This window comes from Cynocephalus volans, chromosome 13, assembly GCF_027409185.1.
Source record: "Cynocephalus volans isolate mCynVol1 chromosome 13, mCynVol1.pri, whole genome shotgun sequence".
Taxonomy (NCBI): Eukaryota; Metazoa; Chordata; class Mammalia; order Dermoptera; family Cynocephalidae; genus Cynocephalus; species Cynocephalus volans.
Window position 1 is genome coordinate 89,293,541 of NC_084472.1, and position 144,179 is coordinate 89,437,719.

General features: G+C 41.9%; 1 protein-coding gene across 6 annotated transcripts; it reads right to left on the bottom strand.

Annotated features, from left to right (window-relative positions):
* Window positions 1-39,394: 39,394 nt before the first annotated feature.
* On the bottom strand, window positions 39,395-118,957 carry IRF2 (interferon regulatory factor 2). 6 transcript variants are annotated; one of them, XM_063077076.1, is made up of 9 exons: window positions 118,107-118,269; window positions 77,802-77,894; window positions 69,337-69,436; window positions 68,421-68,597; window positions 68,055-68,101; window positions 59,360-59,477; window positions 49,059-49,223; window positions 41,846-41,892; window positions 39,395-40,599 (listed from the first exon to the last, which is right to left on the bottom strand). In XM_063077076.1, exons 2-9 carry the CDS (start codon window positions 77,886-77,888, stop codon window positions 40,291-40,293), a joined length of 1,050 nt encoding a protein of 349 aa, XP_062933146.1. In that variant the 5' UTR covers window positions 77,889-77,894; window positions 118,107-118,269; the 3' UTR covers window positions 39,395-40,290. The 6 variants fall into 6 exon arrangements, with proteins under 6 accessions (XP_062933146.1, XP_062933145.1, XP_062933144.1 ...); XM_063077075.1 differs by lacking the exon at window positions 118,107-118,269 and adding an exon at window positions 116,785-116,872 and having other exon boundaries at window positions 49,059-49,217; XM_063077074.1 differs by lacking the exon at window positions 118,107-118,269 and adding an exon at window positions 116,785-116,871.
* Between the last annotated feature and the right edge of the window lie 25,222 nt (window positions 118,958-144,179).

The window sequence follows — 144,179 nt, forward strand, 5'->3', positions numbered from 1 at the left end:
GATGGGAGGAGTAGTATACACACCAAAAAGAGAAGAGTATGTAGCCAATGTTAAATAAAATGTTGTGGAAGCCACTGTTTGGACTGGGCACAAGGCCCCAACAGACCAAACAAAATCAAAGTAGAGTCACTCATACTAAGTGCCACATAATTAAACTGAAATTTTAAAAAACAGGAAAATTTCCAAACAGGCCAGTTTCCAAAAAAGACAACGGATTCACAGAAATCAAACAAAAGGGGCCCAGTCCACCTGAGCCAGCGTAATAAAGTTCCCTCTGCTTTATACAAGGAAAATAACCTAATGTAACCTGATGTTAACCAATCTGCTTTTTGAATTATGCTGTTTCCTTGTTCCTGCTCAAACTACCTTACAGAATCCCACTGTTCTGCCATCCCCAGCAGAGTTCCTATCTATTGTGTAGACTGGATGTTGCCCAGTTCATGAATCACTAATAAAAGCCAATTAGATCTTTAAAACTCAATAATTTGAAATCATGTTCTTTGACACCACTAAACAATGTACCAGTGCCATTAAAAATATTTTGTTTTCCTTATATATAAAATGGGAATCATAATACCTAACTTATAGGTTTATTATGATAATTAAATAAAATAACATATTTGAAACATCTACCATATAAAAGACACTTGGTGAAAAGCTGCCTATTGTTAATGTCATTATGGAAGAAGTTTATACATAAGGATCTCTCTAAGGAAAGTCTCTTGTTCTAGAATACTTGTGTGTTGACCTTTTTTCCTTGGTGGAGGCTGCAAGGTATATGACAAGGAACTGTGTTTTGTAGTCATACTCTTGGGGTAAAGATTTCCTTGTCCCCTCCTTTCTGTAAGCCCCAAATGCAAATGGGATAAGGGATTGATACATTGAAATTTTAATTTGATTTGCCTTCAATTTTTGTATTGAGTTGATACGTGTGTGCATTGGTCAGCAACCACTCAGCAAAACAGAAACTACTCTAGGAATTTCGAGGAGAGGGAAGTTGATATAGGAAACTGGCTACAAATGTGTTGAAGGGCTGGTGGAGAAAAACGGAGAAGGCTGAGATCACTTAAAGATTGGTAACTGTGGGAAGCTACTACCATCCTAATGCTGCCAAGAGAAAAAACGATGTTATCTAGAATCCGTGATTGCTCTGTTACTGTGGCTTCAGGGATACCCACTGCCTCACTGCTGTTGTTGGAAATCTTTTAGGCAGCCAGAAAGCTGAGCTCCCACCAACGCTTTCCTGTCCCTGATGCTGATGCTGCCAGATCGAGAGCCCAGGAAAGCTGTGCTGCAGAGACTGCAGGAGCACTCCTGCCTCCCCTGCTATTGAAAGTCTGTTACCTGGATGGAAACTCACCTTCACCCACCCCCACGGCTACTGCTGTTGGTGCTGTTGCTGCTTCTGCTGCCATTGCCAAAGACTTCAACAGAAGTAGAAATAAACTGGGCTTGTCCCTTCCACCTTCCTTCCAGGCTCCCACCACTGTCTCCCACTGGTAGAGCCTAATTGGAAACCAGCAAGCTGGGGAGGCTGGGGAATGTAGTTTTCAGGCTTCCAGCCCCCTACAAAGAAGGGCAGGGTGAATAGGAATGCAGATGAAAGACAACGGACAGACAGCCAGCACAGATGTTTCCCACAGCACTGCTGTGTGTGTGTATCTCCAGATGTTTTCCATTTGGGTCTGTTTGAAGCAAAGTGAACATGTGTTGAAGGTTTCAAAACTTCTAATAGAACACTATCACAGCACATGTAACCATCTGACGGTCAAACCCCTCTTCCTTCTGGCCATTTACTCCTTTCCTCCTTGCCTTTGGCATGGGATATGTAAATTCTGGCAAAAATGTGCATTTCACACTCTGCTTTGTGAAGTACCAGTGGAATCTTTCTAGTCTCCTGCTTCTCATCCACTTGAAAGTGCTTCATTAAATACCTGATGTCTCATATAGATTGCATGGGGCATCTTATGCAAAAGGATACATAGATTTCTTGTTTTCCCTTAAATGATCTCAAAAGATGCTCCTGGTTTTCTCTTCAAAGTTGTCCATAATTCATTGTCAATGATTATACATAAAGTCTTCTATATCCATGATAATGCGAATGTTTATTCTACTGAACTAGCAATGACTGTCCCTTATGAAACAAGGTCACTTCCTCTTAAGATCCGAGCATTGAGATCATTAGATTATTCTTCAATTTTTCTCTTAGGCTTACTAAGCCTGACTTTTTCTTTCATGGACACAAATTCATCCTGTCATCTGCAAGGCAAGCCTGGGGTGGGGGGGAGTGGGAGGGTGTGACAGCTCAGAGCCACTCTAACAAATGAGGCACGGTCAGAGCTCAGGGAAAATCTACCCCATCCCAGAATTGGTTGCACAGGTAAAATCAGATTATACTGAACAGCAAGGATGGTAGCAATGATAGAAGGTGAAGGGAGGCTTGTTTTGGAAGTGACAGTCCCACAAACTTGCTGCCATGGAGCCTCAAGTCTGCCTCCACACCTGGCCGAGTCACACACAGGGGACCCTGCTAAGGCAATGACAGATGCACAAAGTGCAGGCAGGGGTGCCAGATGGTCCAGGAGAGGGTTCTGCCATATGTGGAAATATCACAGGGTATGGGGGATGACATATTTCAAGAAGTCTAAAGATGGAAAACGACATTCATTGAGCTTCTACTATGTGACAGGCACGCTTTATCACTTTCTCATGTTAATCCTGACAACAATCTTATGACATTATCTCCTTTTCAGAAACAGGAAAACAGGGGGTCTCACATCTGGTGAGCAACCTGGCCGGGATTCAACGCCCTCTCTACTACACCACATGCAATAGGGGTGAATCCCTGTGCCTCGCCCCTCAAGCAAGAAATAGAGACAGTGATCACCTGTCGTGTGCCAGCCATTGTGTTGTGTTTGACACAATGTATCTACTTTAGTTTCCCTAAGCACCCTGAATAGTAGGTCCTGATGTTCCCATTTTACAGAGTAGGAACATAAAGTACAATGTTACAAACAGAATTTGAACCCAGATCCAAAGCCATATCCTTCCCATGGCACCAGCAGCCCCTGGTCTATTCTACTTCAGGAGTTAAAATGGAAGCATCTGAAGATCAGACACAAGAGCCGACGATGGGTTTAGGCCCTGCATGCAGACACAGAGAGGGCGCCCCGGGCGCTGGGGTGACCGTCCTCTCCCTGCAGTTGTCTTCCTCTTTCTGCCTCTTCCCTGCCAGTGTCTCTTAGAGGCTGAGAGAGGCTTGAGCCACTTCCCCTTTTTTTTGTTCCAGAGCCCAGAGTAAGTTTGAATGTGGGGTCCCAGCCCAAAGTTCCTGCCGATACCTACAGCAGGCCCTCCTGCTGCCACGCCCCCGCTCGCACCCCAATCTCCATGAGCCAGCTCCTTTCACCAAATGCAAGGCCTCCCTTTTTACGAGGTTGTAAACGCAGCTGAGCAAAGCCAAGGCCTGCTCTTTAATTGGTATCCCTAAAGACCCATTACATCACTGTGCACCCAGGAGACAGTCTGTAAATATCTACTGACCAACTGTAAAAACACACCCACTTTTTTTTTTTTTAAATCCCCAAGGTTTTAGGAAAAGTGTGACCACTGAAGTCAATTTCATGGGCTCATGTTGGGATTTGCGAGCAACAATTTTGGTCACCTACAAAGCATTAATAAGTCAGTGGCACCAAACAAAATAAAAGTAGACTGTAAATAGTTACCGTTTTCTAAAATCTCTTCCTTTAAAAATCTGGTCTCATGAAACAGTGCTTATTTCATGCCTATGGCTTGTACGCATGTCTTCACCCCCAACACCCTGTTTTCAGGAGTGGGGGGAGGAGGGGAAGGGGAGATAGGAGAGGAAGGGAAAAGACAAAAACGGAAATCCTGTACTAATGGGAAATCGCTGGCTAAAAATTCCTTCTGTCTCAACAGTGTGTCTTCCTAACCTAGATCTGTGAAAGAAGTTGCTGATCAAAGCATTACGTATTTAAGCCACACAGAACTCAGAAATGGGGGGGGGGATAGAATGAGAGAAAGAGAGAGAGAGAGAAAGAAAAGGGAAAAGTCATGATCTAGAGTCAATAAAATAAGCCGTGTTAGCCACATTTTCTATTCTAGGTGAATATCACCAAGAGAAAAATGTTTTTAGGCACCATTTTATTAAAAAAAAAAAAAAAAAATTACTGGGAAGCAGTTAACACCATGGGATTTCCTCTTGGTGGGGAATGCAGTGCTCTTTCTGGGTATTTCACGTCCACTACCCTTTCAGCTGGTGATCAGAAAAATAGTAATGGTGCAACTCCTTCGTCTTAAGAGTGCATACAAGTACATCGAACAAAAGTTTGAAAAAACATATTCTCGGTGGTGATTTCTCAGGAGATTTGAAGAACACATTGCTTTGTAACTTTCAGTGAACTCCATAGGCATTTGCAAAATGTCACTTTCCTGTCTTCAATTTTAGATCCTCTTTCAGCTGTGGAACAGCAAACACCACTGCTGTTCCACAGTGATCTTCTCCCACAGTTCTGGAGTCTTCAGCTCCAAATGGAGTTGGATGTGTGGAAAGTTCATGAAACTCTGTTTCTGGGCCCAAGAACTGGTGTGACTTCTCAGTGGTGTCAGATTTCTATTAACTCAAGAATCCGCCCAGAAACCTGGGGAAACATCTTGTACAAAGTGATACCAACGCTCCCTCCCCCAGCTAGTGCATTGGCCACAATATACAGGAAGGAAGGAAGTCACAACTCAAGAAGAAAACATTTAAATCATAATAATCTGAAGTCTCACAGCATCGATATTCAGACACCTCGGACCATATCCTCTGACCATAACCTCTTGCAGGGGTGATACCCTCTGCCCATGGCTGGGTTGGAGGCCCACACCCACATTCCTAGGCTGTGTCCATCTGCCTGATGATAAATTCCCCAGGCTTTGTAGAAGTGTCCTTAGATCTCTTCAAGTCCCACTTAAGGAAGACTTTGGAACTTGCCTTCTGGACACTAATGATAGATGAAAGAGCTTGTCTGAGTTAGAGAATTTTTCATGGTCTCTGTTCTTCCTCAAAATTAACCAAACAGAGGCTTCCTCCTCTGGAGCCTGCCCCACCTGACAGAGTTGCCAGGGCATGGTTTGCTACACTCAGAACCCAGAGCAACCAGGAGGAAATTTCAGTGTCCCTTCACAGAGAGAAAGTGCATTTTAACACCTTGAAAGTAATGAACTTCTCCAGACTGCCCTTCAGTGAAAGATCTGTTCCAACTTCTGATATGCATATTTATTTTTATTTTTTAGATCATTTCTGGTAATAGCCAGGACTCGTACTGATGACTGACTCCTATTATAATTCTCCACCTGGCCTCAGTACCTCCCAGCCTATTCCCTGATGAAACGCCCTGTGACCCAGAGGTCAATGTGAAGCCGATGGCAGAGGCTTCTGACACCCAGGACATGATAAGTCTCCATTTTAATCCAGATCATCTGGGTCTATTAGGAGACTTCTATTTGTAGTCCTGTGCTTCATTAGATAAACTGTTTTTCTAAATGTAGACTGCAAATAACCACTGCATACAAGTAAAATGAAATTAGACACCTAGCTCTAGATAAGTAATGCTTTCAAATTTATTAATCCAGGTTTATTCATAGATTCAATCCCTTCCCTACACATCTCCTCACCCCACCCACCCCCGTAGCTAAAACAAATTGTGCATTTATTTGCTGGTTGCACATGGTCCGCCTTCATGTGTTAGAATTTGCAGTCACGTGGACAACATTATCTTTTGGCAGCAATCTTTTAAAAACATGTAAGTGCTTTTCTTTTCTCTCCACTGCCCTCCCCTATACTGCACTGTATTGTGTCAACTTCCCAAGCTGTTCTCTAGAACTGCACCGTCCTTGAAGTCATGGTACATGGAAAAATACCACCTGACAGGGCTGCTAATGCAGTGGGATGATCGGAGTTCAGTGGATTATGGAGATTGTGATGTTAATCGAAGGTCAAGGTCCACTGTACTTGACGCCACTCCTTTAGAACACAAAAGCCAGTACCATTCTTGCCACACCAGCGTAAAATCTGATACCCGGGAAGCAGGCTGGGTGTGGCAGCCCAGTGAATCACTGACCCAACTGCAAGCAAATGTTTACACCTGCCAGGGCAGCTTCACGGAGCAGGGGCCGAGGGCAGTGCACAGAGAAGTTACCTCCACAGGTCTTCGCTCCTCTTGCCTTTAACAAGTCCCCATTTAAACCAACTTTAATCGCTCCTCTTTTTAAAGCTTCCCAAAGGACTCATAATTGCCCTTGATAGAGCTCCTTAATGGGTAATTTAAATCCAATTCACTTAAGTATTCAATCTGATCAGCATTTACTAATCCATCGCATGTAACTCGTTTTTCATTTCTTGAATGAGTGGAAAAATTGCATATGCATATCTCATTCCCAAATCTCTGTCTGAGTCTTTTTGTGATGGTGTTGGGGTAAGTTCCAGCTTGTAGTTCCCTCACAGTCCCCCTTCCTGCAGCTCGGCCCTCTTAGGGAAACTTCATGAACACTGGCCGTACCCTTCTTGCTGTGGTGAAATGAAGGGGCTTCCCGTCCTCTGTGGAAGAACCACATTTACAAGTCCCCCAGCACCCCACCTTCTCTTTCCGGGCTATGTGGCCTCAGTTTCTCTGATCATCTTTGTGGCTCTCCCTGAACCCTCTTAAGGATTTGTTTCTCCACCAGTGCGGCATGCTCTGTCGGGTCTAGGCTCGGACCCCAAGCAACTGAGTTGACTTCTGAGTGCAGAGCTGGAGGCAGGATAGTCTGAGAACGCTGTTGGTGAATGTGCAGCCTTTTTGTAACAAGGGCCCAAAGCCAACCGTGAGTCCTGGAGGAAGCGTGTAAACAGGTCGGGGCAGCAAGTGGGGAGGACAGAAGCACAGCGCAGAGCCTCGCCCAGGGTGCACAGGCAGGAGAAGAGGCTTCGCAGCTTTGCAGCTGCAGCTCAAACACACGTGAGCTCCTTCCCACGGGAGGGTTGTCCTCAGATAGAGAGGGCGAATCTGAAGGGGGAAGGAGAGAAAGGGACTCAGACAGAAATGGGGGTGGACGTGGGGGGAGAAGGAGAAGGGAGACAAAATAATGAACTGCACAGGGTGACCACTTGGATATGGAGGATGGGGATCAGAGACGGTTTAAGGGTGGCTCCGAGGTTGGGAAATGGGTATAAATGTATTGCCCTCATCAACATATAGGAGGCCCCAATATCTGTGGGGTGGGAGAATGCCTTTGAAGACCCACCTATCCTGTGGTTGCTATGTTGGTCAGGCCTCTTCCCTCTTAATGTCCCGTAATTGGCAGAGGCATTAAAGTCATTTGAAGGATGCTGGAAAGAAACATTGGGAAAGTATGCATTTCTAGAACCTGCTCTTCTATATTTCGATTTCCTCCAAGAGTGCCAGTCCCGCAAAAGCACAGGAGGCTGCTTTGAAGGGGACATCTGAGGGCGAGGTGGCTGGAAGGCTAAGGAAGGAAGCTGCAGTAGATAGAGGTGTGAGCCTAGGGCAGATGCCCACAGTCAAGACCCTGAGAACAGCGGTCATGTGTGTGTGAGGACTGTACCTCAGGCCATCACGACTGCACCAGCCGGTGGTGCCTGGGCCAAGCACAGCCTGCCCGGGGACCCCTGTGTTTCATGGTGCTCCCATATTGTCTTCCCTCCCTCACACCTCCACAGTCTGACTCATTCTCAAGGCTCAGCTCAAGACCACCTCCAGCAGGAGGCCTCCCCCACCCACTCCCACCCTTGCTCAAACTCACCCCTCATTGCTTCTACCAGTTACAGTCTACTCTTCCTCAATTTTCCCCCAGCTTAATGTTTTAAAGCAGTGAGCAGCTAGGGTTTTCAGAGTTAAATAGAAAGTTTTAGCACTGTGTAAAAACTTTAAGAAAAAAATTTGAATATCTGCATATCCTGCAGTAGTGCAAGGAGGAGCTAGTTTCAAAACTTCAAGGAGGTGGGCTTCCCACTATGTCTGGGGAAGCTGGAAGTAAAGATAAATAACCTGCAAAGACATTTTCCCCAGTGTTAAAAAAAAGAAAAAAGAAAAACTGACCAAGCAGGCTACCTCAGAATTGTATTTTTAATTTTAATGAAGCAGGTCACTATCAGAAACAAATGCCCTTAAGAACATTCCATTCTCAAGGAGAAAGCATGAGCCCAGGGTATAAAGCTGCAGAGGATGGACTGACTGACGTAAACGCAATGCCAGTAGAGATTTAACTGGAGTAATATTTTTATTAGCATTGTTATTGTTTTTGTTAGTGCTCTGATTATAACTTCCATAAATTTTGAATCGTCTGCTCTAACCCTACTTCCCCATAAGCCCAATTATTTTTCATACCTGATTTTGCAGAAGTGGGATTTGTTTGGGGGGGATGGGGTGAAACTCCAGTATTTGGCAATTTCTCACTTATTGAACTATGACACTTTTTTTTCTGAATTCTTGCCTCAGTTACCTTTGCTGTTCGTATTAGTTTCCTAATGGTGCTGTAATAAATTACCACAAGTTTAGTAACTTAAAACAGCACAAATTTGTTAACTTACAGTCGAAGGTCAGAAGTCCAAAACAGGTCTTACTGGACTAAAATCAAGGTGTCGGCAGGGCTGTGTTCCTTCCTGCCTTTTCCGCCTTCTAGAGTCACTTTCATTTCTTGGCTCAAGACCTGCTTTCATCTTCCAAAGACAACAATGGCCAGTCGTATCTTTTTCACGTGACATCACTCTGACTCTCTTGCCTACCATTTTCAGTTATAGGAATCGTCATGATTACATTGGGGCCACCTGGATAATCTAGGCCCATCTCCCCATTTCAGACCTCTAACTTAATCACATCTACAAAATCCCTTTTGTTACGTAAGGTAACATCTTCACAGGGATTAGGATTGGATGTTTTAAGGATGCCATTACTCTGCCTACCACCCTGTTATTTACCTTTCCACGTGTTCATGCTTTGGCACTTCCGGTAGATTGGAAGCTCATTTGGGGTAGGGGTAGGGGGGCTTCTTTGTCTTTCTGTTCTGAACAGCAATTGCCCAATTCAGATACCAATTCAGAAGGTATTTTTCAATTGACTTTCCTTTCTGACTCTTGACTTGAATAATGGAGAGAGGTGTATTTCCAAGTATGGATTGTGTTGAGCCAACCATGGTATCTTAGCTTCTTGCTAGTCATCGGGATACAAAGATGATTCATTATTGCCCCAATTTTCAATGAATTTGCCTTATAAAATGTTCACAATGACCGGTTGTTATCCAGGGTGTAAGCTCTTTGACACATGAATAACACACACAACTAAAGGTAAAAATAATGTGATGCTCCTGATTTCAGCATCGTATAATACACACAGGTATCAGTATGCGGTACCCTTCGGATACATACAATTATGTTTCACTAAAAACAATGAAAGAAAAAAATGATGTCATACTGCATCAAATACAGTTTTATGGAGCAAGGAGAGAGTCAGAATGAATGGAGAAAACAACCAGGGAGAAAAGGTCAAAGCGGGATCATTCTCTCCAAATTTTGAAAACGATCACAAAAAAATCAAAGTGGTAGTAAGAGGTAAAAACAAAGTATATAAAACTGCAATAGTATGATGATGAGAACCCAAAGGTAGCAAAGTATGTTTATGCCTAAATATATACAAAGAGCAAAGGAATGCTTACCTTATTTAAAGTGACACAAATAAAATGGAAAAATGTAGGAATACTCCCTGGAACTGGGTGGTGGGAGGGGGCACTGAAATAAGCAGGCTTCCTGTTCCTTTGTTTTGTCATGCAAATGCTCAAACAAATTCTGGCTCCATCTGCACTTCATGCTGATCTCTCTCTACTCAATGCTATAGGTACAATGATGTGGTCACATCTCCCCATACGTCCTTACCTCCTTGTATCTAAAGGTGCAGATGCCTCTGCCTAGTGTTCCCTTTTGTCTGCCTCACCCTTCTAGGGTTAGCTAAATGCAACCAGATTTACACCAATAAGAAAAGATTATTTTCCTCTGGACCCCTAGAGCCCTTTGTTTACAAAGTGCAGAGCACCCACCATGTGGCTTCAAAGTCTGCGACAGAAATTCCCTTCCAACCGCCGAAAGCAGACTCAGGTGTGGCGGATTGTACTTTCCAAAGATGAAAAGATCACAGCAATATCTCCCACCCACACTTCTAGAAGTTTGCCACTACCCTGTCAAGACATAGAGTCTAATTCCCTTCCCCTCGTATCAGTGCAGGTATGTGGCTCACTTACAAGGGATAGAATGCAATAGAAATGATAGTGCCTAACTTCTAGGTCACAAAAGAGCATTGAGCTTCCGTCTTGCTTGCTTGTCAGCGGAGCCCTGAGCTTCTGTGGCAGGAGTCCACCACACCGTGAGGAAGCCATACCAGATGGAGAGACCCTGGACAGGTGCTCCACTCAGCAGTCCTCACCTCCCAGTGCTCCAGCCAGGCAGCAGGCATGTGAGTGAAGGAGTCTTTAGAGGATAACATACCCCACCTGCTGTGTCACCTCCCAGCCACCGAGGACCGAGATATCATGGACTGGAGACCAGCCATTTCAGCTGCCTACATTCCAAATCCACAGACTCCACAAGCATAAATAAGATGGCTGTTTTAAGCTACTAAGTTTTGGCATAACTTCTTCTGCAGCAATTGTAGGTGGGGCATCAGGTATGAGCAGTATATTTGCATTAAATTTATTGTTGAGAAGTTTTCCTGAATCAGGGCTATGATGATAGCCACTGTGTTAACAGATAAACTAACACTTAGGACAATGAGAGGAAAATCAGCGTCTTCTCCAGAGTCTCAGATATAGTGATTGATGAAAGGGACACATGGCAAGGATAAATTCTAAGAGTGCTATTTTACTTCAAGCAAGAAAAAATACTTTCTGGGAGGAAATCCCAGACTTTCTGGGAGCAGACACTGAGTTCCCAGAGACCACTGAGAATAGGCGCCTCCCGCACCCCACGCCATGTCCCCAGGGTGAAGGGCCCCAGGGTGTATGGCCCCTGGGTGAAGGCAGACCACCCCCCAGCTTAGGCGGGAGTGGCTCCCACAGGAGGAAAGCAATGAAGGAAGCTTATCAGGCAGGGTAGGGATTGCCAGGCAGTCCTGCAAAAAAGCTTTCTGTTGCTTCAGACATATGTTTTTTTTTATGTCACATGCAGGTGAAACACACACACACACATGCACACACACACACATGCACACACACACGCGCGCGCGCACACACACACACACACACACACACACACACACACTGTACAGCTGACAGTGGACAGAACGTCCTCGTGACTGGGCAAAGCAATTGTTGCTGTGACGAGAAGGGAAGTACGCGCTTCCGGTGAGTTTTGCCTTATGTGGCTAAAATGTGAGGCACTTGGCAGACTTCCCAGTCCAACAAGTCTGTGGGACAGATTGATAAAGGAAAAGAGAATAATCTCCACCAAAGTTACTGAAGTGAAAGTGAGCTCTCCTTATCTGGGGACCCTTCCTTACAAGGGGAAGGGCTGAAGTGAAAAACAAAACAGTCAATTCTGTATTATTATCCAGCCAATTAAGTAGTCTATAGATATTGTTTAAGACATTTAGAAATCCAAGTGACTATTGTTCGGACTATTTTTTTTTTTCTTTGCTCAAGATGTTTAAACAATTTTGCACAAACTAGGATGGGAACCTGAGAGTACTTCAAAAAGTTCATGAAAAAATAGAATTAAAAGATAATCAGATCTTTCCATGAACTTTTTGAAATACTTTAGTATAAAGTCCTTGGCATTTCTTACCCAATTAAGTTAATTCATCAATATGTAATTACTGAGAAGTTAACTCGAAAGATATTCATTTGGATTAGGAAATTGCAAGAAAGAACCTTTAAAAATCTGTAGAAATGGAAGTTTTCTTCTGTATTGGCTGCAGTTTATTCTTCATTAAATTCCACTCAACATTCAAGGCTCCAGACTTAAATTTTAAACATCAGGTTTCCTTCTCTTATCCTGAATTGTGTAAACATACACTAAATGTAGGTTTAAGGAACCTCGGTCTTACTTAGGATAGACACCTACCAGACACCTCAATTATCTGGTCTCTATATAGCCAAATCGCCAGTAAACCTGAGATGACATTCTGGGAAAAGTCAATGACAAATCATCTTGTATTAAGGTAATGTTAGCAGCTATCACACATAAACCCCCAAACCTCTGTGGCAAAACATTATTGAAATTTATTTCCCCCTCATGTAGTGCCTGATTGACACAAGACAAGGAGAAAGGAACTTCCACCCCACACATCCTATGGAGACTCCAGCTGAGAGAGGCTATCCCATCCCAAAGGCATGGCTCCCAGTGCTGCCCGAGGCATTGACATCCAGCCAAAAGACAGGATAAAGAGAGCAAAGGATCGAGCAGGAGGTTTTCCCAGGCCAGGCCTGGAAGTGCCATACATCACTTCTGCCCATCTTCTGGTAGCCAAAATTAAGTTGCATGGCCCAAATTAGATGCAAGTGCTTCTGGAAAACATCATCTCTGGCTGAGCAGCCACTTCCCAGAAATACAGAAAGGGAGCAGAATTCTTTGGTGAACAACCAAGCCTTTGGGCACACATGTCATTTACACTGTAGATTCTACGCATCCCCAAGCCTGGGGATAGTGCTTCAGATTATCAAATCAGACCCAGTCCCACCAGATCCACAAGACCGTGCTTTGCTGTCTTGGTCTGTTTTACATTTAGTTTGGCGCAGTACCAAGGAGCTGGGAGATGGTCCCTCCTGTGGGAATGTGGCAAAGACAGATGAGGCCATGTGGCCCAGCTCACACTCATAGCACAGCAGTGATATGAGCCTTCCTGTTTCCTGTTCTCAGTCACCCATGGAGGTCTACCAAATGTGGGAGGACCCCATGAAAGAGAAGTGTGTTCCTCTGGTTTTCAATGATAGAAGGACACATTAGCCTGTGCAGTGTCCCCAGGGCAACATTGGAAAGGCAGCACCAGGCATCAAGATTTGTTATGGGACTAGGCCCCAGCCAGGATTTCACTTAGTAATAAATTCTAGCTGTTCTTTCTCTTCTGTGAGTAGCTACTAATGTTATGACAGCTGCATTCAGTCAATGGGTAAGCAGGCCTGTTTAGAGACCTGTTCATTTACATAATGATAGGCCTTCTCTGTGGCCCCATCACCCTCCTTCTACGTAAATCTAGATTGTTTTTAAGTAACGTCACCAAAAACCACCATTTGTTGCTATCCCATTACAGGAGGCACATAATAAAGTACAGTACAATTTTTTACCTGTAATAGTTACAACAGCTCTGCAAGATAGACATTACTGTTTTCATTTTTAAATGAGGTACCTCGGCAAGGTTACATAGCTCATTTAAGGTAAATGATGAGAGGCTGAGCTAAGACTCAGGTCCAGGCCTATGAAACTCTAAAATCTGTTCTCCCTCCTCCATACCACATGAGGAGCACCACCAGCTCCTGACCACCATGCCATGGAGCACTTACCACCAGCCTCCTAGAGTAAAAGCTAAGCACACACAAGGCAAACACCAATGCACGGACTCATCCGTCCCTGGTAAGACTCACCGAAGTAAGTCCTCAGAATGCTCAGGGCCAGCCCGGCACATTCCCCTCAATATGGTAAACCCCATGTGCAGGAAGTTTGAAGAAAACATATTCACTGAAAAGTAGTGTCCATGTAATCTGCAGCCCCCACCTTTCTTCAGCTATGCAAAGGTAAGCTGCAGAGACACAACAGGTGTTTGGATTCTTGTTAGTGTTTGTGTCATCATCAGTCCAACACCACTTCCCTTCACCTCACATGTCTGCCTCTTCACAGTCAACATACCAGTGAGGTATCCTGCCTCTTTCTTGTTATAAAAGCAGCATTGATTCAGGAAATAACCACTGGTCACTAAGACAGCCCTTTTGCCAAGCCACAGAACATTTTAAAAGGTAGTTATTACAGCCAAGAATCAATTTCATTTAGCAGCACCTTCTCCAGTGTAACATTTTTGTGTCTTTGAAGATTTTAAGCAAAGGCAGAACATTTTGGTGTTGGAGATCCCAACAAAGAAAAGCACATTGTACATTCCCTCACCAGCATTATTAAAGCAATGACTTCATTTATTGGAGTATTTAATATTGCCAGGCACTATGTGGATGCTTTACACACATTGTCTTCTTATTCGGTCTTCCCAATGATCCCACAAAGACTATAATATTATTATTTCCAATTTATAGAATAAAACAGAAACAAAGAATCAGATTAAGCAATCACATAGCATATGACAGAAGAACTTGAGCCCAGGTTTGTCTGACCACCTCTAAAGCCCATTCTCTTTTCTCTTTTCCAGCCCATCAAGAGATCCCAGAGCTCTGAAAAGTATGTCAGCCCGAAGAAAACACGGGCATGGAGAGGAAAGCCTGTCTGGCATTACATGGCAGTATTGCTGTTGTGCAGTTACAAGAACGGGAACACGGTGTTCTGAAATTGCACAAGGACTGTAAACAAGACAAATGAAATCTCCTGGAATTGGTACTAATCCCTTGTTGGAGGTTGATTTCAGAAAAAGCCTTTTGTGTAGCATTTGACTAGGTAGCTTGGCGCCCAAAATACCAAAAGAAAGTGGCGAGAGCAATGTCTGTTTTGTGAGTGTGTGTGCACTTAAGGTAGCTTATCTCTTCCTCAGCAAATGGTTTCCTCGCTTATGTCAGATCTGAAATGCTTGCTGAGCTATTTCAGAATTCCAGGAAGCCTGGAATGAGCTTTTATAAGGAAAATCCCAAAGCTGGCATTTGTTGATAAAAGTAATTTCACAACGTTCGTTAAAATGGTCTTGGTCCTTCATAGTGGACTTGATACCATCCATTTAAGATTTGCAACCACTTATGGGGGCAGCATTGAAATGGAATTATATGAAAAAAGACCTCTGCCAGCATGTCCTCTCATACACAATAAACAAGTCAAAGTCATGAGCTTCCTACAAGTGTTTCAATTACTTCAAATAAAAATGCTCACATGTAAAAACACACATATGTTTTATAATACTTTATCTGTAACCAAGGTTTTAGGAACTTGCAGGTACAAAGAGTTCGTAAGATGTGCTGTCTACCGAGTGTTCACAATTTGTCAGGGTCTACACATACTATCTTACTTAATCCTGACAAAACCTTGTAAGTTTGTGGAAAAGGGGATTCTCATATCCATGCTGCAGAGGAAGAAATTGAAATTCAGAGAGGTTAAGTCCACAGAGGTAGTAAGTGGCTGAGCTCACATTCAAACTCAGGTCTCTGCTTCCAAAGATAGGCTCTTTATCTCTTCTTTGAATAACAGAATTGACCTTTTCTAGCACAGCTGTACAACTGCCCACCTGAGAAACTGCAGGACTTCACCATCACTTTGAAGTTCCTATTCCTTTGAGGCAGCTGAGGAATCCTTGGGAGTAAGAAAAAAAAAGTTTTTTTATATGTACATAGAGGTTATTTATACACAGAGCCCTTTCTTATCCTACAGTGTGCACATTCCAAAATACCCCAAATCTACCAGCCACCATATGAAGGACTGCATAATTTCATTGATCCTAAAGCCACCTCTTTTGAGCTTCAAGAATTTGCCTATGATTTCCCATATATGGTAGAATTCTTAGCTTTTATTATCGAGCCCCTTCACACTCTTTGTGATTTGGAAGGTTTCAGCTTTCCAGACTTCAAGATACTACTGTGAAAAAGTAAAAATATAAGAACACCCGCCCTCAATGTGAAGACGCTCAGTCAGTAATTTTTTTCTCTGCTTCTCTAACTTCACTGGGGCAATCTGGCAGCATTTCAGGAGCAGACTCATTGATTTTATGTGGGACCATGCTATTCTTTTTCTGTTTTCTTTGCTCTTTCCAGTGATACCCATAGGCCTCGGTTCTTTCCAGCACATGTCATGAGGGTGTAACAAGAATCAAAGAAAAAATTATGTTAGATGCAGGGTCTGAGCTCCTTGGCCTCTATTCCTCATTCACCTGACCTCATACTGGCTGGTGCTAAGGTCATCCAGCATCATTTTGCCCATTCTGGGGATCTTGAAAGGTTTTCTTTTTTTTTTCTTTTTTTTCTTTTTGTCGTTTTTTTTTTCGTGACCGGCACTCAGCCAGTGAGTGCACCGGTCAGTCCTATATAGGATCCGAACCCGCGGCGGGAGCGTAGCTGCGCTGCCAGCGCAGCACTCTACCAAGTGCGCCACGGGCTCGGCCCGATCTTGAAAGGTTTTCTACAATTTAACATCATCCTTCAATTCCTGAGAGATTTTGATGACACCAGACACTGGCAAATTCACTGGACAATCCTGTTCCCTGGTTATTTCTGAAAATGTTAAATAAAACAACTTTTGATGTTTCCAGTTCTCAAGGCACCACATTGTTAGTATTTCTTTGCCATGTATGCACGGGGTGTTTTAAAGTCAGGAAGGAAATATTGATCTCCCTTGTTCCAAAAACCCAGGATAACTGTTGTTTTAACAGAGTTCTTCAAAGTCTGAGATCTCAGCCGTTGTCTCTCCCTTTATCTCCACACCTTTCCCCACTAAAGAATGAACAAAGCGTGACTGACTCCCTCTCTGAGTAGCATGGCCTCTCTTCACATTAAAACTCATTAAAGTTTAGAGCCTCAAAAGACCAAACACAAAGGAAGCACGGAATAAGCTTTCTGCCCTTGTCAACTGCTTGAAAAGAGAAGAGATAAGGAACAAGGCTACTCCCTTCCCAGGACAGGTTTTCAGTATGGGAAATTAGAGAAGGAACGAATCGAAATTCCAGTTAGGTTTGGGTAGATTAAAGAAGAGAAAGACAAGAGTGAATTCAGGTTTCGTGGGACCCCAAAGTTTATACCATTTGCGGTGCTCTCTTTAAGGAAACAAATTGTCAGCTTATATATATGTATCTAGGTATAATGTTAATATTTAGAATAAGAAAAGAACGCAAGACAATATATAATTTCTTTTAATCTGGCAAATAACGCAAACATGAAATTCACAAAATTAAGATTTTTCATTAATTGTTTAAAAGACCTCTATCATACTTTTTCCATACATTTATTAACTACCTAGTTTATAATATTATTTTAATAGAGAATAGGAATATAGTACAGACTTTTCTCTAGTATATTTGATCAAAATCTGCTTTTTATTACTGAGAAGTTTGGAAAAGTTATTTTCAGGTTCACAAGTTGTTGCTGATAATGTCCTATAAATATTTAGGATTGTTTTCAAGTTTGGGGAAACCTCTATGGTATTTCTTTCATGCAGGAGTTGTTACAGAGCTATTCTCTACTTGTAGTACTATGGCAGGTTGTGCTCAATAAATACAGAAAGCCTGACAGATTCTATTTCATGCGAATCCTATCAAAAATGAAAAACTAAATATGGTGAACTTATAATTGTATGCTCTCCAAGGTTATTCTTAACTGTGGAGAACTACACTTTTGAATAGGCATCATGAAGAACCAAATCTTCTACTTACAGTTTTGTACTGTGATGACTGAAAGAATTTTCCAGACTAGCTTCTGGCTCCATTCATTTCAAGCAGTTTTTCCTCCACCGCCCATGTGCTTCCGGGGCTGGTGCAAATTGCCATGTGTTCTCTGACTCTGCACATTGATATCTTGACCCCTGGATAATCAGCCCAGGGGCTCAGGGAGTCATTCCTCATCAGGATGGCTACTCATAACTCAACTTTATGTGAAACTGTCTGAAAAATCACATAATTGTATCCCATTTATCCTAAACTAAATTTACCTTCAACCCAAACTCCATTAGAGCACATGCAAAACACACTCAGGGCCACTCCCAACACCAATGCAAAGAAAATAGAAACAGAGAGGAAGTCACAGTGGAAAGAACCAGCAGTCTAACTTGTCTAAGCGTGTTTTGTAACTTTTATAAACATATGACCAATTAAACACATTCGAAGTCCCCTCCCAGGGCCTTAGAAGAGGCCCAAGCAAGTCAGGGACCCTGTAGCTTATGTGTTGATAGCTTCATGGTAAATGCCGTAGGCAAAGTCACACTTCAAGGAATTCCAGCAGAAGACAGAGAACGGCTGTAGGTAACATGCCCCTCCTCATCACTGCAAGGCACTGAATAAGTCCCCTCCCCAGAACTCCAGGACTTACATCTCTCCTGAGGAATGAGGGAGACAGAGGAAAAACCCTAAAATTCAGTTTGTCCAAAAGAGGCTGAGTTTAAACCTGAATTCTGTCATCAGGTGGATGAAGGGCTTGACATAAGGATCAAATTCAGTTGCTGAAAAAGAAAGCTACTCTTTGCCCTAACATTTATAACCTGTGATAGTGGGTTGAAAATGTCCCCCCAAAATTCATGTCTACTAAGAATCTCAGAATGTGACCTTATTTGGAAATAGAATTTTTGCACATGTAATTAGTTAAGTATCTTGAAATAGAATCATGCTGGATTTGGGGTGGGCTCTCAATCCAATCACAGGGCTGTTTCACCAAAATCTCTGTTAAGTCTTCGTCACAAGTCCATGGGTGAACCTGCATCCCTAGACATTTTGAAACCAAACTTTGGAAAATACATTGATATCACTTTTTTGTGTGATTGTCTTGTAACTCGACCACCCCCTTGTAGGTGAGGGTGCAGTTCTCCTGAAGGTTGTAGCATTTCAACGGTCAATCATCCTGGAAGGAGATCGTTTCTGGGACAGGATATAAGGACACAGGGTGGCTGGCCCTGGATTGAGATGAAGGAGTATGACTTCCTTCCTTCTCTGAAGCCATGGCTCAGTTTGGTGCTGAGTATGAGGCTGGAAGTGCCCAGAGTGTTTCTGGCACTGGAGATGAGCTGCCCCTGGTTACATGCAAGTAGGCCATGAAGACAGCAGACAGTGGAGTAGGGGTCTGGTAAGAATCCCTAGGGCAGATCTTAGTCTGTGCAATATTTGTAAATTATTTCCTGGGATATCTATACCTCTATCTATACCTATATCTGTATCTATATATCTCCTGAGAGGGGGAAACATATATAAATTTTATTATACATACTACATGTGCATGTATGTGTTTTATGTTCCTTCCTTTATCCTTGAATCTCCAGTAAAATCTTGTTAAAGGTTACAGTATGGTCTCAGCCCTGCTTGAGGAATTAGAGAAAAGCCAGGCACATGTGGATGTGGTGAGTGGGCAAAGAGTACACAAGAGTGGTGTCCTCTTGCTCCCAGTGGTCTCTGGAGGAGGCCAGGCGTGCCCAGTGGATATGTGATCCTTGGGAGGGTCAATCATAGTGTGATCAGAAGGTCAGGATGGGAGGCCCTGAGAAACCTTCCTTTGAGCTCAAGTCAGAAGAAACCTTGGGCAGCCAATGCCTCACAGTAATTCAGCGAGGTGCCATGCCATCAGGCATATCACTTGGCTAGGTTTTGCCCTGATGAGGACAACCAGCCAAGGGGGTGAGACTAAGCCGCAACCCAGCCAGACCTCCACTGACCAAGCCATGCACTTGCATGGGGCTGCGTCCACCTGGTGGAACGGGGTGCTTGTTTCCAGTTCTCATAGAGGTGCACTCTGAACACCGCTGTGGTCTGTTATATGTTAAAAAGTACAACTCTGAAGCATAGGTAACAAAATGGAGTACAAGTCATGGTGAAGAGGACTCAGGCCTACTTGAGGTTACTGTTGGAGTAAATTTGAGTGGAGGACAATCACAGAGGCTTGGGTAGTGGGCCAGACTAGGTGACCTGTGTCCTGTCACAGAAGTGGGAGGGGATAGTGCCGGTATCAGCAGTTCAGGGTGCCTTGGGTGAGCATTCATACCTGCATGCCACAGGGTCCCAGAGAGTTGATCACGTGATCATGGGCAGACACACTTGGAAGATCTGTGCTGCCTGTGGCAGACAAGAGAATCAGAGAGCCTCGTATACTTATAAAAGACCCTAGAAACTCCTCGATTCCTATGGATGAGAGCCAGAGCAGTGCAAATATAGGACGTACTAGCAGGCTCTTTTTGTTCAAACCAGCTCCACCACCACCAATGGCATAACCCAGGAAACATGGTTTATGTCTAGAGGTCTGCTGGAAGTTTTTATTTACATATCTGTCTCCCAGCAGAACTATGTGTTCCTTGGGTCAGGATCATGTTACACTCATATGTGTATCCCCCAGGAACTGCTATAGTCCATAGTATATAATAGATGCTCAATCTACATTTGTTGAAAGAACAAAGGACAGGAAGCTTCAGGACATGGTCACTGTAAAACTGCGTGGATCATTTTCCCACTGACTGATTTCTGGCTACACACTAGTTTGTGCCACCCGGGCTGAGGCTGCTGGAGGGCTGACGTGCTCCAAAGAGGCTGAGACATAGGAAAGCAGCTGCCACCAACCTTGACAGTCACCTGGAACACCTGGGCACTCTTGACTCAACATCTGCCTGACACAGCCAGTCCCGTTGGCTAAAGAGCTGAGCATGAAAAGTTGGCTGAAGCAGGTGAGAAAACCAATAGGAGGAGTGAGGGGCACGGAAATCTGGATGTCTTGGGCTCTGTTAGTTTCCTCTAGTCCTGGGTGCAATCCAACTTAGACACAAGGGTGGACTGGATGATCTCCTCTCTAATTCTCTGATTTCGTGAACAAAGTATCAAAGGAGAAGAAACAACTGGGGGGGTTGCTGGTAGGCTTGACCACAAACTCTTAGTTTTATCTACAAGTTCCAGGAGACCCAGCTGTGAGTTCCATATTTTCAATAAAAAGTCTTCTCCCCAGTTAGCCAGGAATCATGAACAAAGTTTTCTTTTTGACATTTGGTGCCTGGCAAAATGGAGACCTAACATTTAAGTGAACTGACATAAATGCCTATTGATTTACTTTATATAAATGCAACAAGTTTTTATAGCAATAACTATGCACACAGCGCAATGCATCAAGGGACTTTTTAAAAGGTCTGGGATAGCAGGGCCTTCCACTAACTGCTTAGTTAGAAGAATAGAGCAGAGCCATTTTGGACGAATACAGAAAAAAGCTAGACAGGATCTGATCATGAATCCCCCTGAGTGGCTTAGTCACTGGTGATGAAATAGAAAGGAGATCACTATGGGCCACTAGAGGCATGAGCCAGACTAGAAAATCTGGGTAAGTTAAGGGAGAAGAAGGAAAACAGAAGGCATTACAAGCAGGTAGGATGCGCAAATACTTGCAGTAGCATGGGTGATACTCCCAAAATGTTTCTGTTATGAATAGAAACCTAAAGGAAGTAATATTGAAGGAGTTGGTTGGAAACAGATTAATGCTCTCCAGAAGGGTGTGTACTTGATCATGTCAGGGGGGAAATACTTTTTCTCCACCCCATATGTTCAGTAACTGGGGACCCATGGATTTAACTGACACAAGACAGACTAACAGAAAAAAAGAACTACAGATTTTATTTATGTTTTTCTGTGCACGGGGGATCACAGAAAAGAAGTGAAACTCAAATAAGCAGTTAGATCCTGGGGCTTATATGCCATTTTAACAAAGGAAAGATGTTATGACTTCATATGATTTATATGACAATAAATCATGGGAAAATGACTAGGAAATACATGGGGGTGACTAATGGAAAATAAAGTTTAGTTTAGTTAAGCTTGTTAAGCAGACTCATCTCAGTGCCACCTCCTCATCTCTGCTGATCTCTTCCTGGCATAGGAATGGAGAGTGTTGTGGATTGAACATCCCCCCAAACTCATTGAAACTTAATCCCCTCCGTGACTATGTTATAGGGTCGGAAATCCCATTATGGTTATCAAAAGGTGGGCGTCTTAAAGAGCTGATTAGATTGTGAGGACCATGTCCCATTGATGGATTAATCCATCAATGGGTGGTCATGGACATGGTTATGATGGCTTTAAAAGGCGAGTGAATGAGGAGTTAGCTCTCTTGCTCAGCGATTTCACCATGTGACATTGTGTGTCACTACAGTGCCACCAACAATAAGCCCCTCACCAGAAGTGTTCCCTGGACTTTGGACTTCCCAGCCTCTGAAACTGTAAGATATAAATTCTGTTTCTTTATAACTTACCCAGTTTCAGGTATTCTGTTATAAGCAATGGAGACAGACTAATACAGGGGGACACCTTCACAAAGGGAATTTTATGTCCTGCTTTTAGGAAGAAAAAGAGAGAACAGGGAATTCTTCCTGCATCGGCTGATTTCTAATTGCTTTCAGCATGAAATAATCCTTATGCCAATGTGGCATATTTTGGAGTGGCATATTCTGGACCTCTTCAATCATGTAGGCCAGTATTTGCCAAAATGTCCTCACTACAATTCTAGCTGTGTAGTTTTTTCTTGACTGTGGGAAAAGAGTTCCCAGCTATCTGCCCATCAGTGGATTTACATTGTGCATTAATATAGTAAAGACCCTGAGTAGTTCTGTAGTAAAGAAATATTGGCTTAAAGCTCTATTGAACATGAAAAGATCGACGTCATTTGTAATTAGGAAAGTGCAAATTAAAAACATAACACACCTATTAGAAGGGCTAACATTCAAAAGAAAAAAGAAAAAAAGACTGGCAATACCAAGTATTAATGAGGATACCAAGCAATTGGGGCTCGCTACATTGCTGGTTGGAGTGCTATGGGGAGGTCACCAGGAAAATTATGGTAAACAAGCGTCAAGGATTGTTCTGCCAATTTAAGTCAGTGCCTTCTCCTTTGATGAGTCTCTGGTGAATTACAGTCATTCTTCTTGTCCTGGTACTGAGAGGGAGACACCCCTGTAAGTGGAAAATTTTTTTAGAGATGTGAATTTCCCCTACAAAAGGGTAACTACTAATCTGTTTTCAGAGCGTCTCCTGTGTCTGCAGTTTCTCAAATAATCCTTATGACAAAGTGGCGTATTTTGGGGTGTCATATTCTGGTTTCCTTCACTGGTCAGAGAAGTCCTCATTGAGAAATTATAATGTAAGCAAACACTTGAAGGAGATGAAGAAGAAAGCCATGTAGCTATCTAGGGAACGGATGGTCTGAGCAAAAGGAACAGCAGGTGCAAAGGCCCTGAGGCAGGTACATGTCTGACTTCATCAAATGAAAATTCCTGGAACAGGGGGTTGGAAACCTGGGATCTAATCCTATCTCTGCAGATTATTTCTGCCATGTGAACCCATTTTCCTTATCTGTTAAATGAAGGCATTCAGCAAGATTTCTTTCAGCTCAAACTGAATTCTAAATGTTCAAACTTCACTGCCTCCTCTTCTTGAGACTGACACTCACTTTTCTGCCCATATGACCCACTTGTCATGCTCACAAACCCAAGACTCACCTTTTTTCATCTACTCCAAATAGGTTGGAGGAACCTGGCCTTTGCTGATGTTTTTATCTGCCCTTGACTCTGCCATGCTGATTCCATCTTACCAGCATCTTCTCTGAAGAGATTCAGTAATCTCCCTTACTTGAAATCATCCCTATTCCTTCATTTCTCAATGGCTAACTCAAGCAGCCTGACACTTTATTTCCCCAATTCTAAGATGCCATCAATCGTAAGATGCTCTGTCAATTGAATAGTAGCCTTTCGGTGGAAGAAAGAAAGGAATGAGGGAAGGAATAGAGATTAGAAAGAAAGGAGAGAGAGAGAGGAAGAAGAGAGGGAAGGACAGATAGAGAGAGGGAGTGTGTGGAGAGAGAGAGAGACTAAACTTCCTGTGCATATTCTTAAATGACTTTAGTATTTATTTATCCATGTAATTACATGCTGCTTTCTTTACCAAAGTTTAATTCTAGCCTATTTCATAATCAGAGACTAAATATTCTTCCAAATCATTCTGGACACCCACAATTATTCACAGCCTTCTGGAGATGTGCCACTTTTCAGCCATGCTTATGAGCTTGTCCTCTTTAGCACACTTACGATTGACAACGTAATTTGAGGGCATCGTGGAGAATCCTATTGGTTTCTTGGCATTTCCTCTTTGGTTAAATTTATAATTTTGTTTTTCCTTTTTTAAAGATAAATATTAAACAGATTCTTTTGAAAATTACTAGAAGCTTTTGATAGATTTTGGAGCCCAAATAACAGTTGTTTTTGATGCATGAAGTAGTCACACCAATTTCCCCTAGCTTTGAAAATTGTATAATTTACTCTGTGCAGTGGGGCAATGCGTAATGCCTGGCATGTGTCAGACAATCTTGTGCACACAGGGTTGGTTTTGTTTCAGTACAGTAAAGCAGTGTAATCTTTGTGAATTTTCAGAAACAATTGAAAACAGGAATCTAAGTTAATAGTATGTGGTGCCACCAATACAAATAACTAAACAAAAGCGGCAATATGGATGAGCAGATACTTCTACAAAGCTGGCTGAGACTGTGCGGCCACAGGCAATGCCAACCATATTAGCATTTCACTCCTCTGCCCAGCAGCTGGCAAAATTTTTTGACAGAGTGTTACCATTACACATCCCAATTTCCTGAATGTTAACATGTGAAAAAATAAAATAAGTCTTAAACTAGAGGAAATATGGCAGTTTTCAAAAATTACAAGGCCTCGAGAATTCCATTTAGCCTGCAAAGCTGGAGCTATGTTCATCAGCTAAAAAGTTGTGTCTATCTCTTTTCCCTTTCTGTCATCACAACTCCCCCTCCTGCTCCAACCCTGGAGATAAGAGAGCTCAGATCACAGCTTGGAGAGAAAACCAATCTAGAAAGGAAGAAAATAGTTAAGCTTATTTTAACCTTCCTGCCTGAACTGCCATTAGGCTAATTTCTCCTAGATCAGACTTCATTTCCTGAAGGCTCATAGACAAATACGTATTTTCATGGCTATGCTTAGTTAGAGATGATGGCTTTCTTTTCTAGGGCCTTGAACCTCATTTGAATTAGTAATGATATATGGCTATTGTGAAATACCAACTTGAATCTAATAAGGAATTAAGAATTAATCGTATTAAAGTCTTTTGCAGTTTTGTGTCCTCATGTGTGTGGTTATTTTTGCTTTTGGTGGGTGTTTCCCCTTTCTTTTTAATAAAGTTATAAAGCAAACAACCTTTTCATCATGGCTAAAAAGCCCTCACACAAAAGCCCCTCCCTTCCTGTTTTACCAGTAAGAGCTTTGTCTTGTTGCCTCTGAACAATTACCAGCTAGTCCTTTAAAAGAAAGAGTAAGTCCTTCCGTCTGGAAATATGGGACAAGAACCTACACAGGAGGGCAAAACCAAACCGGGCCAAGATGCAGATGTCTCTGGAAGGATTACACAAACCTTTGGAAGAAAGAGTCACCTTGTGGGGGCTGTGTGTGTCTCCTGCAGCCGGATGCCCCTGTTGGTGCATGCAGCCCTGCAAATGCACTGGGACCATAACACAAAGCAAATGGGATCTCAGGCTTCTGCTCCTCAAACCTCAGCCCTCCTGCCTTAGCCATACTTGATTGCTGGGCCGTAAAGAGCAACATCTCTGCTGGGCCAGTGAGAGCCCTTTCCTCTCGTTTCTGGCTGTGGAATCCTCCACATGTATCCTCCTCATTCATCACAGGCTTTCAGATAAACCTGACTTACGCAGGTTGATTTCTTTTAGGAAAAAAAGCTTCATTTCAACATGGCCAGAGATCTCTGTGTCGCACACTGTGAGGACTTGGACTTTTCTATCCACTGTCAGACCTGTCAGCACCAGCAGCTGGGAGCCACTAAGGAAAATGAAAAAAAAAAAAAAAATCCATTTAGAAGAACAGATGCTTGATCTAAATAAAAAGTCATCTCTGCTTCATAGTGATGTATAAATGCACCTTTTGCGTTTGCTAATGTCAAATAGCTGTCTTCCAGCACAGTCTTCTTAGAATAATGACTAATTTTTTAAATAGATGCTGATACTTCTTTAGCAGATTTTGTCCACAGGTTTTCTTGTGGTCAGTGATATCACCACAGACCTTTGTTGGATGGCAAGCATCTACAAATATTTTGTGCAAATTATATATTATCAACTTCCTTAGGTATCAAAAGGACAATAATAATTTTTTCACCAAGTGCACACTTTTTTAAAACAAGGTCATTGTTGCTAAAATCATTTCTTGTAAAAGAAAAAAGGAATTACTAAATAATAAAATAAAGAGTTGTGGATATACACCTTACAATAAATGACAAAACCACTGTAGCGCTAGTACATAGTACTTTGCACATGCTCTGTGGAAAAATTGCTCAGCTTTTAGTTTCTACATATATTTCATATGCAACTAACCTATTATTTCCCACGTTTCTCACTGACTGTGACGAATGGAAATGTGATGATATGCATCTCACAAGCCATAGCACAGACCACACAGCGCAACTGACTAGCACACTGAGTGGCCTGTAGGAGCAGAAGCATCAAATACCTCTCCAACAAGGCCTGGAGACTGGAAGGACTTATCTAACCATAAACGCTTTTGTCTGAAAGCACATTTTATTTGTAGTCCTCCCACATGCCGTGTTTAAAAGGGAGATACCAGTTATGCTGTGTCTGGAAAAGGTCAGGGAAGAGAACAGTATCACTGGTCAATTTTCAGATTTAAACGCATGTTAAAGTGAAAATTGTTTTCCCTGCACATGCATCTTACACTACTGGATAAGACCATGGCAGAAGCTGGACTAAAAGCAGAGGTCTACCAAACCTATCCAAGCTAATTTAATGCAACCTCAAATATGAATATATGACCAATTTTTGAAAATGATCCATGCATGTTAGAAAAGAAGATACATTCTCTGTTACTAGGGCATAGTGTTGAATATATATGAATAACATCTATCTTATTATTGATTAAAATGCTTAAAACACCTATATCTTTGTTTATTTTCTTTCATTCAACCTGTTATATACTGAGTGTGGTGTGTTAAAGCCTTCTATTATTAACACGTTTCTCTCTATTTCTAATCTCACTTTGTGTAATTTCTGCTCCATATTGCTGGTTGCTGTGTTACTTGGTACACAGATATTCATAATTGTTGTGCCTTCATGGTTAATTGTGGTTTTCAGCATTATATAGCATCCTTCATTGTCTCATTTAAAGCTTTTTTATCTGAATTCACTTGTCTGATATTAGAGTCACCATTCCACCTTCTTCTTGTTTTTATTTTTCTGATATATCTTTGTCAATTTTTTTTTTTCCTTTTTTGAATCACTGTGAGATGTGTCTATTAAATATAACATCAGGTAAGGTTCTGCCTTGCAGGCCAGTTTAAGAACTGGCTCATTTGTCACTGTAACAAGAGGAGAAATCAGTAAAGCTCATTCCATTTCTTGATATGATTCATATGTTTAGTCTCAAGTGTCATATTACTTTATGATTACTGCATGTGTTTTACTTACCATATTTCTTTCTTTAGTTGGCATATTTCATTTGCTTTTTTTTTTTTTAATCTCTTTTGGCATTTCAGAATGTTGGTATGTTTGTTCCAGTGCTTGCCTTTGTATATATTCCATTTATAGTGCCCTTAGTCCCCTTTTCTTCTTACTGAACATTTTACTGTCTGGTGTGTCCATTTGTACTCTTCCCCCTCACCCATCATGTATAAAACTGTCAATTATACTAGTATACTAGTATACTAGTATACTCTCCCCTTTCTTTCTCCTTTCCCACTCTCTCTTTTCTTTCTTTATTTTTTGGTTGTGTAGTTTCTACTTTTCCAGGAAATATAATATACACATACTACTCTTCAATCCATGTTCTCACCCTTGTTTTAGTCTTAGCTATACAATTAAATACATTAAGTTTTCTCCATGAAATAAAATTTCACCATAAAATACATTTCCATCACTAGTCATTTTGGTAAAGTTTATTTTTCAGTTATCTCTTGTTGGATAAAGCTCATCCTCTGAGAGAGTCCTGCTACACGTGTGTATAGTATTCCTGAGTTATTACATGTTAGAACTGTTTTCCTTTAATCTTGATACTTGAAGGATGGCTTGGCTGGATGTAAAACCATTGACTCACACTCTTTACTCCTAAATCTCTTAAGAAGGATGCACCATTACTAGCTTGCTTTGTATATTGCTCATGAGAAGTCTGATGCCATTTTAATACTCTTATCCTTACAAGTAATTTGACCTTTTTGCCCGGAGGTCCCACAGGGATTGAATAATGGCTCCGAATGATATGTCCATGTCTGAATCCCTGGAACATATAAATGCCACCTTATTTGAAAAAACAGACTTTGCAGATGTCAATAACTTAAGGATCTTGAGAAGCGATCACTCAGGATTATCCAAGTGGACCTCAAATTCAGTGACGAGTATTCTTATAAGAGAAAGGCACAGGGAGATAGATTAGAGAGAGATAGTAGAAGAAAGACAAAGGGATACAGAAAAGGCCATGTGTAGGCAGAGGCAGTGATTTGAAGTTATGCAGCCATAAGCTGAGGAATACCTGGAGTCACCAGCAGCTGGAAAAGGCAAGAAAAGATTGTCCCCTAGGCCTTTTGACACCTTCATTTTGGACTCTAGCCCCCAGAACCACGAGAGAATAAATTTGTTTTAAACCACCAAGTTTGTGGTAATTTGTTATAGCAGCCCTAAGAAACTAACACAGGCCTTGAGGGGAGTGTGTGTGTGTGTGTGTGTGTGTGTGTGTGTGTGTGTGTGTGTGTGTGTGTGTGTGTGTGTGTGTGTGCACGTGCGTGTGTGTGGCTTTAAAGCCTCATAGTTTGCTAGAAGATGTCTTAAAGCTCTTTTTAGATCAGTTTTCCTAGGTATACAGTGGGCCTTTTCAATGTGCAAATTTATATTTTCTCCTATTTCTGAAAAGTTTTCTCAGATTATAGTTGTTTCATTGCTTTATTCTTCTTCAGGAATTCCTGTTATATGTATGTTAGACCTTATTTGCCTGCCTTCCATTCCAATCACATTGTCTTTAACCCTGTTTGCATCTTTGTTTACTCTCTTGGTGATTTTACCACTCTTCCTTGATGCTGAAATTGTCCAACATTCAAAGCTATTCTCCTTTGAGCACCTTTTAATTCATTCTCCATTTAGAAGAAGGTTTTGTATTTTTCTTCTATTTCTTTCTCTAGATCAGTCAACTCTTGCTGCATTTCTTCCTAATTTTTGCCCATTTATGGTCTTTGTTTTTAAATTTCTGATTCTGTTTCCCCCCCCCCCTCCTAAATATCTCCATTGTTTGAACATAATTACTTCAGTTTGGAATGTTGAGTTACAGTTTTCTTCTGCTCTGTGCTTGGTTCTGGGTCAAAATTTTTCATCAGTCAAACTGTTATGAATCTCAGTTTTCCTGTGTTCTTCTAATAGTAGCTATTACGGAGTTAGGTTGGGGGGTTCTTTTGTTTTGTTTTGTTTTTCTTTTCTTTGAAATTTTGTGTACAGAGTTCCTAACTCAAGAATACCTTCTCTTGTCTGTCAGAGAAGCAAAATTCATTTGGTAGATACTAATGAGCAGGGGGAGGTCATCATATCTTATTTCTCCCTCATTTCCACAAGATCATCAATTTTTCCCTCTTGGTTCCTTTTTTATCTCCACTGCCAAGTCTCTAAAGGGCCCCACCCTTTCTTGGTTTAACTGCCACTCCCAAGAAACAAAGCTTCTCCGAAGCTGCTGCTTCTGTTCTGCTTTCTTTCCTCTAACTGTGCTGTGCATGTGTCACTTAGTATTGAAACTTATTCTTTTGGAGGGTAAGTTTGTATATAGTACATCTGAAGTCTCTCATGCCTCCTTACTCTCTTTCCTGGAGATTTTAAGTCTCCTCTCTCCCACTCTCTGTACCCAGCCTATAGTGGCAAGTAATGGGAGTTCTGTTGGAATATGGTGTTTATTTCTCTGCTTATTTGTAATGTAAAATTTGTGGCATTCTCTGTCTTCTCCTAATGTTGAAGGCATGAGCCATGTGTGGTTTTCTTGTGCTTTGTTGAATTTAAGGCTTGTATGAAGAGGAATAAATTCAGATGGTTGTAATTATTTTGGAAATTCCCTTAGGTTAGTGTTTCTTAACCTTTTTGACCCATTTTCTCTTTTTATCATCATAAAAATCACATAGACTATTGTCATTTTTATAAAATTCAAAATAGATGAAATATTAGAACTAAAAACAAATAAAATCAATGACAGAAAGTACCATTTTCTTTTTGGACACAATTCTCTCCTCCATAGATTATGATGTGCAAACATTTCTTCACCCTCTCATCCAAATCACTGAACTGAGTAGTTTCCAAAGCCCATAATGTTGGATCAGTATTTTGTCATAGTTGTTTTGATGCAGAAACATTTAGATTCCTCTAAATTTATATTTTTTATAATAACTTTGTCCCCTTTTTTCTTACTTAACTTTTGTATTAGTCCATTTCTGCTGTTTGTAACAAAATACCTTGAACTGGACAATTTGTAAAAGAGCAAAATTTACTGCTCACAGTTTTGGAGTCTGGGAAGTCCAAAGTTCAGGGAACACATGTGGTGAGGGTCTTCCATGGTGGTAGATTCCATGACAAAGGTATCACATTGTGAGATGGTGGAAACAGAGAGAGAGAGAGACCAACCTCCTCATTTACTCTTTCTAAAGCCACCAGAACCACTGCCATTATCCCAAGAATGCATCAATCCGTTCATGAAGGTGCAGTCCTCACAATTCCATCAACTCTCCAATTCTCACCTTCCAACTGTCACAGGAGGATTTCCCACACTCTTAACACTGTCACGGTGGAGACCAACCCTCCAACACATTAAATGTTTGGAGGGACACAATTCAATCCATAATAACTTTTTACTGTCTGTTCTATTTTTAGAGGTATAATTTGATGCACACCCAAAACCTATACAAGTGTCAACAATATTACTCTAATTTTCCCTTTCTCTTAGATTATTTAATTGCATTATTTCTACTTTGTCAGAACATGTAAAATTTACATACCATTATTCCAGCTATAGACTTTGTTTTAGTCTTAGCTATATAATTAAATACATTAAATTTTCATCACCAGTTCTTTTGCTGAAGTTTCCCCAGTTATCTTTTGCAGGATGAAGCTCATTCTCTAGCATAATCTCTGGAAGGGCATGTATGTATGGTATTTATGCTCTGTGGGAGGCTTTGATGTGAGTAAAGGTGGCAGTTTCAGAGAAGCATTACTTCTGGAGGAGAGTCAGAAACATAGAAAAGGGATGGTAATCCTTGAAGAGTTAAGAGAAAGATGGAAGCAAGAGAAGGAATTTTGAGAATTTCTTGAAAAAAATGAAAGAGATACAGTTTCTACATCGTAATGAAAAAACTCTTTATTATCCAGTTGTAATTTGAATGTCCTGGCATTTCCCAGTCTGTAGGTATACATGATGTAATATTAATATATATACCAGCTGTCCTAAACTTGAAAGCCCAACCTATGCAACCTCAGGAATTCAATAGCAGTGCCCCCCTGCCACTACCATCACCCATTTTTGAAGCCCCTTCCACCTCTAGTATCTCAGATTCTCTGCCTTTGTGTATTAATCCACTGAGTACATTTCTTCCATCCCTGCCTTGGAGCTGCTACTGCTCTGGGCTGGCTGCCTGCCCACTGCCTTGCTGATTTTAGCCAAATTCTCATTTCTTGGTGATATGGGTTCAATTTGTATTAGAAACTTAATCTCTCCTGTGACAGTATTAAGAGGGTGGGAAATCCTATTATGGTAATTGAACAGTGGGGCCTTAAAGAGGTGATTAGATAGTGAGGACAGTACCCCCATGAACACATTGATCCATGCATGGATTAATGAGCATCGTTCTGATGGCTTTAAAAGGAGAGAAACTGAGAAGCTTAGTTCCCTGTCTTGCTCAGCCATTTCACCATGTGACACTCTGTGTTTGCTGTGAAGAGTCACCACCCACCAACAAGTCCCTCACCAGATGTGTTCCCTGGACTTTGGACTTTCCAGCCTCTGAAACTGCAAGGAATAAATTTCATTTCTTTATACAGTACCCAGTTTCAGGTATTTCTGTTATAAGCAACAAAAATGGTCTAATACGCTTGGTTAAGGCTTCCACTTGCTCTACTGCCTTAGTCGGTTTATGCTGCTATAACAAAATACCTTAGACTGGATAATTTATAAACAATGGAAATCTATTGCTCACAGTTCTGGAGGCTAGGAGGTCCAAGGTCAAGGCACCAGCAGATTCAGTGTCTGGTGAGGGCCCATTCCTCATAGATGGTGTCTTCTATGAGTGCTGATATGGTGAAAGGGTCAAACAAGCCTCCTTAGCCCAATTTTATAATGGTATTAATTCCATTCCTGAGGGCTCTTCCCTCATGACCTAACCACCTCCCAAAGTCCCCACCTCTTAATACTATTGCATTGGGGGTTAGGTTTCAATCTATGAATTTGGGGGGGACACAAACGTTCAGATCATCGCATCTACCAATACAATCCTACTCCATAATATCTGGGACCTTCTATTGGCCACGCACCTCTGCCATCTCCAGGCTAGTTCTCATCGTTCTACTTCCTCTGCCACCCCGGCTCAGGCCACTGAGAAATAGCTAGGGGTGAGTATGAGAAAATCTGTTCACAAGGGGTGAGTGGGCCCTGAGGTGGCAGCTTTACATACCCTCAGCCATTCTCTTTTCCTGGTCCCTCAAGGTGGCCAGGTACTGGCGCAAGCAAGAGTCTCAACACTATACCAAGAATAGCTCCTATCGTTTTCAGGGTCTCGTTGACTCCAGCTGGTCACATTCTCTTTCTGGGATCCAGCCTCTCATACACTCTTCTAGCTCTTTTTCCAAGAGACTCCTCAGTCTCTATGTTAATCAGTTTATACAAACAGACGTCATGAAAGGAGCACTCCTGCCTGCACCCCTGGCATACGTCTAGGCTCTGACACAGCACCTGCCACACAAGCACTCTCATCCTGTCCACGAGCTAGGACAAGATTCTAAAATAGGATAGGAAGACATCAAGAAAGCACAAAAGGTTAATAGTTTTGTGCTCTGTTTTATAAATATGTTGAAACATTCCCAGTTTCAATATTGCTGAGTCAAAATGTCATGCATCTCATGAACCTAATGGGAATTATAATGCAAACTGGTCCACAACAGAAATTGTATTGCTGACCCAGAATGAAGCAAATTAGAATCATTTTCATCATCAAAACTTAATTTAATTCCACCTGGTGGTCTCAGAAGGCATTTAAAAATTTTGTTTGAGTCTATGCTGTTTAAAATTAAAAGTAACAACCGGCAGGTTCTGATTCTCCTCAAATTCTATCAGAAAGGAATAAATTATCAGCTTCTTCTAAGCCTATTCAATAATAAAATTAGGCTTGCCCAATAAAGGATCTAGGGGAAAAGAAGACTAATTTTAGCTATACAGAAATTGGGGTCACATGTCTGAGTTCTGGGATCGTCAGCGTTGAAATCTTAAGCCAATGTAAGTCTGGGAGAGGATGGGTAATTTGGAATCACTGCTCCCAAATATGTCTTAGCTATTTTATATGCAGATTGCATGGTTGACGTAATTGAGTTCCTACAATGTGCCCCATACTTGAACAGCATTTATCTTATTTAATTCTCACAACAACCTTGCAAGTCAGGTGTTAATACCCCCATTTTACATATGAAGAATCTCCTTTTCACAGACATTGAGATCTCCCCAAAGTCATCAGCAAGTGAGAGAACTGAACCCAGGTTTACATAATTTTAAAACCTGTTTTCTTCCCAGTATGTAATGTTGCCTCCCCATTGACACTGGAGTGTATTGGGATGCAGAGACCATTCTCTAGATATTCTTACCTTGGATTTTTAACTTTCTTTGGTATTCTTGGCAAAGTGGTTTCGCAAGGTGTGATGGCTGTTCTCAGCACCCATTCACACCTTTTTCTGGTGTGCCTTCCTCTGTTGCAGAGGCTGGAGTCTAGAACAATATTTCTCATTCTTACATGCAACCAGGCTTCAAACTGTGAATTAGGTGCAACCAATTATATGCTCTTGCAAGAGATTTGGAAGTCAGAATTGAGGAGGAAGCCACCTTCCTGCTGATTTGGCTATAACCACTGGCAAACATGACTGTGGAGACATTGGGACTTTCTGAAGCAGTGTCTCAGTGCTCAGTCACTAACTTCATGGATGTCAAGAGATTGTTAAAATGGTGGTGATGAGGACTTTCGGATTAGCAGATTTCAGCTAAAGCAACTTGTTGTCAGTCAGTATTTCCAATGACAGCTTCCTGATTTTCTACCTTTACAGAGGTGACAGAGGTGGAAGAACACTAAAGCTGACTCCCCCAGCCTTCCCAACAATGTTGCAAACACCTGCTTCTCTCTATTCAATGCCTCTCTGCTTAAAATAGCCAGAGTGGTTTTTGTTTCCTGCAACTGAGCCCTCCTGATACACATTATTTTCCTTTTCTTCTAACTGCTGGTCTTTGCAACTGCCAAACTTGTAATTGATCTTTTAAGCTCTAAAATGAAAGTTTTAAATATCTCCACCGCTCCCTATCTCCTTTATTTGGCTTTGTTTTTCTCTGTAGCATTTATTATCACCTAAAGATTATTTTTATTTATTGGTTGAATATCCATATTCTCACTAGAATTTAAGCTCCATTAGAACAAAAACTTTATTTTGTTCACTTCTGTACAGGTCTGTAACACTTTTTAGGACAGTACCAGCAAAGAACTTAATAAATAGTGTTGAATGAATTAAATCTACTTTTCTTAACAAAACACTACTATTAAGTTAATGCATTAGTAATAGACTCATCAACAATATCCCCTCAATAATGCCTCCTCATGAAGTTTTCACCTGGGTTTTAAAAATCCTCAAAGAACACAAAATGACATGCATCCTCTATATCTAAGCATTAAATTCAGGGCAACTAACTCCTCCCAGTTTGCCTGAGACTTTCCCAGTTTGAGCACTAAAAGTCTCAAGTCCTGGGAACCCTCTCAGTTCTGGGCAAACCAAGATGATTGGTCACCGTAACAAAATTCATGAGCTGCTAAAGAAAGGCACTTGGAATTACATTACCTTTAGTCAATCTCGCAAATATAAGCTTGAAAACATGAATCTGTTCCCATATAACAGCTGTGTTGTACATGATCCCTGAAACCACCAGGTAAAATTCAAACAGTGGCTTTGGGTTATATTTTTCACTTTTTACTAAAATTCCTATTTGCCTATACACCGAATATTTTAGAGCTGAGCCTGTGAAATCCCTTCTGCATTTCACAGTTGCATTAAAAACAGGATACATGAGCATTCCAGAGAAAAGATACTGCATCAGTAAAGCTGTGCTTTAGAGTCACAGCACTAGAGAAGTCTCTTTGGGAGGCAGAAGAGTGAACTCTGTAGAGAATATTTATCAGTGGTAATTCTAGGAATGAATACAATCTTACTCATCACTAACCATAAGGAACTCACCACCATCTAGATGCTAATATCCTGAAACTACAAGCACTGTGCTCCATTATAACCTGTGGAGTTGAAATGTCAATGTCTTTGAACTGGCACATTAGAGAGAATTTGGAGAATAAGAGCATTTTCAGAAATACCACAAAAGCTTTCAGCAGATGGAACATCTTGGGGTACCCTCTTTCCTGGATGATTACTGTGGATGGATGTTTGGGTGTTTAGATTTTAAAACGTTCCTTCTCAACCAAAACTGAAACTTAGAGTCGCTATCGCCCTGGAATTTTTTTTTGCACCTGCAAAAACAGCTGTGTTACTAAAATCAACTGTTTTTGCTGCACAGGCTGCTGCATGTGACAGCGGTGTTTCTCCAGCCGTGTCTGTCGGGGGTTAACCGAGCGGCAGTTGCTCAATCCCAGCACAATACATTCCACAGAGCCAGCAATCTCCGTCTGAACATGTTTATAAAGCAGATAGGAAGAAACAGACCAAACCTCCAAAGGGCAGCTTGCTTAGTAGAACAGAAGCACGCATGCTGCTTTTTTTCTTAAGAAATTTGGTCAAAGGACTCTAGAAAATGTTTTCAGACGACGTGCACTCTGAAACATCCTACATTTTGATCCTTCCACAGCAAGAGCCAGGTTCTTGGACAGACTTAACATTTTTGCTAAAACTGGCTATTAGGCCTGACCACTTCCTTCCTTCCAGGCACTATTTTCAGAAGCAGAGACACAACGCCTCTGCACCTGTCGTTAGCGTGGCCACAGAAGAAAGCCTCTACCAAACCCTCACTTGTGCACACAGCAGGGCCCGCAATGCCCAAGCACAGGCTGTGCATGGTACCAGTTTCCAGTGGGACCAGTGGGGACCCAGAGGTCAGGCAGCCTCAGAAGGAAACATTTCACCCACCATCTTCCTGCATCTCCTGACCTCAAGATTGGCACAGCCCGGGCTCTCCTCTCCAGGTCTGTGGCTGGCCATGTTCCTAAGGGTCCTAGCCCTGTCCTCTTGACACTGGGAATGGTAGGGTTCAGGGGAGGAGGAGATCCTGGGGGTGACTGTCTAATATGTACCCAACCTTGTTCCACATGTTGGGATGTAATCATAATTGACACACAGCTTCAGAAGCTTACAGACCCTGTGGGAGGCAGAGAAACACCCAACTATGATACCCTTGGGGAGGGGTCTACTGCAGCCTGGGAGCAGAGGGAACCCTGCTTCCAAACGCTTTGGCTGGTCAGGTTCATGTCCCCCTGGCCCTGATCATCCTGGCCCTGGGAATGGAGTTTCGGGATGAGGCAAGTGGCTGAGCACCACTAAGTAAAAACCTATTTCTGCCTCCATTCTCTTTCCAAACCAAAACTCGTACTGAGACATTGGGTATATGACTCCTGTATGCCAGGGACCCATATTAGCTACCTGTTTGCAAACCTTTTTCTAGCTTTTTGTCTTTCTTCAGCAGAAACCTGGCAGAATAATGGGGTTCTTATTTTCACCTTTTATCTGGGTCTGTTCGTCCAAAGCTACAAAACAGAGGGCTTTTAAAGCCCAGTGAATCCAACATTCAGAGAGTGGCCTCAAGCAAATGGAATGTCTAATGTCCCATCCCTCTGACTCAGGTGCAGGAGGCCATTTGGGGCTTAACACCTTTTTCATTCACATGCAAAATACTTTCAAAAGCACTCGTTTGAAAACTCAGAATCCTGACACCAAATCACTCATCTTCCTCATTCCCCAAATTTCTCTCTCAGTAGTGATTACATGATAGTATAATATACACTTTGCATTGAGAGAGGAAAAAAGGATATTATTTTAGGGTTTTGATATCCAAAGAATTTGTATTCTTCTTCTCTATAAATACATTTAAATAGACTAAACAGTTACTTCATCAAAACATAGCCTTTGGCAGTTAATCCATCAAAATATAGAAAAAATGCTACGGTTGAGCATGGATTTATTCAGATTTGCAGACGGCATTCTGGAAGCCCTTGTCTTCAAGGTGTGTCAAATGTGCTGGGTTTTCTCAAACTCACGGCTAGGCAGAAGTGCCTGTCACTGGATTCACAGTTCACAGCTGTACAGCAAGCCTCATTATCAAGGGAGTGACCTAGGTCCTGGCTGCAGAGAATGGAGGCCACTGTTCCAAAGGCAGTTACACTGAACTTGCCACTTAAACTCACACACACACGCACACACACACACACAACCAAACCCACCATAAAAGCATATCAGCTCACACAGCTGCCAACCAAATGAAGCACGTGTCCCTAGTCCTTCCCCAGAGTGACAACAGCAAGTCCTGAGGCCGAAGTCCATGAGATGTCCCATCTTGTTTGTTATTCTTCCTCATGTCAACCCTCGGCACTGTATAACTAGCTTATTTCCTTACACTGTTGGCAAGTATCACTTAGAAACAATGCAGCCTTTCTCAGAAATATTTTAAACGCAATTCTGGTTTTCATGGTCTTATCAGCAGCGGAGTATTATCTTTAGTGCTTAAGTTGTGCACTGCCAAATCCTGAATTTTCTTCCACCTGAGGAGGTTCTGCAAGTCTGGTCGCCACCATGAAAGTGGAGGAAGGCTGTGGGGATGGTGTTTGGGACCTGCAGGGCTGCTGAAGGAGTCAGGATCTAAGCTGAGTGTTTATTCTGTGTTTGGAAGAGGGGAGGGGGTAGGGAACCCAAGTTACCCAAAACCCTGTGATAAGCAGGCCATGTGACTCAGGGTCACCTCTGTCACTGTTTTTAAAATTTATTTTAAAACTGGATGACTATATAAAAGGCTTTCGATATAAGTCACAAAGAACTGAACTCATCTATTTAGACCTGGGTGAAGAGTTAGGTGTTAACTGCACAGCATGGTGCTCAGGAGCCCGGAAGAATCTCTCTCCTCCTTGTGAGTCCTCCTTTCACTAAGAAAGTGAGATAAACACAGTCAACAAAGGTGCTTCTCACAGAAGCAGTTAACCATCAGGGTGTGGCATTTCAACTGCAACACGTCAACCAGTTCACTTTCGTTCGGGGCTGGATAATTTTATGACCACTGATTAGACCTGTAGTCACATGTGGAGATAGCCGTAAGTACAGCCCTTTGTTCCTTCATCGAAGGAGACTTTTCAAATATTAACTTAGCAGTCTCCTCCACAACCCCCCAGAGGTAGCAGGTAGACAGCTAATTTTTAGTATTCTGATTGTCCAGACATTATAAATGCATGAGAGGCTAGAGCGGTGGCCTTCTCAAGAGCAGGTCTACACCCTGAAATACCAAATGGGTGATGGAGATTAGTGTTCTTGAAGTCCCATTCCTCACTCCAAAAGCCATACCCTAAGTTTTGAGGGAAGGGCCTGGGTCTACGGCCTGGGTTCTAGATAGAAGAGTGTCTGACATGGAGTCAGAACCCAGCAAATATTTATTATTATTGAAAATGTCTTATCCATGTGCTCTGTAAGTGACATAAACACAAATCTTTGGTCATACATACAGCCTGTGGCTAAGAACAGGGGACAAACAGAGGTGGGTGAAATGTGCTCACAGCAGAAAAGATGATTGAGTGGGTGCAAGACCCCGTTCATCACCTCACCAGATGTGGGCTAACTTGTGCCCTTCACTACCCATGCAACCCAAGTAAAGGCATTTCATTTTAAATTTCCTGTTCCTCCGCGTGAAATGGAAATAAGTCCCTATTCTGCAGCATGACTGTCATGAGCAAAGAAGGTAACGCATGTAAAATATTCAACACAGGGCTCAGCGCAGGTCCCAGCGCAGGATGAGCACGTGCTGGAGGAAGTCGTTTGTAGCCTCACTGTAGGAACCTTCAGGGATGGGGAGAAGTTTGGATCCCCAAGAAGAAACGACACTTTGTCAGTCCTATCCCGATTGTGCTCTAGAGCAGACACAGACAAAGCCAGGAGTGATGCCCGTTAAAAATTTAACTATATATCATATTCATTTATTATCAATCCACAGGATAATTTGATTGCTACATGAGCTCATAAAAGCTTTTTTTCACCTTTACAAAAATTAAAAAAAAAAAAATGTGCCACAAGGATGTAATAACAACTGCTGATAAACAAGAAAAGGAATCTTAAAATTATAAATTTGCTGTAGAAAAGATAAAAAACAATTATATTTTATTTAGAATTTTACCTTGAATAAAATATTCCCCTGTATAAAAAATAAAAAAGCTTGCTCTGGTTAGAATTAGAGTATTTTTGTCTTCAAATCTGGGAATTTGCATAATATTTCCATGATAGTTTTCCTTTGTACCGCGTGGCATTCAAGCATAGCAGATTAGAAAGATTTTTTTTTTTTAGGCAGTCTTAAAAGGGGACATCGGTGGAGAAGTTCATTTTCTTCTCCTCCTCCTCTGGGATGTAGAACACAGCCTTGCAGAGGAGGAAAAGGAGGAAAGGAACTGGGTGGGAGGGGGTGGGAAGAGGGGGATGGGCAGAGAAGGGGACACTGAATGTGCTGTGACATAGAGCAAGATCACAAGAAGGCCTATCTGTAAGTGCTTTAAGATAAGGTGCAGAAGCAGACTGCAGCGTCGCTAGTACTGCCCTATGTACATATTCACAAGAATAAAAAATTCCAGCTAGTTCACATTTTCTTGTCCGTTCTGAGGCATCCACGCCACCATGCTGGCCTTGACCGTAGGCAATGCAGCACCTCCACTGCCCGTATGGGTGTTGGTCCTTGAACTTGAGGGAGTAGCCCTGGGAGATCCAGCAGGCTCTAGAGATACACGTCTACCAATGGGCTGGAGTCCTGAGTTAAAAAGAAGCTCCAGTACTGGAGTTGGACACAGCGATCAATGTTCTATTGTCAAGGCGTTTTCCCTTAGATTTGTCTAAAATAGGTGTCAGAGAGAAAAATAAAATACAAACAAACAACAAAACCAAGCCAAGAAATCCCAACAACCATGGGGGAGAGTCAAAGGCTTAACAGCTCTTGACGCGGGCCTGGGTGATATCTGAGGTTTTCTTGATGACACTGGCCCGAGTCTCCCGGTCTGGCCGACTGCTGCTGGGCGTGGGGGTCACGGAGGGAGGGAGGGGAAGGTCTGGAAAAGGGGGCCAGGAACTGTTGTAAGGCATTGGACAGTTCTCCTCTTTGATGGTCACCTGGAGATCGGGCTTGTTGGAAGTGACGAAGGTCGCCATGCTGGGCAGCAGGTAGGTGTTTCGTGTCCCCATGTTGCTGAGGTACTGTTTGCCTTCAATGTTCCTCTTCCGCCAGTGTGGTCGGCCCTTTCAAAGAAAATCATTAAGATATATATATACCGCCTTTTACTTCTAGTGAACGGTTTTTTAAAAATGCACCAATGTTCTCACGTGCTGCTGTTTTAACTAAATTTTTTAAGAATTGCAGAATGAACAAAAGCTTAGCAGCTCTACATCTCTCAACTGAAATCCCTACCCAGCTGTTTGAAATCCCCCAAGCCCTGGTTTCTCTTTCCTTTTTTATCAATTCCCATTTGCTACCTCCCAGAAATATAGCCAAGACTACTCTATGAAGGCAGCAACTTGGCTTCTGGCTCCCCTAGGCTGATCATCGGGTGGGTTTTAGGCCAGGGCAGCCAGTCTGTCATGGTGATCTGGCTCCTCACTTCTGGCCCAATCAGATCTTTGAGTCAACCTGCATTTGCAGAGGAAGGGAAGTGAGAAACTTAGTAACAAGACAGTGAACGCCCCTCCAATGCTTTCAAATGGGTGCAACTTAGAGCTCCAGTGTACCACTAAGTGGCTGGCCTCGATAGTGGCTGCATTCAGAGGAGGAGCTCCGACTGAGACCGTGAAGAAATAGGATCAGAGGAGCATGGACGCTTGTCTTTTCAGAATTCCTGCACTTTACCTGAAAGCATTTAGTACATTCGGTAATCACTCATCAAACAACTATTAGTCTCTCTCTCCCCCACCGCCCCCCACCGCCGTCTCATTCACTCAAGCACAGACCCAGAGCGGGCAGTTAGCAGGAATGCTTTCCATCACCATTACAGCCATTTCCTGCCACTGAGTGAGCCCAGCCTGTGGGAGGGAAATCGGAAGCAAGCGACTCAGAACCCAGACCAGACACAAGACCAGCTTCTGGGCTCAGATCACAGAGGGTGAAGAACCCACATACACACGAACACACTCCTCCTTAGCTCCTTCTGACGCTCGCGCCTGGTCAGTGCTTTTGGCCACGCAGCACATTCTATTTCTGCTCGTGAAGGGATGTTTACAGTGATGGGAATATCAACACTTCCTGGCCTCTGCTCCAATTTCCTTTTCCTGCCGTCCAGGCCTCTTTCTGACGGTAACATTTTACTCCTTTCCTCCCACTCAGTTCCCAACACTGAGTTTTATAATTCACAATCCAAGAGTATGGTGAGTTTCGGGTGACATACATTTTACCACACCAAGAAAAGACAAAAGTAAAACCCATGATCTCCCATAGAGGCACGTCACCAGCGGCAAGGAAAGCCTCGTGCACAGCGGGGCAGGGCCAGCTTACCTCTGCGCTGTCCTCGTCGCTGGGCACGGAATCCGTGGTTTCGCTTTCTGTTCACAGAGAGAAAAACACAGGCCATCATTCCTGCTGCTCAAGCTGTTTTGAGGCTCAGGCAGTGTTTAAAAAACTGTATCAGCCCTTCTTTCTTCAAAGTGGGTAACTAAACCCATCTCCCTCCCCTTTGTAAGGTCAAACACTTCTACGTGAGAGAAGCTAGAGTGAATTTTAATCCTCTGCTCTTGGCCCTTCAGAGAAAGTGTGCCTTAGAGTTGAGGGGAGGTTCACTTTCTGAGGGCCAGGCTATGTCTGCACCTGGCGGTCCCTGTGGTGCCCTTTTCTCCCTGCAGTGCCATCCGTGATGCCCATATGAGTCCTGCCTTGCAATCCATGTCAATCATTTAAGTCCCAACTCAGAGTCAACCTTTCCCAAGAAGTCTTCTGAGATCACTCCATCTACTCAGACCCCTCCTTCACCTCACACCTTTTGAGGACCTTTATCTTGAATTTCTAGAGTGGCTTCTCCCACCTGGTGTATTGTGCGTGGACAGACTATAGGGTGACCCCCATGGCCCTCACCTCCTGGTGCTCACTCTCTTTGGGACTCCCTCCTCTAGAGTGTGGGTGGGACTTGTGACTGCTTTTAACCAACAGAATATACAGCAAAGGTGATGGGATGTATGTGATTTTGTGTCCATGACCAGGTTACATGACACTGAAACCTGAAATGAGGAGACTCTCTCCCTTGCTGGCTTTGAGGAAGTAAGTGGCCCTGTGGGGAAGGCTTGCATGACAGAGAACTAAGGGGCTGCCTCCAGCCAACAGCCAGCAAGAAACTGAGGCCCTCAGCTCGACAACCTACAAGGGACTAAAGTCTGCCAAACCCATAAGAGCTTGGAAACGGAGCCTTCCGCAGCTGCAGCTCAGATGAAACAGCAGCCCTGGCTAACACCTTGACTGCAGGTTTGTGAGACTCTGCAGCAGAGGACCCAGCTAAGCCACTCCTGGACTCCTGACCCACGGACACTGGGATAGTCAATCACTTTAAATCACTAAGTTGGCAGTGACATTGCTACACAGCAATAGATAAACTACAGTCGACCCTCCATATCAGGGGATTCAGCATCCATGGATTCAACCAACAGTGAATCAAAAGAATTAGAAAAATAAATAAATAAAATAAAAAATAACGATACAACAATAAAATAATGCAAATAAAAAACAGTACAGTATAACAACTATTTTACATAGTGTTTATACTGTATTAGGTATTATAAGTAATCTAGAGATGAAGATTATATGCAAATACTATGCCATTTTATATCAAGGACTTGAGCATCCATGGATTTTCATATCCACAGGAGGTCCTGGAACCAATTCCCCATGGATACTGAAGGATGACCGTAATCAGTTACCATCCTGATTCGGCTTGCCAGCTGTGAGACACTGAGCAAGTTTCCTAACTGCACTGAGCTGCAGTTTTCTCATCTGTAAAATGGGGGTATTACCGCCTTCCAAAGAGGATTATGTGATGAAGAAGTGGGAAAGGCCAGCACGGGGCCGGGCAGACAGCATACACTCAGATTTGCATGACAGGCTGTATTGACACAGTCAAAGTCAACGGCTAGAGATTACACATCCCCTGTACATATAATAAAAGATTTTTTAAGTAAAAATATTTTAATTTTTTAAAATAAAATCTCAAAGGTGTGCAGTTTGTCAGCATTCACAGCCACTGCAAAATGAAAGCTCAGAGGGTAGAACTTCCGAAATGCACAGACCCTTAGAGATCCTCCTGGTCTGTGTCATTCATTCGACAGACAAGGCCTTTTTAAAGAAAGTGTTCACACTGAACATTTATAGGCCATGCCAGAGCCTCTGCAAGCAGGTCTTGTTTGGCCCTCACAGGGTCCTAAGTTGGGATACATCTACGATTGACTTCCCACTATGCAGAAGAGCTAGTATGCTCTAGTGCCTTCTACCTCCCTCCACCTTGCCCCTGCTGAAGGACTGACCTCCAGTCTCACATCTTCCTGGTGGCAAAACTGAGACGAGATGGCTCCAGCCCCTACAGAGCCCTTCCCACCACCCAGAGCATTCGCCACAGGCTCTCTACAGATTGAAGGATAAAGAACAAATGGGAAACTTGTGCCACAGGTTCATTCCTCAAACAAAGAAAGCAAGAATCTTGACTCCACTGGTCCCACACTGCAGCCTTTTCGCATGTTTCTCGGCCACTGTTTTCTAGTGACTTCACACAGGCCTGGGTGATGGCCGAGGGCTGACCATGAGCAGCTGGAAAGGCTTCTCCACCCCTCGGTCTGAGTCTGCATCCCCAAAGCATCCCTAAAGCATCCCTGCTGGGAGCCACAGATGCCCAGAGGTGGCTTCAGCCTCAGCTGACAATGACCCTAGCTATGAACACAAACTGACAACACCAGGCAGAAATGTTTGCGACAAAAGCAAATGAAAAACAACAGAGAAGGAAAATGCCCCTCCTCACATAACCCTCATGCTAGCTCAGTATCCCAAGGAGGCAGGAATCAGTATGGTCACTCCCAAGAAGAAAAATGAGGAACAGAGATATTGAGAAACTTGCCAGAGCTGCAGACTTAGTCAGCGCAGAGGACGGAACACAAACTGCACAGGGCCCAGTGCGCTGAACACAGCAACTCTGCTTCCCTGTTGTGCAGGCCTCGGTAAAATTTCCAATCCCCTTTCCATTTTTATGCTTAGCTTTCTTTACACTCAGAAGCCAAGGTCTCCCTTTCTTCCATATATGTCCAGGGCCCCTTCAATTCTAATTACTCTCCATAAATACCATCATCTTCTGTTCTTTTCCCCTTCAAACAAAAACAAACAAACTCACACCACCAGGCATGTTTTGGGAGCTGGAGCATGTGAAAATTTAGCAGTTTACACCAAGGTTCTGGGATTCCACCCAGCCCCAGTCACAACTGCTGCAGGGGTTGGAAGTCAGATCGTGGGTTAAGACTCCTTGGCAAGACTTTGCACAGACTGTGAACGTGATCAGAATGTTAATTTCCTTTAAGGACCCAGTTTTCAACTTCAGGGAAATTGCTGCATATAAGAAAAGACACTCATGTTCTGAACTTAGTTTTTGGCTGACACAAATGCTAGTGGAAGAGCTGTTTCTGACATTCATTGTTTAAAAAATGGCCTTGAGTGCTTCAGCCTAGGAGCAGGAGATGCCTGAAGCTCCCACCTGAGGACCCAAGACCCATCTCTCTAGAGTAACAATGGTTCTCAGGGCTACCCCTGAATCTTTGGCTCAAAGTGCTTTGTTGGGTGTGCTCATGACCATGTTCTTCCATTCTCTTGGTTTTACTTCGCCATTGTCATTTCCAAGATCACTTCTCATATGCCAAATGAGGTCACTGCAGCTGCTGCTTCCAGAGCAATGTTACTGCTGAAATACCAACATGAGTCGCTATTTCATTTTCCCTTCTGATTAGTTTGGATTTGTTTTTTTACTCACTTCGAATTCAATGGAATAAAAAAAACTTGGAGTTGCTTCACTAGCATGGTCTGAATTACCTAAAGGGTAATAACAGATATATGAGTAATTCATTTAACCTTTCTGGTCTCAGTTTTCCTAAAAGCAATTGGGATGAGAGGGAAGGCAGCAATTGGGATGAGATGACCTCAAAGGTTCTTCCTGAGCTGCAGTTCTAGGATGACGCTAATCTTAGGTTCACACTCCATTTCAGCCCAGTTTTTAACCCCTCCCTAAGGATACATGTTGTTAAACCACCTCAGGAACATTATGGGAAGAGTGATAATGTGTTTTATGTGAAAGTCTTTGTGCACTAGAACATTCCTGGTACATTTTCTGGAAGGCTCTTGTTTAATAAGTTTTACTAATAAGATTGATGAGGATTTCTTTCCATTGATCATTTCCTCCATTACTTTCACTAGAAGCCTCAACTAAGCCATTCAAATCAGAGTCCTCTGAGTTTCAAAGCTACTGTATCTTTGCCCCACCCAACAAAATGCAAGTCTGCTACGATTTCTTTAAGGACCCCAAGTCTGCTGATGGTTGCTGGTCAGCAGGCAATCTCCATTCTGTCAGTTATACCCAATTAATCCTCATCTTAGGCTTTCTTCTCAAGCCTATTCTCCACCCCCTCTCACCCACCCTCCTCAGAAATACTATTGTGGCTTTCTTTTGCTAAACCATCAACTAAAATCCTGGTGCCACAGATCAGGCAATGGGTCACTTTAGGGTAGACATTTAAAATTAAAAGAGCTATCCTCTAGAGCTTCCCAAGGTTGGGCTTTGGAACATCCCTCCCCCAGTATGAAGGTTTTATAAATCAAACTAGATTTTAATGTTGTCTTAAAATATCCAATGCAAGTACTTCCACTCAAAGAAACTTTCTTCTTTTCCTCACCATAAACATTTAGACCACAGAGGCAAACACAGACTTGCAAAAGTGAATGCGGTTTTGTAATACTGCTGGGATTATATTTCAGTGATCATTAGGGGGGAAAGAGCAAACAACCCCCTCCAAATAACAGTTTCCTAAACAGGTGAATGAAAGTGGTCAGAGGAGGTTGAAATTCAGCTGAATAGCTGTAGCAAAGGAATGCTGTTGTGAAAAACAGGCAAACGGCCTATTCTCCTGGCGTGAATACAACCAGAAAGCTGCCTTTCATAGTAGAAAGTTATAAAATTCCTGACCAAAAGACTTAAATTGGTAACAAACAAATTTCTTATGTGTCTATAAGCTCTAGAAAAGTGACAATGATGGAATACTTTGGCTCCATCCAATAAGCCTCCCTCCAAAAGTTTCTGGAGAATTCCGACAATGAAAACAATGGAAAGAGCCAGAGACCAGGCTCCAACAAAACTTCCTGCTGCCTGCCATCCTGGCACTGAAATCCTTTTTTTTTCAAACCTATGCAAATGTCCTGAAAAGGGTAGTGAAATTTTCATTTCTCTCTCATGCGTCAGCTGTTCTCAGGATTCTTCTGCTTAAGCAAAATGCCACTGCCGGCAGATCGGCAAGAAGAGGTCCTTCCAGAACGCCCAAGAAGACTTCAGAAAACTCTTACTCAACAAATGAACAAAGAAGTCTGTTCTAAAGCTTCAGTCCCCTAAACACACACACACACACACACACACACACACACACACACACACACACACACACACACACACACACACACGAAGGTAATAATGCCTGCAGCAGCATGATATAGAAGAAAGTCATGAATTTTGAGCCATAGCTGCGTAAATATAAGCAAAGTGGCGTAGTGGTGCATACTTCAGGTATCTCTACTGTAAAATTAAGGCGTACACAATGGCTCTGCCTCCTTTCTTGGTCCTTGTGAAAATCAAATGAAGTCACGGATACGTCTGTGTTCTGAATAGCAGAGCCCGTGCCGTTGTCCAGGGCAGCCTTGCAGTGGAGGGTTAAGAACGGGCCTTTGGCATCAGCTACATGTGGTTCCATCTGTGCTACCAGCTGTTCATCCCTGGACGCACTCATTTACCCACCTCAGCCTTAGAGTCCTCATTTTTAAAGCCGGGATAATGACAGTACCCAAGCTGACAAGGTTACTCTCATGATAACTAAACAAGTCAGTTGTACCAAGCATTTCGCATGGTTCCCAGGGCACCGTAAACATGCAACAAAGGTATTGTTATTGGGGGCTGGCAAAGACCAAAAAGGGTCTGGTGCACTTAATAGTTCACAACATGTTTTCTAAATTAATAACGGATGACAGGCTTATCCTGTCTACAGATGATAAGCTTCCTGTAGCCAAGGTTTCTTCTCACATTCCTTTTATGTTCCTAGCATAAAAGAAGTTAGGACCTTGAAGACATTATGCTAAGATGAATAAGCCAGTTACAAAAGGACAAATACCATATAATTCCACTCATATGAGGTCCTTGGAGTAGCCAGACTCACAGAGACAGAAAGGACACTGGTGCTTGCCAGGGGCTGGGGGAGGGGAGAATGAGGAGCTGTTTAATGGGGACAGAGTTTCAGTTTCATAAGATGAAAACAGTTCTGGAGATGGACGGTAGTGATGGTTGCGCAACAGTGTGAATATATTTAAATGCCACTGAACTTTATACTTACAAATGGCCAAAATGGCAAATTTTACATTACGTGTATTTTACCACAATTTAAAAAAATAAATAAAAAAGAAAAGAAAGTTGGCATTTAGGGAATAAGAGGTTAGTTTAGCGGCTGATAATTCACAACCAACCAGTCATTTGAATCAACCTTAATTCTAATGCAGGTTCTGTGCCAGTCCCTAGGGTGGCCCCCTGAGGACACTCCACTTGGCAGCATAGAGAGAACACTGGGAATCCCTGAACCACTAACTAGGGCTAAGTGTAGTTTCCCATGATAAGGACTCTGCTTTTTATTTTTAATATTTGCAAGCAACAACACTGACTCAAAATTTATACTTCCTAATTATGACTGAGTGTCAAAAAATTAAATGGAGATTCTCAGGAAGAGAGTATAAGAATGATGTAATGTCGGTGAAAAAAAAGGAGCCATCGTTTTTCTCTGTAAGGATGGGAGAACCAGCTGAATCTATTTCTAATCCTGTGACTCTGCCTAGGCCAATTTCTGCAATTATGTGGCCAATTCCTGTGGAATTTGAAATGGGCTCAGTCTGCTGGCCCTATTAGAATCTGTACTAAATAGAAAAAGGAGAAAATATGTGGAAGTGACAAGTAAACCTGGTGGAATAAAATGGATCTAGCAATGAGCTTGGGATCTGAAAGCTGAGTTCAAGTCCAGACCCAAACATTTACCGGCTGTGTGACCTTGAGCAAGTCCCTTCTCTTGCAAAAATGAAGAAACTGAAAGAGATGATCTGTAAGGTCCTATCCAGTTCGATCAAACTGAGATTCCATTAAATCACCCTACCAAACTTCTGGTAACTTGTGCAAATGAGTTAGACTCTGATGAATTGCTTCCCAAAAGAAATATTATTTGTTACTCATCCATGAAAACGTTATGGGTGATCGGGTAAAGAAATGCAGTGACCAGGTCTTCTAACTAAGAATAAAAGTGTCCAAGAAGATGTTGGTCAAGAAAATCAAAGCAAGAATAATTCCTAGGATGCAGGAGAGATTCTCTGTTGTGCGGTGCTACGAGTGACCCTAGACTAGAGGACTGCCCTCCACTGCTCCCCGCTCAGCCTCGAAATTTCCCTCCTCCCCACTTACCTGCGTAGGAAGACACGGGGGAAATCTGCAGAGGGTAGAGCTCACTCATGCTGACCGGCTGCTCATCGCTCTCAGTGGTCACCTCCACAACTTGGCAAATGTCCGGTGGATTAGTGACAATCTCTTGATCCTCAATGGTGCTATCCAGATGGGACTGTCCTACAACTTCAAAAAAAAGAGAGCCATCAGGCACCAAAGTCTCCTGATCCCACAGTTCCAGCACACACTCTCAAGAAAGCAAGATTTCCCCAACAAAGCCAAATCGCCAGGAGTCAGATCAGGGTCACCACACATCACCTGCCATGAAGCTGAAGAACCAGACTTAGCTCTGGGTTTATGTCTCCAGAGAAGCAGTCTGCCAATAATCTGGCTCCCCAGGTCCGTCTCAGCGTCCTGCCAATGGTATGTGTAGGTGGCAATGTCTTACCTAGCTCAGCAGAGTTTCAAACTCTACCTGGTCACAACCAGGACTGCAGGCCCAGAGGATACATCCAGACCTAGCCCCAGGGCCATATATGACAGTGCTTTAAACCTGACCTATTTCTGTTCTCTACTCTTGCTCTGAAGGAAGGTGCTGTGCTTATTTTTTGAGTTCTATGGTCCAGAGAGACATGTTCAAACCTTAATACGGAGAAAAGACCTTGAAAATCCACCCTGCTATGTCATTTCTAGCTCTGGGGTCTCTACTCAAATTTCCAGCCCTCTTCCTACTCTATAGGCAGCTCAACCAACTGGCCGATATATCAGAACACTGAGATAGAGTCAGTTCCCCAGTTCTAGCAAACATTAGTACATTAGCTCCCCAGAACAATAATAACACGAATTTTGACCACCCTGGCTCTGAAACCTGCCTCAACTTTGAAAGATATTTTTTATTTTGAAACAATTATAAATTCATGTACAGTTGTGAGAATACAGAGAGATCCTTTGTGACCTTTGCTTAGTTTCCTCCAATGGCAACATTTTGCAAAACAATATCACAACCAGGATATTTTATTTGATAACAATCCACCCATCTTGTTCAGATTTACTCAGGTGTGCTCCTGTGTGTGTGTGTGTGTGTGTGTGTGTGTGTGTGTGTGTGTGTACTTAGTTCTATGCAATTTTTATCACATAGGTAGTATCACATACATACTACCACAGTCAAAATACTGAAGTTTCATCACCACGAGTATCTCCCATCTTACTCTTATGACATCCATCTTCCTTCAGTACCTCCCCATCTGCCTTTTTGTCCCTAACCCCTGACAATCATTAATCTGTTCCTCATTTATATAGTTTTTGTCATTTCAAAGATGTTACATAAATGGGTCATAGCAACTTGCCCGAAGTCACACAGCTTGGGTTCTGTGTAGTGCTCTATGTTTCTGTTATGTTCTCGCCCATCTACAAAGTGCTCAGGTTAGGCACGAAGGGGGCCACGTTCCAGTCTCCCTGAGAAGTGAGCCATCATGGACGGTTCCTGTTTGAATCGCCCAAAGTAGTTCGTTTGCTAAAGTATTTTTGATTATAAATAAGTTTCTGTTTTAATTTCTTTTTGCAGGGTGATGAGACCATTACCTGACTTCCACTCAGGGGAGGTTTAGAGGGTAGTGGGACTTCACAGGTTCTTTTACAAAGAAAGGAAAGGCACAAAAGAGGCTGGGAAACAAGATTCAGGGATGTGATAAAAGAGCCCACAAAGCCACCGCACACAGAATAGAAGGGAAATCGGAGGCTGTTTCGGTTTTCCTGGCGGGGATACAATTACAGAAAAGGCAGGCAGGCTGTACATAGCAGGCAGACTCCAGAATCTATATTGCATCCTTTGGACTAGCCTATTTAAGTATGAGAGTATCAATTATGCAGTTCGCCAGACACAGACAGAATGCCGACACTGACCTCACTCAAGTTTCTTCTGCCTCTTCTTCCCAAGTAAAATAAAATGGCAGGAAAATGAGATAATGGCCTGTCCTAGCCCAAATCCTGAGAAGCAGATAGAAGCCGTGTGTGTGTGTGTGTGTGTGTGCGCGCGCGCGCGCGCGCATGCATGTGTAGTGAAGCAATACCCTACACACTAAAGGCAGTGAAGGTCTAATATAAATTTGATTTAAATTAAAGGCACTTTAACTTCCAATACTTCAAAATTCGTTTCTCTTTTGCACTGTCATTCCTAACAGAGAGACAGCGAGCTGGCTAGGATATAAACAATGGCAGCAGCTCAAGTTCCTAATTATATTCCTTTGCTCAGACCAGGAGTTCTCTCCCTCACTGCTTTTCCCCACAATGCCCAACTCAGTTCTTCACCTAACAAAGATTTACAGAGCACCTGCTTTGTACGAGTCACTGTTACCAAGTACTGGAGGAGCAGAGAACAATCAGTGTGCTCAGGAATCTAGTTTGTATGAAGTCTAGGAGGCTATAGGCCAGCATGTAATAATCTAGAGAATGAGTTGTAAGACAGTGTATTTGGTGAAAAGAAAAAGAACAAGAAGAGGGTTGAGAGGGGAGAAGCCATGGGATGGCAGTTCCAGCTTGAGGAATCAAAGGCTTCGATGAGGCTGTGATAAGGAGCTAGAGGCTGAACAACAAGCAGTATCCAGAATGCCCTGCTTTTGGGAGCCTCTTCCTGGCCATTGCAGCTCAGACTGACCTCTCTTTCCTTGGGATGCCTCTCACTCAGCCAAAACTACAGTGTGAAGCGACCTTGTGACATTTCTTGACTTTCTGCCTCGGGTTGCTAGTTAACTCTATATATCCTTTTTATTGGTATATGTCATATGTCCTGAGAGCTGAGAACCTGCACTGAGATTTTCGTATCCAGTTGTGACACATGCTGGTGGCTTGCCCAGAGAAGCTCTGCTGAATAAACAGATGAACGAAGCGACCCAGCCTCAGGGACTGGAGCTGGAGTCCTGCAGGAGTTCCTGGCAACTAGCAAACCTGGGACTTGACAATCAATGTTTCCTGGAGAACTTCTCTTTAAAATATAATATAGCAGGCTGTTGTCGCTAAGAGCTGGGGGTCGCGGCAGGAAATGCTTTGGGGTGATGAAAATGTTCTGTCTTGAGTATGACAGACCTCAGTGCATCTGTCAGATTTTATAGAACTGTAATCCTTTTGGGGTTAACTAAACTGTATTTCACTTTATATGCATGACTTCGGACCAAAAAAAAGTAGATAAGCACCTCTGCTCAAACTTTAATGCTAGTGACCAGGACAGAAAAATAAGTATTTGTTTTCTGGGCTACGATCTAGTTACCCAGTTGATATATAATCTCTAAGGCCGAACCACCCTCATAGGTGTGTGCTGCCTTGGTGTGGGACGACCACTTCTCTGTAGGCGAACACCATTGAGGGCACTTTAGACACTTTACAACTCTCAAGTCAAAGCCTGTAGTGGACTGAATTATGTCCCCTCAAGATTCACTGAAGCTTGACTTGTGTTCCCCAAGTTTTATGTATTAAAAACTTTCTCCCTGCTGTGACTGTTAAGAGGGTGGGAAATCCTATCATGGTAATTGAAAGGTGGAGCCTTGAAGAGGTGATTGGATTGTAGGACCGTGCACTAGTGAATGGATTAAAAATGGTGGTCAGGGGCATGGTTCTGAGGGCTTTAAAAGAGAGAAGAGAGTCTGTCTCTCTTGCTCTCTCTGCTTTCACCATCTTGCAATCTGAGACCCCTGGATCACTGTCACCACCACCAGATGGACTTTTGACTTCCCGCCTCAGAAACTGTAAGCAGTAAATTCAGTTTTCTTATAAATTACCCAGTTCTCTGTATTTTGTTATAAGCAACAGAAATGGACTAATACAAAGCCCATGAGAGAGGCAAAGAAATCCCATCATCTGAGATGCTCTCTGGATGTGCTGAAGCACCACCACCATGCAGTCCCAACCTCTTTCTCTCCGTCCATGTAAACTGATTTCCCTAAACCACCAAATGGCAAAACAGACAGCAACACTGACTCCTGACAACTGAAAGACACATGAATAACAAACATCTGCTACAGCAAACAAGTTCAGAAGTGGCACTCCTCTGGGTATCCTGATTAATAAATAATAATAACGAAACTTAACTTCCTGAGCACTTATTTTTGCCTCTCCCTACCCTCCTTCCCAAGACCTCGCTACCCCACAATTATGATCCCCATTTTAGACATGATGAAACATCACCATCAGAGAGAACTAAATAACCAATTCAAGGTCAGACAGCCAGTAAGTGGCAGAACCATGATTCAAGGTCAGCTTTATCTGAGCCCAGATTTCAATTCTGGGCAACACAGTCTCCCTGACAGAGTTAACAAAGTTCAAACTGAGTTACTCTTGGCTTTCTAAGCCCCTCTTAGAATAAAAACTTTCAAATCTCACCTTAATGAATCTTCGGGTTCATAACCGATGGTGAAATTTCTTTTCAACAGGTCTCTATTGGGTGCCAAGAAAATTCTCCAATGGTTAGAAAAGCTAGAAATCCACTAAGCTCCTCCAGCTTATTAAGGTCAGCACATCACAAAAAGAGTCACCCACAGGAATGTAATTTTTTCTAAACCTAGTTGCTGAGAATTACAACAATATTATTCATGGCTGGTTACTGATGAACCGGTTTGATTCCTTAAAAGGTCATTCTTACTTTATTAAAAATTGTTGACTTAATGGAGGGCCCCACCTGAGAAAGCAGCTTCCTCCCAAGCTTCAGAGAAAGTACTTAAAAGCAGAGACTATTAGAAACAGAAAGGCCCTTGGAGGTGGCTGGAGCCTACCATTTCACAGTTGAAGAAAGCAGAAAACCCAGAGGTCAGGTAAATTGCCAAGGTCACCCAGGGAGCTGCAGAGTTGAGAATTAAGTTTATTAGGAAGGCATATAAAATCAAGTCTTTAGCCTGGCACCATGGAGAAAAATTTCTCCTTAACCCTATTTGAAAAGTTGTATACTGAGAAGTTAAAATTTGAAAAAAAAAAAAGGAAGAAAGTTTGAGTATTGAAATTGTTAGTGCCAGCTCTGACAATGCAGCACAGACGGAGGCTACTTTTCTTTCTCAAATATATTTTAATATGATTTTGATAATATCACAATCACATTATCTTACCACCTTCTTCTACTCAGAGTGACTTATCTATACATCACATCTGATCCTCACAAAAACTCTGTGAGGTGAGTAGGATCAGAATTATTATTTCCATTTTATAAATAAAAACATATGTATTATTTGTAATTTATATATAAGTTGAGTCTCAGAGAGGTTAGGGAGTTTGCCCAAGATCACGTGGTAAATAAAAATCGTCAGAACTGGGTCTAGAATCCACGTATTTTAACTTCTAATCCGGTGCTCTTTCTTTATAATATACAGTCATGATATGGTTTAGAGCAACAGTGGGAAAGACAGTGACTGTGGGGTTACTAACTTCAGAGACAGGAGTACTGTACTTGCAGGGGCCAGATTGCCCCCGACTGCAGGCTCCGGCCACCTGGGCAGGTTGTGTAGGTGCAGGATGAGTCAAGGGCATGGCTGGTGCAGCAACCCCTCCTCACCCCCAAGACAAGGCAGCATCACATGTTTCTATGTAGAGGAGTACAAACAACGGGTCCCAGAAAGCTCAGGAGAGAGTTAATCAATGTCTCAAGGGTCAACAATCTGGGAGCAGAAATCTGTGTAAGACATGCTGGGGCTGGCAGCTGCCACTTACCGGTGGAGCTGCCAAACATCCATTTTTTACTGTGCTGTGTTGACAGTCTTAGCGGCCGTCCACAACCATAAAACCCGCCACCCACCTCATTCTCTCTACTGACAGCCACATGGAGGTCAAATTGTTCAGAATAATTCAAATTCAAAAACAGGTGTGCAGGGACCAGGTCTTGCCAGACCCTGGGAGTATGAGGGGACTTGGGTCTTTGTCTTGGGAACAATGGTGACATGGTGATACTGGCATCTTAAAAGAATCACTCTGTGTGAAGAATGAGTGGGGAGAGGGCAGAATGGAAGCAGACCCCAGGTGAGAGCAAAGGTAGGACTAGAAACAGCATCAGAAACAGAAGGGGATGGATTAGAGAAATAGGATGAGGGAAGATAGGAGGGGGTGGTCATTATTTACAAATGGGGGTGGCAAGGGAGAGGGGGAAGGAGAAAAAAATACGTAGCTTCATAAAAAGGTGACAGGTTTTCTGAGTCAACAAAATATTCTTAAGGTTGAAAAAACAGCCAAACTTCAGTGCTCAGGGCTCTTAGTTGGCACGGGGTGACTGTCCCACCCCTGTGACCAGGCCTTCCAAGGTCCATTCCACCATAGAAAAATAGGGTGTGTTATGGGTTCTGTGTCTGGGTGTTTTGTGATATCTTGGTTCACAGCTCACATGGAGGTTCTTATTGCTAAGAGTTTTCTAGGGGTCCTGACGAAATTGGATGCCTTGTCTCTGGCTGCTACTCCTAAGGGGTGAACAGCTCAGCCCTCCCAGGATAAGGCACTGGGCACAGCTGAGGCCCCACTGAAAACAAGCACGGAGGGTCTTCATCCACTCCCTCTGAAGATGGGGTGCCCTCCATCTAAAGATCCACCCCAAAGCTACCTTGTAACTTGTAGATGGAATTTCATATCTTAGGCACCAAGAAAAACAGCAAAGAAAACAGAGAACACAGGAGATGGGAAAAGTTAAAGACAGTCCTACAGCCCTGTGTCACCTTTGGCCATCCTCCAGACACTGTGAATTCTGGAGCCACAGGATGCCAACCTGGAGTTAGAACCGCGAAGCCCTCATGGGGACCTTCGAGTTGGTCTCCGAGCTGTGAATCTGTTCTGCTCCTTCAGGACCCCCTGTTGATATCTGGGTTTCTAGGTTTGGCTAAAATAGCTACTTATGCTTCACTTAAGATAAAGTCAGTCAAATTTGGAAGCAATTACCAAAGAAAGAATGTCCCATAAAATGTACTTTGGACAGCCAAAATTAAGACAAAATCCAAAACACATCACTCCCTAATTACTATATGTCTAGTCACTACGGATTGCTCTTTTCTCTTCAAAGTAATGAATAGTCTCCCTTGTTTCGCAGTGATCTTTGCTTTATTGAAGGGTGGGGTTACCTTTTATCAAGAAACACAATGGGGTTATAAAGCCCTGCCTAGGCAAGTCAGACAGAATGTCCGCACCTGCAAACTTTTTACACTGGCCTGGAGATCGTTTCGATACAGCTCAGCAAAAGCACTGCTAGCCTGGGCAAGAGGCCAGCAGGGTATTGTCAGAACAATTCAACATGTTGCTGGCTTCTTCTGTTTCCTAAAAACAAAGTCACCACACACACAACAAAAATTCAATGCTAAAGAAAAGTAAAAATAAAAATGAGTAGGTTTTTTTCTCCCTTCTCTTAAAGGGAAAGCAGAAATTCATCTTCTGGTGCATTTAACCACACAAGAGATCTGGAACATCAGAAGACATGCTTCAGTATGGAGACACCACAGTCATTCTGGGGGTGCACAGCTAGCAAAATCTGGAAGTACATTCAGCTGTTAGGAAGAAGGCAGCAAGACCAGGACATAGCCCTCTGGTGATGACGAGTGTGTGCACCTGCTATGAGTTGTGGCAAGAATAAAAGTACAACACAGCAGCTATCAAGCAAGGTTCAGTTATTGATTTTCAATCTATTTCCCAACTAAAGAGCCTATAGACAATGTGAAAAATACTATCAATTAAGTATTCATTTCAGCTCCCAATTTTAACCTTATAAACAAATGCTTATTTTAAAAAGTAGAATGAAAACACCCTGAAGCTTTCATCTTGGTGCTTAAATACAAAACTGGAATAAAATCTGGGTGTAGAAATAAATGAATTGAAAGCAAGAAATGGTGTCATTTTTAAATAAAGAATTTTTGCAAGGTAAAGAGAGACACAAAGAGAATATCTTAAATGCCACAGCAGCCTTGGACTCAGAATCCCTGTGTTTCTCATCTCTACCCACAAATCACAAAGCCCAAGATGGCTAATTAATAACCACATGGGCGGTGTAGGCTCTGAGAAGGGTTTAAAGTCTGAGGTGGTGCTATTATGAGCAATGATCACGAATTACCCACCTCTTTAAAAAACTTTATGGATTCACTTCATATATAATTACATACTTTCATAAGTGCCACCAACTAATTAGAAAGGAATATTCAAATTTACTTTACTCCCATTCATTCATTATTAATTTATTATTAAGACCAAGAAAAGAATCATTTAATCCAGTAGGTAACTCTCTAACCAAACCTGGCCTTTGTCTTTCTCCCAGAAGAGAGTAATGACCCCCACATGGTACCAATCATACCAAAGGGCAAAGAACAATCAGCCTGGCAGAGAATTTACATACTGAACACTCAACCAAAATGGTTTGGTCTCTTTTTTAAAGTAAAGAAAACGCTGGTACAACTCTGGCTTTTGTTTGGTATGTTCTCCGAGGCTGCACTCACCTCATAAATGAAGGAGAGCTCCAAAAACCAACCAACTTGCTCAAAATAAGCTGTCTTAAGAAAAAGTGCCCAGAGTTTTGGCAAACATCTTCCTTTTTTTAAAGAGCTCAAAGGGCATACATACACCTTCCAGGGCTGCCAGCTGAGAGAGGTAAGATCAATGAAGAACCAGGAGGGTTGGGACGCAGCCACAGGGGCAGACAGAGGACAGGTGGGCTTCTGCTCAGGAGGTCACCTTGCACAGAGGGCCTCAGCTTCCTCGCTGGGAAGTGGGAGGAATGCTTGATCTCTAAGACTCCTCCCAGCTCACAGCTTCCTGGGGGACACATGGCCTCTATGGATGTTGGCACTGGGGGAACAGCCAGGCCATATCTGCCTTGAGAGACCGCATGCCCTCAACGTATGCTTTGTTCTCCCTTCGACTGCATGCTGCCAAAGCTCAACACGCAAGGGAGTCACTGCACACATGGTTCAACTTCTCAAACTCCAAAGCTGAGGGGAAGGAGCAGGCTCTGGCATCTGTACCAACCATGGCCTCTTGTCAGTGTTCAACTGAGAATTCAGAAATGAAGGTACACAGACATGAGGCTGCTTCTTATTAACATCGGAAGCCCTGATTGTTTACAAAATGGAGCAAAGTTAAAGGGCCAAAAGGCATCGAGGACAAAAAGAGGCCCCAGCTCTTCTCTGAACCCATGTTTACTGCCAGCCTCCACTCTTGCACAGGGTTCCCGCCATCCGTTCACCAAAGCATCCCAGCAGGATTTTACTGACATGTAAGTCATGGCTTGTCACCCCCTTGCCTAAAACCAAGGGGTGGTGTTTAAATTGTGTGTGTATATAAAACTTCTGGGCACTTTACTATGTTATACTTAAGTGAAAAAAATATTTAAATATACCCTCAAGCAGTTTAGGAATAAAACCCAACCTCCTTCCCATGGCCTGCAAAGGCCCCCAGGACACCCTCCTGCCTCCCTCTCCAGGGACTCTCCTGTTGCACCCACATTCCCATGCTCACTGTGCTCTGCACACCGGCCCCCTTCCTATTCCTCCAAGTGTGTTCCTCACTCAGGGCCCACGCGCTCAGGGCCACACTGGGCAGGTCTGCTGCCTGCCCCAGGTGTCACCTGCTGCTCTTCCTCACCTGCACGCCTTTAAGGGAAATGTAGCTTCTCTAGACCCACCAGTCTAAATCTCGTTCCCTGGTTATTCTCTCTCTCCATTCTTTTCCTTTGCAGCATTTACCACAACTGGTGATGCTGTAGTTAACTGTAGGTTTCTTTGTTTATTCTGTGTCCTTCTATAAAAATAGAATTGGGCCTGCCTTGTTCCCCATTCTATTTCCTGCTTATACCACTGAGTCTGGTATTTGGATGGTGCTCAAGAATATCTGTTGAATCAAGTGTGCCCTTTGGCAATGTGTCTCTGTGCCTCAGTTTCTTCATCTGTAAAATGGGCACCACCTCTGTGGCAAGTCTGCCATGGAGCACTTGCTGAGAAGACACATGAGGACAATCTTCCTCCTCTTCATTCCGAAGTTAAATAAATAACACTTTTGTCCATGTGGCCAAAGAGTGAAAAACTGAGAATCACTAACAATGAGCTACTGGAAAATAAACCCAAAAAACATTTCATCCACTTGGACTCTCCTGGGGACTCACTGTCAGCCTCCTGTTCCTGTGGCTGACCCACCTAAGTTCCTTTATCTGATCCTCAACAGCCTATATTTTTCAGCCCTGAAGTCAAGATGCAGGGGCCGGACCTTGCATCTTGAGATGATTCCAAGACCTCCTCCCATTGACTATGTTATTTCAAGATCACTGTTTTACAAATTTTAGACCCCAGAGGGCTGCTCATGTATGAAAAAAATGAGACGTCAAAACAGTTTACCTATGATGTTCACCGTACTATCCACTTCATTTTTTATAGCTGAAGTCAGGACCGCATACTCAGGAGAAAGATCACTTACTCCATTACTAAGCCCCAAAGATGACTCAACTGGTTCTTGCTAGGAAGAAGAAAAGAAAAAAGAATTGAGAACACTTCCTTTCCCCTCCCTTTTCTTAGCTTAAATTCTACCTCTGTCTACTTTCTTTGACGTGAAGGTCATTCTTGTGTGCCTACTGAATGTGTCCCCTGCTTCTTTAAATTAGCCTGGAGTGAAAGCACATTTCTGCACGGAGTGTACTGCTGGGTATTAGGTTTCTTCCATTTCCCTTTGAGGAAATGGTACCAGCGCATCTGGCTCACCTTTAGGAAATGCTCACAGCTGCAGACAATAGCTTTGGGGTTAAGCAGGGCAGTGTAACTGGGAAAAGTACCGCACGGCATAGATTCCGAGTCTTTCTTCTCTGCAGGAGTGCCCACAAGAGTCAACTCCTGGCTTTCTTGCTAAGGGAGGAACCATGCCACCTCTTATAATTAGTTCTTAGAAAATACTCTGCCTCAGTGATTGGCCCAAGAACAGGAACCCAGAAGAGGTTGCGGATGAATCCTCCCCAGACACGGTCTGCCATGGACTCCGGCCGCTTGAGCATCCTGCACTGGGTGGCTGGCTGATAACATGGGCCATGCTCACAGCTGAAGCGTCCCTCTCCTGGCCTGAGTCCAGCCAGGCAACCCCACTCCCGTGGCTTCACACAAATGCCCTCTCAGTGTCTGAATACCCCATCCAGCCCAAGAGGCTACACATTCATACTAGCGAGTTAATGAGGACAAATTCCTTTTCCTTGTTATAGCTCTAAATGTCTGCTTTATTCAAGCGCACTAGAACCTTCCACTCCCTCTGGGAAAGCCAGTCCTGAGGAACATACTGACTTTCAGCACTTTGATGAGAGAACTTTTCCTCAAGATAAGATTGTTTTTGTTCTATGATAGCAATCAAGTCAGACAAAAGCCACACAGGACAACTCCTAAGGAATCTAAAATGGAAGAAGATAGTGGAGGGACAGAAGGAACACAAGACTGGGAGCAGAGGATCGTGTGAGAGACAGATGACTGTGCTTTGAAACATCAAGAGTGGTGGACAACTCTAAGGCATGGTGGGTGTTTTTACTTATTCACTACTTGGATTCCACAATGAGCCCCCAAAATATAATAGAGAAGTCACATAGGGAAGAAGGGGAAATAACCTACCCCTTCCTGATCCGACCTGGCAAACTTCCACCATGATAACTATGACTTCAAAAGCATCACTTCCCTGTACAGCTCAGGTTTTTAAAAACAATCACACAGTGTGCGGTTTACCAGATGTACCAAAAGTCAAACATAAGGAAAGGTCCAGAACAGCTTCACTGGGCAGAATTTTATCTCTTTCTCCCCCAGCATCTTGTATTTTTCCCTCTTTTACAAGCTCCAAATGAGAAATCTGCTCTTTCTGGAAAAACCTCACTTGCCCATGACCTTCCCTGACAGACAAACTTCTGAGCAAGTGTCTAGCCTTCCTAACTTCACCTCCTCACCTGGCCCTCACTGGTACCTGCAGTCCCCCTTGCACTACACTTGTGGAATCAAGCTCCCAGAGGGGGGGAAGCACATGGGCTTTGTGAAGATTAAATGAGATAAATGTGAACGTGGCATTTATATTAAATAAGTGCTTGCTATTATCAAAGGTCACCAATAAAACTCTGTTCTCCCAAATCCTATAACCTTTTCTCAGGTCCCTTTCCCTCAACTCCACACTCAGACGTCCAATAGGGAGGGCCACACTTTCTCTTCTTGTCAACCGGAATTATTTGTCATTGCTGCAATTCTTTCTCTCTCCAGGGGCCCCTTCCTTTCTGGAAGGCTTCCTCAGGGCCCCCTTGCCCCTTTCCCCAATCGTGCCCCCCATTCCATTATTGCACTTCCATGTCCTCGATTCCCTCAAAAGGAACTAAGTACAGGCATCTGAAGAAATTATGGAAAGAACTGTTTGCTTTTATGGGTTTTTTTGCTATCTTAACTTATTTTTTACTCATTCTGTGTCAGGTTTCTTATGAAAGTAATGAGTCAGACAGACTTGCATATATTTAAAAACCTAAATTATTCTGATTTCTCAGTTGAAGACCTCTAAGTGTTTCACATGATCTGCAGTTTAATTAGTGGCAAGTGATACTTTGATACTTTTATCACTTTACACTTGAGAAAACTATGACTCAGAGACTAAATTAATTTCCCAAGATGACACTGCTTTTAGCCTGAGGAGCTACAGGAACTGAACTCAGTCTTTGGTCATGCAATACGGTTCAATTCCAGGAGCTTCCATCTTAAGAAACCTTTGTATCCTGCACTAATTCCAATGGAGATTGAGGCAGAACTATTTTGTACACCGTCCTACTCCCCCAACCCTAGGTGTATCCTGGACTGTTTCTATAATGGAGCAGTATCTTCTACCAGTGGAGACTGAGAGAGACTATTTTGAACATTGTTTTGCTCCTCTCATCCCCACTTCAAAAAGAAACACCTGTCAGTTTCAAAGTCTTCAGTGCAAATCGTCTCACTGGTACTGTCACTGTGGAAGGACAATATAAATGGTAAATTGTAGAGGAAAATGTAGCCAGCGCCTTCCTCCAAGGTCTCCATCCAGGGTGCAGAACAGGACCAGGAGAGAAGGATCTGCACTAAACTTAGTCAAAATTTTTTAAACAGGGCTGGCCAGTTAGCTCAGTTGGTTAGAGCTCAGTCTTATAATACTGAAGTCATGGGTTCAGATCCCTGTACCGGCCAGCCGCTCCCCACCTCAAAAAATATTTTTTTTGCAAATGATAATAAGTAGGAATACCTAAATCTAAACTATATTTAAAATCCAAGAATCCCAAATTAAGAAAAGGGGTATAGCGTTCACTATGTAACATATGCACAGAGATCCGGCATGAACAGCTTTGGCCCACAAGTCCTGGTCCTCTCTGATGTCCCACTCCTGCCCTGTTGCAACTGTCCTCTGCTTTCCTGCACTGTAACCTGGCCTGGATAATCCTACACCATGCTCCTCTTTCTGTTCCCTTCCTCACTTCAGATATAGGCTGTCCTGTAAATCAAGTAGCCTGTAGCTTTCTTGGTTTCTGATCTTTTCACCTTGCTCTAAAGAAAACCAAAAAAAGATCATGTGTGTGTCCAGACTCCTATATGGTGCATTAACTCTGCCAAATAGTTATGCTCAAGGTCCTTTTCTGTAATTATAGAATCCAAGGTGTGGTCTACAGTTTAAAGGATTTTAAGCAAAAGCAAACTGGCACAAGAGAGAGTTCAGGGGCAGGGATGGCCTTCCTGAGACCTGTGAAATAATACACACCTGTTGGTTGGTCTCAGAGCTACCCTTGCTGGATGGACTTGGTGGACCTGAGGTAGGGAATGGCAGAGAGCTCCTGCTGGCCAGTGCTCCTCGCTCCTCTGCTGCAAACCCACACAGTCTCCTCCCTGTGCCAAAGCCCCTTGTCTAGAGCTCTCTCCTCTGCAGCCCAATATAACAGGCCCCAACCCATCTCCCATCCCCCAAAATGCCCTAATTCAGCTGTGCAAAGCCAGTGTCCTTGAAGTCAGATTTAAGAACATCAAATTTAAGGGCATCTCTAGGTCTCTCTGCTAACAAAAATTTCTGGGTGACAGCTGGGCTTCACAAAGCGGCCAGGAAATTGGACCTAGGAGTGTGCTCACACCACATCATGGAGGCCACCAGGCCATGAGAACAGAAGTTCTGGGAAAAAAGGCTGTCCTAGAAACATCTTCCTTCCCTTCCTTCCTTGCACCCAGGCCGTCTTCATTCTCCTCCTCTCACTGCAGCATCCCTTTCAAAGGCTTTTTTCCTTGGCTCACTGTACTGTCCCTCTTCTCCACGAGTCCTTGTCTCCGTCTCACGCAGCCATGTCGCTCTTAGGTAAATGACCACACGTCTGCACTTCCACCACTTACCTGAGCTCCATGCCTGCTAGATCCGACTTCCCACCTGACAGCTGCTTTACGGGGCTCTCTGTCGTTTCTAACTCAACATGGTGAAACTTAAACTCACCCTGTTCGAGCTCCATTCCCTCTCTGAAGTTTAAAAGCTCGGGGGTTCCCATCTTCATCCTTCACAGCCTCTTCCATTCTCTGGAGAAGTGTCTCCTCCTCACGATCCCCAGGGCCAGCACCTCTGGCCACACTCTGTGCTGCAGTCTCCCCCTCCAGTCCTTCCTAGCACTGTGAGAAGTATCAGTCCCACCGTGCTCCAAGTCTGCTCCAAGGAGCTCAGCTGTGCCTTCTTTCATAAAATTATGCACAGACATCATGTAGGCCAAGCAGTGCCGTTGTCAAGAGCCACCAGCCAGGGAAGGGAGGAGCCAGAGCGGGCAGGATAAGCTCCATAACCTGTTTCATCCAGGGCAGCTCTAATTTTATCTGTTTTTCAAGCGGGTTGCTGGTGTGTGTTTTCATCTTATTAAAGTTTAAAACCTGAAGACCTCATCCAACCAACCGATGAAGGTGTCCAGTAACAGCCCTGACAGGTGGTCACCTGGCCCGTCTGTGAACAGCACGGGGAGTTCACTGGTTTTCATCCAGCTCCTATCTCTGTCAGGGCTAACAGCTCTATCAAAAAGCTCTGCTGAACCAAGATCTGTTTTTCTCTAACTTCTCCTCTTAGGTCTGCATTCAGAACTAATACAGACCAACCCTACTCTCCACCGAATGACTTTAGAGACCCTTCTCACTTATATTTCCATCGTAACACTAGTGCTTTGCCCTTGGAGCACTTTACAGTTTCAAAGCACAGATCCTTCATCTGCAAACAGCCCTCCAAGGCAGGACGTCTTCGTTTGTGTCCACCCTACCTACGATGTCATTATTTACCATCGTTCCCTCACACACACTCCTCCTCTAATCAAGCCAGTTTCCTGATTCATCTAGGGAAAACCAAGCAAGAACTCTAAGCAAGAACAGCCCCCGAGGCCTGGCTCAGGTCCCACAGCTTCCAAGCTTCCAAAAGGCTGAGAGGCACTGGGTGAGGTGACAGAGCGTGAGTTCTGGAGTTGGACTGACCTGGATGCAAATCCCAGCTCCATAGCAGTGCCACTTTGGGAAAGTAACTCAGCCTCTGTCTCCATTTCCTCAATATGCCAAAGAGAGATAGCCTGCCCATGACAGACAGCACTAAATGAGGAAGTAATTGCAGCTCAGAACTTGGGAGGGGCTCAGAAAAAAACTAGCGCCCCTCTGTCTTACCCACTTCTATCCTTACTGATCTTGGTTTGTCTGAATTCCCACAGAGCAATCGGTCCTGTGATATTTTTTGAAACACATGTATGCCCTGACGATGTACAATCTGGTACTGCACACTGTAGTTTTTCTTGTTTTTATTTCCTTTCACAGCAAGTTCCCTCCACATAGCTTAAGTAAAAAACATGGCTCGCTGAGTACACAGGTTATACTCTCAAAAAGGCTAACAGAGAAGGTTGAGGCAGCGTTTCTGCACCTACCACATGGCCGGTGGGCTTGGGTCTTCCAGTCTTGGGGAAATTACTTGCTGGGCAACATGTATCAGGAAGATCTATCATCTGAGTGACCCAAGAAAACTTCTGACGCTCAGCTCACGTGTTCTGAACATTGTTTGCTAATTAAAAGTTCAATTCAACTGGAATTGAAGATTAGAAAGAGCTTGCTTCAAAAGCAAGTTTTCATACCTAGTTACTGCACACAAGACAAACTTTCTCAATGGAAGAACCTACTTAGTCTATCCAGTTACATATTTGTACAGGACATATGAATGCAGAGCTTATGTGTTCTGACATAAAACAAAAAGTGATATATTAATATCTCAGTAAGGGTAAGGGCTTTTGACTGTACAAATCCAGACGACCTGCGGAGTTAACTTTTGAAACATTCCATAGAAACATTAAGTCAACACAATGGCTTTAGCAGCCATGAACCAGAGAATGTGGGAAGCCCACTGGCCATATCCATGTTCTACTGCCACATTGTGAGTAGATTAAAATTCAGAAGTTTGGCTGTGCTTATGTCTGATGAATCACCTGCCTTTTACTGAAGAGACAATGTCCCTTTCAGGCTCAAGTTTCAGGTATTAACCATATCTTTATTACACAAGGATTTCATAATGTACAGTACACTTTGCTGAGATGGAACTTGAACCACATGCTTGTACCTACGGGGAACCTCTCACTTACTTCCCTGGGTCAATAAGGCCAAGCCCCACCCAAGGCTGTACCTCCCACAACTTGCTCATTTTAGGGGCCACATGGAAGATTCTGCCAACGTCGATGTGACCGCAGGTATCCTTACTTATAAGACCACATGTCATCAATTCTAAGATGCATATTTCCTCACATTTCCACATCCCTGAAATAGGATGTGCCTTGCAATCAGTTATGTGTCATGGTTTCACCGGAGGCGGTCTTTTCTGCTTAGAGATACCTAAAATAATGGTGGATCTTACAGCCACTGGCATCTGACATTCAGTGAAATATGGTGGATATACCTGAACAAAGTGTGTTGAAAAGTGAACATCTGTTACTTCATGCTTATTTCTCCATTAACTGCAATTATGAAGTTAAATCTGCATCCTAATGTAAAATTTCTCAACTCTTGCCCACATATTATACTTATTTACACATCTATTTAGTTAAATGCTTATGCATCTATTCAGTTATCGAATATGTATTAATTATCCATTCTGTGCCAGACACTGACCTAGATGCTGTAAAAAATATAGTAAATGTAATAAATACGATATAGTTACACTTAAGACTGTAGTAAATTCTTCAAAATTACATATTTGTGGGGAAGTTGTACTTTTCCAACTAAAATACACTAATCAAACTGTGGGGAACTTGATACAGCTAACAACTAGGTTTATTCAACAGCAAGAAAAAAATAAATTTTTTTAAAAAGTGATGTAGGGAAACCTTACAGTTCGAAAAAAAAAAAAAATTACCTTAAGAGACATATCCAAAAATCACATGGATCTTACATGGATCTTAATTCAAGTAAAGAAAGTACTGTGCAAAAGTTATAACACTGATGACACAACTGGAAACCTGAACACTGGCTGGATATTTGGTGATATCAAGGAATTACTGTTAATTTTCTCAGGTCCAATAATAGTGGTATTTTTAAAGACACTTTTAAAGATACATACTAAAATATTTATGCCAAAAATGATATGATGTTTGGAATTTATTTCAACATATTAAGCTGTACCATAAGAAATTGTTTTTGTAAGTCAAAAATTGTTGAATTCCTGCGATTTCATAGTGGAGGTCCGGAGGCAGGTGGAGATAATGAAACAAAACTGGCCAGGAGCTGATTAATGTTGAAATTGGACTGACGTAATTGGACGGGGTAAATTTTACTCATCTGTTTCCTTTCTATGCATATAAAACTTTTCCACAACAAAAAGTTAAAACAAAAGCATAATACTATGCTGTATTTAAAATAAGTAACAAACTAAAAATATTGAAAGTGAAACTGGAAGTATCACTGCTAAAACACTCCACCTAAAATATTTATTTTCCATTATGTAACTAAATATCTCTGCAACTTTAACAATTTCCCTCAAAATCTGACTACCTTTACAAGTCTAACTTTACATCTGAAGTAAATTATTTTGGGTTTTTTTTCAGCCACTTCAACTTACTGGCTTGTTTACAAACATTGTGCTGTCTGGACAGTTTTGTTTTTCCACCCCCGCCCCAACATTTTATTCTAGATAAATAAGAATGCTTAACATCTCTTTCAAGTTCAGTTCTAAATAATCATGTGACCTTGGTTGTTTGTCACTCAACCCTCTTGAGCCTCAGTTTCTTCATCTGCCAGTGGGGCCCAGTAAATAGGTAATCTCTCTGATGGTCTACGGGTCTGTGACAGTAGGCAGTGCCTGCTCTCTGCTTAGCAACTGAAGGTCGTCCCAATTTTGCATGGGATACCTGGCTCTTCTATCACTATGTAACAATGGCTACCCAATCTATGCACAAAGATCCTTAAACTGCAGGGGAGTTCAGACTACACAGTCTACTGAAAAACTCACATACACAGACACATCCCTATGCAAAACCCTTGGGAGTTATGAGAGATGCTTCTATATAGTGGAGTAGGAAAAAACTATTAGGAACCACACTAATAGAGTGCTTGAGTTGACTGCTGTGTCCCCAACTTAATGGCCTGTGATGGAATATATATATAAAATATGGTTAATACATTTTAATAGAAGTACATAATAGAAGTATATTTTATATATCTTAAAATATATCTAATAGCCTGAAAATATGCTTAATAGTATCAGACATAAGCTGGTTCCTGGAGCTTGGCTAGAACTAAGTGACCAACTAGCAACAGTTATAGTGACCAGACGGAGGCTTCAGACTGTCAAGCTCAGTGTGAATTTGTGACTTCATTCATAAATTTCTCAGTGAAACTGGATTAAGTGGGGATACGTGTACCTGTGTCTGCAAGTGGGTACCTGCCAAAGAGGAGACTTGGAAAGCACACAAAACACAATAGCAAAAGAAGAGAGATTAAACACACTGCAGAGGTCATATTACTTGTTTTTATGAACACAGAATATGAATCATTAATATCGTCACAACTCTGGCTTTCTCTCTGAACAACCAAAGATTACCTTGATGTGCTTAACTCTGTCTTCCTTTTCTGTCTTTGGTTTCTTTCCTGTGGCAACAAAAAAGTAGTTCTGGATTAATTCATTGAGGATGTAAAGAGAAACACTTCCCCTAAATTAAATTCTTTCAGAAAAATCTCAGTGAACTTATTCCTTTAATCTGTACATGGTCAAAATTCCAAATGTATCCTTTATTGCCTTCAGTGACTTGAAACTCGTTTTTCCAAGCTAGGTAAGGGCAGAAAGATCACCTACAGTATGAACAGGTGTTCTACCTTTGAAGTGACTACAGATGTAGAAATAAAAAAATCACAAAGGTACTATGACATAAACTGAGTAATCATTTTTTTAATCAGTAAACACTTCTACCTTTCTTAGAAGGCCGTTCAGATAAGGGCAACATCCGGTACACTCTGAAGGCATTGTTTCCTTTCTTTATACTTTTGTCCTTAACTTCTTCAATATCAGGCAAGGAGTTCATGGCACACCTAAAATTTGCCTTCCATGTTTTGGGATCGGGTTTATCCACTCCTGGTTGATGCTTTCCTAACAAAATAGTGAAAGATTTAGAAAAAGAGGGAAAAAATTAGATACAGAGTAAAAAATTTCTCAAAACACAGTATTGCCAGCCAGGTAGCACAAAGAAACCTTTTCATTCCAGGCTGCACCTACAGTGACCAACTGTCCTGGCTTGCCTGGGACTGAAAAGGTTCTTGAGATGCAGGAATTTTATTTTTAAAACCTGGACAGTTACAGACACACTGGGAGAAGCTGGTCACCCTGGTTCCACCAAACAGCTTGAGAAAAAAGCATAATGGTCGAAGAATGGAGAATCAATGTTAAGTAATCCAGCCGACTGGAAGGCTGGCAGGCCAACAACAGAAGTAACCTGAGTACCTCTTTCTCATGTGACTCTCAAATATTAAGTAAAAAGTTCATTCCTGTAAATAGCTTCCCTACTTCAATTATGTAATAAATAAATATAATCCTGACTACTTTGGGGGAGATCAACTCAACCCAAGTTTATAGCGCCAGAACAAATGAGTTTATTCCCCTTGTAACACCCGGGGAAGTTATGAGACTACCACATTTACAGAAAACTTAAGGTCTCAGACTCCATGGGAGGAGTGGAATATCACTTCTGAGTGACGTAGCTTGAGGACAAGTCACAGGTTTTTCAGAGCTATCTTCATGAGGCCATAAGCCAGGACATTTTATATACGTAATGAAAGCAATAATAAACGATAGCGCCCACCTCCAGAAATGATGGGGGGAGTTTTAATACCTGTATGGATTGCCCAGTTTCTAAAGAGCGGTGCATCTTTTTCCACATCCCACCCATGTCTAGCTGCATGCATCCAAGGGATCTGAAAAATCTTCTTTTCCTGGAAAAAAAAAAAAGTAAACAGGAACTGCATTCATGGGTTTTGGCCCACCACTGCAGAGGATTCTTCGAGCTAGAAAGATTCCCCACTAAGCGTCACTGAGTTTGTGGCATTTCTACAGTAAAATCTACCGTAAACCAAACCCACTTCCCCACTGGGTCCCAAATCTTCACTGTCCACTCTGGGTGAGATCCAGTCTTGCAGAGTCCAGCAGAGCAGAAATGTGTTCCAAGGTCAAAGGTGATGATTTGGGTATGCCAGTGTGTTCCACTATTGCCCATCTTCTCTTTTATAGGGCCACAGGTAACTGGCTACCGACTGAAACTTCTGATGCTTATTCTTATTTATTTCCATCATTTGGTAAATAGAGATTTCAGCTGCCTTAGGGAAATAAAAAATTAGGCAACTTTCTAACATAACACCACTTTATGCTGCAAAAGTCATGTTGGTGTATCCGAGGCCATTGTCACAGAGACCAAGCATCTCTGTGTGCTTGTGTATCCAACAGAAACAGAAGATTTTTTCTAATGCTCTAATCACTATGGGTCTACTGCCCTGCATGAAATAGCAAAAAGTACAAAGACGTGTAGATTACAAGATGACACACATTTTCTAGAGAAAATTTTCTCAATTCAATGTTTATATCAGACTATCTTTCTCTCTCTCTCACAGCCTAAGAGGTAACTCAAAATTGCTCAAATAGACCCTGTTAAACCCATGATTAGAAACTAATGCTTTAGAAACAAAGTCATCCTCATAGTAAAACTACATATGTGAAACCTAGCTCTTCTGACAGTACCAGCTATTATGAAGGTCCCTGTGAAGTCCCCACTGTATATTCACTACACATACCCACATGGGGCTCAGTTTTGTTTCTTGCAACAACCTAATGAGCCATGTTATAATTTCCATTTAACAGCTGAGGGAACTGAGGAACAGAATTAAATCATTTAGCCAAGGAACTTAGGGTAATAAGTATCTGAGTTCAAAACTGAGGTCATCCCCTATTAAGTCATCCCCAACTAAGTGATCCCCTATTCAATCACTTAATGACCACACATATTGTCTCCCAGCTTCTAGATGTGGAAGATTCCCTGTCCTATGACAGACCTGTTGACTTGGATTCCATAGAGATTAAATCCCAGAAAACTATTTTTTAAAGCTCTCAAGGTAGCTCTGATAATTGCTTGTATGGGGATCCCTGCACTATAAGGTGGGGAAGGAAAGGAAATGTCAGTAGGGACTTTCCGCCACGGTTGTCTCACACAGTGAATTAGAGACAGGGTCTCACTGTCCCAGAAGGGACTCAGAACCTCTTCACTGAACCAAATACAAAGATAGAACTAAAAATATTTCAGAACACTGGAGAGTTTCCCAAAAACTGTTAAAAGGGAAAATTCTATCATATTTTAAGAAGTCAGTTAACAAAGAAGAACTGAAAGAAAGTGAGACTTTATGAAAAACTTATTGTTCGTTCTGTATCATCCACAGAGACAGCGGGGTTTCAGGTTAGCCATTTTCAAAAAGGTACTTGATCAGAAAAGTGCTGAGTGAAATTTTATTTTTCTTTTCTTTTCTTTTTTTTTTTTTTTTTTTTGTCGTTTTTTCGTGACCGGCACTCAGCCAGTGAGTGCACCGGTCAGTCCTATATAGGATCCGAACCCGCGGCGGGAGCGTCGCCGCACTCCCAGCGCAGCACTCTACCAAGTGCGCCACGGGCTCGGCCCTGAAATTTTAGTTTTCAATGTAGATGAAAATCAGAGAGCAAAATCACTGAAAGCAGTCTTTTGATAGTCTCATGAAAATGAATAAAAATGAAAAAGAAATGATTTCAGTGAAAGGATTTTTCCCAAAGTGCACACCCAGAATCTAAAGCTTTATGTTTAAACATACAGACCCTTAAGAGTTTGCTATTGTAGAACTGAAGTTACCAGAGGTGGGAAAGGGAGGCGGGAAGTAAGAGCGGAACTGGTGAAGGGCCATGAAAAACGATTACATTGCATAATGTTGAATACACTAATTATCCTGATGTGAGCATCACATATTGCACACAGGTATTGATATTCAACTCTGTACTCCACAGGTATATACAATCAACTACGCTGCTGTACTCTTTTCTAGGTAAAGGGAGTTCTGGGGTGACCCAATCTGAAATCTACCTTGCAGGACACAAAGTTGATCCAAATAAGGTAGATCTTTTTAAGCATTTGCACACACACACGCACACACACACACACACACACACACACACAAACACAAACTTAGTCTCATAAAAACTATGTGAAAATCATGAAACCACAAAAGCAATGACTACACTCAGCAACGTCCACTGTGAATCCTCTTGAAATGCGCAAAGGACCCGAATAGATCTTTCTCCAAAAAAAGATATAAAAATGACCATAAGTACATGAAAAGATGCTCAACATCACTAATCACTGAGGAAATACAAATCAAAACAACAAGGTAACACCTCACACCCACTAGGATGGCTGAAATTTAAAAAAGAAAAAATATATGTATATGTATATATATATAAAACAAGTATTGGTGAGGACGTGGAGAAACCAGGAACCCTCAGACACCACTGGAGGGAATGTAAAATGGTGCAATTGCAGGGGAAAACAGTTTGGCCAGGCCGATCTCAAAAAGTTAAGCACAACACTGCCCTGGGGCCCACCTGGGGTCCTGGGGTCCTGAGGTCTGGAGTCGGGGACCAACCCCTCCTCCTGCAACCAGGCAAGGAAAACACCAAAAACACCACTTCTATGTGGGCGGCCACCACAGCCACCACAATAGCCACAGCTGCCACAAAAGCAGCTAGACGCCACAACCATCATGCAGATGACGCCAGCCACTCAAGTGCACTGACACAAGGACAGTCACCAGCAGAGACCAAAGAAAAGAAGAGAGCATTTCTCTCCACAAAGCCCATTCCAGAGTGACAGAAGAAGCATCTGCTCTACGATAATAGTGGGGGACCTGAAGACACCTCTCTCAGCACAGGACAGAACATCTAGGCAACAAATCAAAAGTAATAGTTACTCTTTAAGGAGAGAAGAAATTTAGGGTTATCAGAGGTGGGGGTTGGTGGGGGAGGGGGATGGGAAGAGACTGGATAAGGGGCATAAAGAATAAGTATGATTTGTAATAATGTATATGCTTTAATAATATTGATTTGATCAACATACATCAACATTGAACCCCAAAAATATGTATAATCAATTATGATTCAATTAAAAAAAAGAAAAAAGTTAAGCACAGAATTATCAGATGACCCAGTAATTTCACTCCTGGGTATATACCCAAAGAACTGCAAATAGGTGTTCAAACAATAACTGATACATGAATGTTCATAGCAGCACTACTCACAAAAGTCAAAAGATGGAAACAATCCAAATATCCATCAGCTGATAATCGGATAAACAAAATATGGTATTTCCATACAGTGGAATATTATTCAGCCACAAAAAAAGGAATGAAGTACTGACACTTGCTACCACACGAATGAACTTTGAAAACATTACCCTAAGTAAAAGAGGCCACACGTTGAATGATTCTATTTATATGAAATATCCAGAAAAGGCAAATTTACAGAGACAGAAAGCAGATTAGTGGTTGCCATGAGCTAGGGGAGAGGGAAATGGGAGGCGACTATTCAATGGGTACAGTGTTTCCCCTTGGCGGATAAAACTGTTTGTTCTGGAACTAGATAGTGGTGACTGTTGCACAACATTGTGGATGTACTAAATTGTACATAAAACAGTTAAAATGGTAAATTGTTTAAAAACTACATGTAACTTTTAACTAGTTTTTTTATATTGCAGAAAAAAGAAACCACTAATAAATGTAACACAGATACCTTTAAAATAGTATCACAGATAACTTTTTTTTTCTTAAAGACTATATTGAAAGGTAAAAGGTAAGATTCATTTAAAAACTGAAAGAGATGCCGAGGAGCAAACATTCGGGTCCTTGATCACTGGGTTCTACTGAAGAGTGATGGTGTTGCTATGTGTCTGTGTAAACACTGTCAGTAAGTCCCAGGTGGCTCAGAATTCCCAGGTGGCCAGTCCGGCCCACGCAGTAGCTGTACACACTGTGTATGGAAGAACTGCGTGTACAGAGTCCACTCGTGGAGACATACGTACGGAACCCTGCCCTTTGAGGGCAGAAGAGATGAGTGTGGCTTGAGTCCAGAAAAGCATTTAAGATTATCTGGAGCAACGCAGAACAAACATACCTTGGCCCCATGTGGAAACTAGTTACGTTATCTCCCTCTGCCTCTTCTTTCCCCCGATATTTATAAGACATTCCAACTAGTTTGCTATTTTTGTTTGGATTTCCTACCCCGTTCAGAGACAGCCTGATGGTTACACAAATACAAGCCTGCATTCAAAGTGAAGAAAAGGGAAAGGTCTAGAACAGATGATCCTTGTGCTTAAGGAACGGCCTTGGTGCGTGGATCCAGGTGGATCTCCAGTATGAAATAGAAAACATCAGTAACCAGAGCGGGAATCCCGCAGAGCTATAAGAGAAACAATAAACCTGGATGTGGCCGCCTCTTTCCTTCCTCAAGAAATGGCCCAGGGAAACCACAAGCAAGCATTTGAACAAATCCAGAACTACAATGGTCTCTTCAACAAGTCAATGGCAAGAAGGAAAAAAAAGGAGTAATAACTGTTACGATCAGGAGAGACATAGAGTCACAAAAAACAAACACAACCTGTGGACTTTCTTTGGATTCTGATTTGAACAAATCAACTATAAAACGATATTTGGGGAATACTCAAGGCATTCTGAACATGAATGGGGCATTAATGATACTAAAAAATTTACTATTAATTTTGTCCAATTGATAACGATGTTGTGGATATATAAGAAAATGTCCTTAAGTCTTACACACGTACACTGTCAGGGAGTTGCTTTAACATATCATATGCACACATGCACACACACATGCAAAGATAAAACAAAATGCTAATAAATCTAGATGTAGGCATATGGGAATTTGCTATTCTATTCTTTCTAGCCATTAGACTATTTAAACATACTATTTACATTTGCAAATACTCATAATAAAAAGTAAATGTCCCAAGCCAAGGACCCACTCATGAACTAGTAATAAAATGCTGCTTTGTCAAACTTCCTCACTGTCCCTTTGGATTCCTCCCATTTCATTACCACCCTCCTTCAAATTTATTAGAAGTAGGAGATGGAAACAAATTTAAGGCACTAATTAACTACCTATTTATCTCTAAGAATGTACTGGGTTGAATGGACTCTCCATGTGAGAGACAGGTGACAACTGCCAGACCAGTGTTCCCAAATCTATCTTAACAGAACAAAAACACAGCCACCAGTGTTGCTCTTCTCAACTACACAACATTCATTCATGTACACATAGAATGACCTTACAGAGTGCCTCCTCCTTACACAGGGCCTGCCACTGAGCAGACAGTGACAAGGCAGGCATGGCACCTGTACACGGGGCTCCCAGCCTAGAGCACCTCACCGCAAACACGAGCACCTTCCAAATGCCAGATGAGGCGTAAGTGAATCTCAAAGGCCTGTGCACAGTGTCTGTTTCCTAAGAGTTAAAACAGTCTTCAGTGGGAAAAGAGATTTTGGAATGACCTCAAACTACTCAAAATATCAGCAGGGATTCTTAGGCGGAATGCTTGTGAATGGGAAGGAAACAACCTTAGGCTCTTGGTGAAGTCGTTTATGGGGAAAGATGAATGCCAACGGGCTTGAGTTAGCAGAAACCTATAAAAAGATGCCCTGTGGGAGTGTAGGTATGTATGGAAAAGACCCTGACCCTGTACAAGGCCTTCAACAACAGGGCCAGCACTGCCCACAAACACGGCCACATGCCCACCCTGGCCAGGCCCCAGTAGGATGCCTGCCTGACAGGACCCCTCAGGCCACGATGCAGCCCATGGACTCCTGTGCCAGCGCTGTCCTGAGAGGCGGCACACTCTCCTTTCCAGCTCTAGTGGAGGAGCCTGGCAAGATGGCAGAGACATCTACTTTCCCTCTCTGCCTCGGGAAGAGGACTCCAAGCCAAGAGCCAGATGAGGGAAGCTCAGCAGGCAAGGGCCACCTGAGGGGGACTAAGTGTTAGTTGCCCAAAGACAAATCCATTTGCCTTCTGGCCTGGTATCAGAACAACATAGACAAGTGGATGGAAGAAAAGGCATCTCCATGGAGGGTCCAGTAAGGAAGCAGCCTTCAGAGGGTGCCTAGGGCTGTTGTAACAAATCACCACAAACTGGGCGGCTTACGAAAGAAATTTACTCTATCACAGTTCTGGAGGCCAGAAATCCAAAATCAAGGTGCCGGCAGGGCTGCATTCCTTTCAAATGCTCTACAGGAGATCCCTTCCTTGCCTCTTCCAGCTTCTGGCTCTAGGAGTTCTTGGCCTGCAGCAGCATCGCTCCAATCTCTGCCTCGGTCTTCACATAGGCTTCTTCTCTGCATGTGTCTTCTCCTCTTCTGTCTCTTATTAAAACACTTAATGGATTTAGGGTCCAGCCAGATAATACAGGATGATCTCATGTTGAGGTACTTACCTGTGTCTGCAAAAACCCTTTTTCCAAATAAGGTAACGTTCACAAGTTCCAGGGTTTAGGATGTGGACATATCTTTTGCAGGAACCATAATTCAACCTACTGCAGAAGACAACTGGTTGCAGCATATTAACTGCCTACTCGATACAAGACACACAATGACACTGTATGTTCTCCACTGCAGCAAGCCAACCAAAATCGGTGGATGTGTTTTAAAAAAAAGAAAAACAGACAATTTACTTCTCTTCAGAATCCAGGAACATTTGCTTTAATCTCACACTCTAAGTCAAAACAGGTCATGTTATCTTGTTTTTCAAAATAGAATCCTACTTAACTTCTCTGTGCCTCAGTTTCCTTGTCTGTAAAATGGAAAATAGTAACAGTATCTACCTCATAGTAGGGATCATGTGAGTTAATGCATGTACCTTGGTTAGAAGAGTACCTGGTACACAGTAAGCACTTAATAAGCATTAGCTCTTATTATAATAATAATAATTATTATTATTTATTATCTATGTCTCTTAAACTCCCCCTTACTATCATCTGCTCTTTCTTACCTCCACATGTACCCCTGCTAACTGAGTAGGAAAGGAGCAATCCGATTTCTTGTTTGTTTGGAAAAGACTAATTACATATCTAAATCTAAAGCACTATAGATATAGCAAGCCTAGAAAAACATATTGTTTGCCCTAAGACTTTAAGATATGCAACAGACCACATGAAATAAGCATATGGTGTGTTCATATCTGTTCACTTCATACCCCATCCTGTTTCAGAAAGGACTCACTTAAATGGATACATTCAAATACAGTCACATTCAATTAAAAATAAGTGGATGAGGAGAAAGAACAAAAAGCAGCAAGATTTCAGAGATATCTGAGAAGATAAAATAAAGCCAGGAGTGATATTACTTAAAAAAAAAAAAAAAAATGCTGCAATATCCTGTTCAGTTGTTAGCAGCAGGCCACGATCTGCAATCTGGCTCTAAGCTCTTGCACCTGATACAGTGATAAAGCCTGACCAGCTAAATTATTCATCATGTCCTTAGGACCAAAAAAGAAAAGAGGAGGGAGGTGGAGAAGAAGAAAAAGACATTTGCTCCGAAGAACTGGTAGCAGGAGAGAAACTTCTCCCTTGGGCCTCCTGTGGGGGAGGGGAGGCGTGCAGGGGGGTGTAAATGATAAGTTGTTGCAAGACAGGTAGGCACACAAAGAAGGTTTCAGGGTAAAGATACAGAGAAGACATTTTTTAAAAGACAAAGTCAAAAGTTTTCTTTAAATAGAAAACATTGAAAAGAAAACCAATATGTCCCATTCCCATATAAAACCCTGGAACTTCCATGTCCTCTAATCCTAGAAAGCCAAGAAAGAAATCTGGAGACAGAAGAGGGTAAGCAGCGTTAAAGTAAAACACAGCAAGGAGCCCCCAATAAACAGTCAACCAAAACACCAAAGGTGAGTTGAAACTAGGAACTCAAGCTGGATGCTACAGTCTAAGAAGATTATAAAAATCTTTTTGATATAAAAACCTGATGATTGATTTATGATCTTTTTTTGTTTGATTCATTTTTGTAATGAATGAGTATAAGATGTTGAACACAAAGAACAATTTTACTTTTGGCAGTCCACATGGGTATGCTTTCAGCAAGGATCTCTCTCTCTCTCTCTCTCTCTCACACACACACACACACACACACACACGCACACGCACACGCACACACGCACGCGCACACACACACACACACACACACACACACACCCCACCCCTTGATGCACACCACCCCTTGATGCGCTTACCTTGTTAAGCCACTTTAGCCCTGGTATTGTATTTGAATTTATCTGTTCCTCCAGCCATGGGCGCATTCGCATCCTTTCCACCGGCATGGTGCCCTTTTGCAGAAAAGAAACAATATTAGGTATTTCTGCTATCAACTGTTGTGTCTGTACCCTGGCCTGACCCTTTTCTACCTTCCCCTTTCTCGGCGTTGGGGGCTAGGAAAGTGTATCCAGGGACTTTGTCCTAGAGCCACCTGTCCCTGCTTATCCATCCTATTCATCGCTGAGGAATGTCTCAGGGGAATAATGGAATGGCCCCAGCCTGCCATTCCCTGAGCCAGCTCTCCACTGAGAGGGTCTTGTCGACTGGCAGAAATCCAGCTAGCTAGAGGGCACAGACACCTCCAAGTGACTTTGCTAAAGCTGGGCTTTACCTCTTCCCATCCTGGCTGTGTTTACAGCAGAAACCTTCAAAGTATCAGGCATTCAGAGGACCAGTATTTTACAGTAACTTTGGGTACTGTCTTCCCAAGAGCCAAGGGCAGACAGAGCAAAACAGTTGCTGGGGGAATAAGTTATGATAACCAATTCATTCCTATTGGGCAACTGGGTTATAGAAATGCTTTGAAACCCCAATATTGGCACTTAAAACTCTAAAGGAATCAATTAATTTGGTTCCCGCAAAGTCTGTCACCAACTAAAGGTTCCTGCCTGACTTATTGTACCTACTTCCAGAGCTCACCAGCATCTTGTTCGGGCTTCACCTTTGATTTTGCTTCTCCCTAATACAATCTCTTACTCGTGCCCTCAAGCATCTTTCTGCAATACCAGCTGCCCCCTCTGATCTGACATCATCCCTTTTCTCTTTAATGTACTTTCCATTTGAAATTATTTCAGGGTCTGAACACCTTTCCTCCACCAGCCCACACAGTGCCTCTCCCCGCTCCCTCCAGATTCCCTGCTAAAACAGTCTTTCCCTTGTCCACCAAAATATATCCCAAGTAGAATCACTAACAAAGTATCTTCCAAACTGCCTACCACTCATTTTCACCCTGTTAACATTTAATGTGAGATCTGAAAGCAAAGACGATGACAATTCAAGCCTCCATTCTACAGGACTTCATGGACAGTGTGACATTATAATCCACTTAACTGGAGGCCCCAGGCCACCATTCTTTGAGACAGAAAAAGGAATCTTAGGGACATTCTAAAAAGACATGGAACGGCCATGCGGAGCCCGAAATATAGCTGTTTTTACTGCATCTCAAGCAGTTCCGTTCACTCATTCATCCACCCATTCGAAGATCAGGTATTGAGAATGGAGCTCCAGCAACTGGAAAAGATGAGACATTCCCTGCCGTCTAGGAATCCCCAGTCTAAGAGGACACAGGAAAGGAGGAAATTACCATGCCACACAAAGACAGCAAGGAGTTACAGAAGAGTTCTGGGATTGCTGGAAAAAGTTGTACACAGAGATTGCACCCGGTGAGACCAAGAGGATGGTGACCACCAACCCAGCCAGATCCTCCCTTTGAAGAAAATCTCAAGACACAGAGTGGGGACAGCTGAATCCAGAGCAGTAAAGAAAACAGAGGAAGAGCAGAAGTAGGGTAGTTACAGTAGTTACGAGCAGAGAGCAACAGACGCTGGCTCTGCGGAGGGGACCACATGACACGTAGAGCTGCTGCGGACCCCTAGCACTGCTGCTGTGCCTGCACTTAGTAATACAGAAAAACGAGAGGCAAGTGCAAGTAGCCCCGCTTCCAATTCATGATCATAATAATATGATATTTCCTCCCATATTTGTCAAAAATAACCCATTTGTAAAAAAAAAAAAAAAAAAAAAAAATGGCCACCGGAAAAATTTCAAAAAGCTTTCTGTTTTTAAAACGAAAGCCTGTGTGGGGAGATACTGTCGATCTGCATTATTTGCAGATTCTGTACTTGTGAATTTGCCTACTCACTGAAATTTATTTGTAACCCCAAATCAATACTCGTGGTGCTTTTGTGGTCATTCGCAGACCAGCGGAGAAAGGCAGAAAATTGGAGTCATCTGACGCACGCATTCCCAGCTGAGGTTGAACAGGGCAACACTCTACCGTCTCGTTTCCACTCTCCTCCTGCAAATAAGGGTCCTTTTCACAGTTTATTTAGTGCAACACTTTTCACATGCTTGTGCTTTTTGTTGGTGATTTTGCTATTTAAAATGGCCCCCAAGAGTGGTGCTATGTAGTGTTCCTAAGCACAAGAAGGCTATGACATGGAGAAATTACATGTATTAGGTAAGCTTCACTCAGGCATGAGTCATAGTGCTGTTGGCTGTGACTTCAAGGTTAATCAATCAATGGTAAATATTAAATAAGGTGTCTTTAAACAGAAAACTCATAAACAAGATTATACTCGTATATTGATCAGTTGACGAAAGTTCTGTGACCAGAGGCTTGCAGGAACCTGACATCCTTATAAGAGGAAAATGCGGACAAAGACACAGACAATGTCATGTGAAGACAGATACGGAGGGAAGACAGCCTTGTGAAGACAGAAGCAGAAACGGGAGTGACGCTGCCACAAGCCAAGGAATGCCTGCAGCTACCAGAAGCTGAAAGAGGAAAGGAAAGATCCTCCCCTAGAGCCTTCACAGAGGGAACATGGCCCTGCTGACATCTTGATTGCACACTCTGGCCTCCAAAACTGTGACAGAATAAATTTCTGTGGTTTGAAGCCACATAGTTTGTGATACTTTGTTATAACAGCCCTAAGAAACTAATACAGAAGGCACACACTGCAAAGGCCCTGAGGCAAGGGGATCAGCTGCTGGAAGGCAGTCAGCACCTGGGAGGATGCTAGAGACCAGACTAACCCTGCAGGGCCTGGAAAACCATGCCTAGAATTTTGGTTGACACCCTAGGACTGAAGAGAAAACTGAAAGATTTAAGCAAATGAATGATAAGGTTAGTTTTATTAGTAGGAAAGATAAGAGCAGATTATGAACTCTAGACCAGTGTGCATCACCAACTTCAATGTGCATAGGAATCTCAGTTCAGTAGTTCTAGGTAACCCCTGTAATACTACATTTCTAACAAGCTCCTAAGTCCTTGAACTACATTCTGAGAAGTGAGGCTCTAGATTCTCTTTAATTTTTACTGCCTGGATCTTCTGTGACTTCCTGCAGAATGCAGTCATTCTGGCTGATAGATCTCCTCCATGAGTTTAAGTGTCAGGTTTTACTGCCCCTTCAATCTGTTGGTCCATCCCCTGTTCACATAACATGCCTTTCTAGCAGGTATGCACTCAGCCAAACCTCAAACTTTATCTCTTCCCTAGCCAAAATACTATGGAAATCCAACATGTAAAAAAAAAATTTCAAAATTTTAGATCAGGACTGTTACTAATTATAAATGGATTTTCAGGAAAAGCAAATAAAGTAAGTAGTTTGTCAAAGTAGAGAAAACTCTTATAAAGGGCTTCACTTATTTCAGTTTTCATGTTTGGTTATTTGTTTTTGTTTTTGTTTCTGTTTTTTAATAGCTAGGACATCCCCAATGATACACAACAAAAAGCTAACCCATTTACATGAAGGAGTTTTCTCTCTCTTACTTGATTTCATACTCTTGCCCCATCTCCCACACACTGAACAGCTAATGAATTACCGGTGGTCTTACCATGTGACACAGAGCAAAAAGATTGCCATTTGACACAGATTTCTCATGACTGTCAGAGGGCAAGCATGCATCCTTACTCCTATGAAAGAAAGCAAAGGGAGAATTCTACACCTAGCACCTAGCCTAGCACCAGAAACAGATCATTTGTTGGACACTAAAAACAGATTATATTTCTAGAGATTAAAAGGCTGGTGATGACAAGCATAGAGGTTCACAGGACTATGTACTGAAAAGAAAAGATGCCTACTAGATAGATATTTTCTAGGTTCCATTACTGAAACTCAAGGTGACACATGGGTCTTCTCTCTGCACAGCAAGTCTCCCACGGGCACTAACATGTGAAACTTGAACAAAGCTTGAAAAGGCAGGTAATTAAGTGGAGAGGACATGGACATTCTATTTTTGCTTCAGAGAACCAAAACACATGAAAATCAGGACACGTGTGTCCAGTCCTGACTCTGCCCTTGCTGGTGAATGTCTTTGGGCTGGTCATCCATCTTTACAGTTCACACTTTGATCAGAAAAATGAGACATTTCAAAAAGATGATTTCTGAGGTTATCTATGATTCTATGAGTCCTTTTAAAAAACAAAGGCTCATAAGCTGATTTATCTTTTCCATAAGCTTCTATTCTTGTACACTGCGATGTTTTTTAAAGGACAATGCTAAAATGTTATGATTCTATAAACCTATAAAATACGAGCAATCTCTGCTTCAAAGGAAGAAAAAGAGTTGAAGCATCTACCCTCAAGCTTGACAAAAAGCACTTTGCAAAAATCACCTATTATTACACCTTTGAAATTGGGTTGGGACCATCTTCAAAACCATGGCATCTTGGTTATAAATCAATTCAGCACATGGTGGGCAATTGGAATATCACTGGTGCCAGGGCCACTGCAAAAAGGCATGCAAGCTATTCACTGTGATTCATGTGACATGGTTTCCCATGAAGCTGACGATGCTCTGGTCCTGATTAGTGCCATTAACAGTGATCTCGAATTTTCACCAAAATAACTGAGGTTTGGATGTTGGAATTGTAATAGCAATGGCTAGTATTTGTTGAGTACTTACTATGTGCCAGGCATTAAAACTAGGGTTTTCTATGAGTTTTGGCATTTAACTCTTAGTAGGGACTTAATTAGTATCCTTATGATAGATAAAGGGATAGGTTGGGACACTGCTGAAAAGCAACCTGCTAGTAGTAAGTGAGGGAGCCAAGACTCTCATTCAGGTCTTTCTGACCTGAAAAGCCCAAGCTCATAATCCCTAACCTGTGCTTCCACCTTACTTTTAGAAAGCATTCAGCTATGATGACCTCTTAATTGTTCAACTTCCTGAGCCTTTCTGACTCCTCTCTGTCTTGCACACCACTGACAAATTTCTCTTCCTTAAATACCACTTTAGTCCTGTTAATTCTCTGTTCTAGAGACTTCTAAACATCTCTTTTGAAAATTTAAGATAATAAAATCCTTGGCTTAGAGGGTGATCATGTTTCTGGTAATGGCACAATAGGTAATTCAGACCTAACTTCCACAGTGAATAACTAACATGCACAAAACGTATTTTTAAAAATCTGCTTAAAAGCATCAGAGAGCTAACAAGGTAGTAAACAATTATGAGAGTGAGCTCTGGGAGAAGAAGCCCAGGAGGGTAAGCCTGACACTTGGAGCTGCTTTTCTACTGATTCCTGAAGAGGCAGCTGCAAGGCTTAGAGGCTGAGCAGAGCTTTTGACACATTCAGGTGACTTGGGGAACAAAAATGAAGATCAGGACCCAATTAGGAAAAGAAGTACTGGAACCCCCCCAAGTTTTGTAAGCAATAAAACTAAATGGAAATAGACTAATATCAAAGACCAAAGCCCAGCTTTGGATCATCTCAATCTCTGATCAAATTAAAACGATCTGGAACTACCAGAAGTAAATGTAAATCATATCTTGAGGAAGATAACATTATCCTACGGTTCATATTATCTCTGGAGCTTTTTATATACAATCTCCAGCATTCAATCAATATAGCTAAGAATATGAGGATAAAAAGCAACAAAATAGAAAACCAAGGGAAATAATGGACAATAGAAACAGACCTGTGGGGATACAGACACAGATCTTATACAGATACAATGGATATACAGATACCAAATGTTTCAGACATAGTCTATAAAACATCTATGTCAAATATGTTCAAAGAAATAAAAGACAAGATGGAAAAATGTGGCAGAGAACTACAAACTATAAGCAATAGAAATTCTAGAACTAAAGACTAAATCATCAAAATTAAGAATTCAGTAGATGGGTTTAACAGTAGCTTCCTCATCACTGAACAAATAATAAGGGAACAGAAGATAGGTCAGAAGAAAATACACAGAGTAAAGCACTGAGAAACAAAAGAGTGAACAGACGTAAAAAGAAACATAAACTCCAGGGGAAACACTGAAAAGGCCTCACATATGGGTCATCTGGAGTTGCATAAAGACGAGAGAAAGAAAGAGGCAGAAGCAATATTTGAAGAGACACTGACCAATTATCTTCCAACTACAGATGTAAGAATCACTATAAACCCAAGCAGACAAATACAAATAAAACCACACCTAGGCGTACTGTAGTACACTTGCTGAAAACCAAATACGTAGAGAAAAATCATAAAAACAGCCAGACTCATTACCTGCAACAAAACAAAACAAACAACAACAAAAAACCCATAAAAAACACAAAACCCATAATCCTTACAGTGACTACTCAACAGAAATAATGGAAGACAATGGAAAGATGTCTTTAAAGGACTGAAAGAAAATAACTTCTATTCTAAAATTTTATATCCAGAAAATTTTTCTTTCAAGAACAAAGATAAATGCATTTTCATGCAGAGAAAAACGTAGAGAATTTTCCGCCTGTAGAGTCACAGTTCATCAGTCCACAGTAACAGAGTCACAGGAGATGGGTTGAAACCGGGCGAAAGTGAAGGTCAAGGAAGAGGAATTAAGTAACTAAGCTCTTCAGCTCAGACGCAGAAGCTGGCCATAGCAGGGCTCTGCCCGTTTCTTTTTGCACGTGCATCATTTTTTAAAGTGCCTGTGAAGGCTCTTGTCACCTCGTAGCCCTTCCTACAGAGCCATGTGCCCACCCCTCTTTTCAATCTACAGAAATTTTACCCTCCCAACAAAAGCTAGCTCAAATCTGTTTTCATCCATTAAACTCTTTCTTGCAATGCTAACCACTACACACTCCTGTCTTATGGCATGTGTTGTCTCAGTACCCAGTTACCCAATGAATCAATGAATATTTATTAAATGTTTATTAAACACAGATTATTACAAGGATCTGTACTAAGTGCTGTGGAGGGTTCAAAGATATATAAGACATGATCACTACCCTCAAGAAACTAATAAGTTAACTGGGAATGTGAGACATAAATCATGTAAAGCTAACTAATAATACTATAATTATACTAATAAAAGTCTGTGCCAGAGATGAGAAGGCAGTATATGATTAATTGCCAACTAAGTTAACTAGTTCATAAGGAAGACATAAATCATTATTAAATGGGTTTGTAAGGGAAAGCTTTATGGTAAAGGAAGAGCTTACTGGATGGGGAGGCATTGCCTGGGTAGAAAGAAGGTAACAGGCAAGCCAGGCAGGGTAAAAAGATGATATCACTGGCCCAAGCAGGACTGAGGAAGATGTGTTTACTGATGTGGGCAGAGCAACTGCTTTATGCACCAGCGTGGGTGGAGTTTCATTAGAATCACCCAGCATGTGAGGAGAGTTCTGGATATTTTACATCAATCATCTCTAACTCTCACAATAGTCCTAACCAGTTAAACACTATTTTTCCCATTTTAGTTAGGAAACCTATAGCTAAAAAGGTAAAACTCTCCCCCAAACAATAAATAAGAAAGAAAAAAAAAAAAAAATTCCCAAGCCTCTACATGAGAAGCCAAGATCTGATCCAGGTCTTCCCGGAGGGTCTCAAATGCCGGGCTAGAGTCTGAGCTTATTCACATAGACTACTAGAGACTTCTGTGTGCCTGAATTGAGAAAAGCCATGTTTCAGTATTGTGAATCAAGCAGCCCTCTGAAGACGGTCAAGTGGAGGCAAGGCGATAAGCTAGAAACTACTGCTCTGGTTCAGGACGGTGGCTATGGGAACGCACAGGAAAAGCAAACAAACAAAAACAAACAGTGGCAATACACTTAAACGAATATAATAGCAATTTGCAATTTTTCCTGAGCACACAATTCTCCCCCAGATGCAAGTGCCTCTTCAATGACATTCTATACTCACACTGACTTTTGCTTACCTTTTCAACAAAAGTGAGAATTTGCACGCAAAAGTTTGTGAATTGAGAGAAAGCTGGAGTTGAAAGCTGAAAATCATCATCATCTCCAGCACAACATTCATTCATTCCAGTGCTTACTAGAAGCCAGATACCAAGCCAAATGCTTTTCATGTATCATTTCAGTTCATCTTCCAACAAGCTACCTGAGGTATAGTATCTTACCTTCATTTCACAGATGAGGAAATGAATCTGCTTACCAAGCTCCACAACCATTAAGTAGTAAAGCTAGAATTCAAATCCAGATCTGCCTGATTCCAAAGAATATGCCAGAAACCTCTAGACCAGAGTTTTTCAAGCCTCTGGTAACAAGCCATTAGAGGGTCATGGAATCAGTTTATGGGATTAAAATCAACATCACAGGATTAAGATCAGCATTTTTAATTTCATTTTTATGTACTAGAATATAGAAGATACAAGAAGGCACCCCAAATAAACTAACGTTGTTTTATGAAATGTTTGTTTCAATTTTATATTACATCATATTATATTATACTGGTACTGTGGTCAAAGACTATATAAGGCATTGCACTAGTCTGAACTACCTCCCAAGGATACGTGTACAGATATGTGTGAGCATGTGGATGGCAGGAGAGGGTCACAGTGGAAAGTGAGAAGCAGGAGAGGAAGATACAGCAAAACAAGGAGAAGCGAACCCTTAGAACTGTACCGACTACTGGGACATAGAAATGAAATAAATGTATGAGAGAAGCTTAATGGCATGTACTTGGCATGCAAACGTCATGTTGAGAGCTAAGATAATATGACCCTGTATATTGGGGAAGGGGTTTGAGACATTCTTATCTGGCTATATTTAACACTTCCCTGCCTGCAGTATTCAAGTTACTCTACATAGTCTGGTGGGACGCTGGAAGATGGAGTCAACCACTGTCAGTCATGGAATCAAACACTTGGATGGAATGCCAGACGTGGAAGAAAGCATGCCTGTTAGTGTACATATTTTCTGTACCAGTGCAAAACAGATTTTTTAAAGTTTTGTTAAACTTCAGGAAAGCTAATAAGCAATGGAAATCAATTGTATTATATCCATGGTATCATTGATATAATCTTTATTTTATGCCTTTATTGTTTTGTTTTATTGAACTAAAAACAGATACATGTCACAGATGTATTTAAGAATTTGTGTCTCCAGACCAGTTTTTCTCATATGGTTTTAAGCAATCCAAGTATGAATTCTCCTACTATGGATTATTCAGGATGAATGATGACGCAGAATTGCTGTAAAGAGCTATCCCAAATACATCGTAACCCATAGTCATACTTTTCCGGTCTATTCATACCAGTTTCCCAAAACTGCCTGTGCAACGTTATTACATGGGGAACTTAAAAAAAAATCCCCTGGCCTCACCCTAATAAGAATCGCCAGGGCTTAGGAATGAGGAAATTTTTTTTACTATCCTAGAGTAATTTTTACATGCAGCTAAGTGTGGGAATCGTTGCCATTTAGTACCCATTAGCCCAATGGCCTTCCAGACCCACATGTTTAATAAACATCTCCAGTTGAGTCACAGGAAAACGAGGGCCAATGGTAAATAGATTTCATTAATGAATTATAATACATATGAAATTAAAATTCTAAAATGCCTTTAAATACCACAAAATAAGTTTCCCATGCTGAAAATCATCCAGATCACTATAGTTTTGCATATTTTGTCCACAATTTCCTTATTAGGTATGTTTTCTATAAACTTTTGGAAGATATTGCCACAGCTACTTTATAAAAATTACCCATTCTCTGACCACAAACTACCCTGGTACCTGAAACCCGATTTAGCCTCTGATAATAATGTATGCTGCATCATCATGATCATAAGCAGACAGAAAAATTAACTTAGGGCCTCCACCTGTGTCCTCAAAAGACACCAACATACCACTGGTTTTCGGAACCGCGAGTGATCCAGTGGTCATTCTAGAAAACAGTTCTCAATGCAGTCTAACGAGAACAAGAGCTCTTCATCCAGACAGTAAGCCTTAAAAACACATGTAACATGTTATGCTCATGCAGACATATGCTTCCTTGAGAGGCCCTGCAAGTTCTCAAAGGGCAGTTCCGTGGGCAAATTTATAAAACACTGTTCGGTGAGACCACCAGAGGTGGGAAAGGGGGAGGAGGAGGAGGGTTAGCGAAAAACTGGTAAAGGGTCACAAAAAACGATTACATTGTGTAATGCTGAGTATACTGATTACCCTGATTTGAGTATCACATATTGCACACAGGTATGGACATTCAACATTGTACCTACAGATATGTACAATCGATTATGTTTCAATAAAAAATAAACTTGATTTGTATTTCACACTGTGTACAAAAATTATTTTGAGACAGATTCTTAAAAAAAAAAAAAGATAGAAAGAAACACTGTTCAGGAACACTAGTGGGAAAGCAGCTAGACCTCTCCACCGAAACTTTCTTGACTTTCCCTGACCCATGCCCACTTCCCTGATCCTCCCACCATTGCCACTCCAGCCACCAAGTGGCGCAGTTTCCTTCTACCTTCCTGTCCCTGTCACCCACCCTCTCCCCATCCTCACCACGGCAGGCTGGTGCAGGGACCCCTCCTACCTCCCCTGCGCTGCTGCAGCTATCCTTGACTGGCCATTCTGCTTCCATCCATTCAATGAATCTCTGCACTCTACTCAGAGATCTCAGAAACAAATCAGAGCTGGCCACTCGCATGCTTAAAAACCTTTCACTGGTTTCCCATCTGGTGCCCTTAGGAAAAGCCTAGACTTCGCACCATGACCTCCAAGGCCCCTTTCTAGGTTTCCAGGACTCTCCAGTACACTCCGCTCACCTTTACCTTTGCACTCACAGAACTTTACACTCCACCCACCCAATGAGCACCACCTCCCCAATTTGCCTTTCTGCCTCTTGACTTGCTTTCCTGCCCCTCCCTACAATGCCCAACACAGTGGCCCTGCCACTTCCACACTGCAAATGGGTCTCATCACCTCCCTTCATGCTGCAAAAACTCATGATGGGCTGAATATCATGACAGATTTATGGCTTATCACCTCATCTGAGCTGCTGGAGTCTCTGCAGCTCCTGTTCCTGTTTCCCACAGGAGAGATTTCAGATCTTTCCATCATTACACTCTCTAATAACTCACCTCTGCCCTCATCGATCCCAGTAAATGATCTTGCCTCCAACTGCATAGAGAAAACAGAGGCCACCGGGCTCTTATTTCTGGATATCTAACCCTCCTCCTTCTTCAAACTGGACTTCTGTGGCTTCCTTTTTCCTTTGTCAGACTAGGTGGGTGGTAATGCCACTCTCTGCGACAGGGAATGTGGAAGTTGAAGAGGAGAGATACAGAGACTGCTCTCGGGGCCTACAGAGTTTGAGATATCTTTGGGACATCCAAAAAGAGATGTGGGATGGGCAATTCGACACGTGAGGCCAGGGCTCAGGAGAAAGGTCCAGTCTGGACATATGCAACCATTCCTCTGAACATTTTTTAAATGCCATCTCTTCTACAATGTTCTACAATGCTTACTCTGGCCACCTCAAGACACAGATCTCCCCCCTTGTCTTGAATTCATAGAGCACACTACTTCTAACATATTTTACACTGCCTTATAGTCTCTGATTTTTATATGCTTTAATCCACTGAGACAAATGCTCCTTTCCAGCTGGAAACCTATGTTCCCATTGCTACATATGTCAATACATAGACTATACACAGTCTTGTACTTCACACGCAGCAGGCACCCAATAAGTACAGGCCAGGGCTATCCAGTAGATATTCTACAACAATGGACATGTTCTACATCTACACACTTCAACAAGATACCTTGGAGCTACTGTGGCTATACTGAACACCTGAAATGTGCCTAGCATGAATGAGGAAGCTTTGGCACCAAAGACGGACGCACAGTTTCAAGGCCCGTTCTAATCTTTCCAAATCCCAGTGAGTGGTCAGGCATCTGGTGGAAACAAAATATCTGTATAGGACACCCCTGTGGAATTCCTGAAGAGGAAGGTTACCCATCTAACATTAAAATTGCTCTATTCTGAGAAAAGCTTAGTTTTAAAAGGCCTGACTCACACTCTGCAAGCTTAATCACCTTTCGGAACACAACCTGTTGGTAAGTGGGAGATCTTCTGTGTGAATAACTGCCTGATCCAGGTCTAGACCTGCAAACCCTTTAGAACACCAGCTGGCAGGTAGAATATCCCATGCTCCACCACGATATTAACAACAGCTAATGAGTATTAATGGTGTCAGGCAAGTTCTAACCACGTTAGGAATATGAGCTCACTTGATTCTCAACAACCCTATAAGATAGGAACAGCTATCGTCCCATTTTATAGATGAAGAAACTGAGGCATACAAGGTTAAGCAGCTTGCCCAGGGTCACACTGCTACTGAGCAATAAGAGTGCGGATTTGAACAGCAGTCTCCCTTATTTAGCTTTTGGACATGACGCACACACATGCAGGCCAAATCAGGACCCACAGAGCAAGGCACAGAGAGCCCAACGCCTCCATCTGACATGGTGTATGCACTGGGAGCTTTGGGGCCACAGCAAGAGCCGAGAGGGTCCTACAGCGCAGTAAGCACTGTTCAAGCTCCCACAGCTGGGGCTGATGAACAGGGTGCCATTTCCCCTCCTCCTTTACTCAGCAACTTTCTAACTTCACACTTCCTGCTCCTTGTCATACCTTCCTGGTGAGCAGGAATCAACAAAACATACTGCGTAGCCTGGCCAACCAGAGCTTTATTTTTGTAGTTTGTACTAGGAAAGAGTATTTCCCCACTCCCATACCCCAAAATAAAAATATTTTCCCACTCTGCACCCCTTCACCTCCAACCCCTCTTTAAGAAAGCAACAGGAAAGAACCAGAGGGATTTTTCCCTTTGCATTACTTGGGTATATTCTCCAGTTGTTTCATTTTAGTTTCTGCTTCTGCCATAAAGCAGGGCCACCCAGCCTAAAGTATGGGCCATCTGGGGCCTTTAGGGGTCTTTTGAAAGCAGAGGACGAGGGCAGTGTGCCCTGCTGACATCAACCTGGAGAACCATTTCAGAAGCACAAGTCTCATGGAAAGCTAATGCTCCATGCTCTGCTACCTTAATGTTAATTTCACATTAACATTTATTTAAGGTACTGAAAACCCCTGAAGTACTAAGCATTCTTAATGTTTGTCAATTCTACCTCCTGCCATATCAAGGTATACGAAGAGCAAACACTTGACCTTGAGGCCATTCCATGTCCCACTCTAAAAATGATCTCATTTTTAGTATCAAGACCTGCAAGGCATGCCACACTCCCATGCCTGAAAACTCTACTCCAACCTACTTAAACCTCTCAACGCCCTGTTTGTCCTACATGACTCACTACCAAGTCACTTCTCTCTTGGCCTTCAGGGGACAGTTTCAAATCTACCCTTCCAAGAAAGATTTCCCTGATCAATGCAGATTCAACTATTACCACAAGTCTTAATGATATGACGGTCCCAAGAAATATTTGGATATTAATGATAATCAATCTTGTCTGACTTGGCTAATTAATTTGACAACACGGAACTTCCCAATGAATGATTACGACCTTCACAGGGCCTAGCACTGTCCTTCTTTATTATGGAGTATGATGGTGGTCACAATGCAAGACAAAGGATGGCACTCAAGTCTGACAGCCACCATGACTCTAGGACAGCACAGCCACCCATGGGCAGGGTGGAGACCAGGGAAGACCTCAGTGACTCCTGTATCCACCCCAAGCAGGCAAGGAGTGAACCTGTGGCTACTGTTGTTCCTTTATCACTACACCTTATATGAGATGAGGACTGGAGACTTGTGACCTTAAATGAGAAATCAACCTGCCATTCCCCTAAAAACACAGAAATCCCCTAGTCTCTACCACCCTCTCCACAAATGTGGAAGATAATCAGGTCTGGGGGAGTCTATGCTGGGCAAGGAGAACTACTTCTCAGGGCACAGCTTCAGGAACCAAATACAGAAGGGAGCAGAATCCAAGATCGTGATGCCTCAGCTTTCTCCTCTGTAAAATGGGACTGACTCCCTCGGGATTTGAATATGATATGCGAAGTACCTAGCCTGGTATCTAATCAATAGTTGATATTTAATAATTAATAGTTTCTGCAGACACAAATTTATAGTTAAGGATGTTCAAGGAGCATTACTTATAATAGCAAAAAATTTAAAGTGGCCCAAATACCAGACAGTAGGAAGATGTTTAAATAAAATGTGGTAGAGTCAAACAATGGAAGGAATATCAGGACTATAGAGGAATATTTCATTTATATGGGAATGCTCAGACATAAAGTGGGAAAAAGAATGGGGGAGGGGTTTTTTCAACCATTGAGGTGATAAAGGGCCATCCATGCACACACTTGCAGGGCACAGTGTGCTGTGGGTGGCTTCCCCACTGCCAGCTGGGTCCTGGTGCTAACATTCTGCTCTCTTCCCTGACAGCACCGATGATAGTCAAAGCTCCCCTGTCCACAAGCGCTGCAGCCACTCACACTTACAGAACTCGGGGCATGCACCCAGCTAACAATATGCACCAAGAGACAGTTGTTTGGCCTGGAATTGAGCAGCTGGGGAAGGCTGAGGGGGCGCTCCCCAACGCCAGGGCAGCACTACGCAGAAGGGGAAGACGTTTCCTCAACAGGTAGGGTAAGGGGCTGCAATACTTTGCAGCATGGGGTATCTTGAGGGGTGCTGTCCCCACGAGGAGTCATAAAGTCCGATGTCATCCCAATGAGTGCTATCCTGTGCTCACTCTAAGTCCTGAGTTTTCCAAGACAGTCTTGATTTCAGCATTGTGCCCTAATTTTAGATCAGAAAATAAGAACAATATGACAATAGAGAACATTCTTTTCAAAACAACTGAGAGAGCTTCCTTCTACCCTTCCTTCCTCCCTCCTCCCTTCCTTTATGAATGATTAAGTCCAAGAGCCCATTAGGTGGAACTGAGCAAAGTAGATGTACTGGGTTGAACAGTGTCCCTCCCCACACCCAGCATTCATGCCTACCTGGAACCTATGAATGTGACCTTATTTGGAAACAGGGTCTTTGCAGATGGAATCAAGTTAAAATGAGGTCATAGTGGATGAGGATGGGCCCTAAAACCAATATGACTGGTGTCCTTATAAGAAGAGGGAAATTTAGACACAGATACACACAGAAAGGAGAATGCCATATGAAGACAGAGACAGAGATCGGAGGGATTTGTCCACATGCCAAAGAATGCCAAGGATCGGCAGCAACCACCACAAGCTAGGAGAGATGCGTGGAGCAGATCCTCCCTCAGATACCCCGAAGGAAGCACCCCTATCGCCACCTTAATTTCAGATTTCTGGTCTCCTGAGCTGTGGGAATACAGAATACATTTCTGTTGTTTTAAATTGCCCAGGGTATGGGATGAGAACAGGAGGAATTTGTTTGAATTCACAGCTTTTCATGTATCTCAATAAGTATGGAATTAAAAAACATAGATGGAATAAAGTCTGTGTATGGGTACGTATATAGAGATATAATTTCTCTAACCCTGTCCAGCAGCAACACACCATTAGCAGCAACACACCAAGAGCAGTGAGCACATGAGGTACCCCAATCTTAGTTTCTAAATTCCAATCTCCACTAAAAGGAATCAAGGCTTCTGGGAGGAATGGCTGATCCAGGACTGGGGCAGGGAAAGCAAAAGATAAGTTTGAACCAGCAAGTTTACTTTAGGCCAGAAAGTAAAGAAGTGCTCAAAGGGCATGTGCCAAAAGGACACAGCAGCCAACTCCAAGGCACTCCCACCGGCCGCATCTGAGACAATCTGAGCATCAAAACAGCAATCCATGAATAAGTAAACAGGGAGAAGAAAAACTTCTTCCACAAAGTAGAATGCCAAAAAATAAATGTAGAAAGAATGATGGAATGAGAAGATCGACATTTGGTAGCTATCAAAGTAGTAATTATCCAGTCAAGAAACGGCAATGGGTACTAAACAGTGGGTGAAAGGTTGATGAGAAATGGGATACTTACGTAGTCAAGTGACCTCCCACAAAATACTTTTTATTACAAAGGGGAAAAGAGCAACTTTACCGTGGAGAAGGCAGACAGAGACCTCCTTAAACAAAAGATCAAATGAACATCACTGATAAAGGGACAAATCAAAGTCACATGCCCCCTGTGAGAATGCAAGAAGAACCATCGTTGCCCCTGTGATGTTCCCGTAAAAAACGCAAAGCTTGAATCTAATCCTGAGGAACCTTCCAACAATCCCAAATAGACATTCTATAAGATAGCTGTCCTATAATTGTCAAAAATGTCACGTTCACGGAAGGTGAGGAAAAGACTGAAAAGACAAGACACCTAAATGCAACACCTGGCCCAGATCGGATTCTTTTGCTACGAGGGACATTTCTGAAACATCTGGCAAACTTGAATGGGGTCTGTGGATTGCAAGGTACCAAAGTACCAACGTTAACTGCCGATTCCGAGGGTCGTGCAGGGGTCATGTTGGATGAACTTGTTGTACGAAAGACGTATTTAGCAGTGACAGGATGTCAGTGTTGGCCAGTTACTCTCTAGACTCTCAGAAAAAACATTCTTTGTACTATTCTTACAACTTTTAGTATAAGTCTAAAATGAGTTCAAAAGAAAAAGACATGGCAAGGAAGACAACAGCAAAGTGCATAAGCGATTTACAGTACAGAGGGAAAGATGACGGCATTTCTGCAAATACAGCAAACTCTAGGAAATCTTCTTTGTGGCGCTTACATTAGACTTCTGGCAGTTTATTCTTAATCCATGCACTGGGACCGTATTAATAAGCACATACATCAATCACTTTATCTATCCATCCACAAGGGGCAGCTCAATCGAGCAGCAGTTATCTGAACAAGGAGCCTCTAAGTATCACTTCCTGGGGAAGATGAGAGACAGTCCATAATTCATTTAAATTGTTATGTTGTATAGAAAACTAAAAATAAGACGACCAAAGAGCTCTCCTGCAGATTTCAGAGAAGGCTCTCAGATTTAGTCATCAAAGACTTATCTCCAGTCAGACTTCTAGACTAATATTTAATTGAGGTTATTTAAATGTTAAAACACAAAGTTGGTTTCCAAGTAACACTGCTTCACCTCAGCAAAGGAAGAACCTCAGAAGTACCCTGCCTGGATTGCCACTGGTTGCCTATTTTAGGTATTTGCTCTTCAGAGGCCCCCACACCACTGAACTCTCTGCAGGACATTTCAGAACAGCTCCAAGTTCTCACCAGAGCCCCCCAAGCTGGCATTCTCAGCACGGTTTCATTTTCTGTCGTGACAGTAGTTTCCACTCCCACAGCCTTTCAAGCACGTGGCTCAGAAAGGGCCCATCATGAGTCAGGGTTTTGCTTTTTGTTTCTCATTTACAACCCTTCCTGAACTTCTACAAGACGGAAGCCTGAAGAACCTTCGGCTCTGCTTGCTCTAACTTGACTGAAAATCGCAGTCACTCCATGGGCCTCAGAGCACATAATCACTATTGTCCAGGAGAACAGGCGCCAACACTAAGAACAGAAAGTGAAACCAATGGGTCGAGAACAATTCCCTCCTTCACAGCGACCATTCCAAGCTGCCATTCTGACTGCTCTCCACCACCCCAACCCCATTCTGTCATCTGCCCTGGAGCCAGGACACTCTTCTAAAAGCATAAATATGATCTTGTCATTCCACCGATGGCACAAACACAACATCCATCTCCCTCTGCTGTCCTTACCCCCCAAAATCTCCAGCTGGCAGGTCTGACCCAGCCTCTGCACCTACTGTCCCTCAGCTTCAAGAATGTCCCCTTTCACTGGCTGTGTCTTACTCATTTTTCAGATTTAGCTTCAAAAGCACTTCCTCAACAAGACTTCTTAGTATCCCCAAGTCAAGCCAGGTCCCCAAATGTCTCTGTCCCACTAGACAAGAATCTCCATGAGGACCAAAACCAATTCTGTTTTATTTATCACTGTGTTCCCAGGGCCTATAGCAAAGGTCAATGCTCAATATTTGTTGAACAAATAAGCTAGGTACTTCCTTATATTCTCCAGACATCATGATAAGCAAAGGGGGAATAGAAAGGGAGCTCGCAGCCTAGTAAGAGAAGGCTTGTAAACAATGAGGAAAATGATGAATTGCTGTAAAAAGAAGTATCTATAAATTCTGTGGGGAATTCTGTCTATGAAAGCAGTGAGATACACAACTTAAAGTCATTTCTTATAAACAATGCGTTGAATTATTTTAGGTTTTCAAGACATAATCTGGAATCTTGCTTATTTCAGTTTTACATATGAGAATTCACTAGAAACACATCGATGCTCACCAGTGCCATGTTGCCCATTACCAAAAACTCATAGGTATCAGTATGGTGACCACATAATTTATTGGCCAAAATGGAACACTTTTGAGTGTGAATGGGGCCTTATTAATAGTTGTCCCTGGAAACAGATGTAAAGAGGGACTGTCCTTGGAAAAACCAGGATGAGAGGGTCCTCTGCTTGAAGAAGTTAGTTGCACGGGAACAGGCTCACCATCTTTATTCAAAATGTTTGGGACAGATATGTTTCAGATTTCAAAAGTGTTTGGATTTTAGAAAGATAGTATGGTGGGTATACCATACGGAACATAACACCCCCAGCAGTATCTAGGGCACAACCCCTTAATCCAACACGGTAATATTTCTACAGCAAAACATGTACGTTAACAGTGAGAGTGGGATAAATAAAAGCAATGAATAGCTTCATGTCAACCCAGGGCAGACTATACTGCCAAATGAGTCATGATAATAACTTTCAGTTTTCAGAGGTTTTTGGATTGCAAAGAAGGGATTTTGGACCTGTAATAGATTTCAAGTTATTTCTGTCCTTGGAATATATTATTGTTATCATGCTATACAGGAAAATCTGTGTGTTTTTCCTTAAATTGCACTTACATTACAAATTAATCTGGCACACACTGTGTTTAATTTGGTAAATAATAGTATTTTTTAGTTCTGATATGAAAAAGTTTAATGCAAATTACTTCTGCCTATTTGAAAGTGGGAAAATATTTTCCCAAATATTTTTATAAAATTTGAAATCTTAAGTAGCCATTTAAAATCATTTCCTTTAAATCAGGTCTACCTAGCAACATGCATACATGTTTTACTTTCCCAATCTAATACATCAAAGACTTAATTATATGTTAAGACAAGCTTTAAATAAGATTGAAAATTTCTTTAAAATATCTTTCCTTAGTTTCCTTTACAATGACATTTGTAATGCCATTTATTCTTTTTCCTATGACACTTTAAATATTTGATTTCAAAAATTAAATTGATTACAAGGGATACCTTTATAAGTATGAAGTTAAATTGAGTTTATTTAGTATTGTATATGCAGTATGAATGAGATCTATGTCATCCACTGCAATGGGTACAAGAGCTGCTGTTCCATTTAACATAAGCCTTACTTCTTTGTGGAAGCCACAGTGTGAAACAAAAAGACTATAACTACTTATAGTGGCACATATGCAAATTTATGCAAAAAAAACAGTCTGGAAAGTTTATCTCCTTCATTTATTTTATCACTTAATTTTGAATGAAAGGGCAAATATATCATTGCAATGTGAGAGGTATAACATACATTGAACTATTTGGGTTCTGTAGGACTCGGGTAGAAATTCAGTTCAGAGATCCGTGGGCAAATCCTTCTTACTGTAGGGTAAAGAAAGAAAAAATGCTAAGGCTAAAGAGAGCCAAGGAGAAGCCACTAGAGACGTTCCGACCATAAGGGCCAAAGTACTTAAACCAGCTTTTACATTTACTGGCACTGAATGAATTGTTTACAAATATGTACGTCTGCCTATGGCAATTGTAGAGCTGGGTGACCATGCTAGCTGTTGGGCTCTTTTACCTGCTGGTAATCCTGCCAACTACGCCAATTTGTCTGGCTACTGGGAGGGCTACTGTGAGGCTAAGGCTAAGGCTGATGTCGCACATCCTGCCGACTATGCCAATTTGTCTCATAATCCTGCCAACTACGCCAATTGGTCTGGCTACTGCCTTGGGTGCCCACCCCGCATGGCCATGTTTTTCCAGACCTGCAGCTTCCAAGGACTGTGTGGCCGGGTCCATAGACCTACATGAAGGGGTCTGGTGACCCAGCCTGGCATGTGAAGGGTTTGTGACCCAGTCTGTGAATGGGCTTGAGGGGTCTGGGAGCTCCAGACCCAGCCCTAGCTCAACCATCGGCCCAGTCAGTGTAGGATTACTGGCAGGTAAAAGAGCCACGACAACTAGTGTGGTCATCTAGCTTTACAATTGGCATCACGAACAGGATTAAGAGCTAGACAATTGGCGCTGTGAGCAGGACACACAACATCAGCCTTAGCCTTAGCCTCGCAGTAGCCCTCACAGTAGCCAGACAATGTACATGCAAAAGTCAAAACTTACCTCAAAAAAAAATGCTGTTCTGGGTCTGGCCAGTTAGCTCAGTTGGTTAGAGTGCAGTCTTGTAACACCAAGGTCAAGGGTTCAGACAGGCCAGCCACCAAAAAAAAAAAAAGCTCTCCATATTCCATACTCCTCAGAAGATACTGGTGGTGGTAACAATCATGAGAGCAATGACCATTACTGAGCACCTATGATGCACCTGCACTTAAACTCAGACATTATCTCATTTAGCCCTCACAATTAACCCTACATGGTAGGTACCATTCCTATCCTCATTTTAAGAAGAGGAAACTATGGCTTAGCCGATGCCAGAGCTGATTCTTGATCATTGAGCTCCATTACCATTAAGAACAGTGTGTCTAAAAATGGGCTTCAACCTTTAGGGGTCTTCTTGGTAATATAAAATCCCTGAGAAATAGTATTTTTCTACATGTGGCCTTTAGGTCCTCAAACATAAATGCTAGAAAACAGGTGTGCTTCCCAAGCTTTCTGTGGACACCACACTAGGTCCAACGGTTGTCTCCTCATGTCAAGAACTTGAACGTTAGAGTCCCCCAGGCCCACAGATCAGAAAGAAAACACAAAGCCAGAAGGTTCATTGTGGCATTTCCTAACACTATCTGCTTGGCTCAGACGTAGTTCAAAGCAAGAATCAATTAAAAACACAAATCGCCCACAAACAAGGATGGAACAAGAAGATAAGTGAGCTGTCTCGGACTTTTCCTAAAAGAGAAAGTCTTTTAACCCTGTATGACCCCAGAGCTGCACTGATAAAAACAAACACACTTTTTGCAATCCATCACACCAAATCCAGCAGCAAAAATAAGCATGGGCTTAAAATCTAAAATCCCCAAACTCTATAAGACCTCCACACCTCTATTTGGCGAAAGGTGATATAGGGGACCCAACTAGCGCCCCCCAACATGCACCATGACTGGAAGACATGAGTCCCACCAACACTTCATGAGAATGAGGCGGGAAGGGGCTGATAAGGGTAAAAGACTTTGCACTGTCTCCTGCCTTTCTTAGCCCACCAGCCAGAAGAACAGAGGGGCAAGGGAGAACTGAGGAAAGGGGCTAGCTCTCCAAAGTGATCACTGCTTCTTTCTAAAAGAACATTTCCAAATTATACAGTTTCTTAATGAATGTAAAGACCAAACGTTTTGCCCCAGGAAAATCATTCTGCACCTATTCTACCTATGAACCAAGAATGAGAGTTAAAGAGGTCATACGCATACTAGGGGCTCACAGAAGGGAGAGTCTCATCACAGCACCCCCGTGTTAATTTTCTCATTCCAGCTGCCATGGAAGTGACAGAGCAGAAGAGACAATAATATGGACCCTGGAGGCTGGCTAAACTGCCTTGTTTCAAATCCCAGTTCTATCACTTAGCTGTGTGACTTCAAGAAGATTATGACCCTCTCTGTTCTCACCAGGCCTTGTGAAGATTAAATGAAGAAACATGTAAAACATCTAAAATAATGTTTGTCTCACATGCATTGTAGGTTTGAGTATAAATAGGTACAAAATTTCCAGACATCAACATAGCCATAGATATCAAAAATTTTAGATGACACTCTTGGACCCAGCCAGGTCACTTCTAGGAATGCTTCCCAAGTAATTTAATCATGTGTGGAAACATGCTTTCTCAACAAAAGTCTACAATGATCATAAAATCTGTTGCAGATACAAATATAATATTCTTTTTTGTAAAAAATAAATAAGATGAAAAAGCTGTGAGAAGTTGCACAGATAAATTACTTTCCAGATACATCTAAGCTATGAAAATCAAAGAGTATTCTTTTAATCCATTACCTTTTTAAGGAGTGTTTTCTAGAAAAATTCATATAAGGCAATTAGGACCTAGAAGGGTAGACTGACTTCTAAAAAGATTCTATAAATTTAAAATTATGCTGGGACCATTAGGAGTGTCTGGCCCCGGATCCCAGCACCTAGATGGCATCTGCTTCCGCAATTCAGCAAAGGAAGAATCATGGACAGATTTCAAAGCATATGGACTAGAGCTCATACTGCTTTTTCAAACTTTCTTTCCATATGGAAAATGGGAAAAGAAACAGCCCTATTTTTGCCTTAATCAGCATATCCTCTGAGCACTGCCTCTGCAGTACAGGAGAAACATAGCCACCTCTGAAAGGCATAGTTTCTCCTTCTGGGACTTAAGGAAGGAGTTCTTTTAAGAGGGTCTCTCTTCCCATGAAAAGGTTGGTGCCTGGATCATCCATCTAAGTCTGCCAGAAAAAGACTTCTTAGTCCTCATGTACACCAGGAAAGGGCTGGTACATGGAAATGTTTGATAAGATTGTGCACGTGAGAAAAGGGTGGACACCAAAGTGGGTAATTGAGACCCACAAGCTGGCTTGCGGAGAGGAGCCATAGCAGGAAACAGAAAGGGTGGGACCTGGACTATCCAAGTTGTTTATGTCACCCAGTCACCTTCCATTCTCTTTTTACCCTTGACAGACCTACAAAAGTGTGTTCTGCCCCCCAGGGAACACAGAAAAGACAAGGGGACATGAGAAGGGAGGAATGCATTCAGTACAAAAGTTTGAAAAGTCAAATAACTGAGATTCTTAGAGTGGCCAGCATGCTGGAACCAAAGAAAACTTGTTTGCATCAGACAACAACATTGTTTTCTGCCATCTGATTTCAAATCTATCACTTGCAGACTACCCTGAAAACCAATGCCTTCCCAAAGGACAGTTGCCTGAAAATAACTTGCACTGAAAAAGGTTGACTTTGAAGGGCACCGTCTCTTCCTCTCGATGAGAAGAGATGATGTCCTCCCTCCCTCCACATCCACGGGCTGGCCCTGACCGCCTCTCTCTGGTTGCCACTTTTCCTTTAAGGATTTCCTTTGAGTTGTCCCTCTGCCACTAAGCTGGCAATAAAGGTTCCCTATCACTACTGTTATTATCATTATCATTATTATTAAGCCATCCAATTCAACTCTTCATGTTCAAATCAGGTGGAGGGCCAACACACAGACTATAAACTTATGCTCCACAGTTTTCACTAGTTTGATTCTATTCCTAGGATAAACCGTCCTGAGTACCAATGAATTCCTACCGGAAAAGAGAGCCAAAATTGCTACCCACTCTAAGTACAGGAATACCTCCGAAGCAAGAACGCATCTTTCCCCTGCAAGCTGCAGAATTGTCTTCAAGTATTTTTAGACGTTACTTACTGCTGCTCAGCAATTTCCAAACGGTAGCCAGAAGTCGGACCTAGTATCCACTGAACTGTCACCATTTCCCCCTTCTGCCAACCCCTTTCAGGACCAGGGAGGTTTCCTTCCCTCCCCTTGTTGAAGCATGATATCGGGGAGAGAGCTCAGGTTTGGTGTCGAGCACACCTGGATTTGAACCTCACCCCTCACAACCTATAACTTCTCCAAACCATAGTTTCCTCGTCTGTAAACAAAGATCTTCACAGCAACTTGGCAGAGCTAAAGGGTAGTTTATATGAAGAAGAAAAGTATGGGATGAGGTTGCATGGGTCTCCCCTAAGACTTCCCCAAAGAAATTTCAAAGAGCAGAGCCTGTGCTCTACCTAATAGCAGAGTGGACACAAAGCCAGTATCCTTGCTGCACAAGCAACAGATTATCCAGGGTTCCTCTGGAATAGAAGCATGGTCTCTACCCTGCACAGTGCCAGCCAGATTAATCTTCCCAAACACCTTATCACCTTGCTCAAAATCCTCCAAAGGCTCCCAATGCCCACTGAATAAAATCTGGACTCCCGGCCACCATAATTCACCCCAATCCCACCTTTCCAACCTCTTCTCCCACCGATTTCTTCCACTTTCTAATGCAACCAAGGCTCACAGCTTCATGTATTTGAAAACAAGCTTATCTCTGTATAAAATCCTGTGAGCAGGGGTCCCATCTAACTCACCTTTGAACCTCCCAAAATACCAGCATGGTACCTTGCACATAAAAGTATGTAGTAATTATGTATCAATAAGAAAGGGGACGAATCCTTCCTGGAGAAACCACTGGGAGCAGGGGGTGGGGAAGAAAAGGCAGACGATATTAACTATACGTTGTGATGGGTACACTTATGATGAACATGTGATAAAACAAGGGAAACAAAAGGACCGCAAAAAGCGTGCAACCTAAAAAAGAATAATTTTACTGTTTTCATGACATTTTCCAGGTGAATCAAGCTACGTGTGTTAACAAACGTTTAAATTACATTTATTCAGCATTTCATTCCAAAAAACCTTACTAAGCCAAGCACTGTGAAAAGCGCTGTGTGCCAAGCATGACAGAAAGTTCTGTGGAAGGTAGAAAGATGAGGAAGACATGATCTGTGTCCTCAAAGAGCTCACATGGCAGTGACAGAGGCAGGTACTTCAATTCTACCACAAGGCATGATGTCCTGAAGGAGATGCTAGAGAAGACACTGAGGATGAATAAACTTGTGATGACGCGTTGCCTGATACAATGAGTCCCATGAAGACTGAACACGGGCATTTAACACAATTGCTCCTTGGTTCATTCTCTGCACCAGACTCACTCATCATTTCATCACCTCCCGATACTGAGACCCTGCATTCTATACAGATGAATTCTTTGGAAGGCATGCTGCTGGAGGTTAACTGCATTATGTAACAGCCCCAAAGAGAGAGGCCTCTGAAAAGCTTCCAAGAAGAGGGGCATCTGAACTAGGCCTGGTAAGATAAGGGATCCTCAGGTGGAAAGGAAGGAAAGACATTCCAAACAAAAAGAACACCAACAGGGCCAGAGGGAGGAACTGTGAGAGCATGTTTGAGCCATTAGCAGTAGGGAGAAGCCGTGACACAGGGGACAGGAGCAGGGAGCCATGGTGGAGAAACAGCTGGAAGGTTTCCCTGAGATGGCTAGTTAAGAGACAGCCATCTTTCCTCACTCCTTAACAAGAGTCCCTGTTAATGGATCCGAGGACACACCCAGGACACTTACAGACATGGCTGATGTGCTTTTCACTTGCTGCCTAGTCCTTGTTTCTTACTGGAAAACAGCAAAGAGCTCTATTAGCTCTAATGTCCTACGGATGGGTCCATGTCTGGACAGGAAATAACAAACGGAGAACTAAGTCAATCATTACAATTGAATTCAACCAACATTTATTGAGTACTGAGTATACGCGAGCCATTTTGAACCCTGTAAGGAACACTTCACTGCACTCCAAAAATCGTAATCGGTTCAAAGTGACATTTATAAAAGAGCGCAGAACATGATATACTGAAACAAACCACAGAGATATCTAAGGCCTTTGAATTAGACCTTCAAACCTTCTCCCTACAGTGAAGTGAAGAACTCAGTAAACATCCAACAAACACTATCATTAACAGCCAGTCGACCCCCGCTGTCAGGGTCTCACCTCAGTCATGCCCTGGGGAAGCCGATGGGAAGGAGCCTCAATGTGGTGCGGTCAACACCGTGGGCTTCCTTCAGTCTTCGTGAGTCCCTCCAGTTTAGGCTTGAACCCAAGGTGATCTCCCAGCCCTTCCACGGCCTTCCATGGGCATCACTCAGAGAACCCCAGGAAGAGCACCTTCTGCTGGGCAGGGAGGAGCCAGGTCACTCTTTGAGTCAACAGGAAGCCCTGTCCTAGAAACTTCTGTCCTGCGGAGGCATCGTTTCAGGGAGACTTGCCATTCTCTTGGTTGTCTCACTTGGATTTCTTATCTGAATTAGAGACACCTGTCTTTATCTCCTTCTCACTTGCGTGTTACAAACCTATTCATAGTCACTTCACCCTCTTTATAAACCAAATTAAAACAAACAAAAGAGAATACCAAAAATATTTTTGTATGTGTGCATCACTTCCTCTTAGAAACATACCTGAAAGCACTTCAAAGATGGGCCCAGTTATGATCAAAAGTACAGTCCAGTCCTTCCTGCAGTGCCCATCGTGTCTATGGACTGTAAACGCCTACCTCCTCCTATCTCCTCCTATACACTGCAGGTGCACAGCTGTGACAGGCCCAGCTGTTAACAGTCATTATCTATCATTCTCTGAAATGAAGGTAAGAAAATATTCCAAATCCTCAATAATCTTCCCCCAAGAAAGAAAAACTTGCTCTATCCTCACAGCAAAACCTTTCCCTACTGGGAAACACAGAAACACATGCCCTGAACAAGGTGTCTGTGGCTCCCAGGACTGGCCCCGACACTCCCATTGTTAGCTCCAGCCACATCAGACAGCTCTCCATGCACCAGGAGCAGAAAGAATTTTCAACCCTTCATATCTTTGCTCTTGCTGTTCTTTCTACCCAAAAATGCCCGGGTTACCCATCTGCCACCAGTGGACACTGTCCCCTCCTTCCCGCTGGCCAGTGGGACATCGGTGCTGAAGAACACCCCAGTTTCTCTGCTCAAAGGCATACCTCCTTCCTCTTCCCTCCCTTAGCCTTTTGCTTGCTATTCTATGAAGCCTGTATTTCACTCTTTTTGTTGCTACAGATGTTTTTTTAACCTGCTTGTCTCTCTAACAAAACGAGAAGCTCTTAGAGAACATGGGTCAGAAATTTTCATCTTTATCATCTTTATCTTTACAACACCACACTTCACATGCAGCTGTTCAAAAATGTCTGTTAAAGGAATTAATTCCTTTGAGAGTTTAATTTAAAATATTTGTTTGCAGAAAAGAGTCTCCAAGTTAATTTCATCATTATCACATTTGTTCTCATAGTACTTAAGGCTAATTTTAAGGATTTTTAAAATCTTTGACCCGAGCCTGAAGGGAATAAAAATTTTTGAAACTCCTCTTACCACTCTGCCTTATGTCAAACACAGACATTAGGTATTTTCTTCCCAATTACTTACAGCTCACTCTTAGTTAAATCCATAGGTTACCTTGCCAGGCTATATTAATCAATAAAGACGAACTTTTCAGAAGGATTAAGCACAATGAAAAATTTCAGCAGAACATAAAATCAAACCAACAATGAATTTGCTACTGTACAGTGGTGATATTTCACTGAATTTCTTCATCGACTGCAGCTCTTATAAGAATAAATGATTTCTCTTTCTGTGGATGTTTCACAATAAATACATAAACGCTTTTATTCATTTCACTTAACAGATCTGTTATTATTACGGCAATAAATTTTTTACCCACTCAAGCAGTACTATTGAACCATTACTGAATAAATTATGTTTAAATTCTTAAGCCCCTAAATGTTATTCTGAAGCTGCTTTTACTCACCTTTCCCCCGAAATACCACAGAAGTAATGAACCCTAGTTTTTTATGAGTCCCAGGGGAGAGAGGTTACCATATGAGTAGCTGCAATGATTAACTCACTACTATATTTATGCATTGCTGTTTTTCCTCTCACCAGAAATTTTAGGATTCAAAATACAATAGAAAAAAATGAATTATTTACTACAGAGTTCAACAAAATATACTAAGTACTTAATCTGAGCACAAGATCCTGAGCAGGTTACTTGATCTCTCCAGCAAAAAGTGAAAGGGCAGACTATAATCGCTAAGTAAACTTCCAGTTCTACCATTATATGAGAAGGTTAGGTACTTTTATCTGATTTCCCATTTACCACTCCACTCTGATTTACTTCATTCCAGCATAACGTAATTCCCCAATGTGTGCTTTATTAGCTTTACAACATCTGAAAATTTTGAAAATGATTTTGTGCCACATACCATATACTATAATGAGGGAAAACCTCGGTTAGTTTTTCAGACCATACTAGGAGCCAATTTGGAAACCAGAAAAAGAATGACTTGGTCCTACAGCTCAACTCAAAAAATACAAACAAACAATTCAAAAATGGGCATAGAACTTGAATAGACATTTCTCCTAAAAAGATATATGTGGCCAAGAAGCACATGAAAAGACACTCAACATCACTAGCTATTAGGAAAACGCAAATCAAAACTATAATGAGACACCACTTCATACCTGTTAGGATGGCTCTTATCAAAAAAACATGAAATAACAAAAGTTGGTAAGGACGTGGATAAACTGGAACCCTTGTGCATTGCTGGTACAAATGTAAAACGGTATAGCCACTAGGGAAAACTGTGGTGGTTCTTCAAAACATTAAACACAGAATTACTATATGACCCAGCAATTCCACGGGCTTGAAAGAAGTCAAAGCAGGGACTTAATTACAGTACACCAGTGTTCATAACAGCATTAACCACAATAGCCAAATGGTAATAATAACCCCAGTGCCCATGAACATAGCTGAATGGATAAACAAAATGTGGAAATATTACTCAGTCTTTAAAAGGAATAAAGTTCTGATGCATGCTACAACATGGATGAACCTGGAAAACATTCTGCTAAGTGAAATAAGCCAGACATAGAAGAACAAATACTGTACGACTCCACTTACAAGAGGTACCTAGTCAAATTCATAGATACAGAGAGTAGAACGGTGGTTGCCAGGGGCTGAGGGGAGCAGAGTTATTGTTTAACGGGTACAGTGATGATGAAAAAGTTCTCGAAATGGGCGGTGGTGATGGTTGCACAATGTTGTGAATGGACTTAATGCCACTGAATTGTACACTTGAAGATTACACTTAAATTGTACTTAATTGCACTCTTGAAGATTTTGTGTTGTTATGTAACGTAAAATTTACCACAATATTAAAAACGAGAATGATTCGATGCACTTATGAATTCACTACTTGCTGCCACTGTTGCTTTCAATCCTCTTGCGGGTGATAATTATTCTTTCATTCCAGGCAACTTGGAACATTCCAACTTGGAATATTCACTATGGCCATACACACACATGCACACAGAAAATAATTCATTTTCAAAGTTAAATAAGGGCCAGTTACCCCTTCGTGGCCTGCCCTCTCAAGCCATGTGAGCAGAAAACCTCTCCTAATCATGCAAAGATCCAGGTTCCCCAGCACAAACCTCCAGGGAGGGTTTTAGGGCAGGAGTACTTAGCGGTGCTAGTTACAGCGTCTACCCTGAGGGATAGGGAAGTAGAAGGTGAAGATAACTATTAGGACCTATCCACATCAGTTTTTCTGAATGACAAAAGACACCAGACAAAAATCCTACATATAAAACTGAATGTGAAAGAACTGCAAAAAAACACAACAAAACAATATGTTGTTGTATGTCTACTTTAGAATCTATTAAGAGTCTGCTTTTTTTTCACATCAGAGTGGCTTCTGCAATCTGAGATAACCCCGTGTAGCCCATGGAAGAACTCTAAAAGGGATTCACAGTTATGTAAAATCATTTCTGGAACTTTTATCTGAGTTGCCTAATTGCTTGATCCTGTTTTCTCTATCTGGATAAATCAGGATCCTAACTATAAGGAATGCAGATTATCTACCCACATAGCTAACTCAAATCCAAGTTGATTACTTTTCTTCCTTTTTTTTTCACCTCCCTCTACATACAGTTAGCACTGAATCAACACCCATTAAATAAATGACTGAATGAATGATCTAAACAGTCTATGGTCAATGCTGTACCCCACAGATATAGACAACAAATTACCTTTCAACTAAATATTTTTAAAAAAACAATAGTCAATTGTTTCAGTTGAGCACCCTTCTCTACCCCATCTCCCAAACTGCAACCTGACTTGAGCACCTGTAAGAGAAGCAAATTCTGTCCTACAATGTATTAAATTCACCCCGACTTCACAATCATCAGTATGGCCACACCCAAAAGTGGAAAAAGCAGTTCATCTACATTCCCTACTGGGGCCTCCCTTGCAGGTTCCCCAAGATTCTACTTTCTTTCTACAATGCAGAGAAAAAGGAGAGCAGTTACTTTGTTGTTGGTCTTTGGAGTACCAGACCCCCCCACATCCACAGGCTCATGTTCCTGGGGCTAGACCCTCATGTCTGACTTCTCTGTTCCCATTCTTCCTTCCTACTTTGAGGACCTTAACTTTAAGGGTCAGTTAATCAGTGGGTATGAGTTAAGTTTTCCCACATGAGCAAAATCCCAACATCCCAAGAAAGAGTCAATAAAGATTTACCTTAGGGATTATTATTTTAAAGTGAGATTATACTTTTTTGTTCTTCTGTCAGTTGCAAATCCCCAAACCTACTAGAATTCACTTAAAACTAATCTACAGTGTTTTCATTGGAAGAAAACAATCAGGAAAGCTCTGACCCACTGAGCAGCTGGGAATTTTGTTGCTGAAGGTTTGGTTTAGTTTTTATTTTTCTAGCTGCTGGCCCTGCTAACATGATTCCATGAAGGTCGCATTTAATCTTGCAGAGAAAAGCTACCTAAGCAGTTCTTAGGTAGGCTTCAGTAAAAATAAATTGTCTTGGCCCTGTGGATAAGTCTGTTGCTTAACCCAACAATTACAGTCAAAGAGAACAAATGAAGGCAACTGTAAAGTACTGTACTTCATTTCGAAAGAATTTCACAGCATGTATGTTATGGGCTGAAAGTGTTTGTTAATAATAGTTATTGTTAATAAGGAACCCTCGGAGAAGGTAGCAGATCTCAAAGGCACATCTCCAGTTAATCAACAAATATAGCTTATTTATATGTACTAGAAGGTATTAGCATCATTATTGGAACTTAAATGTCAAAAGAATTAACTGATAAGATTTTTTTAAAGGTCTGGGTACAAAGAAGAAAAATCAAACAATTTTTCACCTGCTGGGCTTTGATCCCCTAATACAAAGCAACAAATCCTAATGCAAAGTGACAAATCCCAATGTTTATGTGCTCCCTACATATACCATTGGATTTCTAATACAAAGTAGATTTGTGCCATCCCTCCTGAGCTGGAATTCAGCCTTCCGAGCTAACCTTTCCTTTGCAGCTAAAAGTCAAATCAGCAAATATTTAGCTAGTTCTTAGTGCGTGTCAAGCACTGGTGGAGAATGCAAATAAACACGGACACAATCCTAGCTCTCAAATAACTTACCACATGGGTGACATAAATGGAAAAATCCAAGTAATCGAAGATTTTCACAATAGTTCAAGAGGCTAGAAAACATAAATCAAGACGTACATGGCTAATCACCATTGGACTGGCACATACAGTATGTTGCTTCTATAGAAATTTGGAGCATTTTATTGTTTTAGGCTGAAGACATCAGGTAAGGTTTGCTGGGAGAGGCACAGGAGATTCATGTGATTGTAACGAAAATAATCATGCTAAATCTGCTTTCCTTCAGTCCTTTTGAGTTTAGCCCCTATATTAAAACTTTTCCTCCGTATTTCTCTTTACACCTAATTTCCTAATCCAGCACTATCCAATATGGCAGCCACTAGCCATATGTGACTACGGAGCACTTGAAATGTGGCAAAGACAAATTAAGACATACTATAGGTGTAAAAGACACACTGGATTTTGAAAGTCTCAGTATGGAAAAAAAATGTTAAGTATCACATTAATATTTTTGCGTTAATGACATTCAAATGATAATATTTTGGATATAACAGGTTAAGTGAAATATATTATTAAAATTAATTTAATCTGCTTATTTTTCTAATGTGGCTCAGTAGAAAATTAAAAATATTCATGTGGCTCACATTATATTTGTATTGGATGTTGTCCTAATCAATACTTTTTTTTTTTTGCTGTGCTTCAGCATTCGGCCTCTGAACTCTGAATGGTTACACCTAATTTCATAAGAATCCAAAAATGTCTCCATATTTATAAAGGGAGCAAAATTGTTCTGATATTTCTTGGATAAAAATTAGGGATTTGGAGTCTTCTTCAGTTGTAAAAAGTCAGGGATCACACTCTGATTAAGTCATATTAAGTCATTCTCCTACAGGGGACTTGTAAAGGTGGGAGTATGAGGAAAATAAAACTTCCCTGAATTCCCCAGAACTCCTGCAAAATGCCCTAGTGTCCTAGGATATGGGAATGAATATGATCTAGAGAATGCATATATGATATAAAGATAGGGATGCAGAAGATACGAAGATGGGGAATGTTTGTTTTTACTTCCCTTACATTATACCCTTCACAGAATTAGATCTGTAGCCATTGGTCTAAATGTAACTGCTCTTATCCAAAAGGATAATAAAACCTCATCTCCTCAAGAGGATCAAATAGTTACAGTCTGGACTAGCTCCCTAGGTTAAGTTCTCAAATTACAAGGAAGACCTATCTCCCTAGGCATTTATATTTCAAAAGGGATGAAGGCCAGACCTTGGAGACATCCCTAGGTTATAAAAGTCTTGCATTCTAAAAGATCAGAATTAGAACCCTGGATCCTTTCCATCTCATCTCAAAGGAACAGGTACTGTCTGTCTGTCTGTCTCTCACTTTCCTTTCGGGAGAGGCAAAAGACAGTTGCTGTGTCCCTATCTACAAAGTGTAAGACACACCCATGTTCCATCAGTTTACATAGCATCACCTGAGGTCTAGGTATGGGGGACCAACGCTACAGTGTCACTCTGGCAATAGCCAGGCCTGACTGTAAATATCAGTAAAAAATTATTTTCTCTACCCAAGTGTTTTGTGTTTGCAGTCTTCATATTTATAAAGGGCATAACTCTGAAGTGAGGTAACATCTCATACCCTTCACAGTTTTGACAAAACTGAGTGTCCCAACCTTACCAAGAAGCCACCAATCTAAGTGGCTTCAAGTAGCAATAGCTGTATCTGGACAATCGCACCTTCTAGCACTGGCTAAGAAAGCCATGATCCGGAGCCTGGTTCCATACACAGAGGCAGAAAGGGCTGCAGAATGGCTAAGTTCACACACAATATCTTTCTCAGCAACATCCAATTTCCTAATCTTATATTTACCAGAGGTGGGGTCAGAAGGGACACTTTAGAGTGCTTGTTGTTTTAAATTTAGAAAATATAAAAATGTTTCAGGGGTGAAAAAAAGCCAAACACCCACAATCTCACCATCAAAATATTATGTTTTTTTCCAGGTTTTTTTAAAATGTTTGTATACACAAAAACTTTGTTTTAAAATAAAATTATGGGCAATTTTATAAGCTACCTATACTTGTCTGGATGTGCCACAGTTCATTTAAATGTGTTCCTATCGTTGGATATTTAGGTTGTTTCCAAGTTTTCATATAACGAAAGCTAATTTAGTAAACAAACGTCCTTGTACATAAATCTTGGTTCCCATCTCTGGCTGATTCACATAGCAGGTTCCTGGAAGCAGAACTACTGGAACAGAGAGTTTAACATTTTTAAGACTTTAAATATGTAACACCAGGTTGAATTCCAGAAAGTTTATTTCAATGTATAGTCTCAACTACAGCACGGAGTGCTGAGTTTCAAAACCAATGACCTGCAGTACCCAGTTATGCCATTCACAGTTCAGTCTTAACTTGTGTCGTCTGTTCTTTAGGAAAACACAGTATTGACCCGTTCTATTTTCCTGATTCCATATATACCTTCTATGATGTGACAAAAATAAAACAGTACCAAGGAAGACCAGCATGGGGGACAGGCGGAGGTACTGAGAGCTGTTACAGCATTTCTGATAGATTTTATCAACATGTATCTTCCTCTGGGGGTCCACAGCTGCCTGCCTCCAAAGGCAATTTTAGATTGAGTTTGGGGCCTCACATAGTGGGAATCGGTATCAACATCAGAACCTCTGAGATGACTTCAACCTTGGCCAAGGGACAACTACTCACAACTTTCTGTTCACTTGTACAAAGTCAGCTGATACTTAGCAGTTTTCCCATCAGACTTTATCATCCCCAGGATGAAAAGTTCTAACCCCAAAGTCAGAAGTGGAGGGTCATCCAATATTTCAACTGGTCCCTGAGTTACTATTAATTTACTATCAACTTGTTCCCCCCACCTCCAAAGCTCTTTCAGTGACATTTTTGCAAAGAGAAAATCTACCTGCCTGATTACCTCTTCTCTCTCTCCCACTCAAGAATTCAGGAGACACTCTTCTACTCTCCGCCTTACTTTCTATTTTCATTACTACAACCCCCAACTCTCCCTTGCAAACACCCTCCCCACTTCTATTCCACCACCCCACACACCCTCGTCATATCTAGGTGTCAGGACACTCTTCTCACCAGTCTTATTTTTCTCATCTTCAACAAATCTAGGAGTAGGAGAACAAAAAAACCCATTCAAAATAATATGTTAGATATTACTTGAAATAAAGCAATTTGTAGGTGGTTCCTTCTCACTCAAAAGGTCAACCTTATAAAATGGGAAAGTCGGTCGGATTCTTAGTTTACGGGGCTGGGACAGCGTATTCTATCTACAAAGTACTTCTTCAGATGCTTCCCAAACCTGACATTCGTAAGCTGAATAAGAACAAATTAAAATGTAAGCTCATCTCTCCTCTGATCACATTAGGTGTTTGAGTATCAAATGCTGTTACACAGATAGCAACAGATTGCTAAACACTCATGAAAAATTATTTACGAAAATTACACAGCAGGTAGTTAATTCTCAAAAATGTTTGTTTAATGAACACTGGGCAGGCTTTTATCACACAAAATCCTAGTTATTTGTTGAACTAAATTGGTCTTGCCCTTGAGATAAAAATGCTTAGATTCCATCATCAGAAAGAATCGCACAAGCCTTCTGTTTCTCATAGAGAGACATTCTTTGCCCAACTCTAGTTCTTTCTTGCTTATTGGAACTGAATACTAAACTGATTAAAGGGACTATAAGCCAAAACAGAAACAAAACAAAACAAAACAAACACATAACTCTCTATAGCCTTCCCGGACAGAGAGACAAACCCATAAAACAAAGTCCTTCTCGCTTCTTCAAAATGGAAAATTCAAGAAGTCACACCAAAAGATAAATACCTTTTTTATATAACAAGCAAGGTCAACAGAGGCTGAGTCCAGAAAGAGTGACCACAGGCCTCCTATTCAAAGCACCACTTGAAATGTGGAAACAGGTCCTGTCTGTGTGCTTTCCTGCATAGCAGGCCAATGAGAGATCAGATTCAGCCCTGGGAAGAGATCCTTGATTCAATCCTTCCCCACCTTTGCTTTAGCCCACACACCTGAGGAGGTTCAGGGGACAGGTATCCAGCATATGCTGGTGAATAAGAGACTAACCATGGGGCAGAAGGGGCAAGTAGAGGACAAGGCTGTGGATAGTCTCAATCTGAAGGGTCCTGCATGGTTTCTGCAAGCCCTCTCCCCCCAGGTGATTTTGATAACACACCTCCCCATCTCCTAAGGATCCCACAAGGGAAGTGATTGGAGGGAGAGCTAACAGAAGAGCTAAAAGTCAGCTCCAACCTTCTGAGATCAGGCACCTCCTCCCACTACACAGACCCTTGTACATAGCTGGTTAGCAACAAATATTTAATAAATAAATGAAATAACAGCAAGATGTCTGTGTTCATTTAACAAAATAATTGCCTGAGTTACTCCATTTAACAAAATTAATTATTCATTGAAAATAAACTGTATGGGGTCCCTGGATCCCCAGCAGAACCCTAGTTTCAGTACCTCAGGAAGCCCAACAGGAATGTGAATTTGTCTAATAGAGAGCTGCCCGGGCTGTCTAACACATCAAGTTTCTCTGCTTTGGGCTGGAGTGAGATCAACTAGATTTACTGATACTAGTTTTCTCAAGTTAATCAGGAGTTCTGACCGGAAGTTGTATTTCTGAGTAATAAAAATTAGGCACATGAAATAGGCACTTCCTGTAAAATACAATTTGTTTCAGAGACAGTTTGTCAAAAGACAGTTTTGATGGGGGGAAGTCATTTTAAAGGGATCCTTGAGGTGAAAAGCTGGAAACTGCAGGCCTGTTGCTTGCTCTGAATCCGGAGAGGCCCAGAGGGAGTCCTTGGGACATGGTTACTGCCCAGCATCAGGAATCTGTGGGCTGGATTTCCTGGCTGTGTGTTTCCCTTGGGACTTTACAAAAAATATTGGTTTCAGGTTTAAACGTGGACCCTATAGATTATCATTCTTTGTTGATAAATCAAGGTTTAATCAAACCTCCTCACCCGCTTTTCCACCAGCCACCCCACCCCCAGAGGCTCAGTCTCAACTCACTCCACTATGCTTTAAGCTAACATTACGTGTTAAGCTGACATTACGCACCAAATATGACGTTAAGCTGACATTACACACCAAATGATGATCACACTCAGACCAAAGGTAGGGCAAAAATGGGGCACACAGAGGCAGAAAGTCCTGACCTCCTATCCCTGTGTGGGAAGGAATATGGTGTCCCATACAGATGAAAAGAAAAGCTAATTTTTATTATTAATAATTCATAGCAATCTGTTTTACTATTGTATATCGTTTTATGTATCTTGTCTGTTATGTATTATAAATATCAACTATTATATTTATTTTCACATACATTGTCACATATTATTTTCACATAGTATTGGGCACACAGTAAGCATTCAATAAGTACAAGTGAACCAGTCCCTCTGAAGATGGTAGAACAAAATCCTGAAATCAGCTCAGGCATACCCGTAATAACAGACAATGGATTGAAGAGTTTGACACAATGGTGAAGAAAATTCAGACTAAAGCACAGTGAGGCTTGGGAAGATTTTTTTATCTGATATAAAAGAAGGAAAATACATTGGTCCAATTGCTGTTATTTCCATATCATTTGGTCTCCATGGATACCACCTAACTTTTCTTCTGACATGAAAAAATTCACTGGCAATATTATCTTTCATTGTTAAATATTTTCTTCATACTTTACATAAAATAGCTACTCCATGTGTAATTCCTTACCATTATTTATAGACTCTCAGAAAAAGTAAAATCCCTTCTTGCTGGAAACTCTATAGGAGAAAGCCAGTGTTTAATCCAGTCATGATTCCCTGGCTTGTTCACATTAATAATAATCTGATAGAATTCTGAAAGTTAATGTCTTATACATTTGCAGATTGCTGTAACTTATCCAATGTTCTTTCACACACAGTATCTCAATTGTTCACAAAAGCAATCCTATGAGATAGTTAAGTATTATTATAACCTTTCACAGAACTAACTCCAAAAGGGAATTACTATATTTATTTTCTTGTTTAAATGCAATCTGTCTAGAGGCTGTCTTTCTCCTTTTCAGTTGAATCCACTGAGCCTAGCACTGTGACTGACATACAGTATATGTTTTAGTATATATAACTATATTTATTAATATAGTTATATATACTATAAGTTCCCTTGCCTCCGATAAGCCCTTTTTGGTATAAGGAAGATAAGGGAGCCATGACCCAGATACCCCATTTAGAGTTCAGTGGTCTGTTTGCTATCAAAAGGAAATTATATGAATGTGCTCTATAAACAGCAGAGCTTATACTAGATATTGCTAAAAATAGAAACATAATGTACTTGGTAACAAGAGAAAATTGATGCACATCAAATGTTGGACATCCAGTGTTTCCAATTTTCCACTACTAAGCTTAAACATCTTTAACTAGCTCTGTTATATTGACTTTTTTCCTTATAAAGTACTTCTGAAAGTGGAGTAAGAGAAAAGTAAGCTGTCAGTACTTTATGGGCAACCACTTGTTTGCCATATTTTGCTTCCAATTTGACTACAAACCCTTACTTTCGATTACTGTGACATTTTTACAGGTAAGTAAGTCTGAAATATGTGAAGTTATCCCTAACTTTTGAAGGTCAACAGAAAAAAGACAACTCATGGAGAATCAAATATATAAATGTTTAAGAAGCAACTACAAATCATAACAGACAAGAACTCTTGGATGTAGGAAATCACTATCTAACACTCTCTAACTTCTTACACAACAGTCTAAGTTGTAAATTACAATCATTCACTAATTACAGTGAGATTCTGGACTTTGCCACATCAATCAATACATGTTCCAAGGTTAGCCCTAGAGATGCCAGTTTGAGTCCTAAATATTCCATCTGCTAAAGTTTCCTTAGAAAAGACAAGTTTTAAGAAGGATTTTTTAGGTTTCTATTATTGTCCCTTTTCCTCCCCAAAAAAAGAACGAAGAAGGATTCGGGAAAATCAGAGAATCCTAAATCTGCATGCCTGGAGAAGTTAAATAGGGTCACCCTGGGGCCCTGGGAAAGGAGCGTGCATCTGTCTAACACCAACGCCACCCACCTTCCTTAGTCTTTCGCCAGACCCCTGCACCTGCCCTTCAGCACCAAAAAGTGCAGGCTGCTGAGTTACAGGCAGTCCACCTGCAAACTAATAAATGACTGCAGGCTTGACAGCAACCTTGGTGATTCCTGAAAATCCACAACAGGAAACGTAACTATCCTCCCCCTCCCCAGCCATTCATCAAAAGCAGACCAAGTCACAGCCACGGGGAGGCCAGCCCCACTTTTCCTCATTTACAAAGTATCTGCATTTTCTATCCCAGAACCAAGGACGAGGAGCACTACCCAGTGCCCACACTGGAGGGAGGAGGCTGAAGAGGGAGGGAGCGGGGTAGTATGTCCCCAAGTTTCAAACACTACGAGCTTAGAAACGAGTGAAATCCACCCAGATAATATGTGGCAACCTCGACTGCCACTCCCAGGGGTGACATTCACAGTCGATCGCCAGCGTTCTGACCCGGGGGTCTCACCTGGTGCCCGAACAAAGTCCTTGCGCCCGGCTCGGGCTGCCAGCCTCCTTCCCTCCCCCCGCTTCTCTGGGCACAAGGGGGTGACGGTGACCAACGCACCGAGACCTGGAGCCAAAGGAGATGCCGGTGCGCCCTGGGGAGGGGGATGAGTCCCATCCGAAACCCCTCGAATTTGGCGAGGCTTCCCGAGCCCTCTGGGCTGTGGCCGGCCTCCCTCGGCAGGCGAGCCGGGCCGGCGAGGCGGAAAGGAAGTGGCGGCTGCGGCTTTGCACCAACCATGTTCGCCGGCGGGCTCATGTCACCCCGCGCCCGAGCGGGGTCGGAGGGCGCGGGGCGGGCACTGCAGTCCCCACCCCGCCGCAGCCCGCACCTCGGGACCCCCAGGGGCCGCCGCTCGGTCCCCGGAGGCTCCCCGCCCCCACCTCGCCCGCTCAGTAGCCGAGGCGGGTCAGGCCCAGCGCGCCAGGCCGGCCCGGGGGCGCCTGCGGGGACCCGGAGGCGCCCGGCGCTAGGCCGCGGCGGTGGCACATGAGCCTTCGGCGCGGCGCCCTCCCGAGCCCCGGCGCCCGAGCCCCTCGCGCGCCGGGACAAGTGCGATGACAAAGCCCCAGGGCCAGGCCAGGCGCTGGCCGGCGGGAAGTAGGACGCGGCGTCCCTCCCGAGCGGCGGCGGCCCAGCCCCCAGGAAGCCGGGCGCGTCGGCCAGGCCTGGCGCCCGGCCCCGCTCGGAGCCCGACGCCCGCGACCCTAGCCGAGCCGGGCGGGCGGGCGAGCCCTGGGACCACCGCCGGGCACCCCATCAAGTTCCCGATCCCTCCCGGCCGGGGCGCGGGCAGCCCGGCGGGCGGCGGGTGCCGGCTTATTTACGCTGGAGGCTGCCCGGGGAGAGGCGCCGCCGCCGGGCACCCAGGAGGGCCCGCTGCCCTCCTTGCATCTGGAGGCGTTGGCGGCTGTAACACACACACACACACACACACACACACACACACACACACGGCGGACATGCACTCCCCCACACAACTCCCGGGGCGCAGAACCACACAGAGCAGGTCTGTGTCCGTGCAGCCACCTCTCCGCATCTGCAAATCCAAAAGTGAAATTAAACCTCCACCGACCTCCTCCTCCTCCTCCTCCCTCTCGACCTCCTCCTCCTCCTCCTCCTCCGTGCAGCCTCAGCAGCCCCAGGAGCAGCAGCAACAGCAGCAGAACCTGCTTCCCCTAAAATCAGACGATCCATAACTGCTCCGACTGTTCCTCCACAAACCGGTATTAATATTTATGAACCCCGGCCTTTTCCGTCTGCAAAACATCGTGTCAAAGCATCAGGACACGCAGACACACACAGCCCCCCCCCCCGTCCCCAAACACACGCCGTCGAGAGAGACACACGCACAGTCACAACTATTATTTGAAAAATGTTACCTCTCAGTGTGCTTTTTCACGCTACCAATACAATCCCGCAAGGTCTAAGTGTTGCTAGGGTGTGTGCAATGGAAAGGAAAGCCCGTCAGTTGAACAATCGCAGGAGCAAAACTAAAAGTTACTCCCCGGCTTGCCTGAGAACGGTCCAGATCGAAAGCAAAACAAGGAGAGGAAACTGCGAAGCGCCGAGGCTGGAAATCCCCCCGCCCCCCGCCCTCCTCCCGCCGCGCGCCCTCCCCCGCCCTCCCCCTCCGCCCTCCTCCCCAGTGTTTGTTTCGAGCTTGTGCAACCCGGAGGTGGAGGCGGAGGGAGGGCGCAAGCGGCCCGGCCGGGAGGTGCGGAAGTTCGCCGCCGCCGCCGCTCATTGGCGGGCAGCGCCGCTTTCATCATTTCTCGGAAAAGTCAATTTCATTTTCACTTCCCCACGTCGCGGCCGCCGGAGCAACAAGCGGCAGCTCGTGAGTGTGTCGCTTGCACAAGGGGCGCTCACACTCACCGTGTGGACGGACTCCTGGGGGCGCAGGCTCCGGGTCGGGCCAGAAGCCAGTGGCGGGAGGGGAGGAAGGCAGGCACCTGGCTCTGCATTCGAAGGGAAGGAGGGACGAGGACGGCGTCCGGGGAAGCCAAGGGGCGCTCACCAAGTTGGCAGGGCGGGGGTGAGTGGTGCTTAGCACCGCGGGTTTCAGAGTGAATAAAAGTTCTTTTTGTAGCACTGCCCGCCTCCAAGGAATGAAGGAACAGCCAGCTGAAAAGCCAGCTTTTCAGCCTTCCTTACCTTGTCGGAACCTTTATTGGGTGAGGGTGTAACCGTTTAAGGAGCCGCTGTCCTCTCTGGTACCACCTGGCGCTCCATTTGGGAGCTAGAACGATTAAGGAAAGCCTTCTCGTACCAAGTCACAGCGGCACACTGGGACGCTAGTTATCGCCTGGGCAGCAGAAGTTGTTGCACGATGAGCTGGGCAAGGGTGTGAGTTCCTTTTACTTAATGACATCTTGGTCATGGCTGGTCCTGGAGAGAGGCTTTGTACATTAATACTTCCAGCCAAGTTCACATTTGGTCTCCTTGACTTACTAGCGGGGCATCCTTGGCCTCAGTCTACAACTGTAAAATGGAGATAAATGAGAGAATGCCAAGAATAAGGTACTACGACCTGTGACGGTTCAGCAATTGTCACCTATTAGCCCAAACTCATACAACTTATTTGGGACCTACCCCTTTATTGTCCCTTGCTTTAAAAGTATAGTTTCACATTTACTTATACCTGTTTCTTTCCCCACATACAGTTTCATCGGCCTTCTCCTAAACTTCTCTACCCAAAAGAGAAAGTCCATTCCTGGGTGACCGTAGCTATTTATATATGTAAACACTGTCCTTAAAAAAAAATGACCCCAACACCCTTCTTTGTCACAGAAGTATTGAACTCCATGGAATGGAAAAAGAAAAGCATCCAAATGTACATGTATGGTGAGGAAATAGCTGAGGGTTTAAGGTTCTGTTGTGTGGCTGTGGTCACAAAAGAGATCTCACGTACACCCGTGATTCCTTATTGCTTCTGTGTTAGCACTGTCTAGCACAGCCACTCACTTTCTGATCTCACGTAGCAGTGACCACTACAGGCAGTTAGAGTAACTATATACAAACTATAGGATAGTTGCCATTCTTTCCCCACCCAAGAACCCAAGTTAAAAATCCAGTAGTCATTTTTTCTTTTTCCTGTGCCAAAACAATTGTCTTCCTCTCTGTTCTCCCTAGAGCAGGAAGAGGGGAATGGAGGACAAGATCAGAAGAATGCAAGGTGTCACTTTGACTTAGCACTCCGCTCTCACTTCATTCAGCAGCCTCCACATGCGGGCCCCAGGAGTGAAGAAATGAGATCCAGTCGGAGCAGCTGATGTTGCTTTCCTTGTGTCTGTAAAATGCAGTTGCCTCAGTGGTGTGACCTTAGGGGAGCCAGACGGGGCTAGGCCCACAGATCTCTACCTTGCATCCTAGCCGCCAATTGCCATGCGTGAAGCTAGTACTGGAAACTCACTTACAGGGTGCAGACAGCTTCCAGTCTATTGTGATTTTGATGCTTGACTTCCCAAGGAAAGCGTTTCAGAAAGGGCACTGCCCTAATTATGGTCTTGAGTAAAAGCAGGAAGAGGATTGTTGTTGAGTGTTTTTTTAGTCATTCCTTCTCTGTAACATATATCCAGTCATGTCCTATTGACCGATTGATGCTATTCCCAAATATTTCTGGTCCTGGTCCGTCCCCAGGGCACTGCCTTCATTCAGTTGTTGCAGTTGCCTGGTAACTGTTCTCCCTGTCTCTTACCTGGAACTTCTCCAGGCCAGCAGCCACACTGCTTGCTCAAGTTAAGTAGAAAATTAACTTCAGGTAAAGTGCAATTCCAGTCCTAACGCTGCCCCTCAAAAACTTCTCTGCAGCCTTCAGAATAAAGGCCATATTATTTGACAAGACAAAGTCCATTGTAATCTGGCAGCAAACTACTTTTCAAGCCTTACCTCCTGCCACGGCACCCCAGAAGGCCTACATCCCTCCCTTGCCAAACCAGCTGCCATTCCTTTTTGTAAAACAACAGAGGCATCCTCTTGTTCATTGTTTTATCCTTCGCATGGTGCCCGGCACACAGGCACTCAGATGCTTGTGAGTTAGTAATTACTTGCCCTTTTCTTCAAGTTCTCATAAAATATCTTAGACTTTATCAGAGCATTTGTTTTATATTTTAATAGTTTTCAATATAAATGTAACTGATATATATTGTACAGATTTGGAAACTACAGAAAAGTTGAAAGAAGAAAATAAGTCACCTGCAAGCTCACCAGTCAGAAATAGACTTGTTAATATTTTTATGTATTTCCTTCCAGTAATTTTTCTAAAGGGCCATTTCCCATCTTCATCGACTCAGTCTATCTGCATCATTTAATAATGCTGAGTGGGCTGCTCATTCTCCGTGATGCCTATGTGACATCCTTCTGTCCTATTCTGTTTCTTGGCTGGCTCTTCTTCTATTGCCAGCCCACTAAATTATGGTATTTTCAGGCAATCCATTATCAGCCCTCTTATTTTCTTATTCAACATGGTTTCTGTTTGGGTGCTCTTGTAAACGCCCAAAGCTTTAAATACCACTAATTTGGCGATGACTCCAAAATCTATAACTTCTGAGCTCTGCACGCGTTACCTCCTAGACGTTCTCAGGTGCAACAAATTATACATCTCTAAAATTAAATTCATAATATCTTTCCCCACAACCTTGTATTTGTCATTTCACTGAACAGACTTCCCCCTTTCCTGAGCTCCTGGAGCTCCCTGAGGCGTGGGTATTGCTTCCAATTTCCAAGCCCCTGAACTCTTAAAACATAGAATGGATTTCACTTCATTCTTACGCCCTTGCTGACATGTCACTGCAGACCAAAAATGTTAATAGGACCCAAAACATCCACATGGTATTGATATACACAGTCATGGAGTATTTTTTAGCGCTTTGATGCGATGCATATAAGTCATAAATCTCTTTTGGAAATGGATTACTACAGCAAAATATAACCTTCTTGGAAGACTGCAGAAAATAACCTTTGCCATACCAAAGATACCTGACCAAACGCCTTAGTCAGAAACTAAAAACTATTGTTTGAGCAGTCTTATAGAGTGAAACTAGAGTGATCTCATGGGTGAAGCATGTTTATATTTCACCTCTGGTATGAAACATCCTAAAAGATATCTACCTGGATGCATTAGGACTAATTTCTTTTCAGGGGAGTCAGGTAAAAACAATGATTACCTGGACATGGTAATGATAGATTTCTCCATGAGTGGATTTTAACTAAGGAAGGAATTTAAAAATACATTCAAAGTTAACCCCTTTCAAATGGGTTTTTGATTTATTTTTCTAATAAATGAGAATAGCTTCATAAAACAATCATTCAAGTAACCAACATTTGCTGAGTGCCTAGGAACATTTCTCAGCACTGGGGATATAGCAGAAAACAAAATGAATGAAAATCTCTGTCTTCCAAGAAATTTTCTTACAGTCTAGTAAATTGACGTGTTAATTTCTATTGTAGCATCCCGGTAATGGCACGACATCACCTCTATCTATAATTACAGGCTTTAGAACCGTACATTAAAGTTAAGAATATATAATAAGATGGCAGAATAACTAAAGAGTATTTATAACTAAATAAAGTGTATTTATAGCTATGATTAAATCAGGGGGCCCTCATCAGTCTGTCAGCTGATACTCCAATTTTCTCCACAGCATCACTGATACCACTTTTGTCCTGGACACAGGGGCTGTCCTCTGTGGTGCTACAACTCAGGGGGTTATAAAATTTTATCATGGAAAATGAATGTTCCACACTTGCCAAAGCAGTTGGACAATACAAAGCTATAGATAATAGTCCTGCATTGCAAAGAACATTGTTGCAAAGTCCAAGCTGAATAAACATAGAGCGAAGTTAAATTTTAGTTGAGGCAGTAGATCTGTGAAGAAATTGAAAAAGCTTCAAAGTTCAAGGATCATTGACATCGAGTTGGAGAAATTCCTGAGCATGTTGACCATTACTTCATGCAACAGTTCTTTCTATTTTACTATAAACTCTGAAATGAGGTTTACTTTGTTGCAGTTATTTTCTGAAAATCATGAATTTAAATTGAGTAATATATTGCCCAATCCTTAGTAATAAATATTCATTTTTGTCCTGTTCTGATGAGGGAAGGGAATATACACTCTTTAAAACTGCCAGGATTTAGAGAGAGAGAGAGAGAGAGAGAGAGAGAGAGTGTGTGTGTGTGTGTGTGTGTGTGTGTGTGTCAGTGTCCGTTTTTCTTGCGTTAAGGGAAGGCTTTCAACTGTGCAAATTTCATGAACTGTTTTTTGGCATAATTTCCCAAATGGCTGTGAAATATTCGTTATTTCTCTAAGATGATAAACTATAAAGTATTCTTACCTTTAAAAGACAGATGGAAAATGTGTCTGTAGCTTTGCCTTGAACTTCTTTAGAAAGAATTACTGTAATATTTTCAGGTCTTGAACATATTTTAGAGTGATAAATTTCAAATTTGTAACCTAAATTCATCAAACTACTTGGTTCACTTGGCGATTCGTATATTTGAAGAAATTTTTAATAATGTTTTTATTTGTTTTTTGTTTTTAAATATTTAATTGTTAAATAAAGACTGAATATATTCAAGGGGTACAAAATAATTTGATGTGTGCATACACTGTATAATGATTACAAAATCAAGTTAATTAACACATGTATTACCACCCATGCTGTACATTACATCCCCGAACTTGCTTATCTTATACCTGAATGTTTGTACCCTCTGACCAACACCTTCCCATACCTCCTCCACCCCGAGCCCTTGGCAACCACCATTCTACTTTCTGCTTCTATGAGTTTGACATTTTTGGATTCCACATACAAGTGCAATCATACAGTATTTGTCTTTCTGTGTATGGATTACTTTACTTTAGCATAATGTCCTCCAGGTTCATCCATGTTGTTGCTGCAAATGGCAGGATTTCATTGTATATATATTACATATATGTATATGTCACATAATGTATATGCCACATTTTCTTTATCCATTTATTCATTGATGGACATTTTGGTTGTTTCCATATCTTGGCTATCGTGAATAATGCTGCAATGAACAGAGGAATAGAAATATCTCCTCAATGTACTGATTTCGTTTCCTTTACAGATCTACCCAGAAGTGGGATTGCTGGATCATATGGTAGCTATATTTTTAATTTTTTGAGGAACCTCCATACTGTTTTCCATAATGGCTCTACCAATTTACATTCCCACAACAATGTACAAGGTTTCCCTTTTCTCCACACCCTCTTCAACGCATTATCTCTTTTCTTTTTGATGATAGCCATTCTAACAGGTATGAGGTGATATCTCCTTGTGGTTTTTGATTTGCACTTCTCTGGTGATTAGTGATGTTGAGCATCTTTTCATATACCTGTTGGCTATTTGTATTACTTGTACAGAAAAATGTCTATTCAGGTCTTTCTCCCATTTGCTACAACTTCCACTATTTCTCTGTAAACTCCTCAGTCACAGCATATGAAGCTTGATGACAGAGTGTTCTCTTCGTCCTGAAACGTCATGGCATTTTGAATAATATACCTTTACTCTATTTGAAAATCTTTGGAGATTCTCCAATCAGAAAGAAGGGTGTCATAAAACAAAGGATTGAGAGTATTTTTAAATTCTCAGTTCCTCAAAAACTTCATCTCCCCTAAATCCAAATGTGCATGACAATTCACATATACAGCTCTTGACATTGCCTCATTAACCTTTGACTCAGCTCCAGGGCAATTCCCACCCAGGTATGTTCAGTGTCTTGATGCTCCAGACATGCTGAGAGCTGCAGTGAAGGCAGTAAGAACAAGACACCACCCGCTGCCTGCATGCAACTTAAGCTCCAGTGGGAGCAGGGCAGCAGATGAGCAAGCAAGCCAGTAAAATAGTTACAGGCTTGTATTAGTGCTTGGAAGGAAACAGACAAGAGCTTTGATAGAAAATATCGTTCCGTCCAGGTGGGCAAGGAAGCTTCCTCTGAGATGAGATTTAAGCAGAGACTGGAAGAATGAGGTCCTGTAAGCGCTAGGGTGAAATGTATTGTCTCGCAGTTTTGGAGGCTAGAAGTCTGAGATCAGGGGTTCCACGGGGTAGGATCCTTCTGAAGGCAGTGGGGGAGAATCAGTTTCATGCTTCCTAGCTTTTGATGGTTTGCCAGTAATCTTGGGCATTCTTTGGGCTTGTAAACGCCCATCTCTGCCTTTTGTTATTGAAATGTAATTGATTATACATATACATATCTGTGGGGTACAGAGTTGAATATCCATACCTGTGCACAATGTGTGATGACCAAATCAGGATAATTAGCATGTTCATCCCTATAAAACATAATCATTCTTTCTGTCCATTAACCAGTTTCTCCCCAACCCCTCTACCCCTTTCTTACTTCTAGTAACCTCAGTTCTCTTCTATCCTTCTGAAAGTTCAGCATATTATTGTGTTGTTTCTTTCTTACTTATTTATTTACTTTTATTTTTTAGCTCCCACTTATGAGTGAGGACCTGCAGTATTTCTCTTTCTGTGCCTGACTTATTTCACTTAACTTAATTTTCTCCAAGGTCATCCATGCTGCTGCAAATGGCAGAATTTCATAGTTTTTTATGGCTGAATAGCATTCATTAGGGATATATACCTCATTTTTCTTATCCAGTTGTCCACTGATGGACAGTTAGGTTGGTTCCATATCTTGGCTACTGTAATTAGAGCTGTGATAAACACAGGAGTGCAGTATCACTTCAATGTGATGATTTCCATTCCTTTGAGTATTGTTGGGAAAATAGAATAATTTAATCAGGCCCCCTCACCTCTGGAAAGGTTGGGGGTGGTGCAGCATTCTTTGTGGGCAGGTTGTGTGTGGGTGGAGTTAGTGCGCCTGCGCTGCACCACCGCACTGCCACCTTGGCTGGAGTTTACTGCCTTGGGTGGCTGCTGAGAGTGGGGCCATGCTTTTGAACCTACACTTCCAAGGACCTGTTTGCCGGTTACCTAGTTCATAGACCTGCATGTGAGGGGCCTGGGGACCCAGTATGGTTGGTGAAAGGTTTGTGACCCAGTCTGTGAATGGGCTTGAGGGGTCTGTGAGCTCCAGACCCAGCCCTAGCTCAACAGAGGGCCCAATTGGTGCAGGATTACAGGCAGGTAAAAGAGCCCGACAACGGGCACAGTCATGTAGATTTACAATTGGCCCAGCAAGCAAGGTTCCTGCATTAGCCTAGTGCTACAGCTTTATATCCGGAAGTGAGTTTTCTGGATCATATGGTAGGTCTATCTGTAGTTATTTACCCAGTCTCTACCTTGACATTTACATGGTGTTCTCCTCATATGTGTGTCTGTGTCCAAATTTCTCCTTTTTATAAAGACATTTACATTGGTCATATTAGATTAGGAGCCCATTCTACTCCAGTATGGCCTGATCTTAACACCTAATTACTTCTGCAATTACTGTTTTTCCAAATAAGGTCACATTCGCAGGTACTGGGAGCTAGGACTTCAACATATGAATTTGGGAGAAGGGGACACAACTCAACTCATAACTGGTACCAGTTGTGCACTGAAATGCCCGAGCCGAGGAACGAGTGGGGACAGAGGCCCTACGAAGCACAAGGGTCTGGCATGTTCTGGGAACTGAGAGAAAATGAGTGTGACTTCAGAGCTGAGGGTGAGGTTAAGAAGGACCTGGATGTAGTGGACAGGTTGGCAGAAGCCAGATCAAGGAATATGGATTTTCTCCTAAGAGCAATGGGAAGATTTTGAAGGGTTCTAAACAGGATCAACCTGTGGGTTTTTTTTTGTTTGTTTGTTTTTTTGTCTTTTTTGTGACCGGTACTCAGCCAGTGAGTGCACCGGCCATTCCTATATAGGATCCGAACCCACGGCGGGAGCGTCGCCGCGCTCCCAGCGCCACGCTCTCCCGAGTGTGCCACGGGCTCGGCCCAACCAACCTGTAGTTTTAAAAGGATCATGCTAAAAATTTCCCAGTTGTCTCCTCGACATCAATGAAATGCAAGGACTTCTTAATTTGTTGATTTCTTAGAGGAATTTGCAACTGTACTTTCATTGCTCTCTCAGTCCATTACATGATGAATTTGCTGAGAAACAACGTATTTATGAAAATCTGTCAATGTATTTATGATAATTGTCTTTTTTAGCTGTGTTTTTGAATCCTTAAGTCAAAATATTTATTCCCTTTTAACTTTCTGCCTGATTTTCATCTACACAAATAAATGAAGTTAATTAATGCCTTTTTGCCAAAAAAAAGATTTTTTCCTAAAACAAAAGATATATTCATCTGTGAATTTCAGGGACACACTATTTTCCTAAGACTGTTTTAAGTGAACAGTGATAATTTTCAGAGATTGTATCACCACAAAATCGACATTCCTTCCAAAATTGTGATGGTTTCCAATGTGTTTCACTTTTTTGATTTCTGAAAATTTTCAGATTTTTCCACCAGAAACTCCTTGTGTAATAGTGTCCACAAAACTAAATTTTTGTTGGCAATCAGCATAAGTAAACTTCATGATTTTCCTTGAATGTTTTGTAATTTGAAAGTAAATATTGGTTTAAACAGCCCATCATATATTTTTTCAACCTCAAACTGTGGATCCACTCCAGTACAACCATAGAAGGCCTGCTTTTTTCTGTTTTACGTATTGTTCAAAAAAATTTTTTATAAAAGACCAAAGCCACTAATACCAAATGTTAGTTTTACTTCATTTTCAGATCATTAGAAATAAGAGAGAAAACACAACCATGATGGAAACACAAGACTGAAGGAGAAAGAAATATGAACACCAAGCCACACAAGGCTGTGCAGGCATCAGTGTACTTGAGTAAGTCACAGGGGGCTGCCAGGCAGAGCCAGGCACACTAGAGACACCAACATCATAGGGCCATCATCAATCAAGTTACGCTCAAATTGTCTCCAATCTTCTTTGTTTTTATTCCCTATCTCGATGAGAATATTTTTGTCTTTTCAGTGATGTACAACCAACAGAATTATGGCCAGTTGTTTCACAATGTATGTGGCTGATGTCAGGCTTTCATGACACTTCTGACAAACCTTTTTCCCTAACTGAGAAATTGGAAGAACATTATATCCAACCCTGTCATCTCTCACAATGCTTTTTTCATTTGTTTACATTTCTGCTTTTTATGAACAAAGTAAGATATTGGGAAACATTTATGCTATACATTGAGGGTAAAAGAAAAATAAAATTTTATATGTACAGTATGGCCACTGCAAAGATGGTCATATATATATAGGATCAAAGGGAAATATATCAAAACATTTACAGTGGTTGTCTTTGAGAAATGGGACTATGGATGATTTTTTTTTATATTGAAAAATAAACATTTTTGAAAATAGATTTTACTTTTATTGTAAAATGTAAATAATTTTATAGGTGATTTCAGAAATGTATTTCTTGATATGCTTATGATTTTTATATAAATTATTTGTAACTTTTAGCTAGGTTTTCCATAGTGCTTCAAAAAAGAAAGCCCTGATTAACACATCCAAGATATCTTAACTATAGTCTCTTAAGAATTTTTAAATCTATGTTTCTTCAAGTTACACAGAAGATTTTTTCCTAGAAATACTATATAGTTTCCCTAGTCTTTTATTTTATCAAAATATTCATTTTTCAAATGCATTTGTTTTTATCTTACAGTTCAAATATTGACCCTCCAAAGGAACATGTAACATATGAGAACAAACTTTCTGGGATTCAATGCTCTAAAAGTATGAAAATAACTTAAAACTTAATGCATGCCCAGCTCAATGGCTATTAGTAAATGATACATCCCATGATCAGTATTAATATCTAAATAACATTTTGCTCTGATGAACGTCATGTTTTAAATAAACTACTTGAAGAAGGTTAAGAATTCAAAGAAATCTACAACTAAAGAATCTTCTAAATGTAAAATTCATTTTGCTTAGATGGAAATTTCAGTTACTATATTCTTAGCAATCAAATTCAAAATAGATCTCAAACATGAATGAGGACTCTAAGAAAAATATCAAACTTTTATGTTAAGTTTGTTCTTTTTGCTTTCTTCTTTCCAGCACTTTCATATTTACTCATCACATTGCCTGTTTTGCTGCTCAATTTCCATATACAACAAGATTAGCAAAGGGGAAGAAGAACATCTCATTTGAGGACAGTGAGGGAAAGAATTTCTCTCTCTCTGTCTCTTTGTTTCTCTCTCTCTCTCTCTCTCTCTCTCTCTCACACACACACACACACACACACACACACACACAAAGAGGGGTTCCCTGCACCCATTCTGCATTGGGAATTCAGAACAATTTTTCCCACAGAAGTAATAATAAACTATAATATTGTAAATATATAGTTCATTTTCATGATGGGTTAAAATAAGAGTTTGTGGGCTGGCCTGGGAGGACACCATTTTATAACATTGTATACATGGGAAAACTGACTTCTGAAGTCTAAACAGCTGTTTTCAGAAGAAACTGGTAGAACATACTGAGATGTGTAGGGCTGTGCTCAGCACTTTGGAGAAGACAAGGAGGAAAGAGGCCTGGGTTCTGAGCTCAACATGTTTGTAGGGTGCACTGGAGACAGAGCCTGCAATGAAAAGATAATTATTGCAAGACAGAAATGGTTTGCAGCCCCGCTCCCAGGTAGCATTTTAATACATTTATTCATCTGTTCATTCAACATGTATCTCAACTTTATAGTGTAATTATCTCTCTTTTTTATATTTTAAATGGTATTTTTTCTTAAATAATACATGATTATAGTAGAACATTAGAGCACTACAGATTTATTTGTAATGACAAAATCAGAAAGAGCTTGAACGTTTGTTAGTAACTGAATGATTGAATAAACTGTGATTGATCCATTCTGTGGGATGTTAGGTACCGACAAAAAAAGAACAAAGTAAGAATATCTGTTGATCTGGAGAGAGGAACAGAATGTATTGTAAAGAATGAAAATCAAGATGCAATAAAATGGTCATATTATGACCCCCTTTTTGCAAAGACAAATGACCCCCACCACCACCAAAATATATTTGAATTAAAAAAGGACAAAGCTGTACATACCATGTTATTAAACTTGAGGACAGGTGGGTTATTAGTTTTTTTGTGTTGAGAAAAAACGATAATTTTAAAACAAAATTAAAATGCAGAAATGCAGAGAAGATTAAAGAGAAAATAATTTCTGATTTCTATTTTATTTTATTAGGTGGTCTATGTGTGTGTGTGTGTGTGTGTGCGTGTGTGGTGTGTGTGTGTGTGTTTGAACTGCCCTGTGTAACTGCTTATTAACAGATATTTCTTGACTGCCCACCATGTTTTTATCACTTCGGGGGGCTCTGACAAGAGTCCTTTACCCAAAGCCACCCAACAGACCCACATGGAGACTTTTAAATAGGTCATTATTTCAGTTCCCTGTAAGATCTGCCTACTTTCCCTCTGGGAATGGCCCATCTTAGCCCTTTCAGTGTATCTCTTCAGCCTAAAGGATAAGAGTTTCCTAAAATGTAAAAGTGTGGGGGTTGGGGTGTATTCTTTTCATGCCAGCCCGAGTCTTGCTCCCACTCTAAAGGTCCTCTGCCTTATACTAATGAGTTTTCCTCCATCACCTTAAAGAACCAACATAGCCTCCTTTCCTGCAGCCTGGATGTACTCACAGGAAGCAGCTGGTGGACTCTGGTCCACTGAGAACAAAGTGCTGTGTATGCATCTGCTCGGCACTCTCAAAAGTCCACAATGCCAGTTCAGAGGCCTCAGGAAAAGTGGGTACATTAGTCCAGTTTTTTTCTGTATCTCTTCCAAACAATTATTCACCAGGAGATAGATGTACTTTATATCAACACGACACTTTCATCAGTCAAGCATAAAGCTAAATTATTACAGATAGCAATCAATGAGGCATATCAAGAATTACCAAAGGAAAGGCTTAGAAGGCTCCCTGCAGGTATTAAGGTAGATTTGACCCCTATCTTTGACCTCTACCTTAAGGAATAGGTTAAAAATAAATAGCAGAGTAATTAAAAATAGATTTATGTGCATATGTGTATCTGTTGTTAATATCCAGCTTTAAAAAGCCTTGACAGAAGCTTTCAGATTTTTAAACACCCTCTCACTCCAAAGAGAGCACCGCTATGACAAACTCATTTGCTTCTATAATCCAAACCAGTTCAGTTTTTAAGCCAAAGAGATTTTGTTGAATTATACGTTCAAGATACCAGTAGGGTTATGAATCTAGCTTTTTTCATTTAAGAATTGGGGATGGGAGGAGGAATCCTAGATCCAACATGTGGAAGAAAGATGTACATTTAATAAGATCTCTAAGGCAGCTCTTTGGCCACTAAAACTATATATTGAAAACTTTCCTTGTGACACTATAACTGATTCCCTAGGAATGAAAGAGAAAAGTTACAGTCACCAGATCAGTGCCTTTAGACATGAATTCCTTAGGCCATCTTCAGGCGGTCTTCAGTGGATGGGTGATGTAATGATGGTGGTGGACTTATTCATGGTCACATTCAGGATGTACACAAGAGTAGCCCTGAGTTATTTGTTAACTCAGTGTTTTACTCACAAGTTACTTTAATTCCATGGCTATGCCTATTCCATAACACCAAACATCTGGTGAAAACTAAAAAAAGAAAATATCTAATATCCAGATTTTTAGACTGTGGTGATGAAGGCAGAACACCTGTGCACTAAAGTAGTATTTTATCCAGATGCTTGGTGGCTTGTGCCTACACCCGTTTTTTTCTATACAGTTTCTTTCTTCCAGTTAGCCAGTGTAATTCTCAAATTAGATTAAAAATTAGTTTATCTCCAAGTTTAGGCTTTAAATTAAACAAAAAACAAAGGAATTATAGAAATCTAAAAAATGTTGAGCCATGTTTCCTGCTATAAAAAGGTAAGAGATTCTGGTTCGAGAATTGCCAAGTAAAGACATACCATACAGCTGCCTCCTCTCAAAAATCACTAAGAAACAGCAAGGAGAACTGGTAACAGAAATGCACATCCATCTTCAGGAATCTGAACGATTTCTCTAAAGATAATATATGAAGACAAAATTTGGAAAGAGGAATAACAAGTGAATTAGCAGAGAGAAAGAAAGTCAAACCATAGTGCTTGCAGAGGGAGTTGAAGGGATGTCTGTGAGAAGTGAGCTAATTTTCCATGTAGAACCCCTGAAGACAGGAATGGGGGAACTAGGTGGAGAGTGGGGGAGGACAGCTGGATTAAGGTAAAGGCTAATAAGGAGCATGTGGCTTCCTCCAGTTCTTTACCCCCATCCAGTTCCCAAGTAATTGATTGACTCCTCTGCCTGCAGATACTGAGGTGTGCAGAGGTGGAGTTTCTTCTTATTTTGGGGGTTCAGCATTGACTACCATCACCTGTGTATATTGTATGTTGATCAAATCAATATTATTAGCATATTCATTATTACAAATTGTATTTATTCTTTATGGTCCTTATCCAGTCTCTCCCTATCCCCCTTTCCCTCCCCTACTCCCACCTCTAATAACCCTAGATTTGTTCTCTCCTTCTGAAAGATGTAACAGTTACTCTGTTGATTTGTTGTCTAGATGATCTGACCAGTACTGAGAAGGGGCTGTTCAGTCCAGCAATATTATGGTAGAGCAGTTGCTTCTTCTATTACTCTGGAGTGGGCTTTGTGGAGAGAGATGTCTTCTTCTTCTTTCTGGTGTCTTCTGGTGACTCTCCTTGTGTCAATGCAGTCAAGTGGCAGGCAGGCCACCTGCATGGTGGCTGTGGCTACTGTTGTGGCATCTAGCCACTTTTGCAGCAGCTGTGGCTATTGTGGTGGCTGTGATGGCCCACCCACAGAGAAGTGGTGTTTTTGGCATACTCCTTGCCTGATGGCAGGTGGGAGTGGCAGCCTTTGACTCCTGCCTAAGGACCCCAGGCAGCCTGTGGCAGCAATGTGTCTGGTTGCAGGACATGAGATTGGCCCCCACTCCATGTCTCAGGAGCCTGAGTGGGCCACATGGCAGGGTAGTGTGCCTAGTTATGCAAGGAGGGGTCAACCTTCTAAATTTAGTTCCTTCTAAATCAAGAGAGTTAAGGGACATCCAGCATGCTGAATAGTCAGACAGACCTCCTTCCCCCTTCCACCATTCAGGCCCAAAATACCAGCATCCAGAAAGGAGATTGGAGGATGCTACCCCAGAGAAAATACTTGCAAACAGTGATATTTGGAAGTCCTCAGTAAAAACACCAGCTGGTCTCCGAACTTTCCTCAGTGAAGACCACCAGTGTTATAAGAACAACACACATACACAGAACTTTCTGGTCAGGTTAACTTTTTGCCTTACTTTTAAAGAATGAACACTCAAGGGTCAAGAGACATTCAAGGAAAAACTCTAACATGAACAAGATGAAAACAAACAAAATAAAAGAACTCAGAGGAAACAAAGATGATGCAGGAAAGAAAAGCTCAAAAAAATTCAATTAATATCATTAGAGAAATAAAAGGACATATTGCATCTATGAAACAAGAACAAAAGAATTTTAAAAGGAACAATTAAAGAATAATAAAAAGCACTTAGAAATTAAAAATATGGTAGAAATTTAAAATTCAATAAAATAATTGAAAGATAAGGTCAAGTAAATCCTATATAACATAGCAGAAAATGATAAAGAAATGGGCAGTATGCAAAAAAAAGAAAAATGGAGAGTCAATCCAAAAGATCCAATATCTAATAGAAAACTTAGAAAATGAGAGTTGAGATACTAATATCCAATAGGAAAATGAGAATTGAGATAACAGTGGACAGGAAATTAGTAAAGTCATAATATAAGAACATTTCCCAGGAAAGTCCAAGAGCATGATTGTCCAAATTTAAAAGGCATCCCAATGTATAGCACAATATCTGAACAAAGATAAGATGTAAGGTTTAAGACTATCATAACAATTAAGAAATAATGGAACAGTTTGGCCATGAAAGAGTAAGAGGACTAGACTTGACCTCCTGGAGGAAGAAACTAGAAAACTGGACAAAACCTACAAAACGACTGTTCTCAGGCATTAAGCAATAGGCAGCACAGGACTGTGATCTTTGAGAAAATGGAAACTAATGAAGGAAGCTCTGTGATCACCTAGGCTTTCTGTCGGAGGCAGTTTCCACACTGCAGTAAGCAATGATGCAGGCACTAACAGAGCCAGGAAAGGGAGTTGAAGAAACAAAGATCAGAGATCAAAGAGGCCAAGGCAGCTGGAAGTTGTGAAGCAAAGTTCTGGGAAAAAAAGGTATATACATGCATATGTATACTCACATATACAAAGTATGCGTACGTGAGTGTTTGCTGAGTACTGGGCCATCTATGTGGATTCCAATACTCCAAACTGCTGGACAAAGAATGTCAGGGACATGGTAAGCTAAATATTCCCAGAGTTCACATGGGCCTTGGAATTGATCAAGCTCCTGAGAGCCAGATTGCAGAGGACTTACTGATCATCCAAGGCTTTCATGTCTTTCTGATCGGGCTGAGCAATTCCTGGAGTGGAAGTTATTTTAGCTTTGCCTTAGCAAAGCTTAAAAACAGGTTTTAAAGGCGTAAAACTGATCTGCCAAGTATAACCGCCTGCCTAAACAAAGCCAAAAACTCATTAAAGTAAGACAGAAACAAAGAAACAAAGACACACAAACAAAAATCCAGACATTCAGCAATGTAAAATTCAAAATGTCTAAAATCCAATAAAAAATTACTAAACATACCAGCAAGTAAGAAAATATGTCCCATAATCAAGAAAAATCAATCGATAGGAATAAACACAAATAAAAGGCAGAGATGATGGACAGGATGAGACAAAGACATTTTTTAAAAACTATTATAATTGCGAACACATGTTTAAAGGAAAATATGAAGCTAATAAGGAAATAAATGGAAGATATAAAAAAGAACCAAGTGAAATTTCTAAGATAAATTTCATTCACCATCTCAATGAAAATTTCAGTGAGTGGAGCCAACACCCAGATCTTGCTTTCTGAAACCATTCTCCAATAGACACCAGGCCTGCTTGGAGAAATAACTGATTCTAGGGCTGGGGCAGAAAATTTACAAGATGAGCGTCTTGTAGCATCAGGAAGTAAAGAAGTGCTAAAAGCCAAAATGATAGTTAAATAAGGAAGTGCTAAAAAGAAAAACATGAAAGGGACACAGTAGCAAACTGAAAGGACAGTGCTGGAGCAATTTGAGCATTAAAATAAATAAAGTACTGGATTATAACCCAAAGTATAAAATAAATATCTATGAGTCCATATGGATATAAATCAATGATTGAAGAGATAAGTAAATAAATGAGAAGAGACAAAGGACCCACATAGAAGAATTTCAAATAATGTTTATAGAAACTCATCCCTCAAGGAGATAAAGCATATCTCCTACCCCTGAAGTATGGGCTTCACATAGTGTCTTTCTTCCAAAGAATGCAGTATGATAATGGGGGAAAGTAACCCTACAGCAGAGGCTACTACTGTAACCTATCTCAGCCAGGTCTTTAAAGTTAACATCATTAGTGATGAGTCATGTTGATAGCAGGTACACTTACTATGATGTGATGAGAATGGCACTTTACCTCTGTGGTCTCCCTCCCCAAAACACAAAACCCCGGTAAGACACGCAAAAAATGACCTCGAAAATGTTCACATTCTTATCTCCAGAACCTTTGAATATGCTACCTTACGTTGCAAATGGGACTTTGCTGATGTGATTAAGGATGCAGACTTTGAGATGGGGAGGTTACCCTGGATTATCTGAGTGCATAATCTAATCTCATAAATCCTTAAAAGTAGAGAAACTTTACTGGCTGTGGTCAAAGAGAGACTGACGTGAAGATGGAAGAGTCAGGGAGATGGGTGGGACATTGCTGGTTTTGAGGATGGAGGAAGGGGGCCACCAGTCAAGGAATAGTAGGAGTCCCCTAGAAGTTGGAAAAGGCAAGGAAACTGATTCTCCCTGAGAGACTCCAGAAGGGACTACAGCTTTGCTGACTCCTTGATTTTGGCCTAATGAGACTCAAGTCAGACTTCTGACTTACGGAACTGTAAGATCATAAATTTGTGTTGTTTAACCCACTAAAGTTGTGGTAAATTGTTACAATATCAATTTAAAAATGAATACACTCAATCTAACCATGAGAAAAACATCAGACAAACCAAAATTGAGGGACATTCCACAAAATACCTGACCATTACTCCTCAAAACTGTCAAGGTCACCAAAAAGAAAGTCAGAGAAACTGTCACAACCTAGAGGAGCCTGAGGAGACATAACTATGTGTAATGTGCTATCCTAGATGGAATCCTAGAACCAAAAAAGAACATTGGGTTAAAACTAAGGAAATTTGAATAAAGTACAGACATTAGCTAATAGTAGTTTATCATTAGTTGTAACAGATGTACCATAGTAATGTAAAATGTTAACAATAGGGGAAATTAGTGAAGGATATGCAGGAACTCTCTGCAAATTTTTGCAATTTTTCTGTAAATCTAAAACTTCTAAAATAAAAGTTTATTTTTAAAGTTTTACTGAATAGGATTAGCAGCAGATTAGACACAAAAGATCCAGGAATATAAAGTAATACTAATAGAATCTATCCAAATGAAGCACAGAGATTAAAAAAAAAAAAAAGACAAAAAATGAACAGAGACTGAGTGATTCTTGAGACAATGCAAAGCTGTCTGACATATACAAGGGTATTTCAAAAGGTTCATGGAAAAATAGAGTTGAAAGATAATATGAATCATATCATGAACTTTTTGAAGTATGCTCATATGACTGAAGTCCTAGAAAGAGAGGAGATGGGAGGCCAGAAATAAATATTTGAAGAAATAATGACCAAAATTTTTCCAAGTTTGATAAAAGTAATAAGCCCGCAGATCCTAGAAGTTCAAAAAACCCTAAGAAGGATAATGAAACAAATAAACAAAAAGCACAATAAGACATATTGTAACCAGATTTCTGAAAACTCATGATATAGAGAAAAATCTTAAAAGCAGCCAGAAAAGAAAAAGACATTATAGAGAGAGGAACAAAAGTAAAGCTATCAGCCAGCAAACTTCTCACCAGAATCTTGCAAGCCCAGAAAACAATGAGATGATACTAATTGAAAATCAGGTTGATGAATTCAATTTTAAAAGCCCTGGACATTAAACTTAGAACTTAATCAAAGAGATAAGATTTGCATACTAGAAACAATTAGGAAATAATTCCAAGACAAGGTATCAACTTGCATCTTATATGTAGAAAAATTATGCTGCCAATTCCCTAAAGTAACCTTTTCCCAAAGACAGAGTCCGTGGTTGCTGTAGGTTGAATGGTGAACCCCAAAAAGATATGTTCACCTTCTAACTCCCAAAACCTGTGAATGTGACCTTATTTGGAAGAAGAGTCTTCGCAGAAATGATTCAGTTAAGGATGTTGAGATGAGAAGGTCATCCCAGATTATCTGGGTGAGCCCTAAATTCAAAGGCATGTGTCCTTGTGTGAGACAGAAGAGAAGACACACACAGAGGAGAATTCCATGTGAAGATGGGGCAGAGATTGGAGTTATGCTAACACAAGTCAAGGAAGACCTGGAGTCACCACAAGTTGGAAGAGGCAAGGAGGGATTCTTCCCAAAAGCCTTTGGAAGATTGTGGCCCTACAACATCTTAATTTCTGACATCTTGTCTCCAGAAATGTGAGAGAATAAATTCCTGTTGTTTTAAGCCATCAAATTTGTGGTAATGTGTTATGGCAGCCCTAGGAAATGAATACAACGGTCATCTACTCTGAGTTTCTCTGATTCTGCAACTCTGTAAGAAATCCAATAAATTATTATAAATAAATATCCAGTTTGAAGCCAAGAACTATGGTCATATTTATGCTTTTGCTGTATATGTAATATTAATATTTGATTAAATGCCTCTATCTTTTTAAGTACATAAAATCAGTTAGATATAAAATCTTTAACCCACAACTATCTACATTATTTCATTTAACACCAAGATTCTGGGTTCATTAGATTTTTACGTAACCCACCTCAATCCCATGGTCCCATGTTGAACCATATGGGCTCCTGGGAGATTCATCCTTTTTTTGAGTTTATAATTTGCCAATATCAGGGAAATCCCTGACTTTGAATTTTTTATATCTTTATTCCTACTCAAAGAGATCCGGTGAATAGAAAATGGAATATCACATGAAGACTAATTTTTTGTTTGTTAATTCTGGAAAATTATTGAGTAATTTTGTTTTTTTCTCTATACCCAAGCATAATTTTAAAAAACTTTCTGACATATTAATACTTTTAATGGGGATGATGAAAAAGATTAAAATTAAATGTGTTTTTGGAGCAATAATAAGTCCAGTGACCTTGATATCTTGATAAACTTTAATCACTAGAAAGCTTTTAGCTATTTCATATGGCTCAACAAAATATGAATATATATACTTATAGATATACATACATATCCTATTTGTTCTGTTTCTCTGGAGAACCCTAATACTATATGTTTATGTGTGTGTGTATGTGTATACACACACATATATATATACATATATACACACACACATACATATATGTATATATAGAGAGAGCTATTTATTACAGGAATTAGCTCACATGATTACGGAGGCCAAGAAGTCTCACTATCTGCCATCCATAAGCTGGAGAACTAGGAAAGCCAGTGCTGTAATTGAATCCAAGTGTGAAGTTCTGAGAGTCAGGCAAGCTGATGGTATAAGTTCTGGTTTGAGTCTGAAAGACCAAGAACCAGGAGCACTGATGTCTAAGGACAGGAGAAGATGGATGTCCTAATTCAAACAGAGAAATGGAATTCACTCTTCCTTTGCCTTTATGTTCTGTCCTTACCCTTTCTCAACCAAATGGTGAGGGCAGATCTTTTCTATTTACTCTATTGATTCAAATGCTAATCTCCTAAGAAACACAGTCACAGACACACCCAGAAATGTTTTACTAGCTATCTGGGCATCTCTTAGTCCAATCAAGTTGACAAATAAAATGAACTATTGTTTGTGTGTGTGTGTGTGTGTTTCCTGTCACACAGTCATCAACAAAATTTAACTATATCTATTTACTTTTAAAGACCCATTTTTAGTAGAATGACCCATTTTTTGAGAGTGGTGAAAGATTTGGACCAAGCCACGTATTCTCAGCTTATACCACCAAAGAAAGAAGAGAAGCACATGGAACTGACATTCACTGAGTATAAAGTACATGCCAGGCATTCTGTCGGATGTTTAAGCACTTTATCACTCTGATAGACTATTCCCTTTGAGGTTAGGGATCTAATCCCCAGTTTAGTATTTTTTCGTCTTTGCCTGGTCTGCTAGAGCAGGCTCCTTACTGGTATCTTCACTTCTACTTTTGTTTCCCAACAGTTCATTCTGCTCAGATGTACCAGAGTGTTATTAAAATATATTGTGTCATTTCCGTACCTAAAGTTCTTCACACATTTCCCATAGCAATTAGAATAAAATTCATACTCTTTTCAATGACCTACAAAACCTCCTTCTGTATCTAGTCTGGCCCCTGCCTACCTGACTCTCTCTAATTTCATCTGCAACTATTCTTTTTCCTGCTCACTGTGCTTTAGCTCAGGAGTCAGCACATGGCACCCTACAGGCAAAATACAGCCTACTTCCTGTTTTTGTACAACCCCTGAACCAAAAATGGCTTTTGCATTTTTAAGTGGTTGGAAAGAAATCAAAAGAAGAGCTATATTTTATGACACATGAAAATTATATGCAATTTGAAAGGACATTGTTGGGTGGGAGGGGGGAAAGGGAGGAGGGAGGGAGGTTTCGGTAGTGGGCCACAATAATCAACCGCATTGTATATCGACAAAATAAAAACAAAATTATATGCAATTCAATTTCAGCATCCATAAGTAAAGTTTTATTGCAACACAGCCATGCTCATTCAGTTACATGTCATCCAGGGTTGCTTTTGCACTAAAATAACAGAACTGAGTGGTTGCAACCAAGACCAGATGGTCCACAAGGCTTAAAATATTTACCAGTTGGCCCTTTACAAAAGAAGTTTATCAACCCCTGCTTTAGCCACAATGGCCTCCTTTCTATTTCTGAAATTCACCTTGTGCATTCCCTCTTTGGAGCTTTCTATTTCCTGGTCTCTCTTCCAGGAGTGTTCTTCTGCAGCTTTTTACATCGCTGGTTCATTCTCATAAAGTCTCACTTAACTTGCACAATACCAAAAGAAGGTCATATACTAACTGGCTATATCTCTTAACATGAAAAAATGATCAGTTTTCAAACCCCAGATGTAGATTCTCTAAGATTCTTTCATTCCTACCTGGCAGTAGCAAGGGAATGGGAAGCTTTCTTGAGTCCTCGATTGGCTCTGAACTTCATTGACCAGGTGATTCCTTCTACAGTCAGGTGAATGGATGTTCGTCTTGTGTTGCACCCAAGACACGAAAAAGCTGGAGGAAGAGACTGTGGTTCCATATCCCAGATTCAGGTGGAGAACAAAGGAGATGTCATTGAAACTATGCTCAGTTATTTTAGCTACATCTCCATCACATGGTAGCCAACAAGGCAATAAGCACAGTCCAGAATTCTTAATGTAATTGAGAACAGGGAACGTCCAGCAGAGGATGAGGTTTTCTTTTCAGTACAGCGCACTGATCCACCAGAGAAGGAGTCAGTAGGCCCCCCGGATAAAAGTTAAATCATTTAGCATGTGGTGTAATCAGTGTGCACAGACCTTAGAGCAGAAGACACGCTCTGCATACCAGCTGCAGGACCATACCAAGTCACTTACCTGCTCTGCACCTGTTTCCTCATCTGTAAAATACTAACCAGCCTAATCTTCTTAGAGGTTGCTCAAGGATCAAATGAGCAAATATTTGTAAAATTGCTTTTTAAACTAAGTCTTAAAGGAATATAAAATATTTCACTAGCCCTCTCTTAACACCGTGAAACAGCAACACAAAATTCTACTTAAAAAATACCACTGTGACAACCACAAAGATGCTGAGGGTATTTTGAGAGGATTTAAGTTGGTAGTCCTTAAATCTATTATTTTGGTTTTTAAAAATATATGAGGAAAATATACATATGAGATTTTAGGGGATGTTGCTTAGAATGCAAATACGTTCTGTGAGATTCTGGGGGCCATCTACCTGCAGAGAGAACAGATCAAGGCCAAGCTGGGTGAGAATGCACCAAGACCTCCTGGGTAAGGATAACTCTCACGTTTATGTGACAGTCTTAATTTAGAAAGTATATATTTCCCAAAGCAATTTGATGAATGGGGTTCACTGTAAGAATTGTTTTAGTGTTACTGAATGCAGCAAATACCGAGGGGAGCATCTGACAGAGGCTACTGAGCAAACTTTTGATTTGGGCTTTCGAAGAAAGTGCAGAAAGTCCTTAGGGAGTGAAGACAATGCTGGGCTAAGGGCTGGTTTTAAAGTAATCCGATGTGTCTGATAAGGACGTGTGAGGGTCCTGTGGGGCCCTGGCCATACAGTCAGGAGATGTGGATCCCAGTTGATGCTCTAACACTTTCTAGCTGTTTGAAGTTGCTCTCTGGGAGCCAGTTTTCTCCTCTGTAAAATGAGAACCATACACTTTATCTTTCAGGGGTTTTGGAGGAGTAGAAATAATGCTCGGGGAGCAACTTGCACTGTGCCCTGCTCAAAGGGAAGCTGTCATTACGTTCTAACATGCTGGGTCAGTTACTGTAAAGGTGTACACTTCATTAACATAATGTCATCTTTGCTAGGCTGCAAAGATACCAGTGTTAAAGCAGAGCCGATATTAGAAGCTGACAAATCCTACTGGGGTGCCTGGAGATGATTCATGATGAGAGCTCTACAAGAACGGAAAGAACCATCTGCCTCCTTGGTGCCGAGGAAGCAGGGGAAACCTTCGCTTGGCTGAACAGTAGAAGTGAGTCTAGGGTCCAGTTCGGAGGACTGAGGCAAGGCAGAGCCACGGGAATTGTTCAGAATGGGGGTCCAGGGCCTATAGAGAGAACCCTAAATTTCAGTCAGGAAGGAGAGCCAAACTCCTAGCTAGAATAGCTGAACAGAGCATTAGGTCAGAAAGGTAGGAGTCGGGAGCAGCAAGTAGGCCATGAGCCAGGAGAGGCCTGAACAGGCTGCTGCAGGATATCTGGAGCTAGGGTGTGGCGGGGGCTCCACTGCAGAACTAGCAGACTGTGCAAGGCCAGTGCCTCTTATCACACACCCCCACACACTCACTCCTGCCCACACCTTCCCATGTGGATCTTTGCCCAGCCTGCCCACACCCCAGGGGCATCCACAGCTTTGCTCTCTACCTCACCTGCAAAGAGCGAGGACAAAGCGGACAGCAGAGGTCAGGCCTGGTGAGAGGTCACCCACCCTGGCCAGCAGCTCTAAGTAAGCAAGGAATCTGGAAGGTCCCCTTAGAACAGAAGGAAGGGTCAATTCTCTCTGGCAAGGGCCAACCCTCTTGCCCACTCAACAACCCCATTCTGTCAGTATAGACCTCTCCAGCTACTCACTGAGCGTCTTCAAAGTTCGAGGCTTGGAGGTGGTGAGAGACCAACATGGGCTGTGATGGGAGACAGACCCAGGTCTTCGGATTCCAGTTTGTGCTTGCTCCCCCGGCTTCACGGCCATCTTTCTTTCCTGACTTCCAGCAGCAGGCAGCAGATAGTATCAGCACACACTATGATCAGCCAAAGTATAAAAGGAGGTAGGTGAGGATTAACAATAAATAACGTATAAAACATTGAGGTGTGTGAAAGATGAACACTGGATGTTTTTCAGGACGTCACGTAATCTTTCACATACAAATATACTTTGTGAATTTTCATGAAGAAAGTACAGCATGTAGCATTTCTCAAACTTGATTAGCCTATAGAAAATGTTATGAGCTGAACTGTGTCCCCCATATGTCAAAGCCCTAACCACCAGTACCTCAGAATGTGACTGTATTCAGAGAGAAGACCTTTAAAAAGGTAATTAAAGTAAAATGGGATTATTAGGATGGGCCCCAATCCTTGTCAGAGAGGAGATTAGGATACAGACAGAGACACCAGACATGTGCACACAAAGATAAATGACCATGTAAACATACAGCGAGAAAGCAGCCATTTACAAGCCAAGGAGAGAGGGCTCAGAAGAAACTAAACCTGCCAACACCTTGATCTCAAACTTCTAGCTTCTAGAATGGTGACAATCAAATTTTGTTATTAAGCCACCCAGTCTGTGGTATTTTTGTAATGGCAGCCCTAGCAAACTAATACAGAAAACCTAGTAATATCTTAATCAGTTTGAGATATGCAGGAATGGTATTAATAATCATTTTAATACTGTTTTATTAAACTTTATTCTACACATTTATTTACTTTTATGTGTTAGTTATCTAGTATCACTGATAGCACTGACTTTCCCCACCTTTATATGAGTTCTTTGCACTTGATTCACATAAATCTTCCAATGGCCAGTCTCTACAATTACAGATAGAAAAACACTTCCTGTGCATTCTCAGGCTGTACTCCTAATCCCTGGCCAGGGGCTTTGGGACTGTGGAGGCTTTGTACTGTGTCAGTGTAGCTAGGCTGGAACTCTGTTTCCTAGAAAATCTGAGCAAAATTTGAAAGGCAGAAGTGAAACAGCAGCCATATTTGTTTACACCAAAAAGTCAGTGCAGGGTCGGGTGCCGCTCACACACAATGCAGAGCTTCTGCGGGCTCATTTTATTGGTACAGGGCAGCAGCTGGGCCTGCAGTTCCTCCGGCTCCCACCAGAAACGCTTCTTCAGCTTCTCTGAATCCTGGGCTAGCTTTATGAGCAGCTCTGTGGGTAAGTGCACCAGCTCTTCTGCAGATCCTCTCCATCATCAAGTTGGAGGGTTGGAGGCACAAGAGACCGATGTGGAAGACATTGGCTCCAGTCCGTCCACATGGGTTCTACCTCAAAAATTTCTTATTTTGCTCTAGGTGGTTTTGCTTCACTGATCAAACTTTAACTGATACAGATTATGGAACCAGAGCAAGTGCTGCTGTAATAAAAACTTAAAACATGGCACTGGTTTTGGGACCAGGCAGTGGATAGAAGGTAGAAAGGCCTTAAGAAGTCTGCTGGTAAGGGCTTGAATAAACATGAGGAAAATACTACTGGAATCTGGGAGGAAGGAGACATGTAGGGGTGGGAAGTTTAACAACATTGAAACCTGGGGTAACTTAAAAAATAGAAAATGTATCAAAGAACTGCATGATTTAGTTAAGGAGGTTTCCAGACACAGTGTTGAAAATGCCGCCTGACTATAATCAGAGAACAGAGATGCGTCAAAGAACAAACACTTAAACATAAAGGTGACAGGACTTGCTGGGTTGGAAAATAAAATGATTCTTATTCTCAGCCTCTCCAGATGCCAAACAAATCTAAAATTAACAAATAGCTTCTGAATCTAAGATGGAGTGAG

Bases quoted from the DNA above. Each gene is read 5' to 3' on its own strand.
- IRF2 (XM_063077074.1), bottom strand. From the start codon at position 116,841: ATGGGACTCATCCCCCTCCCCAGGGCGCACCGGCATCTCCTTTGGCTC. The intron at 68,598-69,336 runs GTATTAAAACTC...CTATTTTGTTAG, and splicing joins AAACTGGGCAATCCATACAG to GAAAGCATCAACCAGGAGTG. The intron at 49,224-59,359 runs GTAAACTGTTTT...TTTTTTTTGAAG, and splicing joins TAGTACGGTGAACATCATAG to TTGTAGGACAGTCCCATCTG.